Raw genomic sequence first — 140,241 nt, 5'->3', positions numbered from 1 at the left:
TGTTTGATTCCTGTAAATAAGGAACACACACACACACACACAAACACACAAACATATACACACACACACAGACAAGGCGAGGCCATTTCACACAAGACTGGACTTCTTTTACCCTAAAACAATGAGGTTTTTGCCAAGCTGTGATTACACACATTACTATGCACAGTATTACAAAAATACATGACAGAATAATTCCTGCAGATACACGCTGCTTTCATCTAATTAACCTTTCTTGTTCTCTTACTTTTTTTTATATTCCTCTCCCTCATCCCTCTTATTTCTTCAAACGAGTGTAAATACTGCCATCTCCTCTCATTAAATCAAGTGCAGATGGTTTGCTGGGTCAGCATGCCAGCTCAGAATGCTACACACACCTTTGGCAGTGAGTGTGTGTATCTCACTGAGCCTATTTGTTGTTTAACTGCTATAATGGAACACAAACTCTTAAATCAAATGTCCTCTTGCAAAACTTTCTCTCACAGAATTTCTGTCTGTGAGCCTTGAGTGAGTTTTGCAGGTCAGACTTTAATTCCTCAGCATGAGCGGCTGGAGGAGAAATGTCAGGTCATAAGGAAAGAGCTTCACAGAAAACAACACTGCTTTTTATCACACAACTGTTTTTTCTTTTGCCTTCCCTCAACCCGTCACATCAGTTTATGACCTCTGGGGAGGTGCTGACTACCACTCTGACACTGAAGTTAATCATAAGAGAAATATACTGTAATCTGTGCCACTTCTCCTTTTCCTCTGGTTTCCTCTGAGGTTAAAGGCCAATGATAATGACTTCCAGGAGTTGGTGGTGGGGAAGTCCTGGGTCAAGTTCACATCTGGGAATACCGGGGTTACTGGGGTGAGCGGATTTTACTGGAGGTCATCTGGATGATAAAGTGGAGAATGTCACTGAGGTGTGATTTTACAATGGGCACACACACATGCACAAAGTCCCACTTGTGCAGACAAGCAGCTCCACATCAAAAATTCTCATTGCAACATGAATTAGACAAGGGTTTCAAATGTAATAGAACAACACTTTGCAAAACACACAGCAAAAGTTAGAGAAAGTGTAAAAATGGTGCATGTTGGTTCCCGTCCCACACCCTGATAAAGTCCCTTTGAGACAAAGCTTAGTCCATACACAGCCTGGATGTTCCAGAGATATGGTTTAAATCCATGTCTTTTGAATGAAGGGAGGAAATAGGAAACAATAAGCAGTGCAAGAGGAAGTGAGTAAGTAGAGATTGTACAGTTCACCCCTACAAGTGTTGACACATGACTCAGCTTCACTTGAAAGAGAAATGGGGTCAAAAATTCCAAAGGGTGAAAGAAATATATTGAATTATTTCTCCTCGGTGGTGACAAAACTGTGACATAATTTCAGATGTCAATATTTTTTAAACACATGCTTAGAGAATTGTGACAAAAATATAAATATCCAAAATGAAGTATGAGAGCATGAAAACTAATCTGAACTTGATGTGCCCATTATGTTAATTGGTGATACATTAATTGATGTTTTTTGCTTATTGAATCATTTACTTCCACTGATTTTATCCCAGGCTGATAAAAGTCCGACATCACAAGTCATACAACCCTCATTTTGTTTTCACATGAAACTCTGTGTGAACAGATTCTGATACACAGTGTTCCTTGTATGAGAAAGAAAACAGCACAGAACAAAACAAGTAAATATTTGTGTGGAAAAAGTTGTAAGGGAAGATAAAGAAATGAGGATGATTGAAATAAAGTTGACTCAGGGGAGCAAACTAGTATTTCTTACTCCTCCAAAGACAGAGGAGTCTGTCTTTACATTTCTGTCCACTTCATTCTTTTGCTGTTTCCCAACCTCTCCATCTCTGTCAGGATCTGTTTGCCTTTGATCTCCCAGCTCTCTTTGCTGACTCACTTTGCCTATCCCTCTCACCGCAACAATGAGATAAAAAATGACCTGCACTCTTGTCTCTAACGTTCTCACTGACGTTCCCCTCTTTCTTTCTTCTCTTTTCCATCCTTTCCCCTTCTCCCTCTCTTCAACGTGCTTGAAGAATGTGTCAGAGCAGCACAAAAGAACAAAAGCCTGACAGGAGGAGGAGGAGGTGGAGGAGGAGGAGAAGGAGGAGGAGAAAGAAAAGGAAAAGGGGCAGAAACATGCGTGAGGTAAAGTGAAAAGAGGGGATGGAGGGAAGGAATGAGTGGAAAGTGAAAAGCTGAGTAGCAGAGCACGGTTGAGTGGATGTGAATGTTGAACGGCGCTTTGTCATGACGTGCTGACATTCAGCATCACACACATTTCAGAGCTCTTTATCGAGCCTCCTCTGAACAGCGTGCGGCACAAGACCGGCGAGGCTGTCGCTGCGCTGAGCTGCACGGCTGCCTGTTTGGTTCAATGCCCTTTGATGCATTTCGCGTTGTTTCATGGTTTACATGCAAATGACCTGCGGCGAAGCTAAAGATGAATTTTCCCAGCATTGGACAGCTCCCTATTGTAACCTTTGTGTGCGCACTGGTCACTTTCGAACCGAGGACATGATCGATTCCTCTTTCGGAACAGAACGTGTTTGAGGGACCACCGGCAGACTGATGCTGTTGAATAATCCTGATTCAGACTCGTCTTAAATTTAAATAACTTGATTGTTGGGGGTTGTTTTATTTCCATATAATTACTCCGACCCAATAAAGGTGGATGAAAGTGAATGAAAATGGAAAATGGTGGGAAATTAATTGCCCAGGAGTAACGTGTGAGGACATGCTGTGATTGGTGCGTGGTGTGTGGTCAATGAAGTGGTTGTGCGTGAAAGTGCGTCAACTTTGTTTATATCAAACACATCCAAACGCTCCTATGCAAGGCGTTACTTTCGGTCCCTAGTCTGTGCGTAAAAGCGCACGCTACTAAATATCAGCAACAGGCTGTTATACATCTTTGTGGCTCAATGCGTCTTTGTTAGAGCTCTGACAGTAAGCATCTATATATTTACATGTAGCCTTGGGGGACCTTCTTCTGATGTCCCCGCCCCACGTCACCCGGTTTACCTCGCGTTAATTCACCATGCAGTGCAGCGGATGGGATCATCCATCAAGAGTCAATAGTTAATGTCGGCTTTGTACCGTTGCCATCCATCATGGGTGCGTGCGTGCGTGCGTGCGTGCGTGCGTGCGTGCGTGTGTGTGTGTGTGTGTGTGTGTGTGTGTGTGTGTGTGTGTCTGTGTGTGTGTGTGCGTGTGAGGGGGGGGGGCGTGTTCTGCACAGGACTACCTCCGACCCCGCGGGCCCCTGACCCTGCCCGACTAGGCCGTCTGATTCCAAATTCCCCCGCGTCTCCACCTCCTTCCTCCTCTTTCTTCCGCCTGAGCAGCAGGAGGTAAAGTTCTGAGGACCTACACCAACCCTACTTCTTATTTTAATCTCTGCCACTCTCTCTCTTTTCCCCCTCTTATTGGTTCAGAGTGTTTTTTCCTCTGACACAGATCCCGTTAAATGGATAGCCCACCGGTGGAGGCCAGAAGCTGTATCTCATTACCACCGCTTTTATTTTTATGACTCAGAGCGCAGTGGAGCAAGTGAGGTTGAGGGTGAACTTGGCTTCCTACCTCTCTCTCTCTCTCTCTCTCTCTCTCTCTCTCTCTCTCTCTCTCTCTCTCTCTCTCTCTCTCTCTCTCTCTCTCTCTCTCTCTCTCTCTCTCTCTCTCTCTCTCTCTCTCTCTCCCTCCCTCTCTCTCTCTCTCTCTCTGGGTGCGCATGAGATAGATACAGTAGAGATAGATAGATAGATAGATAGATAGATAGATAGATAGATAGATAGATAGATAGATAGATAGATAGATAGATAGATAGATAGATAGATAGATAGATAGATAGATAGATAGATAGATAGATAGATAGATAGATAGAGATAAAAATCTGCTATCCGGTCCTTTGCCCTGCTTCTTCCTTCGCACCGTGCTGCCAGTCAACAGACCCTATTGGCTGACATCCTCTCTGTTTTGCTCTATAAAGTTTCAGTTTTACAATCATTCATTCAATGGTGCCAAGTCTGAGTGCGTCAGAAGCAGCAAAGCACATTTCACACCTCAGCATTTTTCAGGACGCGGTCATGTTGAGCTGATTCAAAATACGCGCGTTGGTAAATGGGTGTCCAGACGCTGGCAGGGTGCGCACCATGAAAGCGCACAAGTTGCCTTAAGGGGCGTGGTCAGGTCGAGGCACCGTGGCCCTGCGGGGCGTGTCCGTATACAGAGGGGCGTGTGTATTCCGACGCAAGTGTCTTTGCTCTCTGTGCCATTCATTTTTAACGCACCCGCTCCCAACACTTACTGGCACACACCAACGTTTAGGGCCCTGTCAGTCCGGGGAACGGGCAGAAGTACCAGGACAGCCAAACATCAGGTGCGCTCCACTTCCAGGCCAGGCAGAGAAGCGACAGTTTGAGCATTTTGCCAACAATACGCGCAGGGACTGCGGCGCAATTACCAATTTTGGACCTGACTGATCACTGTCATTAATCGGAAAGAATATTTGCAACTAAATATGGAGCGCAAAATACCCAATTTCGCCGGCGTCTGGGAGATGAAAAGTTCACAAAACTTTGATGACCTCTTGAAAAAGTTGGGTAAGTGATTAACGTGATGATTAGGGGGGGGGGGGACGCATCCTGGCATCGCAGCTTGAGACATTGTTTTGCGCCAGAGTGGGTTTGTACAAAGCTTTTATATCCATGCGTAATGACACGGATCAGATGTGTCAGCCCAAACTGGAGCTTTCTCAGCACATTGTAGGTCAAATCTTCCATGGAGCAGCCACCTAGGAGGATCACCCTCTGTACCACATGGGTGGGGGGTCTTTGTCATTTTCCAAAAACCAAAATTCAGTGCTTGGCTCCCAGCCAGATTCACCCCTTTTCCTGTCGTCTCCCCCTTTAGTCTCCCCTGCTAACACAATAGAGACAAACGGTGGCACATCTGCCTGTCACAGCCTCCATGTGTGTGTGTGTGTGTGTGTGTGTGTGTGTGTGTGTGTGTGTGTGTGTGTGTGTGTGTGTGTGTGTGTGTGAAAGAGGACCATTATGGTATCATGCATTGCAGGACTGTTCCATCATTTGAAGTGACAATCTGGGAAATGACAAACACCTGCTGCTGAGATTCACACAGTTTTCACATATGCATTCGGGTTCTGGACGTCGATCACAGCCGTCTGTCGTTTGCAGTCATTCTTATTTGATGAGTTACCAGAGTCCACCTGGAATTCATATTATCAAGTAAGAATGGAGAGAGAAAAGAGGGCATAAAAATAAAGCCGCCTTTTATTTAAAAATCTCCCTCTCAGTTTAGTTCTACATCTTTCTCTTTGGTTTCAATTTGTGTCAGACGTGTGGATCTAAAGGGAAAGATGGCAGGATGATGATTTAACCTCTCAAATCATTTGTGTTTTTTCTTGTTTACATGTACATACAGTACGTACATTTTTTAAAAAAATTGTCGCAGAGTATCAAGCAGATGGGAGATGTAACATGAACATTTTATGGTTCACAATCTGGAAATGGAATGCAAGAGCACATATGATTTCTATCTGTTTCATTAGGGGGCCAACGTGCAGCTGTATGCAGCCTGTCAGCACCCAGCACCCTCCTTCCCTCCATCCTTCTTTTCCTCTCGCCTGTTCTTCCTCCCTCATCTCCCTCTGTCCCAAATGCTTCCTCTGCCTTCTGCTCTTTAACCTTTGATCCTATCTATCTATCTATCTATCTATCTATCTATCTATCTATCTATCTATCTATCTATCTATCTATCTATCTATCTATCTATCTATCTATCTATCTATCTATCTATCTATCATTAAAATAAAACCTAAAGTAAAAGTTAAACTGCAAAATTTATCAGAACTGGTCTTCAAATTTAGTAGAATTTGCCTAAAAATGAAGAATCTCAGTCATACAATGTTTGAGTGCATTAACCTATTTTAAACCCTGTGGATGTCTGTGAAAATGTACTCTGTCTGATACAAGTGGATCATTTGTGTTTTTTAATTTTTATTAAATTGGTAAAGAAAAGCTGCCGTTGCAAACGGGTGAGTCCTTATAAATCCTTGCAATGAGTCTGACACGACACAATTCCTGCACACGCTGAAGCAAAGGCAACACACTTTGATACCGTGGGTACAGCGAATACAGCACACCTCCTGATGCATGCTGAATGACTGTGCATTTCGGAGTGTGTATATATTTACCCATGGTGACAGGTGGGAATGTGTGAGAGGTGAGAAGTGCGAAACCCAAACTCGACAGCAGATACACAGCGAACGACGTAGACGCACTTCCTTTCACACTTGAACAGAGATCTTCACACACCACAGACAGACCACTGGCCCCTCATCTGTCTGCCCCCCCCCCCCACACACACACACAGACACACTCTTTAACACCGCCCTGCATCTATTTTCCCATGCTTTATCATTAATTTCACTACAACACAAACGGGAATATTAGTTTGCCATCTGAGAATAATATTGGTTGCAGTGCAGATGGTACTACTTATCACATCATTCCATGTGTTTGAGCCAGTGTGTGCACTTGTGATGATGAGGATGAAATGTGAGGGGAATGCTATTGTTGTGAGCATACTTTGTTATATGGTTTCGTTGTTGCCTCTGTCATCATTATATTACCAAGCTTTGCATCCTCTTAAACAACGCTGTTTTGTCCTCATGCCCTGAGCTTACCCCTTCAAAGTATTCATTTAAGTTTTGTGTGTGGACCTTCAAAAGAACCTCAAATCTCATCTTACACATCTTTTTTTTTTTTTTTAACCCTGCCACCCTTGTCCTGTGTGAACGTCTGTGGTCCAGACGTGAATGTGATGCTGCGTATGATTGCGGTGAAGGCAGCTTCCAAGCCTCTGGTGGAGATCACGCAGGATGGAGAGATGCTGTCCATTAAAACCTCGACCACAATCCGTACGACCCACATCACCTTTACTGTGGGGCAGGAGTTTACCGAGGCCACAGTGGACGGACGTCCCTGCACGGTACCCAACGCACGGACACAAATGATCAATAAATGCTGTGTCGCTCCAATTTCTCTCACACAAACATGCAGCATAACTTACGCACACACTTCAGTAAACACAAAGAGGTATATTTGGACTGATTGCATATCTTCCCGCTCCTTTGGGCTCTAAAGGCCTATCACATTACAGTATGCCACGTCACAATATTTACAGCCCCTTTTAACTTCCCCTCTCGCCTCTGATCCCCGCTCTTGCCCTTTCCTTGCCTCCATCCCTCCCTAACTCTCCCCCATCCTTTGATAATTCTCCTCGTTGCCTCCCCCAGTTTTGGTTCTCTTAGTCGGTCTCTGTTTGGCCGTCTCCAAAACAAACACACACAACCATCCAGTGCTCGGCTCTCAGTAACAGTTCTCTATCACCTCACAGTGATTAGCCTGCTCCACCTTTTTTCTTCTTTCTTCATTAGTTGCTCACTCATTATCTCCCCTTCCCTCTCAATCATACTGCACATGCCTGTGATTCCAGATAACCAAATATTCAATAATCAACATGATGTTAAATGGATTTCTTCCTCTTCAGAGCTTGCCACTCTGGGAAACAGAAAATAAGATCAGCTGTGAACAGACTCTGCTGAAAGGAGAAGGACCCAAGACATCCTGGACCCGAGAGATCACCAATGACGGCCAGCTGATCCTGGTAAAGCACAGCAACTAGGCACCTAATCAGATGTAAAGTGTAGAACTGAAAAGGGTAACGCTTTAGTTGAAAAGTTGAAAATAAATGCAAAAGACAAAAATAGTATAATTAGCAATGAAATGTTTTATACCACATAAAATCTGAGGGCTTTAGCAGCAATTCAGAAAAGTGAGGTGGTCAGGAATAACAGGTTGACAGTAAAATAACACGTATGAGTACCAGTGTGAATACTCAAAGTATGTACTGCACCAGATTACTTCAGTTACATGGTCATTTTTCCTACATATGGAAATAAATATCTTAATATCTACCTGGAGTATGACAAATTAGATCTACTTGAATTGGACTTTGGTTGCACTTGGCATGAATTGGAAAATTACTTTGGCTTGACGTGACTCAATTCCTAAGAGAGTAAAAGTTTGACTTCAAATCAAAGAACAATCTTAACTCTGTGGCTGATTTTGTGTTTTTATTAGCTTTTAAAACTCATCTCATCATTGCTGAATGAAGTCATCATAAAAACGGCTAGCAAGACCTTAAATTATGATTTACAGCCTTTACGCAATTAAAAAAGTATGAAAAGTAGCAACAGATTTTGATTCGCAGGGCTATAGTACTTAACCACATTTTACGATTTATTTATGATTCATTTTGTTTCATGGTGACTAAACACTGGTTTCTAGCTAAGTTTGGTGTATATGAGAAGCTACTCATAGCTTCTTACATAGAAGTTTAAACTACTACACTTAAATTGACTATCGATACAAACCACAATGCTTAAGTATTTTTATCAAGTGGCAATATTAGAAACTTAAAAACAGTAATAAGATTTAAGCACGTTAAGCTAGGTAGAAGTCTGTTCAGCAGGTTTAAGATGTTTTACGTGTGATGTACAGTACTGTGTATTTAAAAAAAAAAAAAAAAAAAGATAAACATACATGATAATGAATTCTACCATTATAATCATCACTATACCGTAAATATCAACATTGCTGGAGTTACTCTTTATGTAATTTTTTCCAATATCCAAATGTGTGTTTTTCTTTGCAATTATTTAAAGCATGCCTTTAGACAATAACTGATGTAATAATTGATCGTAATGCTAATCTAACAATTCTTCTGTCAGAATATAAAATAGATTCTCGCCAAGATTACAAATCCAGTACAGGCCAGTCCATCCAGACATGATCCTGTGCATCCGCTGCAGCCGTGTGTGGAGTAAACACTTCTTTTAAGCGAACAAACTGTAAAGCATGTGTGGGAAAGCGATCACATGAGGGATGGCTTTAGATTCAAATCCAAGACTGAACACTCAAGCACTAAACCCACAGCTCCTTCTGAGGGGCCAGCAGAACATGTTTGCTTAAACAACCTTAGATGTTTGTTCAAAACATCACTGGGATTACATTGTTATTAAATTCAGAGAATATTAAAAGTTAGTAGGAATTTTTGCTGAAGTGTAAACTTCCGGACCGGTCCATTTTGAACATCCTCCTCCTCTCTTTTCAGACCATGAGAGCGGATGACGTGGTTTGCACCAGAGTCTACGAACGACAAGATCAATGACAATGAACGAGAGCACTACTCACTTTTCATCCTTCCATCCCCACTCGCACCTCCCCACATTCTCACTTGCATCACGAATCCCCTTTGTGAGGGCAGCACTAGGAAGATGGTGTCTATAGTGTAATTCAAGTTGATTTACTCCTGTCACAATGTAAAAGGTGTGCTAGTCTAGAATCACACAACCACCCATCACCAGCTCCATGACAACACGATCAGCTAGAGTCATTTTAAATATGTATGTTAGATTAGCTGAGCTACATTTTACTTGCCATTGTGAGTGCGCGCCTGTATGTGTGTATAAGTGCCAGCAGAGGAGGTGTGAGACTATATTTGTAGATGTGTAAACCAATCTATGAGCTCTAGCAGTTCCGGGTCAGTTTTGAAGTGCCCCCCCCCCCCCCCCCCGGTTGTGTCTGTCCTGCCCCACAAACTTTTTTTAAATCTCACAATGACATTTTATATTTATTATTACATTAGGAGTCTGACTCACTTCTGCTCAAGTTTTTACTTTGTGTCACTTTTATATAAAATCCGATCATGGGGAAAACAATAAAGCATGATATTAACCCGGCTTGACTCTCGCCCCTCTTGTTCCGAAAACCATTAGACACATCAAAGCGTTTAATAGTGTGATGTTTTACGGTTTGTGAGTGTAGCTGCAGAATTAGATGGCATTAGATGGCTCCATCTTATTTTAGGATTTCTGTCAGCTGTCTCCAACTAGAATAACTCGTCTGCCCCCTCCCATCCAGAACACACTCTCTACCTCTTAGCTTTTTGTCTTCCCATCATGCACGCCCCTCTTTCTGTCAATCATCTCAATGCCGCACATCCTCGTTATTCCTTCCTGACAATGTGTCAAGCCCTTAAAAATTTCCATTTGATTCGCGCCGCCCTCTTTCTGGTCAGTTTTACCACACAACTGCTGCTGCTGCCACTTTTTCTGCCAGATGACTCAACATTTAGCCACATGCAGAACTGTCTATGAGACTATTTTGTGTCCATTTCATTTGTTGGTGGTTTAAAGCTGCTTCATGCTTTTCTAACAAGTCTTTTAAAAGTTGCTGGACTTAAGAAAAAAGTTTTTGGTAGTTGTCCTGATTAAACAAGATTCAAGCAGAACTCCAGAGGTGCTGGTACATATTTTTTGCTATGTAGAGGTTTGGACCAACAGTTTCCTCTGGTTCTGGTCTGCTGATATAAGATAACTGTCCTGTCAAAAGCCTCATATCCATAGTGACCATACAGACATGATCACTGTGGATGGTCACTTCCTGAAAAGGAGGCGGCGAAGCTAGCATCACATGTGGAGCATTTCTCGCAAGGGACCACAGTGGGTTGGACAGTAAACTACCTGACCAATCACCAAATGGTCTGAGGGTGGGCGTGTCTCTAATGGCAGGAAATTCCAATTGGATTACAAGGTACAGCTGATTGACAGCAGATGTGCTTAACATGGAGTGGGCTGTTCAGGTACCTGGAAATGAATCAGAGGTTGGGGAGAAAGATGTGTGACCCTGGGTTCAGGCAAAACCAGTGAAAACTGGATGGTGAGTCTTTCCAAAGGGGGGAAATCAGTGATGTTCAAACTCTTTTACTTATTGTTTTTCTCCAACTGTCTTTTTTTTTTAATCTCTCTTCTTGCCCTGCAGCTGTGGCGTTACAGTGTGACCTCAATAAAGTCCCCTCCTCTGCCCCCTTCCCTAATAAAAGGGGTAAATAACTACCTCTCCTTCACTGTTTATTACCCCCTGGGGCAGTAAAAGGCAGCTGTCTGGCCCCCTTGAAAATGGCCTGCACCGGACCCCGTAAAACACACACACACACACACACACACACACACACACACATTCACATACCAAGCTAAAGGCGCACATTCTGGGAACCCTTCACACACACCATCAAACAATCACACTGTACGCACAGCTCATAAAAGTCTAGCGGCTCACTCAAAAGGTCGACGGCCAAACTGCACGTTGCACAAAAAAAAAAAAAAAAACCTGTGAAAAGACAACAAGACCACAAAAAGTCTGAGAAACAACAATAAACTGACCACACCGTCTCGGCTGCAGACGTCCTGATTGCATTGTTTGTTTTTTTTCCCTGCAGGTTGCTGACTCGGCACACAATATAACCAAGAACAGAAGTTTTGGCCGCATCATAGTATCATTATGAAGAAAAATGAAAACAAAACGGAGACATGCATTACACAGAGTAGAAATACACACATGCATGTCCACAAAATAAAAAACATCTGGATGATGAATGAGAGCACCTACATATTACAAATGCACCTCATCCATCAGAATTAAATGGATATTGGATACCGCTGTAACATGTCTAACAAGGCACCCCTAGCGATGTGAATAGAAACCAAACATCGGTGTTATGTACATATATGAGAGCAGGTTAGCTTAGGTGCCCAGAGGCCAAAGCTGAGTCAAATCAAAGTTTGACAGATGACTTATGTACCAGTAGGAGTGGAGTGTGTGTACTTGTCTGCATACTTCAGAGTATGTTACAAAAGTCAAGAGGAGTGATTTATCTGGTTGAAGCAATTATTTCCCCACAGGTCAAGTGAATTCTGGGTTAGATTGTTTAAAAAAAAGGAGGCCTTGTGAAAACGTGCCCCGCAGGTTGCTGAATGGCAGAACTGTGACTGGATGAAGGAGGCACAAGCCCCATATTTTCAGGATGTACACACCAAAAATTCATAGAAAGAGCAGCAATATATCAGTGTGATGTCAGGTTGTCATTAAGCATGCTGACATGTACTCCCGTCTCTGTCCAGAATATTGATTTACACACACATTCACCTGCAAGCCTGTGAACACTGACACACACCAGGGTGAAGTGCACTCATCTCCTGTGGCAAACACAGTCAGACCACCCAGAAACCAGAGGTCCTGTAAAACGTTGGTCAAGAATGGTAGACATCAGGGCATGCCACACACACACACACACACACACACACACACACACACACACACACACACACACACACACACACACATGCACATTGCTCACTTGGCAGGCTTGTCAAAACAGAATTTTTATACAATATAAAAATTGAACATGATCTTGAATTATCTTAAAACCATCTGTCAGACCGAGTGTTAATGCACCAGAGGAAAGACATGAGAGAGTGAAGAAGGTATTCAGCAGAAGTCATGGGAAGAAGTCTGGAAATCAAGAATATATCTTTGGCATCTTTGCCCCACATTACACTAAAACCAACATCCTCAGAAGCCCTCAAATGTCTGGGCAGAGAATCCCTCCATTAGGGATAATAAAATCTGAGAGGAGTGGAAAAGAAGGTCGTGGAGAGATTGAGTCAGAGACTAAAGGAGGGGTAGAACAAGGAAGAAAAGTTTCCTTTGATCTTCCTCGACTGCTTTTAAAAGAGGATTCATCCACTTCAGCAGTTTTATTTATGCTCATTTATACACTACAATCGTCTGCAGTCCCTGAGTTCATCATCTCTGGTCTCTCATCAGCATCTGTAACAATGGCCTTACAGTTTACTGAAGGTGGGATGAATGAAGTCTTTGTGCAAATGAAGAATGTCATGATAAATCTAATGACTGACCCTGACAGCGAACCCTGGATAGATGGAGGGGTGTGATGGGACGATGGAAGATATTACTTGGGGATGAAGTTTGTGTTGATGCTATCTTCAGACTCTAATTGGCTCAAAGCAAAAAAAAAAAAGTCAGGGATGAGTCTGAGTTTTTACAGCTGCAGGAAAAAAGCATCATACAAGAAAAGGATACCACAATCCAAAACAACTGCTCTGCAATGCATCCCATTTCTACAAATTTTACAAAGTGCAGATTGGTTGAATGCGGTCTGAAATGTGTCAGTTATAGTATGAATTTATTGCTGCTTTTTCTTACGTCAGTTCTATTTATTTATAGATGTGATGGGGCAGAATACCAGAAACGTCTTAAAATATAATGAAGTCTACCACTACCACTAATTATGACACTGATGCTATAATATCAATATTTTTATGACTTTATCAACAAAACATTGACATTTATGGCTTCCTTAATCTATATTGGATATTATACTCTGCAAAAACATGTTTTAGATTGTAATTAAACTACAGTATATGCATCTAAGGAGATGGATTTAAACATGTGCGTTATTGACCTCCATCAAAAGTCGAACATAATGTCATACTGATATTTGTTTGTTTGTTTGTTTGTTTTCCACAAGACACTTCCAAATAGTAACAATGTATTTGCAGAAACTTTGTGTTGTGATGGATTTGGACTTAATGAAGAGTAGAGCAGATCTTGAGATGGCTCTAAACACAGAAGAGCTGGTTTTTGATCAGACTTTTTTCAAAATTTTTGTATCATATTCTCAATCTCAAGAACAAGAATGAAAAACGAATCATTGTTAAAATGCCAAGGCAAGAATAACTCCACTGTTATTCCACCACTGTGCACAGCTGAAACTGAATCTGGGAGATTAAATTACAGTACTGTATATGTTTGGGCAAAAATATGTATTTGGATCTACTGATGATAATAAACACATGGAACCTGATGCTATGAGTAGGTTCCCAGATCAACGGCATTAGGTGACATTTGCATGATGCATGTCAGAGTACATAGATGTTTTTATTGACAGTTTACACATCACATCGAATAATTTTGTTCAGCATGTAATTACCTCTCATGGAACACCACAACAATACACACATACTGTATGTGACTGTTGAACATTTATTCTAAAACCATTTGGAATTAATATGCTGCGGTCTGTGTTTCTAGTTTCTCTGTGTTGGACAGTGACTTCTAGATGAAAAGCTAGGTTGAATGGATTGTGTACAAATGTCTGTGCAAGGCTGGTCATGCCATGTCAGAAAACTCTCTGTGTTGACCTGGATTTGAGCATACAGACATATTATGGACAAAGAGTAAATCAGAATGGGGAGGAAGGAGAGATTATCAAGCATTTTTCAGAGCAATCAACTGTCATTCCATCTTTTTAATATGATCAGATCACAAAGGAACACATGAGTAAGTTTTAATGCTCATTTCATCAGTAATGGCTTTTTTAAAAGCCTGAATTTCATTACTGTGGGCATGAGGTTTAACTTATCGTTGTTTCTTTATTTTCTTTCACTTCCTCGATCTTTTCGTCTATTTCCCTCCTTGATTAGCTACAATTAGCATCTAGGCTGAAGGATACCAGAAAACTGAATGTCATCGCTGGACACAGAGTCACCCTGGCCTGTGGTGGTGTTTTGTGATTGGTTGCAGAAGACTGCAATTTGGGAAACAGGGGTGGAGGAAACACACCTCGTTAAAAAAAAAAACCTATAATGACTGCTGCATGAGCAAGCAAATTCTCACAAACACATGCACTGGAACATGTGCATGTATGCTGGAAAAGAAACCAATAGTGTCACCCAAGGTTTGCTTTTGTGTGTGAGAGAGAAGTGTTTTCTGGAACAGCAGAATGATTCACTCTTCATAAGAATAAAGGTAATCATCATGGTGACCATCGATGATAAATCCATGGTTGATACAGTTCCTGCTAAACCACTGCTGCTCTAAAATAAACACTGACACTGCAGAAGTTTCTGATGACAGACAGAAAACAGGCTCATCCATCAACACTAAACTGTAACTACCCTCTAACTTATCCACAAGTCACAGCCACTGTACTGCACTATGTAACACACTAGTGCTACGGTCTCCTGCTGCTCTCTACATACAGTCAAGCTCTGTGTCTGATTCTGATGTACTGATAAGCCAATGACATTTCCCATTGAGACGGGATATTTCATGATTAAAGTAGCATGATGTGCAGAGGAAATTCCTTTTTATCCTCATCCTAAAATGTGCACATGCTTGAAAATTCCTCAGCCATCAGCTCATCCTTCTATTTTTGATTGTTTCCATACAGTACAGAATATTTCCTGGTGCTGTATTTCTGAATGGCAGGGCAAAAAGAAAATGATTGCACATCTTTATAATGTACACACAAATGTGATAAAGAAATATGGAAATATGCCTCTTATTGATCTTTATTTTCAAAGTCTGTAAATTCTTACACACTAAATTCTTAAATGGCTGAAAAATGCCAAATTTGTGGTGTTTGTCATCATATTCCACGTGGTTACAATGAATAAATATGAAAGAGGAAGAAAGAGGGAAAAGATGTGAAAAAGAGGGAAAGCAATTATATCAAGGACAACGATAAGACCAATGTCAATCAGGCAGTAAATGTAAGAGTAATGACTGGGAGACAGAGGTCAATTATGTAAAAGTCGTCATCCTTCCCGCTGGTATTTTCATAAATCGAAGCAGATTAACTTCCTCTCATTTCCAAACGCACTTGGCCACACGCACGTTTATTCTTTAAAGCCTTTGCACATTTCCGCTTCGGTCCTGGCAAGAGTCCATCACCTCATGAGGATTCAGCCACAATCAGCAACATTCCTACAAATGTGAAAGAAGCATTACTTGCATCCATCTTCAGGTGATCAATACGGTAGTAGCACCGAAAAAAGAAGAAGAAGAAGAAAAAAAAGAAAGAGCTGGGATGGTAAATGCAACTTGCTATGAAAGAACTCCCATCTGTTTTGTTGTTGCGCTGTTCCAGAAAACCATTTGTTGAAACACAGCGACACCAAGTGGTAACAATTGTTATAGCAGCCAATGTCATGTTCCGTTTACAGTGTTACAGCTCATGTGATGAAAAACATCACTTTTCACATTTATAAACATCACAAAAAAACATGTGGCTGAACATGAATTTTTAAAAAGGAAACAACATTGATGCAAACAATGATAAAAGGTGTAAAAAAAAACCAACATGATTTTTTTCTTACATCAACTTTAAATGGTATATTTCTGGTGCTTGCATCCCAAACACCTTTTCTGATGTAGTGGAGCAGGAGTTTTGGATTCATTCTGTTAAATTGTGAAGCAACTAGTGAACCCAGATGCAGCACACAGATGCAACAATACGTTTTATTGAAGAAGCTGGGCAGACTGAAGCAGTAGAGTGAGGAAGGTCCGAATGGCTGGAAACCTGGAGGGAAGCTGGTGATGCTGCTGGTGTCTGGTGATGTAAGCATCTGGCAGTGACACGGGAATTACTGATGCACAAGGTAAAATAATCAGTGACAGGATCATAAAGACATACATCAAAAAATCTCACAGAGAAAAAGGGGGAAGTCAATACCACTATGTTTGACTGAATCATCTGGTAAATGGAGACAGGGCCTGATCAACAGAAGAGGTGATGTGATGATGGGCAGCAGCTGTGTAGCAGAGGAGGATGTGCAGATAGAGCAGGAGGAGGCGGAGGAGGGGGTAGAAAGAAGAGGAGGAAGAGGAGGAGGAAGAGGAGGAGGAAGAGGTGAGGGAGCCACACACACACACAGAGGACAGAGACGGAACAAAACCAAACACAGGTAACAGAACCTGATCCTGACACCATCATTCACCAGCAGCAGAACTATCTTCTCACTACAGATGATAACCAACCACAACTTGTCTGGCTGTGAAACCAAAGTGCATCTGTGACAGTGCTTTGTGAAATATATACTTTCATTAAAAAACAAATTCTCTGTGTTTCTAACTTTGCATCCTTTATTGAGACATAAATTAGATGAATTATGATAGGAATTCTATCCTATTTAATATATCCAATCCAAACATATCCTATCCTATCCTATCCTATCCTATCCTATCCTATCCTATCCTATCCTATCCTATCCTATCCCATCCCATCCCATCCCATCCCATCCCATCTCATCCCATCCCATCCCATCCCACCCCACCCCACCCCACCCTATCCTATCCCATGCTATCCTATCCTATCCTATCCTATCCTATCCTATCCTATCCTATCCTATCCTATCCTATCCTATCCTACCCTTACATTCTTATATCCTATCTTATCTCATCCTATTCCATCCATTTTTTAATGATCTGCTTGATTTCAGTCCCAGAATGTCCGCTTGACTTCAGTTTCGCTTATATAAATATACAGATTTGTCAGCCTTCCTGGATTTGTGTCTTTTAAGTTATAAAAGAGATAAAGATTCACTGGCCCTGACCTCCATCCTAAACCGCAACCCAACTCCTTAACCCCTATTTCTTCTCCCTGTATCCCTCTTCTGTTTCCCAACCCCTACTACAACTACCATCACCCTCTGCTTCCTACCCGAAAAACTAAAAAATATCTTAATAATGTAAATAATGAACAGACAAACTAATTTTCTCTTTGTGGGAAAATACAAAGTGAAAAGTGAAAGGGAAGTGAAAACACAGCAGATTCTGAAACACCAGTTGGCTCACTAGTTTAACACGATGGACCTCAGGTCCTTGAGTAATTTCTAAAATAAATCTAAAGATAGAGATTCCTGGATTTATGATAATTTGATAATGGAGTTAGGTTGAAGAATTTCAATGACTTCACTCAAAAAGAGTGTTGATGTTGTCAAGGCAGATTTTGAGTGTCTGTGGAGAGTCATAGTTATCCAGGTTATGTTAGATGTCTGTGTTGAATTAAGCCAACTTTGTAGGATTTGTAGGAAAAGTTGAAAGATGATTTGCTTTTCACCCAAGACGTTCCTTCAGTGCTGAACAGCTGGTGGGGAGTTCTAGATATCTATGTATTCAACGCAAAAAAACATTTTGAATATCCTTTGTTTCAGATCAGTTAGACAAAGCCAATTAAATACAACCACAGGAATTATTTGCACACCTTTTTTTTATTTTTTTTTTATTTCCAGCACTGCACGGCACTTGACTTTCCTTGCATTCAGTAAGCGCCTATAACCTGTAGATGGAGGTATTGTCAAACTGAAAGAGTCACCGTGTCAGGATAGAAATGTTTCACCATCCGATTATACTGGTCATTACAAATAACTATAAAAATCAATACAAAAAAAGGAACATTGAATTCACATTTCTTATAATTAGTGTAAATACTGCATTTTTGTTCTGCATTAAAAAAACGCATGTCTAAATTAGTTCCATGAGTTTTTACATACATATAAACTTAATATTATACTACTAAGGACATGTATATGGTTTATTTTTGATCACAGGGAGTCCTATTGGGAGGTGAAGCCAAATGTCATTACCGTTTACCTGCAAGTGGGATACCTGTGAAAAACATTTCAAAGAAATACTCGAGAGTGAGCCACTGAAAGATTCTATGAGAGAGGAAAAAAAACTTCAAAAAATGTCTGAGAAAGACCCAGGAGGAGAGAGAGAGGTTTGAGGAGGTCTGATGAATGGAGGAGGTCGGATGACGGGGGGGGGGGGGCAGCAGCGAGGATAAATGCGCTCTTTCATTTCCAAGTGAGAGCATGCCGTTAGTAGAGGCGCGTATTTAACAGGAGAAGAAACCTGCGGAAAAACACCAGGTTTGTTGTTCATGCGAGGATAATCCGCGCGGGTGATAATGGATTACAGATTATCAGATGAATCACTTCCAACTGGAGCTTCTGTCAGCAGGAGATCTTGACCGTCAGAACTTCAAATACGCGCTCCGGAGACACGACGCGTAAAGAGCGCAGCGGCGCTGAAGGAGAAGGTGTTCCGCGTTAGTAACGCTCTGATGACACTGAACCGCGGCTTCTTGTTGGAAGGGGCAGGTGCAGGAATTTCACGCCCAAAACACTGGTCACCGGGGGGGGGGGTCAGTCATTTATTTTTATTTTTCCAAATAGATCTTGCACTGTGACTTCATCCCGTGGCATCACTCAGATATCCTCCAGCGACTCACAGAGGTCCAAATCAGGGATTTAAAAAAAAAAAAAAATCAGTTTATTTTAATACAGCCCATCTTTTGTTAAGCCTATAATTCATCGCGCAGTAGACATGCGACTGCAATACTCTTCGACCGGATTTTACGAATCCCTGGGGGAAACAGAGAGCTGAGGATCACCCGTGTGTGGTGGATGCCGATACTCCACATTTCCAGCATCTCTGGGGAGACATCTTTGTAAAGACACACACACACATACAAAAAAAAAAAGACTTCAGAGTTCAATTGGTTTCATAAATGGAGCTGCGTAAATACCTGTTGTGCTTGGAATTCATCCTCGTCTTTAAAGGTAAGAATTACTTTGTAGTCCGTCTTAATTATAAGATTTTCCAAGTTTGCTTGTTTGGTATCTCTGAAAGGATTTTAAAGCATGAGTTGGCCAGATTTGGAGCTGGATCCAGGTAAGTAGAACTCTTAACGTTCCACCGTCATAAAATTGGATCCAGATTTTTGACCAACTAAGGAATGAATTAAACTATTCAAGGATGAACATGACTACATTTTTCTGTTATTGTTGTTGATGATGATTATAATCTCTGGAGGTGTTAAAGTCAAACTCCTGTCAGTGACTGCTGCCTCTTCTTCACCTCTTCTTGTTCCATCCACCAGCACTCTCTCCATACTTACTGACCTCCTCAACTTTTGCACTTTACAGGGCGACATGTGTTAATAATAGTGTGACGCATGACCCTCAGAGTGTCCAAGAACTTTATTCAGTGTGACAGTAAACGACCGACCACGAAGACATTCCTATCATGACTGTGTGCAGGGGAAACGAGGAGGCAGGCGTATAAAAACACATGGTCGCTGTCCATGTGCCAAACCGATTAGACTTATAGGAAATTGCTCATGTGTCTATCAAATGAATGCTTCCTGGTTAAAGTCTGATCCTTCAGAAAATCTGTTTTAGTACTATAGTAGTAGCTGGGAAATATTTCACTCTTGTTTGGGGCCTCCTGCTACCAGAAGGTATTCAGAGCAATTAGATATTTGTATGTATCTGCTGGAAGGAGGTTACTTGTTCATCTCCTCTTACAGCTGACACCATCAGACGCTACAGCAGCTGTGTAACTCAAACTCACCGGTCATATCTGCCATCCCCATCGCTTAGACTTAATGTCTCAAGTTCCCCCTAATAAGGTGCCTTTGCCATGTGTGTTTCCTCCATGGTGCATGACTATCAGCTCCCCTCGTGTAGTCGTGTTCGCTGTGGCAGAGGAGCCTCACACACCTCATTGAGCCGGTCCTGCTTTCTAGCAAGAAACCAAAGAAAACGGTCATTGTTTGAAACCAAAGCTGAATGTTTATGTAGCTGATAAGCAGCCGTTTAAGTGCTGCGTTATGGCAAGCAGTTGTGAAGCATGAAGAGATCTATAGACTGAGATATTGTGTTGTGGTAGACATGGTACCTGCATTGAATCACACACACAAACACACAAACACAACTGTGGAAGTTAAAGAGCGTTTTAAATTCAACGTTGGCACAAAAGAAGGTTTATCCATGCAAACATCTTTTCATGCTATGTAAAACACGTCTAACCCAGAAGCAAAGGAATGAATGAGGACTGAATCAAGCTGTGAGGTTATTCCCAAACCACATACCCATACAGGACACACACGCACACACATCTATTTACACGCACCAGCAGCAACACGCTGCCTACAGTTACGTTTTACACATAATCTTTTTGAATCTTTCATTCATAGATAAAAATATTTAACACTTTCCCTGTATAAACTTTAATTTGTACAGTAGTTTCTAAGGCTTCTTGCATAAGCACTTGAACATGCTCGCTCCTGTATGTCATACACTAGTGTGTAGGTAAGTAAGCATGTGTGAAACGCTAATGGTTTCAGCAGAACTCCCATAATGCCTGTGGCAGGCATCCTATATCTGTTATGTTTTCACTGAGATGTCAAACACAGGTGTGTGTGTGTGTGTGTGTGTGTGTGTGTGTGTGTGTGTGTGTGTGTGTGTGTGTGTGTGTGTGTGTGTGTGTGTGTGTGTGTGTGTGTGTGTGTGTGTGTGTGTGTGTTCACTCAGTTCCTCCGGTCATTCATAAATATTCGACATCACTTTCCCAGCTCCTGTTCTTTAACATCCAACTCCTTTCATTCCTACTCCCCCTCTTCTTCCACCCCCATTCCCCACGAGAGGGTGACAGAGATGAGAACAAAACACGATGGAGATAATGGAGGGAAAATCTGTGAATGAGTGTGAGGTGAAACAGGAATTGCTTAAATAAGGATGATAGGAACTAATGAACACTTCTAATTTAAACATACCTTCACATCCTGTGTAAGGAACGACACGTCACTGTAGCATCCAAAGCAGTGTAGTGTTGAGTTCTGTTCCTGAACAACACACACACACACGCACGCACGCACGCACGCACGCACGCACGCACACACACACACACACACACACACACACACACACACACTTATACAACACATTCATCAGGCAAAGTGGTTGGGAGAATCTGGAGAGGGGACTTTGTGGTGGAGCTACATGTGTGCTTGTGTGTGTGTGTGTGTGTGTGCGTGTGTGTGTAAGAGACGGGTAAAAGAAAAGAAGCAATCTTTGGTTTTAGAACGAACGAGTGAAATAGGAAGATGATGGAGTAAATCAGAGCCAGAGGTTGTTATGAGAGGCCTGGTTTGCTGCAGGAAGAAACTTGGAACCAAAGAGCGTCGGTGATGTTGCCACAAAGAAAAAAGGGAAAGATTTTACTGCTTTGTGTAAAAGAAGGTCACTGGGAGAGAATAACTTGTTGAAGAAAGGACTTTTTTTTTCTCCTACACATAAAAAACAGTGTTGAAGATTTTCTCTAGGGTACCTTTGCTTGGTTCCTATACCCCAGTATATCAGCTGCTTTGTCTTGATATCTGTTCTCTCATCTTACTTCTCACAGTCTTTATTCAAATAGTCCTCCAAAGACATTTAACCATGCAGGCAATAACTTCAACAGAAACTTTCAGGGGCTGTCCACCACTCCACTGTCACAAAAAAGCCCCAGAATTTCTCCTCATCTTTTCACACATGTTTTGAATTTATTCAGAACCACCCCCATTCAAAATCACAGGCTTTCTGATGAGATAAACCCACTCCTGTAGACTGACATCAAAGATCAGCCAAAACTCATCCTGGGATGTAAAACTGATTCTACGGTCATCCGGTAGTTGTTGAGATATTCTGCATTAAAAATAAATACAAACCTCATGTTGGCACCACGTAAAAATGCGAAGAAGTCCTCATCTTCTGAGATCAGAAGTTTTGTGTCTATTTCACGTTATAACTATGAACTTTGACCTGCTTGTGACACCAGAGGATTCTCAAAGATGACATTTGGGGTCTGTGCAAGATAACATCAAAGTCTTTCAAATTATTTAGGTACAGTATTTTTAGTTGGATTAACTTGTTGGCCCAGTGATTAAATCAAGGTGGAAGAAGCAGATTTACAGAAACTGAAGACAACTGTTTGTGGCACAGACAGCACCAGAAATGGAATCAAAACATGAACATCAAGTATCAAGTATCCCTCTCAAAACTAAGTTCAATCTTCCTCTGATTGGCCTGACCAGTCTGTAACTGTCTGAGTGTGTCAGTGTGTATGCAGACATATCTACACGTGTGTTAGCAGCTGCTGTATAATCAACAGTAGTCAGGTCTCCCCTCCTGGACTTCTTTCTTCTGGTGCAGAATGACGTACAGTCACTTTGGCAAATTATACGTCAAGTCCATTTATATTTTTACATAAAATACATTGCACTCTTTTTTCAGTGATACACAAACAACATACACAAACAACAAATAATGCAGTTGCTGTTGAGTTTATTAATGTTCCCCCAGTGCAGAATTACTAAACTACCTCTTTTTCTGTGGTGACAGATTACATCACAAACCACTGCTTGGGATCCAGTTCAGTCTTGTCATGGAATCATTAAAAAATGATGCAGCTTGAAAGCAGAACTATTTTGGGGGGAAAAAACTGGTTTTCTCATTTTTCATCAGAAACAGGGAAACGGCGTCTAAGACAGAGAGTAGTGACTTCCCCTTTGGCTTGTCTTGTTAGGGGTCGCCACGCCGTGTCATCATTTTTCGATTTTAGATGAATGCTCATATTTGTGTGGCAATGTTTTTTATGCTGGATGCCCTTCATGCTGCAAACCTCTGCATTTATCCGGGCTTGGGACCGGCCTACAGTTGACACTGGCTTGTGCCCCTGTAGGGCTTCAGATGTCAGGGATTGAACCCCGGGGCAGCACACATGCAAACCACGCACTGAGATACATCCCCAGCAAAGTGCTGACAATAAATGTGATTTTCAATACAGTGTAATGACAGATTAAGTTAAACAGATCACACAACTCTTGTTCAATCCCAGATACTCAGATGTAGAAGTTGATCACCCGCAAATCAAGTCTGAACATTCCTTCCAAAGGCTTCTTGGATAAATCCAAAACTTTTCTTGAAAGGGAAAATAACTTTTCCAGAAGTGTGTGCATTTCCTGTTCCAGTGGGCGGATTCTTTCCAGAATGTTATCACCTGTTCCCATCTTCGATTGAAGTGCAAAGCTGTCAAAACTTTTAGTGTTAAATTGATGCTCTGGTCAAAGATAGAGAAAAATAAAATCATGGATCCATCCATTTATCTGGTTCTACTACTGACGCTGTGGTTCTATCTTTGGATAGCGCCTTATGCCCTTCTCACTGTAATCCATCAGGCAGGTGATAAAAATCCCTACATGTTAAAACATTGAACAGTGTTCCTGTATCTTCCACCAGTACCGTTCCACTCTAACACTTTATGTGATGTCTTATGACCATTCTTACCATCAGAATCCACCACACAGTTTTTGTGTAACTCTGCTAAGAGACAGAAAAATAAGCATCTGATCTGAAAACTTTGCCTCGTTGGTGGTGGTAAAAAATATGTTTCAGTTTTCCAGTCATAGCTTGTTTTCATACTTCATAAATGTTCACAAGTCAATAAACTGTCTGGCATCTATCTTGTTGCTCCCTGTCCTCTCTGCATCACCTCTTTTCGTTGTATGAAGGGCAGCTTGTGTGTCATAACAGGGGGCTTACTATGCTCCATAGTTTTTCTAACCCACACCCTTCCCTGCCGTGCCTCTTCTCTCCCACCAGCTGCTCCCTCCTCTCCCCTTAGACTGAACTCCCTTCTTCCTGAGAAGTTTCTTTGCTCAATCTGTTTATCCCTCTTTTCCAATACTTGTCCTCTCCCCGAACCTCTTCACAAGACCATGAGGGAAAATTATAATCTGACAATAAACTTAAGATGTACAGCTTTGAACACGCAGCATCCTATTGACAAGAATCCCAGCCATAACCTATTAATCTACATTAAATGCACAGCTTCATATTCAGAGATGTACATGGGACGTCAATTCTTTCATCCAACTCAAAAAAGGAAAAGAATTATATATATCTAACCTTAGAAATTAGACGTTTCCTTTTCATTTCCGTTTACTAACCCTAACACAAAAAACATTGAGCTAAAAATGTATGTAAAGCTTTGACAGGACAAAGTTTACTGGAGTTTGAGAAGATTATGAATAATTAAGAGGTTATGGAAAAAACAGATGAATATATAAATAAAACTGAATCTCTTTTGTTATGTTTTTCAGAGTTTTGTCAATGCTTCAACATAGATGTGACGCATCCGAGGATCTTCAACGGCCCAGCAGACACGTTGTTCGGCTTCTCTGTGTTACAGCATGAAGCAGACGGGCAAAAATTGTAACTGTTGTGTTATAATTCAAACTCTTAATTCCGACACAATGGGGATTTATGATGATGACATGATGATAAATAACTGTGCCATTCTGTTGAAGGATGCTGGTTGGCGCTCCATGGGATGGGCCACCCAACAACAGGAAAGGAGATGTGTACAAATGCATTGTGGGAGAGGAGAAGTATTCAAACTGCAGTAAAGTGTATCTAGGTAACGGAAGCAGACATCTTTAATAAATCCCTCTCCCTGAAAAAACAACAACATCAGCTTTAGATTTATTACCCAGTCTGTTCTGTTCCGTTAACTCAGGTGAGACCGCGCTCCAGAACATCTCTAAAAACCTGAAAAACTCCCATCTGGGAATGACGCTCACTCCAGATTCACCTGATGGCTTCCTGGTATGTGAAAAAGAAGACTTAAATCTTTACTCTTTGTAACATGCTGACAAATAACTTAACCGTTTTCATTGAGTCGTTTGTTGAGCTGTATGCTGCTCACTCTCCTGCTGTCTCTCTGGGAGCTGTGCTTCTATTACTGCCGATACTCCTGTTGAAGCTACATCATACAAGAAATGTTTGAATTGAACCAGTAGATCTAATTAAAAGTCTGAAAAATAGTGAAAATTGGCCACCAATCCCTTCCCAGTTTCCAACTTGTAAACATGCCTCTTTAAAAACATCACAAAGTACTAAAGGTTTTTTATTGCTCTTTTAGAGCTTGTTTATTGTTCTTACTTTTATACATTTGAAGAATTTTATTTTATTAGTTATTACATTATCAGGTTGATAAAAAAACATGCAGTAATGACCTTCACCACTGCGATATCTGTGCCCCAACCTGTCTTTTTTAACCCTCTGACATGTTCAGGGTTTATACACCAAACATTAAGGCTGTACAATGTCTGTATCCATTTAAAAATTCATTCCATGTGAGCTGGCTGGCTGAACCGATACCACGCTTTCAAGGCAGAGACACATTACAGCAATTTCTGCAATTTTCCAAAGTCATGCTCTATTTTTTGGGGACTGTACAAGCTTCAAAATTATCACCAATCATATTTGTTCTCATATATAATCAGATCTGTAGAGAGTTAAGTCTCTGGGCAGTCAAGTGCAAGTCCTTGTTTTGTGACTTCAGTAACTCGAGTTTCATATTTCAACTCCATAACTCTGACACAAACAACTTGCGGTTGCTTGCTTATCCTGGTTTCTCCACTTTTGAGGTTTCTGGCTTGCAGAGGAACACACTCCAGCCGGGGCCGGTGTGTGTGTGTGTGTGTGTGTGTGTATGTGTGTGTGTTAGTTGTTGTGTCAGTGTTCCTGTGTCTGTTTGTGTGAGTCTTGTGTGTTTTGGTGCCTGCCAAATTTTTTTACTGTTACTTTGGGTGTGGAGTCGGGTACAGTTCACAAATGCCATCTATCTTAGGCCGTTTTAGTTAGAGTGTGTGTGTGTGTGTGTGTGTGTGTGTGTGTGTGTGTGTGTGTGTGTGTATGTTTGTGTGTGTGTGTGTGTGTGTGTGTGTGTGTGCGTGTGTGTGTGTGTGTGTGTGTGTGTGTGTGTGTGTGTGTGTGTGTGTGTGTGTGTGTGTGTGTGTGTGTGTGTGTGTGTGTGTGTGTGTGTGTGTGTGTGTGTGTGCTTATTTTAACCCCAGCGGTCAGGTCTATAACAGGATCGGAATGCATCTCCGGCCCTTTGTTAATGACAGACCTACTAAAAGCCATTGCACCTCACTTGCTTTTCAGTCTCCTCCCTCTCTCCTTCCTTTCTCTCATCCCTCTCTCCATCCTATATCCTCTGACTTTCTGTGCGCCTGTGGAGAAATCCATCCATAATGACAGGGCGAGCAAAACCAGGATGTTTCTCTTACACTCATTCTACCACCGTTTCACCCGTCTGTCTGTGTTTCTTTTGTCTCTCTGGAGTACGCATGAATTTCTTTTATCTCCCCCCTTTACTCCTCTCCCTCGGTTCCTCCCTTCTTATGAAAACCAAACAAATAGCATGCTTTGAAGACAGGAATATTTTTTATGATGCCCCCACCCCAACTCCACACTCACTCCTCAACATTGAGCACCATACGATTTAAACTGCGTTACTGGTCTAGTGTTCCAGCTCTGTGAAACCACTCCTGACAGCAGGGACTGCCAACATGTCAACAATAGTCTCTCTCTGTGTGCCTGTCCATTTTTTATCCCTCAAACCGCACCATTGTAGTTTTTCCATGACTTCTTCCCTCTCATGGCTTTTCTTTTTGTTCGCCGTTTGCCCTTATTTAGTCTTTCTCTGTGTTTATTTGTTGGTTACCAACCACGTTTTGCTATGTGTTTCAACCCCAAACCCATAACCACAGAACATCTTGTGAGTGAAACATATATTCTGCTAAAATTGACTCTAGATGGTCCTGTAATTCCTACACCTGTAAAATGAATGCTCATTGTGTGTGTTTGTGTGCGTTTGGCAGGCATGTGCCCCTCTGTGGTCCCAGGAATGTGGTACATCCATGTTCAGCACCGGCATCTGCACCTCTGTCAGCGATAACCTCGAACCTAGAGACACCATCGCTCCAACAGCCCAAAGTAACAACACATTTTCAGGAAGTAGATAAAATTTGAAGCTCAGACCTGCTTCTGCTAACCAGATACTCTTAACGTTCTACGTTCCATGTATGTGTGGCAGGATGCACCACATACATGGACATTGTGATCGTGCTGGACGGTTCCAATAGTATCTACCCTTGGTATGAGGTCCAGAACTTCCTCAGCAACATCCTCAGCAAGTTCCACATCAGCTCAGATCAAATGCAGGTAAAAGTTGGGGTCATTATGTATCTGTGCTGCCTATAAATATAATTATTATCATTGGTAATGGAAATTTGTAGGTTTTAATTTCAGTGCCCCATCCAGTTAAACCACATGAAGAGTGAAAACATACGTGGAGTGGCAGTTCAACAAAATATGGACAGAATGAATTGCTGTATTAATCTGTAAGGACATGAGCCAAGTTAGCTGGAGGTTTGGGAGAAAATGGAAGCTGAAGGGTGGGGGTGGGGGGGTCGAATTTTCAGAAGGCAGGGTAGAGGGGTAAAAACTAACCAGAGATGAGAGGTGAAGAGGAAATAACTCTGGTTTTTGACCGAATTCAAAAATTCCCTCAATGCAATGTTTGCTTTAAGAACAGGATCGGGCCTTAAAGGAATAGCTCACCCCAGAAACAACAGTCTTAGATGTTGCCTTCCACAACTATTTTCCAGCACAACCATGAACTTGTGGAGCTGCAGTAATAGGATTGTGTGTCTTTTGTGTGTCTGCGTCTATATTCAGGTTGGTATACTGCAGTATGGCGAGGTTGCAGTCCATGAGTGGTCTCTGAAGGACTACCAGACCACACAGGAGGTGGTGGAGGCTGCCCAGAACATCAGCAGACAGGAGGGACGGGAGACACGCACTGCATATGCCATCCACATGGCCTGGTATGCCTATCAATCACTCCGGCTTCACTACAATAGGCTGATTTCACAAGAAAATATTGCCTCTTTGGCATCCTGGGTTTCCTTCTGGCTTTGTTATGTGTCCCAAAAAATATGTATTCTAATGTTTGAACTCTATATCATGTATGTCATATGAATACGGAGCCACACATACAAAACTGGACCAAATAAATGGGGAACTAATATGACTTAATATACAGTAATGTTCATTTACAATCACTGTATTACCAGTGTTGTGATGCACACAGACTAAGATGCAGTTATTTTAGAACAGAAAGGACAAAGCTGTGAATAACACTCCGTACCTATTTGGATACTGGTTTCAAATGGATTCCCACTATAATTTTATCTACTTCGAATGGGTGACAGGAAAAAGAAACTGCTGGTTTTGATTATCATCAAGACATTTTCCTTTAGCCTGCCCTTAACTGGCCAGTCATTGGTCCATCTAGTAAGTAGAGGGAGAGGGGCTAAATGCAAACCCTCAAGTTTTCAATATCTTTTTCTTTTCAAAATAAAATTCCTGCTTTATTGAAATCATTCCTACTTAAACCCATTAACACCCAGACCTGATGTGTGGCCATGAATTACATTTTGGCATGTGTATCTTGGAAAGGTATTCTACGTCTACCGTCAGACATTGGCACACGCACACACGCACACACACATACACACACACACACACACACACACACACACACACATACACACATACACACACACGCACACACGCCTTGCAAGCATTTACACATCAACTAAATAAATGGATCTCATCCTTGAATAAATATGATGAAATAAGGTCTTGATAAAAGATTTTGTAGCTTTATATTTCAAATTGCAAAAGTGAGTAATTTATTTCTGTGTTAAAAAATCTTCAAACTTAGGGTACAGATTTTGAAATAAGCTGGAGACTTTGAACTTAAAGTTAGATAAAAATAGAGATCATACTCCTGCTGAGATGGACAGATAGCAGAGGTGCTATAAGGCAGGGAAGTGACAGGGTAGAAAAACACAGATTAGCTGAGTTGGAGAACTTGAATGCTGGCTCAGCAGGGTTTCAGGTGTGGCACACACCAACCTGACCCAGCATGGCCGGCCAAGTAGTACTGCTGCAGCTGTAAAAACACACATGTAGTTACAGTACAGTACACACATGCGTGTATGAACACCAAAATTGTATTAAGGCTCACATCATACAGCTGTGGCCAAAAGTTTTGAGAATGACAAAAGTATTGGTTTTCACAAAATTTGGTGCTTCGTTGTTTTTATATTTTTTTGTGAGATGTTACTATTACATACTGACGTATAATTACAAGCATTTCATAGGGTCAAAGACTTTTATTGATAATTATTTAAGTTTATGCAAAGAAAACATTTGCTGTGTTGATCCTTCTTTTTCAAAACCTTGGCAATTCACTCCAGCATGCTGGCAATTAACTTCTGGACCACATCCTGACTGATGGCAGTTCATTCTTGGATAATCAATGCAAGAATGTCAGAATTTGTGGGTCCGAAATTGTTCATCACCAAACTGTTCTTGGAAGGTTGGTAGAAGTTGCTTTTGGAGGATGTTTTGGTACCATTCATGGCAAAATTGTGAGTGAGTCCGGTCTCAAATTGAGATTCACAAATGGTGACATTGATTTACAAGGTTTAAAATTAACTATATTCATTCTGGGTTCTCTCAGCTCCACCAACCAACCTCAACTTTGCCCTCTTCCCTGCATGGTTGACCTTTAGCCTTCACCCTGACCTTGTCCTAATTATAAACTTAACACCAAATCGGCTAACATTACTCCTAAATGTGTCTCCCTACAGGATTTTAATGATTTTGTGAAAAAAACAAACACAAAAAACCCCCAAAAAAACGATGAAGGCATAGGTTCCCTGCAATTTTGAGCCCGTATTTGACAGAGCCAAGAGCTGTTTCCAATTTTCAGCTGTTACATAAGTTAATGAGCCAGATTGTAGCTTCATATTACCAACCCAGGTTTGTGAGCGGTATTGATCCTCTGAATCTCAGTGAAAATGTGAAAAACTGAATACTGAGACTGTTATTTTTAATTAAAACCCAGGACCAATGCATTAACCCCTACACACATGCTTGACCTCCTCACAGTGCAGCGGTGACATGTCAGCATTAGTAATGGAATGTACAGAGGACAGTTTGAATGTAAATGACAACCTGATGCTTGAACTTCTAACAGTCCTGTACAATTGGATTAGCCACTAATTTTTATATTGCTCCACCCGTCTGAGATGCTCTCACTCACACACATATAAACCCACACACATGCACACACAGGCACTCACAGACCACTGTGTTGTGTCATTACCACACTGCTTTGACTCCATAAAATGGGTTGTAACTACAACCAGGCCTCCCAATTAGCTCCACTTACTTTCCCTCCTCTTTCATCTCCCCTTTTATTTTTCTCTGCCCTTTTAGTCTTTCATCCAAATTTTTGTGCTTTCCTCGTTTTCTTTTTTAAACGTCCTTCTTCTCACCCGTTTGTCTTTCTTGTATCATTTTTTTCTCTTAACTACTGTAACACATTCTTCTGCCTTTTACATCTTTTTGTTTTGCTTTTGCTCCCACTTTTATTTGAGTTTATAAATCACACAGTCTCCTCACCACATCAGAGCAGAGTGCACTTCTCAGTTTTATTGTTCCACTTCATTTTACTGTCTTTTTTATTCCTTAAATTACATTTCCAAACCCTTTTCTCGTCCCTCAGTTCCACACTTTCCCATAATACCTTTTTTTTTAATATCGTACAAAGTGATAATTCATCTGTTTTCTTTCTTTCCTTTGTCACCCCCTCTTCTCATGAATTCATCTTACTTGTTCCTCTCATTGTTATTGCAGTCCTGTATTCGGTTCTTCTGTTTTCTCTACTTCTCTGTTCCCTATATAATTTGCAGACTGCATAGGGGAAATGGTTGTTTTTAACTCGGAGTTTCTTGCGGCTGACCACTATGTTATATTTAGGCAAGTGCTGGAGCTGGGCCTGAAAATGACTGTGTTCACTATGTAGGTGCATGTGTGTGTGTGTGTGTGTGTGTGTGTGTGTGTGTGTGTGTGTGTGTGTGTGTGTGTGTGTGTGTGTGTGTGTGTGTGTGTGTGTGTGTCCGTGCACGTTGTTCTGAACCTCATCAAACTAACTCAGTGCTTGAAGCCGGTCAGTGAGAAGAGGTTTCCTGCAGACGAGCAGGGTGTGTCCTGTTTCTGTTTGTATGAGTGTGGGTGTGTGTGTGCGTGTGTGTGTGTGTGTGTGTGTGTGTGTGTGTCACTGAGGTTCCTTCTCTCTGCATCACTGCTCAGCCGGATGGGAATCAACAGATGTGGTCACTGACACATACACGCTACATGTAATGACCAATTACAGTTGACTGGCAGCTAATGTGTACGTAAATAGTTGAGACACGGGTGTCACCTTTATCTGACTTGATGGGAAGCTGCTCAAGTCCTGTGTCTCAGTGTTTTACTGGCTATTCATTTTCTCAGTAAAGCACTTGAAATTGTATATTATCTCAGAAGGGATATTTATTTGACATTTTAGGAAACCAGCACTGTAACTGATACTCCCTTCTATCCTCCCTCTCCTTCAGGCTTTTTCACTTTGCTTCTATTTTCATTCATTCTTTCTTACACGCTGGCTTGATTGAAGATCATTCAGCAGATGTTTTAGCATGCTATCGCGCCATATTTGATCTCAGTTTCCCTCTTTTTTGACATTGCAGCTCGGAGGCGTTCAGCGCCGAGCGTGGGGCCAGAGATGGCGCCACCAAGGTGATGATTGTGGTGACAGATGGTGAGTCACACGATGGAGAGGAGCTACCAGACGCTCTGAAGGAGTGCGAGGACAGAAACATTACGAGATACGCCATCGCTGTGAGTAGATCTCAAGTCCATGTGGATTATACTGAAAATATTAATTCTTTCTTTATCAATATAAGATTGAAGTTACTGTTAGAAACAGACAAATAAATACCACATGTTATCAGTAGGGTGTGCATCCCAAGCATTCCTTAGTGGTATGGTGACAACCTGCACCCTAATGCAACTACACAATACCAGAACCATGGCCCAAAAATAATTACCAAATAGATCCCTTGGGGCTCCTAAAATAGACCAGTAGGAACAAAAAGTGTTCCTTTCAAGCCCCACCCGACCCCTCAATACGCAGACACACACTGAGCAGTGGTGTTGTGTCGGCAGGCAGTCAAATTCTGGTGGCAGGATTGGCTGCACACCCCTCCCTTACCCACAAGAGACCCTGGGGAACCTCCAGAACCACAGAAAAGGATAAAATGAAGCATACCACTGCCAGCACTACTATAGAAATATGAGATTAAATAAACCTCACAATCTATGGATGGATTGGCTCTGATTAATGTGAATGGATAGTGCCAAAAGCTTCAATCATTATAATTTATTTAGTCTTTGCTGTGCTAAAAATACTTTCTGAATACTTGCTGTGAACGTGATGAGTTGCAATCCATTTGGCCAATTTGTTTTAAACCATCTTCCTTTGATTTTGCTCAATTCCACATATCAGAGCACAACTATCAAGGATTTTGCTTGTCCTGACTCATGCAGGAACAAAAGGCTCCGCTGTTTGATTAGACAAGAATATCATTAAAAATACTCCTGTGAACTTCCTGAATCCGTCTCTCATGCTCTCTCACTGTATCACTAATCCTCTCTATCCTTAAAGCTTCGGTTCAAAGAGCTGACAAGTTATAGACCTGATGAAGGCCACATGTAAACAATGTCTCTCAATAAAGTTGGCCTCTATGCTATGGGTCTTTCAGGAGGTTTGACCTCTCGGATCTTCTTTTAGAGCTACACTAAAGACGGTTTTGGATTTGTTTTGGGATGTTTTCCTCAGATGCACTGTCCATTAAAACAATATGAGCTTGTTTTAATATGTATTATTTTTTTCATTACCTTTGGCACCACATTGCAATTGTGAGATCTTGCTATCTTGACTAAAAACCTCTAGAGAGGTGGGACATTTTTTTGTTAGTGTGGGTGAACTTACAGTTTTTATATCAATTAAACTGTGTTATTATAGTCATTTTATTGTGTTCTACTTAAACCACTCAGATTGAGTGCATATCCACAACAAGACGGCAGCAAAACAAAAGGGTAAACTTGAACGAATGGGACCAGATGTAGACAAGCTTTGGGTCAAATAAAATACTACAAAACAAAGCAACCACGAAACTGTATGAACACAACAAGAGAGAGAAGGAGGTGGTTTTATTGTTGAATACGATGACAAGAAGTAAGTAGTACATTATAGCTTTAACAGCAGCCATGTTTTGATGTTGCTGTTTGTGCTACTGCTTGTGTGTGTGTGCGTGTGTGTGTGTAGTAGAAATGGTCCCAAGGGAACAGTAATGCTGTCAGAACGGTAATAGTGTTTTATACATCAGAGGCTGGAAGTGTTTGTGTGTCAGTGCACACAAATTTTGGTAATGTGCTTTTTTTGTTTTAACAAGTCATCGTTCTTTGTTCATGACCAAAAGCTGGCAGCCTTAGTGGAAAGTTTCAGCCTCTATAAGATGTTAATGTACATATTTATCTGCAGGCTGTCTTCAGTTTGCACACTTCAGCCTCTCCATCCCCTACCCTTTGAAAACAGAGGATTTCCTTAGTTTGCTTGGCAGCTGGAGGTCACAGGGGGAGATTCTTGGGTTTGGTTTCTTTCTCTAAAATGCATCTTCCTCATCAGTCATCTCCTAACCTCGCAGGTAGAGCTGTGCATCTCATTTACAAATCTCTGGTGGCTACAATTTTACACGGTTTCTTTAGCTTTCCAGTCATTTAGCATCATTTAGGCGTTACTTAATTGCAAGGAAATGACTCAGGCTGTGAACAGTGTTTATTTTAATTGTATTCATAGTTCAATCCCATGTTTCGGGCAATAGAGGAAGACGTATTCAGTTACTTACTTCCTTCACTACTACAATGTGGAAATACTCCCATGCAAGTGAAGGTCCTTAACTCAGAATCATGCAAAAATGTGTAGAAATTGTTGAAATTAAAATTTCAAAAGGAATCTTTCTTCACTAATCCTTATGTATAATTATTCAAATACTTGATGTTTTTGGATGAATAACATTAATGTCTGTGTTACATTTTACAACTGTATAAGTTTATCGTTGAACCCATATGAAAGTGTTTTATTTCATACCAAATATCTATGACAACGAATCATGATCTCCAAATACCATCATTACTCTATGAAAATAAAATCCATCAGGGTTTAAAGTATTTATTTAGTTTTTGACCAATGAAAATGGTCAAAAATTTTAACTTTAATCTAAGGACTTTTCCAATGAAAGAGGTCATCATTTAATTCATCAGAAAAAATCTGATTCAAAATCAACAAATTTAGCGAAACAGTGTACGTAGTTTACATGAATGGGATGAATTTTTATGCTGTTTTCATTGCTTTCATGGCCATTCTCAGCTGCCTGCTTCAGGTTTGTGTTATCTGTTTATTCATTCCTTATCCTTTCCTTGTTTTTTGCCCTGCGTCTTTCTCCCACACTGGGCTCCAGGTTCTTGGCCATTACATCCGCCGGCAGCAGGATCCTGAAACGTTTATTTCTGAAATCAAATATATTGCCAGCGACCCTGATGACAAATATTTTTTTAATGTGACGGATGAAGCCGCTCTCAATGACATTGTGGATGCCCTAGGAGATCGCATCTTTTCTCTGGAAGGTTTGTATTAATGTTTTAATTAAAATAAATTTGTTAGTCTTGAAACAATTCATTATCACAACCAGGAATCTTAAGACAGATGAATTGGATGATACATAAAAATATAGTAAATGAAAGCAACAAAATTCTCTGTGTATGTATAGTTTTGACGGAAACTGTTAGATTAAGCTATGTTTTTTGAATTACTAGAATGATAATTCATCAGCCAACAAAAACAAAAACAGAAAAAAGAGTGTGGGAAAGAAGGAAAGTGATATCCCAGAATGTGGAACAGAAGTGGAAATGAAATATTTAAGAAAGTAGAATACTGTATGTCCTGCAGAGACAGGAAGAAAAATAATTTTTAAATATAAAGATAGAGCATACACAGCTATCACGATAGTTGTGGGAACATAAGAAAAGCTGATGAAAAGCAAAGCCATCCTTTAAATGTGGAAGGAAATCACTGAGGAAGGGACAGGAGGGACGGGATGGGTGTTCGCGTCTGCCACCTGTGGTGTTCATGCTGAGTGTGCTAATCATGCTATTCTTGATTGGATCCTGAGAACAACAGGAGGAAATGTATGAAGGAACACGATGACAGAGAAGATTGACTTGTCTCTGTTGGCCTTTAGGCACGCTGGGCTACAACGAGAGCTCTTTCCACATGGAGATGTCTCAGATCGGCTTTTCAACTCACACACTGGATGTAAGCTCACAGATGTTCTTCCTTCTAGTGCACAGGTTTTACCTTTGCATCTCATGTTTGGCCATCTCCATTCTTCAGGATGGCATTCTGTTTGGGATGGTGGGTGCCTATGACTGGGATGGTGGAGTGCTGAAAGAAGGCACCAACGGACGAATCATGCCGAGCAGAGAGGCTTTCGAAAGCGAGTTTCCACTGGAGCTCAAAAATCATGCTGCTTATTTGGGTACCTACAAATAACATCACTACATGTGTTTGTTGTATGTTATTATGTTAGTCTTCTAATGTGTGCATATTACGATAAGATGACCAGACATGCGGTGCCCAAGTAAACTGCAAGTGTGTTGACTGCAGCGACTCAGGATCACACAGTTTAATCATAAATTATTTCATTCTGCTCTTACTTTACATTTTTAAAAGCAGTAGACAATATTTTCGCATTTCGTCAATTATCATTTTGTATGAAAAATGCAATAATATCAATCCCATAGTCATATTTTCAATTTCAAAAGTCCACAAACTTATAGAATCTACAAGTTTTTGGACTGTTGAAATTGAAAATATGACTACGGGATTGATATTATTGCAATTTTCATACAAAATTATATTTTGTATATCTATAATATAGATATTCAATTTAATAAGACCAGTTTGTGAAACTCTTTTTATGACCAAAATGTCTTTGGGGCAACTTCCTGCTTTGCCAAAATCACAGCAAAACATTTATGTAATGAACTCTCTGTCACATCACATATATCACAAGTTTCTACCTTAAAAGCACACCTTAGACAAGGTTTGAAGACTCACAATCAATCATTCTTAATTTGTAGATCTGTAAATTACAACAGACGACATGTACTGTATTCATATGTTCACAGGTTACACAGTGTCTTCTGTGGTAGTCGGTGACTGGAGGAGGCTGTATGTTTCTGGGGCTCCTCGATTCAAACACAAAGGCAAAGTTATCCTGTTTGAACTCACTGATGAAGGCGATGTCAACATTGTCCAGGCCTTGAATGGAGAACAGGTAAAGCTCCCCTCATGAGTCTCTCCTCCTGTTTCAGTCCGTTATACTTGTACAGTATTTGCAGCTGATCAATGTGACTCTTCCAGCGACTAAAGCGCTCCACCTAGTGGCAGTATAGTGAAACAGCATATTTGCGTCTATAGATCGGATCTTACTACGGCAGTGAGGTGTGTGGGCTTGACATCGATCAGGATGGCATCACTGATGTCCTCCTGGTTGCAGCTCCAATGTACCTCGGCTCAGGAAACAAGGAGGCTGGCAGAGTCTACATCTACACCCTCAGTGGGGTAAGACAGCAGTAATCCCTGACCACCCTCAGGCATTATTGTGCAATCTTGAGTAAAAACAGAGATCAACTTCTTGTTTGATGTACATTACAATTTAAAAGAGAAAATGTTTGATTGATTTAATCCTCTCTGATGTAACCGGTTCCCTCTGACTCCCAGGAGGAGGCGTTTGTTTCCAATGGAACTCTGAAGCCTGACGAGAAGTCCCAGGATGCCAGATTTGGTTACGCACTGGCAGCGGCCCCTGACCTCAATCACGATGGCTTCACCGACCTGCTGGTGGGAGCCCCACTCGAGGACGATCACAGGGGGGCCATCTATGTCTACCATGGTGACAATATTTACATCATCCACAACTATAAACAGGTACATGGCATTTAAAGTTTCACTGTGTGTATTTGAGGATTCAGTCAAACTGAGTTCTGCCTCCATTTCCTTTCAGCGCATTTCTGGGTCATCGATTTCCCCCTCCCTGCAGTACTTTGGCCGTAGCGTCAGCGCTCGACTCGACCTGGATGGAGATGGATTAATAGACTTGGCAGTGGGAGCACAGGGCAACGCTGTAATGCTCAGGTGGGTTGAGTCAGAGTTGTGAAGTGAGGGTAAAGAAATGCCAGAACTATTTTTATTTCATACCCACAACCAATGGGTAATGACTTAGTATGCAGCTCACCAAAACAATCATCTAAATCTAGATTGCTCCTATTATAAATAAATCAAACCAAAAAGAATTACATCAGGTTTCCAATGTAGATTTAACTTATCTGAGGTCACATGGCCACAAACTAAATCCTGTGAATGTTGTCCATTTTGTCTGTCCTGCCTCCAGCTCTCGCAGCATCGTGCAGATCAATGTGAGTTTGTCCTTCCAGCCTCACTCCATTAATGTCATCCAGAAGACCTGCCAGAGGGGGGGCAGAGACTCCGCCTGTCTCAATGCCACCGCCTGCTTCTCAACCGTCTCCCGCTCCCCTAGACCACACAGCAGCAGCTTTGGTATCACGCTTACTTTTGCGTTAAAATCTCACAAATGATCAGAAATGGAATTCACTGTCGACTTCAACCATCTATCCTGACTCCCGTTTCCCTCCCCAGACCTGTGGGTGTCAGCGATGTTGGATGACAGGAAGCTATCTGCACGGGCTCTGTTTGATGACAGCTCCCACCGCCAGACCCACCTGACACTCCAAGTTCACACGGGACAAACCGTTTGCTACAAACTGCCTTTCCACGTCTATGTGAGTGGTGGCAAATACACAAATCACAAGTTTGAGATTTTGATGTAATTCATTAACACGCCCAACAGAAGAAACTGCGTGCCTTCATTTCAACATGGAGATGTCTGTTTTCTTTATAGGACACAGCAGACTACATCCGTCCAATAAGCTTCTCACTACGATTTAAGATCAACAACACAGAGAGTGGCCCAGTGTTGGATGAAGGCTGGCCAACATCCATCAAGAAATCTGTGAGTGGTACAAAATAGGCTATTACTATCAGTAGCTTTCTTTTTGCGTCATGTCTTCCCACTTTTCTCCATCACACGTATTTTCCTTCGTGCTCCTTCAGATCCAGTTCTTCAAAGACTGCGGTGAGGATGATGTGTGCACAACGGACCTGGTGCTGCAGGCCTACATGGACATTTCTGGGACAAGGTACCAATTTGAGATGTTCTCTTCTCTTTTCTCAACACATGAGATTATCTACTCAGTTGTTTAGGCATTGAGTTCTTGTGTATTCTCCGCAGACAGAAGCCGTATGTGATTGGCAGCCCTCGGAGACGTCTGGCGGTGGAAGTGCAGCTTGAGAACAGACTGGAAAATGCCTACAACACCAGTCTGACGCTGCACTATTCACGCAACCTGCACTTCTCCAGCCTCAGCATCAGGGTAAAGCCCACAAACAACGTATACAACTAACAAATCACGTTAAAGTCATCTTACATATTTAGACAGATGAGCTAATGCACCAATTGTTTTACACTTAGGAGGATGTCCACTTTAAGATTGAGTGTACAGCAGTTGGTGCCAACAGCCACTCTTGTAATGTCAGCTACCCAGTTTTTCGCTCCCAGTCAAAGGTATGTCCAAGCAGAGAACAGATCTAGCAGCATCTCGAGCCCACTTCTGCAAGTAAAGAGCCTGTTTCTTTGCTTTTATTGATTTTTGTAGGTTAACTTCATGTTGGAATTTGAGTTCAGCTGCACATCTCTGCACAGTCGTGTTCAGATGAAGCTAAACGCTGCCAGGTAGGTCACCGGAATGACACGTTCAAAATGTGATGAGCAGCAGAGTTCACAAATACCGGAGAAATCTGTAATAACAGGTAGGGGAATTCAGTCCCAAATGATGAAGGGCATACTACTACTTCTATGGAACTGGTTATTTTACAGTGAGAGTGTGGAAAGAGAAGAAACTTTGGGTGATAACAGTGTTCAGCTGCAGACTTTTGTCCAGTATCAACCAGACTTGTTCGTTAGCAGGTACATGTATAATTGTGCAGAAATGTGTAATATCAAATAATCCAATACATTAAGAACTTTACATGGTTTTTACTGGTGTGTTTTTCCTTCTTTTTCCAAACAGTGACTCAAATTTGAACCGATATGAGGTACACCCCACTCGGACAGCATCAGAGGCAATTGGACCAGAGTTCAACACACAGCTCAGGGTAAATCTGTGGTTAATACAGTCACTTTATAAACCCAATGTTAGGAGTATTAAAATAAGTCATCACTGCTCTGAAAAACAAGATGAGGCAAAATCAGAGATTCTTCTCTTGGTGTTTGTAGCTCCAGAACCTCGGCTGTTACTCTGTGAGTAATCTGGAGCTCAGGCTGAATCTTCCTTCTGTAGCTGCAGGAGACCGAGTCTTCATGACTGTCACTGATGTCTCTTCACACAACGTGAGTCGTCTGCATTTTGAGTGTTTGTGCGAGTTAGATCATGTTTTGACATTTTAATCACCTCACAGGCCACAGGGGTGAACTGCAGCGTGCTGAGTGACCTGGCCCAGCTTAAAGCCAAACAGAGAGACGTACGCTTGCTTCATCCTGAAGACATGATGCAGAATGACATACTGGTAAGACCCCTGATGGCTCAGGATTGCCGGAACACCGTGCGGCATCAATATACCTGATTGCATACCTCGCCTTTGTGTGTTTTAGAACTGTAGCAGTTCCTGGTGCACGGAGGTCTTCTGCGAAGTCAAGCAGCTTCTACGAGGGCAGGCAGCCGTCATTCGAATCAGCCGCAGAGTTCATGATGACTTTTTCAGAAAAGTGAGTCACCTGACAAAGCAGATGCTCATCGCCACATATTTTCTTTTTCCTGTGACTCAAACACTGATAATCACCTGTTTCTCTTTTCGTAGGCCAAATATAAGTCAGTGAGAGTCATAGGTGCCTATCGCCTTGCAGCCCAGGAGACTAACCTCATCACTCTTGGCACAGAAACAGTCTGGAGGGAGGTAAGATGGCGAACACGTTTCTGAGTAGCGGAAAGAGAATGTCATTTATCTTCCTTTTTTCCCATCATGTCTTATTCCAGACTGTACTGGAAGTGTTAAAGGGCCGAACTATTCCCATCTCACTGTGGATTCTGATTGGTAGCATAATCGGAGGTTTGCTGCTACTGGCCCTCATCATTTTCATACTATGGAAGGTACATCCATGTTATGGATACCCTCAAATTTTTTTAAAAAAATGAAGGATTTTCAGGCAGAATGGTAATCTTTATCTTACTTCTTCTTAGCTTGGATTCTTCTCACGCAAACAGAGAGGTGGTGAGGACAATCACGAGAACTGAGCCCAACTTTTTGAGCTGCCATCACAGCGTTTGTTGTCACAACGATCAGACGAGTGCACCTCATACCAGGCAGACAGAGTTCTGGGCCTAGACTTGACAAACGGATGCATCAGGGACGTCCAGGACCAAGTACAGCATTTGAGGGTCCAAAAGAAATGCACTATCCACTATTTCCAGAGTTGGGAACACTGTAAATAATCTTTGTTCAATTTTAAGGGTAACCAAAGTGTATTAAACCACAATTCTTCTATTTAATATACAGACTTTTCCATAGGTTTACATTTCAAATGATCACTTTGTCCAGTCTTTGTTTTACGGTTGGTTCTATAATGAAAATAAAACCGATAAAAAGAAGTACTCTTGTGTGCCATTAATTCAATTTCTATGTGCTGATACAAGCATGATTGTATTTAGATTTTATATCACTCAAAAGTAAAATTATCTGTTCATATAAACTATAAAATAACCACATCTAACAGCATTCACACAAGTTCCATGCGTGTGTTTTGATGCTCATGCACCCAACTCAGCTTGTGACAGTGTAACCAATGTAGGACTCTAGTAGAAAGATGGTTTCATCTGTCTGGTTCTCTGCTGAATCTAACCTGGTGGGCAAAAGAATGATAGGGGAATGTTAGCACCACCAGACCAAAGAGCAGAGAAGAGAATTGTGTCTCTGTTTTTAGTGCCCCTACTTGTTGACATGAAGCCGCAAGGCCTCCAGTTGTTGCCTTTCAGGAACAGTTATCATCTCCTCAACCTCCGTGAGCTGCTCCGGCTCAGCCCCACTGGCCTGCAGAGAAGCTAGAATAGCCTCGATTCGCTGGGATTTCTCCAGCAGACGCCTGCCAATTAACCAGAAAATATCAAACTGCAATCCATGATGTTGTGGGAACTTTTGAAATTGTGTGAAATTATTTTACTTTCCAGGACAGCGAGCTTCAAAATACATGAGCATATAAAGCTACGATCCACTCACTTGCTCTCTTTGGTTTCAAACATGCGTCGCTCCATGAGATTGGCAACTGTCTGCATTGAGGACACAATGTTAGGAGATGAGATAACACTGATGGTAAAACCAGAACGAAAGAAAACAAGAGCATGCCATGAGGTCTCTTCTTCTATTCAGGTCACAGCACGACCGCTGCTTTACCTTGTAGCAATTGTGAAGCAGCAATCTGGCAGTCTGGAGTTGGTTAACAGTATAAAGGTAGAAGGTGCGAGATGGAGCATAATCTGGAGTCTTTGGGATTTCCTGAAGAATAAAAAAAATTGCAGCTGTGTTACAGACAGGAAATGACTAACAAAGCTATTGTCTCACTGTAGTGGACAGTTAGACAGAAAGAAAACAGAAGCAACTCATGTAGATGAGGAAATTACTGGGAGGACATGGTCAACTAGGGCCTCCTATCCTTCAGTTTTGTATTGGGTATACGATTCAGTGTCTATCAACTGTTGTATGCTAACATTAGCCTAAAAGACTTCAGAGTTCACTGTTTCTTTGCAGCAGCAGCATCCCTTTGACTGCACTTCTAAAAATTAACCCTGTTTGACTATTACTGTGGTTGTCCAAGAGCAGACTGGGAAGTGTAAAACTGGATGTGCAAACACGTCACCCTTCATAATCTTGGCTGAATATAGGGACTGATCAAAGATCCACACCAGTTTTCTACACCAGTTTGTTCAGGTTGGCTTCTCCTTGAAATTTGATGACACGTAATCTATGTTTGCTGATTTAAATTGACAAAATATAAGTGAAAAAGCAAAATTTTATGTAAAAATTTCTATTAGGCTACATTGCTGTGTGAGTTAAATTTTGAAAATATCTAAGTTGTGACAATAATAGGTTTTGAAGTTCAGAGTTTCATAACAGCTCAGTAAAAATCAGTCTAAAGTGAGGATTCATGAGAAAATTGAATGTGTCAATCCCGTACCTGAAGCTGGACCAGATTATGTGAAAGCAACGTATAGAGCATGTCTTTAGCCTCCTTGGCTGGAATCATAGCAAAATCCTCCACCTGTTTCTGCTCCAAGTGACGTTTTCTTAGTAGCAGACGGAAGATGCGTGCTGACCTGGATCCAAATCTGATAATATATTGAAAGTTTATAAATCACTGAGGTCATTCAGTTTCATGTATAAACACTTTAAAAAGTCACGCTCACTCACCGCTCCTGTACAACAGACTCAAGAGTAGCACGAGCCAGATTGGCCAGTGCTCTGTGCAGATCTGGGAGGTGAGTTGAGGAAATCATCCATGCATGATACCCATCACAAAAAATTCTCAACAAGGATCTTCTAAATGAAAAAGGATACTGACAACATACATGCCTCCTCCACTTTCACCTGCCCTCCCAACAAATTCCATCTAAGAAAAATAAAGGATGAGTGGATCACAATAAACTGTATATGAGAAATACTGAAAACTGTGACATGTGTTTTGTGGTTGTTGTACCGGGTCATCGACCAGTAGAGTGAGGTACTGGTCTAAGATGGGTCGTGCGATGTTATAGCTGCTTGGGAGAGACCTGAAGATCTCATTGGCTGAGAGGGGTTTAGTGCAGGTGGCAGTGGGTGAGGTTGTCACCTCACTCATCCTCAGCATTGTCCTCACTATCTCACTGCTTGTCTGAGTATAAACAGAAAGATATGGAGATTCAATTATCAAAATCATAAACACACAAATGAAATAAGTTGAGCAAAGAAGCAAGATCAGAACATCAACACCATGCTCATCAGGAGCAGCAGTAGCTCAGCCCATTAGGTCTATGGCTGGGAACCGGAAGGTGGCTGCTTCAAGGCCCATGTGGACCAAAAAGTTCAGAGTTTGAACTGGCAGTGGGAGGTACCAGTTCATCGGCGTATTGCCGAGATGCCCTTGAGCAAGGCTCAAACACACATTTGCATATGTGTTCATATGGGCCTGTATAATATATATAGGTGTGTGGTTAGACTGGAAAAAAGTAATGCCCCTCAGGGATTTTTAAAGGATTAAATATTATTACTATTATTATTATTATTAGCCCGCTAAAAAATTCCTTTAATACTCACTAATTAAGGTGGCATATCTCATCTGTTTATCCTGTAAAAAGTGACATTTATTTGTGAGCACTTTGTGATTATTTTTGGCTGGAGACTGGACACTCATTTGTAAACTTCCAAACACCTGGCAGTTTCACATCACTCCTATTCCGTCCATTAAGCTAGATTCATCAGTGGCATCAACAATCTTTTACTTACATTTTTCACTATTTATGTGCAAAACTGACCTGGTCCAATTTGTTGGCTACAGCACTGATGATGGCCTGGTCTCTGAAGTGGAGATGGAACCTCTCAAAATTAACCTGCCAGTAAATTCCTTCGTCACCATGTGTCTAAGAATTTAAGACATGGTTGGAGAAAGTGGGGGTTACCACACAACACCTTGTGAACAAAGGTAAGGTAATTAAAATGCAAATTTAGTTCTCAAATTACAACAAATATGCAAAAACTGTAAGCATTGCAAAAGCACAACTCACCTCTGGTTCCATTTTAGCCTTTTTTGTATTCCTTTGGTCCTCTCCGTCTTCACTAGAGAGTCTGCGTTTGCCTTTTCCTATGAGTGTCACATGAGGCACTCTGTAACAATCAGGGAAGCTCTCAGGCTGGGAGGTGGCAGTAGGAGTAGCTGGTGGAGTGGAGGTCTGAGGGGCACCCGGAGTTGGACTGATTGTTGTTCCTGATCTCACCACTGGAAGGCGACGCTGAAGAAAGTGGGTCTCCACTAGTTTGGAAAAGGCAGAAGTCACTTCACTGTAATCCATGCTTCGGCCCTCTAGAACAAAAGGGAAAGACAAAGACAAAAATAGCAATGCAGTTATTGTAATTGGGAGTATTTTAACATCCTTTAAACGCCATCACCAAACTGTTTGGTAGACAGAAACATTGGTACAGTCTTTGATCAATACGCTGAGATACTGACCCTCCATATTCTGTGTGAGACGGTCTGCAACTGTCTTGACCGTGCTACTCATGGTCATTTCACCTCTCTGCAATAGCTCCTCAATGATTAACTCTCCGGTGTCACCATACAGGGTTTTGGCAGTGTAGATGTAGCGTGGGTATCGCAAAATCCTAAGAATCCTATCACAGCTGGCCCGATACTCTGTGGGACTCCCAGGTCCTCTCCGGCCAGAACTGAATGTACAGAACCCATGCTGCATGAGAACACATAGGGTCTTTTTAACCTACGTTCAAATACAGAAAAGGAGGGCACGTTACTATCACAATGCCAATACAAAACCACACGTAAACCAGATTAATAGTCACAGGTTGGAATGTTTAGGCTGGAAATGTATATTTTACAAAACACATTGTCATATATTATGTTATTTAGAAAATAAAAAACATTTAAACTCTGATTCAGCATTATTTCATTTATTTCTTAAACTGTAACATGTTAGCTAGGCTAATACGTTCATTTAACATTTTTTCTGAAGCAGTAACTTAACCAAAAAGCAAGGTGTAAATGACTACTGCTGTACTTCTGTTGCAAATATCAATGAATGCATGTAAATGCACAATACGTTACATCTACAACAACTTTACAGTCAATATAATAAACCGTACAACAATATTTTGACATGAATTAAAGACAATAAGTATATAGTTGATACCAAATCCAGTGAGATGCCAGTCTCATGAAAGATGGCTCTTAAATTCTGTGTCCCACTTCTGAGCAGGTGTACTCCCACTTTCTCCACCACTTCTCCAAAGTGCTCCCGCAGGAGGAGACCACACAAGCGCACCTCCTGAGCAGTCATCTGCACACACACAAACACACACATGAAGAAAGGCTTTGTATGTATGCAATCCAAGTTTCCCACTGACTTTTGTAGAATATATGTAACAACACAATATACAGAATAATGTAGATCAACCTTGATTAACATAGCTTACTGCCACTGCATCTCAGATTTCACAGAACATGGTGAATTTATAACTTCTTTATCGTCCCACTAAACACTAAAATGCACAGGTATTCAATTTGCATTAATATAAAAATTCCAAGCAATCAATCTTATTTGAGAAAGGTGACTTGGGAAAAATCCCAATGAAACAAACGTCAAGATCGGATTTACTTACGATCAATCAGCAATTTGAATATTAGTTTTGTGTGCTTGATCCAAATGAAGTGATTATACATCCACTTCTATAATAGTTTCATAATGTACATACAGATATGAAAAGCACTATTTGACATTTGAAAATATCAAGAGAAACAAAGTCAACACAAGCTCTCCGGCGTGCGTTAATTAGAATAAAAGTACAGTGCGATTACTGTATCTGTTTTTTGGCTTTATTAAAGATCAAAATAAACGTTGTACTTTCGCGATGCGTCAGTCTTTTAGTAAAAACGTATACATTTACATTAGGGCGTCACTCGAAATATCTGCTGCGTCACTGGTCAATACAAACCTTTCTGAAAGTTTGGCTCTGGTGGAGATTCCTTGTTTTCAAGCATTCCACAGATGAACGACTGAACACATGTGAAAGACTTCCGCTTTTGGGGTCTGCTGTCTCTGATTGGTCCTGATTGGTCCTGATTGTCTCTGATTGGTCCAGCCACACCGCGGTGCATGACGGGATGGGGGCGGACAGCTGTCTTCAGTTTGTGGAGGACCGACGTCAGTGTTTGAGCTACTCTAGGGGAAGATGGCGGAGGCTGCGGCTGTTCCACCGCATAGGTTTTTCTGCCACTGTTGTAAAGGAGAAGTGAACCCCAAACTACCGGTAATGCAGATCTTTTTCTTTTTCGAACTAGCAGAATATCTCATATGAAATATGAGATTGACAAGTCATCCTGTCTACAAAATACCATTTGTTTGTTGCTTGCTACTGAACAACACTAGCTAGCCTGCTAGCACTTCGCGGCGTTTCTTGTTCTTAACTCTCTAAATAAACTCGTGACACGCTCAGATATCTTCATCCAAAAGTAGATATTAAAAGAAAATGTCGTCAGGAGATGTTTCATTAGATTTGCTGAGTTATTAAGATTTTCCAAAGCACTGCGCGACGACTTGCTTTGACAGCTTTGGGATACTGTGGTCTGCACAAAATAACACAAACAGCAGACAGGTCAGTGTGAGTATATGTCCAATCTATTATTTAGATAGTTAACATTAATGTTTGACATTTTCGATTTCGTATTCTGCGTTTTATAAAAAGAATTTACCTGGCAGGACAAGTTGGGGGAATTTCCAGGATCATAAGTATCTACTTTTAGTTTCAGTTTTTAAGTCAAATGTAAGGGTAATGTAGTTATATTTAAACGTTGACATTGCCAAAATCTTGATAGATTTCTATTATTAGTCTCTGAGAACATTAAATATATACTCTGCATTGTTGAGAACTTTTTCTTATTGCTCAGTTGTCATACTACTGGGCACTCGAGCTAAAATCATGCAGGTCTACTATTAAAATCCTTGGAGTAAATTCTAGGCTTATGAAGGTTATAATGGTGATGTAAAAAGTGTTTTTGAGAGCAAGAAATTCAACTAATTCATCATTTACTTCTTGTTTGGATTTAAACCAGATAGATTTGAAATGATTAGTGAAATAATCATTTTTCAAAATAATCAAATATTTGTTATTACAGACCATTTAGCTGAGTTATAAATAAGGAAATATATCCTTTTAATGTGTTATAATATCTCAAATGAGATGAGTTCAGGGTCTTTAAATTATTGGTTCACAGCAAATATAATTAAAATACTAATTATTTTAATTTCAAACTTTTATTTTTTAAATGAGTCAAAATAATCTAACTTGTAATTTTATGTCTGAGTGTATGTTGTATTATTTCAGTCTACCAGATTTACTTGTCTGTTTAATTTTTATGGTGTCGTTGAGGGAATTTCCAGCCTGCTCTGTCACTGACTCTAGATTGGAATATTTGTCTCATGCACACTCAATCCTAGGATGTCTCCACAGAATGATCTTACTGCAACACCCATAACTATTATATGACCACATTACTACAGTATATCCTGATGTTCATCTCATGGTCATGTCTATATTTATTTACAGATATGAAAAGCTTTCAGTGAGAGAATGAAACCCAGTTGTTTTTGATTATTATGGAATTTCCTAATATATCATGACAAAGCGTTATTTTCTTGTTCAATTCATCTAATAGATAATATAGTACAACTAATAATTAAGTTGTGAGTTTTTTAATGGTGTTAACTTGTATACTCTTTTGAAAATTATATTACTCCCCAATACATATGTGTTATGTGTTATCAGTCCAATAATCCATAGCCCAGTGTGTGTGTTAAAGAACCGTCTTCAGTCTTGTTGCATTAAATGACAAACGCTGTGCTGTGCTATGATCCAGTTTTTCAAACCGGTTGTAGCGCCTTCCTCATTCTGTTTATTTTCTAAAACCCTGCACACGTCAGGTGTGGTTGGTAAACTAGCTCCACCTCCTGGGCTGCATTCATTGGAAAAAACTTGCCATTATGAAAATCTGACATTATCCTTCAAGCAAACCAGGAAAAGTGCTGTATGTTACCCATATTGCTTCACATTCTATTATGATAGAATGTGAAACTTTTTTTTTTTCTAGACATAAATATTCTAAAGACCCTGTCAACCTACACAGGCAAAGTGATTACAGAACATGTAATAACAAATTATTTCAAATTATTGAAAATAGTCTGTGAATATGCTTTTAAAAGATGAATGTGCTATACTTTTATATGTACATTTCGACAAAAACTTGAAGTCTTTTTTTAAAGTTGCTGTTGTAAATATTCCCTGAGATATAATCATTTCAATACAGTTAAATAAGCTCACACAAATGCAGCAGGAAAAAATCAATCCATGTTATCTATATTCAGTTCAGTGATTCCCGGGTGGTTCTTTTCTATGGAAAAAAGAATTTCCCTGAGGAAATGATCCACGATCTATTTATCTGTCTTCAATTATTTGTTGACCGTTTTTGAAAAAGTAATGCATTGTTTGTTCAATCTTGTACAGTGTGATACTTTGATGTGGTTAACATCATGTGTTGGGTTGTTCAATTCTTAGTAGTTTAAAAGAAAAAAGATATTTGAATACCTAAACTACTTTTATGTAATTATGAGAATTTTTCCAAACATATTTGAACTTTGTGTGACTTAGTCTTTGTGGGAACTCTTTGCAGGAGTACATCTGTCCAAGATGTGATTCAGGCTTCATTGAGGAAGTAACAGAAGACTCAAGGTAAGAGATGCACTGTATTACTTATGTAATATGTTCCTCATCTGTCCAAACATTAGTTGTGAAGGTGTTTTTGTAGTAGTCTGGAACATTATCAGGCACATGCACTGTCAGACATATTCTAATGCTTGTTTACGAGAACCCATTTTTTCCCCGTGTGGTTTTGGTCAGGCTAACACTGAAATTGCAAATATGTATAGGGTTCAATGGATCCTGTTAATGTGTTTTCATTTTGTTCATCTGTATGGGGTTCAGTGGATCCTGTGAACTCAGTGGCATCCAATGATGTCCATAAACTTTTATTACGTTTTTCAACAGGGAGGACTGCGGTATAATGTGGTGGAGGGTGTCATAATTAACAAAGACCTTATAATCATGGAATTTAGCATAACGACAGCTTATCGAAACAGAGGATGGTGAATGAGAGGAAGACGGAGAAGTTGCGGCAGCTTACGATACAATAAAGTTTGCGAATGTCTGTGTGCACCTGCAAGCGAACATGATTTTGCTCTGAGCGATGCATCTTGCGATTGATCAGGAACCAAAAGAAAGCAGATAAATATCCAGAGCATCAGAGAAAGTCCCTCGACGGAGATGAATTACTACAGAGCTCTGGCAGTGAATTAGTTAATAATGTGCTTTTATGTTCAGTGGATCCTGTTAATGTTTCTTGTCCTACATTTTTCTTTAGTCTCCTAGAAGGTGGTGCTAATGGGATTGATGACACAGCCACACACTTTGCAGAGGTAAAAATGCTCTGTGGGATTTTAGGGAATGTGATGCAAAAATTTTCACTGCAAATATTTCAGAGGTCTTTTAAAATGATATTTCTCTTTTATTTTTGCTTATGCCATTTTCTCCACTCCCTTTCTGTTGTCTGCTCTCTTTCATTCATGGCTTCCTTCTCATTTCCCATTTTATGGCCCCAATTCTTTTCATTAATCTCATTGTCTGTCTGAAAACCTTACTTTCTCCTATCCATCTCCTCCCTGCTCTAATCCCTAAACCCTCGTAGCTTTGGCACCTTTTATTACTGGAGAGGCCGTTCACAGATGGTGAAACACCTGACTCAGAACCTCGGCTCTCCAGAGGGCGCCTGGGTGGGCTCTCTGACCTCGGAGGATTGGGTGGGGGACCAATTGGAGGTTCGGTCCCAGCAGGCCTAGGAGGACACATGGGGGGTTTACTTGGAGCTGGGGAACACTGGGGACCAGGACGTCCCCCTCGCCTGCACAGCCAGAGGCGATACCGATCTAGAGGTAGTAGTCGGCCAGACCGCTCACCTGCTGTGGAAGGGTGAGGAACTAACCAGTTTGTCTTCCTTATCCTCTTAGCTCTGCCCGATTTTGCATACTCAAACTTAAAATGAACACATTCAATTGATGATCTTGCTGTCCTGTAAAGTTCTCTTCCTGTTTTGTCATCTGCTGATGACATTAACGTATTTTCCATCTTTGTCTCAGGATAGTACAACAGTTTCTTACTGGGCTCTTTGCTAATTCTGGAGTTCCTGGCTCACCCCCTCTCTCATGGTAAGATGATTCTATTGTTACATTACCGTATCTGTGAATTTTCATACTAACTGTGTCTGTATCTCTGTCAGGACGGGGATGCTCCACTCTAACCCAGGAGATTATGCTTGGGGACAGGGAGGGTTAGACGCTGTGGTAACACAGGTGAACCTACCTTGAAGAAACTTTTTTCCTTCTCTGTAACCTTTCAATGTCTCTAAAGTTTACAGGCGTGTTTGTGTAGTTACTAGGTCAGTTGGAGAACACAGGACCACCTCCTGCAGAGAAAGAGAAGATCTCCTCCCTACCAACTGTTAATATCTCTCAGGAACAAGCAGGTCAGAAATTATGTGTGTTCATTTTGCTTGCTTGATCCTTTCCTTTTGTGTCCCTGAAGTGCCAATTGAATTTAGGCAATTAGTGAAACACAAATCTCAAGGTGGACCATTATTGTTTGAATCTATTGCAAATGATTTTTGACTTGGTATAAAGTAAACCTTTAAACCTGTTTCCACCTTATTTACTAAGGTATGAATTTGTGATTGGCACTACATCTTTATTAAAAATATAGGATTGTTTGTTTAGATGTCTGTGCAGCCCACAGACACAGGCTGAAATGGGTCTTGAATTTGTTTTGTGCATGCCAAGAGAAACTTATGCAACTGTTGGGATGAAAAACCTTGAGTATAAATTAGCTCTGTAAATAGCATAAAGGTATTTTTGTTTTTTCCAGTAGATTTCTCTCGAGGATCTTTTAGACCTCTCCTTCTCTGTGTGTTGTTCCGTATACAACTAAGCTCTAAATATGTGGGTAAACATCCACTTTTTCCATTTTTGATGCCTCAAAGTGCTCATGTATTTGTATTTGCCCATGTTCTTGTCTTTTCCAAGATCTTTTTATTGCACTGGGTTTTTTGTTTTTTTGTAATCTGTACATATTTGGCACTGTACCAGAACAGTTGTGGTTCTGATGCATACCATCTCAAAAATGTAGCAAGTCAAAACCAAGTAACTGTTAAAACACATTAGACCAGCTTAAATGTGAGTGAATGAGTTTTTAATCTTCCCTCTTGTAGACTGCTGTATGGAATGTCCTGTGTGCAAAGAGGACTTTGCAGTGGGAGAGCCAGTTAGACAGCTACCCTGTAACCACTTCTTTCATTCAGACTGTATAGTACCATGGCTGGAAATGGTAAGTCACTACACAAGAGGTGGAAATTCAATCCAAGTACAGGCATACTGAAAATGGGACATTCAACGAATTCAATGTGAAAAAATGGCAAATGAGGGAGATTTTTTGTGTGTGTGTGTGTGTGTGTGTCAGCAAATCTGATGAAAAAACTTAAAAAGAACAACTAATTAGCCCAAAATCTCCTGTCGGTGACACTGACTGCTCTCATAGGTGTAATTGAGTTAATCGTGCATTTGTTGACTACAATTTTCTTTTGTGAATTCATTTTGAGAGGTGTATGGGCGCTGAGAAGGCATAATCATCCAGTAATTGACCCCTTGTCCTCCTGTTCAAACATTCATGACCTTATTCCCCAATATGCTTCTGAGTGTCCAGTTTTTAACGCCTTTTTCTGTGAAGGCAGAAATGTGTGATATAAGTCCATTTATTTACCACATAGCATTAGCAACAGGATCATGTATGTATTGTTGCCTCAAACATTTTCCTTCAGTGGTTCATTTGTATTCGGAATATTTTTCAAAAACGTTTGAGGCAATTTACAGATGATTAATCTGTTATACGGAAGACAGCTGTTTGTTAGGGTTCAAGTAAATGAAGAATTAATGTTAAATGGAGGATGTGTTTACCAGTGCCCTCTTCTATGTAACATTTGCCATTGAGATTTTGTCTTGATTTATTTTTGACTGACATGTAAACAAAAATGAACTAATGCAAACAAATGTTAGAAATGTCCCAACATAAGACTGTCTATATTCTGTTCTGCACAGCATGACACTTGTCCAGTGTGTAGGAAGAGTTTGAATGGACAAGACAGCAGCAGTCAGTCCCTGTCAGAGTCCCCCTCCCTCTCCATGGACCCCCGCACACAGGAAAGATGGTCCTTTTGAGACATCCACCTGTCTCATCCCTGTTCTCCTCACCGGCATCCAGCAACACAGAGAAGACAGAACACTTCTCACTCTCCCTTTTTTCATCTCTGTTGCAGTCATAATCATCCCGGTATGTTGTTTTTCTTTTTGTATTTTATTTTCTTTTTTAATGCCTTTCTCTTCAAACATTTTAGCAGTCGAGGTTAAAGTCTGCTGTATCACCTTATTTTGTGCAAATAACAAATCAGTCTAGGAATATGATCAAACCCATGTCTTCTCTACTCGCAATCAAACTCTACTGTTCAATATTTCTTGAAAATCACTGCTGCGATTGACTTTTGCGGAGGAATGACAGACTTCAAATCTTTCACCATGCTGTCTTTAATCATTGAAAAATTTGTTAACGCCTGCAACTGAGCCCTGTACAGGCTATGGGAGTAGTAAAGTGGTTACTTTCACATTTGGCATTTACAAGGACTGGATCTCACAACATGAACATCTATACCTCTTCAATAAATAATGTTTATGAATGGTATAATGTTTATTTATTGCTGAGATTGAGTCAGGATTGAGCTTTTCAAAGCAACAACTTCTGCCTCTAAAAGAAATTATAGTTAAACCATTAAGGGAATAAATTACAAATTATGAAGCTGGACCATTTATCTAATGCTTAACATTAAAAAATAGTTTACCTGGTGTATATATTATTAACAGATCCTTCTGTCATTTTATTCCTCTGTTCATTGTTTCACATTTTTATCACTTTTTTTATGTAAATAATTTAACCCAGTGTATGGTTTGCAAATGGAAAAAAACCCATTGAGAATAGAAACACGTATGTGAAATACCTGGTTATCAAACTGTAAATAATATATATGAGAAATGTGTCTGATGTATTAATAAATTGAAAAAATAAGTCACTTTGTTATTGTTAAGAACCCAATCAACAGAAAGCTGTCATTTTACATCCTCTACCCAAAGAAAGAGTTACATTTGACATGTTTTAGAACCATGTGTTTTACAGAACAGTAAAATATTAAATGGCTGCCATAGACTTTTACAAGTTTTGTATAAATATATATTATTCAGTGCTGTGAACAAAAAACAAGGTACAGGTCATTCTGGTTTAATGATTCATTGAGGTCCAATTACTGACGTTAAATACATTCTGGATGCAAATCAGATCTGTTGAGGTTCATTTAAATATACAGTACAGAACCACTGCAACTAGAGGTTCTAACAATATGCATAGCAAATTACAAATGAAAGTCATCTGTGACCATTGAAATGATGAAAATCATTAGTGTGTATTCCAAACCAGTGTGAGCACTGAACGAGCAGGAGAAGTGGAGGGGATGTAGCCCACTGTGGGATCCCACACTTCAAACCGGATCCCTGACGACGTCCTATAGAAAAGGAGCACACAGCTCGGTACTGTATACATTTTTTGTCATTGCACACAAAGGATTTAAATACCTGTTGAGTATGATGAGCACCACCGAGCCATCTGGTCTGATGAAGGCTGAATATTCCAGCTGTGTTTCTTCACTAGATGACACGCCCGCTCTCTGAGAGCCTTCCCACAGGAACTTACTGTGTGGGGGGAAAAAGCAAATTTGTGTAGATCTCTTTAGACTGCCTCTTTGTTATAACAGAACATGTGGAATTAGACATTTAAAAAAGTGAATTTGCTACCTGAAGTGGGCCATAGCATAGAATGTCGGCTGTTTATAGAATATATTGTGCTGGGCGTCCACTATTATAGTGCTGTCTACAAAGTTTTTAACCCAGTTTGGTCCACCAGTCAGGTCCACTGCCAAGTTCCAATCAGTCCAACCCACCACATAATGGTTTAAGTCCTGCCACAGACAAAAAAGTTAATTTCTGGTATGTTGGTGGTAATATTAAGGGAGACATGTTAAAGGGAACCCACTGGACTGGTGTACAATGTTCATTTTAAAAGCAACCCATAAAGCTCATTTTAAGATGTCTGGAGTCTGAATTCACCCCTGCAAAGTACAAAGAATGGAGGGAGTCATTTCGTTCAAGAGCAAGTGAAGGGGGAAGACACCACCAGTTCCAGCTTGCTTCAACGGCCTGCAGGCAGGTTCCAATGAGGGTGTGCAACAGACTGCAACTTGTTACCTGCGCCGCATCACCGGCAGAGGTGAATCACTTGTCAGAAACGGCTCATGTCTTGTCAAGTCTCATCTGTTACAGTGGGTCTGACTGAACAAGCATGACGCTCATGCATAAGTCAGGATGATCTTACCTCTAAAATATCGTGTGCATACTGTTCAGCCCTGCGCCAGCTACCCAGTTTCACCCCTCTGTCCAGTCCGCTCCAGCCAGCGCAGGCCTCTGTGCCAAACAGGTAATACTCCGGGTAGAGATGATGAGTCAATCCCAGACTTATCTCAGCTGGGACAAGGCTATCGAAGTACCAGTGAACTGCGACACCATTAATGTACCTTCCTGCTTGAATGTCACTTAGGACCTGGGGAGGGGACAAAGAGTTTGCAGATGTAATGCAAATACTGTTATTGCTCCTGTTTTAAGGGAATCTGCAGGTCACACGATTCAAGTACTGAATGTAGTTTCTTCACATATCGGTTTATAATAGAAGGTAGAATAAAATGTATTTTATTGTTTTAATTGTTTTCCTCTTTGCTCCCAGGGTCATTGTCAGCCCCATCATACCTGCAGCAATAGACACTAACAGTCACTACATTACCTGACAAACTCAAATTCGCAAACTGAGAAGGGGTGGACTGAAGAAAAACATTCCTACAATCTATCCACACAATGTATTTCATGATATAAAGAATTATATGCAGGTAACGTTACAGGTGACAGCTAGTGTCCCTGAGTTCTGTGGCAGGGTTGATGTGATGCTGTTCCAAGAAACCATTTAATAATGATATGAAAAACAGAAAATGTAAGAAATTCATTACTGCTGCAGAACAGTGGCTAGCTATTCCTGAGTCCTGTCTGCAGCCCCGGTTCCAGTTCAGTTGCAGGTACAGTGCCACTTTTCCTCTAAACTTGTACTTACCACCTTAGCCCAGTAAGGCAGCAGCAGGCGGTTGTCATCTAGTATGAGAATATGTGTTTGTGGGTGTGACGAGTGCAGAGCAGGGCCCAGATCCAGAGCCACCCAATCCCTCTGCTCTTCAGGAGTGAAGCCCAGAGCCTGGAAACTTCAGTGAGACAAACAGTTTTCTCTGACTGTTGTAAAACGTTCATGCTCTGACTGAAGTGAATTCTATTTAACGTAATGAGATGAGACCTGTAGTTCGTCATCTGTCCTGCAGAGGGCTCATTCCCTGTGGTCACTGCCCAGAAGGTCAAGTTATACTTAGCATACTCCTCAAGGAACCTGAGACGAAGAAAAAAAATTGTTCACCAGCGTGAGTTTGCTCCGTGTCAGTCTTTACTGACATTTGACAACACATTCAGGAACAACCCCACATGACACCTGATATAATACTGAGCCCAGGTTTTATGCTCCTTGCCACCTGGCTTGCCATTCAAGGAGCCTTTCCCTACGAGTGCACCGTTAGTTTTCATCCAGGCAGGGGCAGTCCAAGCACTGGCCAGGAGATACAGGGGTTGAGGAGACAAGACCTGAGCTCGCTGCAGGAGAGGGATCTGAGAAGAAGAGAGGAGGTGAAGATGGGAAGGGATGTCATAGAGGTGTGAGATGACAAGCGCACAGACAGACCTTCATGTTGATGTCCTCTGGAGCTAGAGTGAAACTGTCCAGGTTGTAGTCTCCAGCCGTGTCAGCGTATGTGTAGAGACGGGTGGAGAAGTCACAGCTGCCCATGGGCACACGCACCACCCTGTAGCCAATCCCTGTCAGAGACGCCACATCTAGAACTAAAGCTGGCTCAAGACTATCGCTATCACGTTATGTTTGTACAAAATTCTGTTGTTACTTTGCATATGTGTAAGAAATGTGCATTATCATGACATTTTCCATAATCTGTTCACTTTGTTATTCCCAACATCTGTGAAACAGTTGAATTCTTCAGTTCACATCCCGTATTTTGACTTCATATTTCCAACAGTATTTCTCCACAGAGATGCAAACTCGTTTAAATCAATCCTAGAGGCTTGAGTAGGACAACCATTTTTCCATGAATAACAATAATATGTGTTTTCCAACTAAAAAGTGGTATTCCTAAAATAAATGGCTTTTTGATATATTACTGTTCTACATTTTTCATTCACTTTGCCGTTTACCTTCAGGGGAAAAGTACTGACGTAGCAGCTGGTCCTGTGCTCCAGCAGAAAGAGACTGGATGTTAATGGCTGCTGCGTCCGTCATAGCGCCACCAAATCCCCTGATCCTCTGGTACTTCTGGTTGGGATTGACAGTCAGCCTGAGGCCTGAGAGGGACACGTTAACAGGCGAGGTGGTCTTTACCTGCTCCAACGCCACAGAGATCCCAAGAGAAGCCAACAGCACTCACCTGTCCCGCTGCTGTTCACCTGGACCTGACCCTGTCCCGGCTCTAATCTGCTGCCAGCCATACTGGTCAGATAGGTGGAGTACTGGCCCACAGCAGGCAAGACGAGTGAGCCGACACTATCGCAGTAGGTTGAATTACACTCACACACCACGGACTCATGGCCAAAGTCTCTGGCTATACAATCAGTCAATCCTGGAAGGAGGAGAACTCCTGTAGAAATCAACCTTCAACAAGTCTAGTCGACTTTTTTTTGCTCTTCTTGATTCATCAGGTCATGTGAATAAAGCATCATTATCAAGTTATCTGTTGTGGTTTGATGTTTCCGCTTTCAAATGGGAGTTTCACATCTTAGCAATATAGCCTTGTTTATTACATAACATGGAATATTTCACAATAAACCTGATCAGATTTTAATTTAAAGTTTTTAAGCAAACAAGACTATCACATTTATTGATTTTGAAAAGTATTATGCTATATTGCATCTTGTCTTAATGTATTTGTAAGTTAACAAAACAGAAATATCATCGTAATGGTAATTACTTTAATTAATTCCAGAAAACTTTGCACATATGGTAACCATGGTAAGTAGTTGTGGTCTTAGAATTCTTTAATTTTCAACAAATTTATATTTTGTTGTTTCCAATATGATTTTAAGTTACACCTAAGGGTTGTAAATTTTTTCAAAGCATATCTGGCAAACCACACATTCTAGCTTTACCAGTCTTATATAAATCAACCCTGACAAAAAATTAATTTTTCTATTTTTTGCACTGAAAGAAGATAGATATTTGATTATTTTGTCCGTAGCGTATTTCCAAATAATATCCAGGATTCAAGGGAATGCAACATATGTCATAAAGTGATGCATCAGAAATACAGAGTACTATAGGAATCTGGGGGACACTGTAATCTAAAAATCAATTTTCACATGAATTGTGTTACCTGCAGAGACGGTCACTTCTGCTGTGAGGAAAAGGGCCAGTAGTATCGATGATGGCAAGAACAACGCCATTTTATCTGGACACAATCAATAATCGAAATTGGTCAACAGAGTTTAACTTCAATCAAACAACATTTCTATCAATGCCACTGATAAATGCTAAAATTCAGACCACACTCATATTAAGTTATTTCATTTAGGACATTTAAAAAAAGATCACCTTTCAGGCACAGATGCAAAGAATTCTGACATGACTTGCAAGTTTGTGGTCAAACTTCGTTTCAGGCCGGTGCTTTGGCGAACAAACATGACGTCTGGCCTGTCAGGTGACTTTGATAACTATCACGTGACCAGATGTACAGTATTCTGGCCTGACGCCAGATGGTGCTGTTACGCAGATTGGAAGGACCCTTCTAAATCTGACGTCATTCCATGTGTTTCTATTTGTTTTTACCTTTTGAAAAGACAACACAACTGAACAAACAGAATAACTTAGTTGAGATATACAACTAAGTTGTATATTTCAGTAGTATTGTTTGATCAACAATATTTGAAAGTTTTTCACACAGTAAATCATGGCACATTTTAAATATTGGATTTAAAAAAGATTGTTGCATTTTTGCCAATTTTCCAGCACCGATGCCAATTTCCCCTGCAGAAATACATGAGTGTTGTTTAATTCTACTTTATTCATAAAGGTTATCTGATCACTCAACTTCATATGTAAACAAATCACTTTCAAAAAGGATTTGGATGTTTTGAGTGTACAAATTGATATTCTGGAACACCATTTAATTCCCGTAAACATTCTGAAGTAAAGCTTTTTCGTGTTATTTTGCAAGCAAACAATTATGGTAGCATCCTTCTAGTGTGTGTTTGATTTGTGATATAAAACATATCAGTAAGTTACTGGATTTTGTTTTGACTTAACTTAGGACTGTTTTCTGATTTAGTTCTTACAAGTATCGAAGGTAGCTGGTTTATGTCTAATTACTTAAAAGAACAATGTACAGTCTTGTTTTTTGATAATTCAACATTTTATTATCAAAGAATACACATGCATCATAATTTACAATGGAACCACATTTCAGACAGGCATATGTATATATTTATGTATTTACAGGACAGTGACATTTGATATTTATGTATGTGATTTAAATCTTAAACAGCGTCAAAGGAACGCACAAAGTCTGTCAAAGGCTGACGCATTTCTGCTGCTCAAAAAGACGAGTTCTTTCTTTCCTTCTTCTGTTCGACCTGATGAAAAAGGAAAGATCCCAAGTCACTAAAAGAGCATCATTTAAATATTTTTTTTTAATAAAACAAAGAATCTGCAGTATCATCACTTACTCTGTGGATGCTGCAGCCACTTGCGGTCCATGTAGTAGAGGTGACAACTCTCAAACTCTTTCTGACTATAGTTGGGCACCAACACTGGGATGAATGGGTCCATGTTGTCAAAGCCCGTCTGATGACAGAAATAATGACAGAGGCATACTTAAGACAGAAATAACCCATTGATGTGGCATGTTCAGATCAAAAACTAAATGCAATAAATTAATCTGATGCACTGGTGTAACAAAGATAAATGTAATATTATAATTTTTTTAAAGGTGTGTAAACTTAAAAAATGACTAAATGAGGTCTGTATGGAAAACGGTTTGAAATCAACTTTGAAATCAACTTTAATTAAATGCCCCACTGTTGGGCTTTAAGGTTCATATGCTGTAGGGCACATATGGAGGAGGTGAGAGACAATAACAATAAATTGGCTCCTTACGACTTTTATCACATGACATCAGGTGAACAGGAGAACTAACTCTCAATGCTACATCTTACTGCAATAACACAATGATGAATGAACCAAGAAGACAGGACAGTGACATATTCAGGGATGGGAGTCCTTTGAAATGTTGTTATTTGTACACTGGCTACTGGGTGTGGTGGGTACCTGGTGACTCAGTGGGAACAAAAACTGTTCCCCATCACAAAGTAGAAACGAAGAATCAACGTTCTACATTGTCACTTGATTTAATTCTAAGTAGTTTAATCCGATTAGAGTTTTTTTTACACATATTTTCGGTATAATAAAGAATACTACATGCGTACAGCCTCTGGCCACAAGTCCTCAGAATCAGAAATCTGCAGTCTCAAAGCCAGGTTCACAACTTTAGTCTGCAGTCAGAGCAGGATAGGCAAGTGCTACAGATTAAAAAGTACAACAAAAAGACCTCTGACCTCTCCCAGCAGCTCTTGAGGCAAGTAGTCAAATTTTGAAGTGTAGACAGACCCTGTCTGAGACAGAGTAGTGATGATGGCGCCTCCGGTCTGATTGAAAGTGGGTAACGTTAATGGAAGAATCTGACATTTTCTCATGATGATGTCATTCTAATTTTTAGTCTGTTCTGATTACCCAGGTGTCTGTTATCAGCTTCCTCAGATTATGAACCAAAGAGAGCTCCTCTGGATCCATCTGGTGGGCAGTGAGAAATAGAAAAGCGTAAGACCTCCTTTCTGTACCAAAGGTATGATGACAAATTAGAGATGTGACGGCATTGTGAACATGTCTCCTCACAGGGCTCTTGTCCAGTTTCTGGATGGTGGATCTTCCCCACAGTGCATTGACACCATCCACAGCCAAAGCAAGACGGAACTCGGAACCTGGTTGCCCACTTTGCAACCTCAGCTCCTTCATCACCGCCCCGACCACATCGGTGCTGCTCTTAAAACGAGTGATTCCCTATGGAAAAGGAAAAACCATTGGAATACTGATGACAGTAGAAGAAGAATCGAACTTTATTGATCCCTCGTAGCAGAAATTATTTTTCCACTCTTATTATGTTGTCATTTGTCACACGTGTGTGTGTGTGTGTGTGTGTGTGTGTGTGTGTGTGTGTGTGTGTGTGTGTGTGTGTGTGTGTCGGTCGCAGTACACCCAATGGGCAACTTGAAGGTGTGCTGCTCAAGGACACCTCAGCAGTGCTCAGGAGGTGAATTCAAGAAGATGTGTAAAGCCTTTAGTCAATCGACAGGAAGTACATATTATTGAATGTTTATTAGATTTAATCACGTAAGTGTCCAAAGGTTCAACACAGACATTTCAGCCGGACTGAAGCAGAGTTACTTAATGATGCGTCGTCAGCCTATTTACAGATTGCCATAAATATACAATTACACCAGAAAGAATATTTTGAGACCCATTCTCTCTCCTTCGTACAGATGTCTCCTATGTACAGAAACCTCCATCGGTCTGTGTTCAGTAGATAAATGCGTCTTAAATGTCAAAATTTACCTTATTTCAGATCAAATGTTTAGTAAAATACTAAATTATAATACTTTGGATATTAATAGAAGACAAAGATAAGTCATTCAAACAAGGTGACAAATTCACAGACTGAACAAGAATCTGCTGCTTTTTAATGTCTCTGAGACTTTGTGTGGTGCAAACACAATGACCTAAGACATCAGCACGATCAGTTTATTGGCTATTGATCACCACTAAGCACAGCTGAAAAGAAAAATGAAATTTTACTGACCTCTGTGGGAATTTAGTCAGTGTAAAAACAGAATGGGTAACAGGAAATATAATAAAAAGAAAACGTCTAGGGGGACAAGATAAACAACATCTCCAGTAAACACCAGAAAACACTCCGAGCAAGGAAACCTCCAGCACCATATTATGTGAGAGGACTCACCTGATCCACAAGTTCTCTGAGAGAACTTCCCTCCTCAGTGAACTCTCTCTTCGTCCACACATACCGATGTTTTGTCTTGATCTAGGAGAGACACAGGACATCTTTATTGACATTTGTAGATCCTCATAATATCAAGTCGTGAATCAGCTTTTAAATTATCTTTGAAATTTATTAGCATTACATTTGCTAAATTTTTTATATTTTTAAGATGCACAATATTGGCTTTAAATTTTATGTATAACTTAAGACTGAGCTGCTTTCTGACAATTATTGCAAAAAAACGGGAGCTATTACTTGCAAAGGACAATTTATTTGCTTCATGGAAAACATATTGAGTCCTAGAGTAACCTGGATGGTTTATAAAGGGAACAACATCATTTGCATTCCATTAGACTTCTCCATTCATTCTTTTAAATGCTAAATTGCACTACTGAAAATGTTTAAAGAATGCTACAGTAATTCCTCGTTACTCGCGGTTAATTCTTTCCAGGAACCACCTGCAAAAACCAAATTCCGCAATATAGCGATAAACTATTTCTCATTTACGGTCATGTAAACATTTATGAACCCTCTCCATACTGATATTAAACCATATTTTATCTGTATTACCTGTTACGACACTCTTATAGACCGTTTAAAGTAATTTTGTGTCTCACGGAAGTGAGTCTCGGAACGCAGCGCACTTCCGGATGCCATCAGCCAACGGAATGTGCGTACCGTATTGCATGACTACCTACTAAAAATCAGCGATGTAGTTAAGCCGTGTGTGTTGATGAGCGAGGGATTATTGTATTTGTATAGGCATAGTGCAATAAAATTACCTTAGAAAGGAAGGGCTCACTGGTAATTTTGAAGCTGCGTAACCATTCAGTGGCTTGTATTGGCTGATCAAAGCGAGACATATTATAGGATGAGGGCAGTAATTCCTTACAGTTCTTTATCCAGAGGTGAGCTGTTTGACAAAAACATGATGATGTCAGAGGGTAGGCTTTGATCATTTTTAGTACTTCTGGCTAGTTGCACGCCACTTTGATCTAATGATTATGTTAGTCTCACCATCAGGAACATTCAGCAGCAACCATCCCTGCCTCATGCAGTAGTGGATCGTGTGGCACAAAGACATTGTCTTCCCACTGCCCTTCGGCCCATCTGAACAATTTGATAAGGTTAACATCAAACTAATTCATAAGTAGTGAGAGAAGTGTGTGTGTGTGTGTGTGTGTGTGTGTGTGACAGAGAAGAGAGAGAGCAGAAGTATGCGTAATGAAGGATACAGAATAAAAATCGTGATGCAGGCTTGCTATAGTCTGTGTTCTTCAAGTAAGAGATGACCTCTAGAGCCGGCGACCTCACCATGATACTGGCTTCATTAAACGTCTTGATCTAAAAACAGTAACATTCGAGAGTTTGAGTAAATAATTTACCATTAACAAATTACAAAAATAAAGTCACAATACAAAAAATAGGAGCCAGTAAGTTTGAAATGATGCAAATATTGCCATAGACAGGAACCACATACCCGTTGCTGGTAGGGCCGAGCGAGGCCTCGGATAAACAGACAGCGAGTCTCTGCAGAGGGCAGGGTATAATACTGCCCAATATGATTCTCTGTGTGACATGCCTACAAAGAAACAAATAGTCAGCTCACCAGTTAAGTCATGAGCACACACTCACCCAATGCTTCAAATACATATCTGTTGCAAAAAGGCAGCTATTTGATCTATTTCCATTTGAAGTCTGATTACCGGATCCATTTCTTCAGTTCTGTATATTGCCAAAGGTTCAACTTCTGACTGTACTGCTACACTGTATTGCCGGGCGTGTATAACCTGTAAAAAATTCACATAACAAGTGTTTGTATTTATTTGGAATTTGTATCAAAACACAACATTGGTAAAAGTTATTTATACAAAATTTCAATACAAAGATAGAGAACAAACTGACCGAATGATGAGCATATAAACATACAGTATACTGTGATGTAAATCCATCTGTCACGTTTCTGGGCATAGATATGCCATTTTCAAGATATAATTTAGTCAATATTTATGATTAAAAACAATTGAATATTGAATGCATTTCTTCTAATCACTTGTGAATCTTCTATATGACTAAATGGAAGTGCATCTAAATAGAAGTATACTATCCTGACAACGAATCAGACCAATTTAACTAAATTAATTTTAGGATCATATGACACACATGACAGGTATGCGTGTTTAGCATCAGTCTAGCGACACATAATTAAATGACAGACTGTGATCTTACCGTTTGCCGAATTCGAAAGGACAGCCTGTGGAGCGCCATGATCTGAAACAACGGAATGAAATAAACATATATTTAAAGAGCGAAGGATCGAACAGTATCGATGTACAATTGTGTCCTTTAACCTTGCGTTAACACTTGGCTATCAGTTAGCGGTAGCACCCAGAAATATGATTACTGTATAGTTAGCATTAGCAATGTGGATCAAAAAAGTGACTATTAGTGTTTAAACTCCATAAATATCGTGTGGTAATGATTTCGGATTATGTCAGGTTTGCACAAATATTCCCTGGGAGAAGTTTAATAACACGGTCAGCTACAAACCTTCAGTTGAAGTCAGCGTGCTAGCGCTATCCTGTACGGAGTTAGCCGGTCGTGCAGCACGGAGACGGAAGTGACGTCATAATATGCCAGTTCTGCTTAGCCAATGGGGTTAGTAGCCTATGACACTAAAAAAGGGAAATGGAGTTCATCAGAGATTACCCCTGTACATTTCACCAACAATAACAAATGATTGTAATTAGACTATTAGAAGATGCAAAGTAAAACGCAGGACATGAATAACTCTTTGATAACTCTTCTGATGATGTTGTTTATTCAATATAAACATTCTTACACATTTTTTTGCCTTTTAAAAAATATCATCCTAATTTAATCAACTTTTTCATCCTCAGCAATTCTTGGAAGGACTCACATTGTGGAAGTCACCTTTTAAAATTATCATGCAAGCCCAAGAAGAAATCTTCTCCTTGACACCCTTGTCTGACAGGAGGCAGCATGTAATGGTGTGGAGATGCCGTATGCCTCGGAACGAGATCCCTTCAAGGTTGTGTCCTTTCCTGTCTGATTTTCTCCTTGCAAACAAACAGCTGCACTTCCAGTCTGTTAAGCACCTGAAGTTTGCAAACTGCACCACCTGCATTAGGTTCACCTCCAGAGAGGAGTCCGCCTACAGGTGGGAGAGCATCCATCTGGTGACACTGGGCTGTCAGAGCAACTTGGACATTAATACACAAAGGACAGCAGAGGTTGTTACAAGCTGTAAGTAGGAGTCAGCCCACTTGACCCCATCATTCTGAGCCATTTTCTATCTGACACTCTTGAGCTTCTCTTCCTCCTCCTGGACACCATTATCACCCAGAACCTCATGTGGGAGTTTGATCACAAAAGAATCCCATCAAAGGATGCACTTGCTGTGTCAACTGAAGAGGGTCCCATTCCACAAGACACACAGCAATTTTAACAGAGACTGTGTCCAAACCTTCAAGCCACAGACACACATACACACACACACACACACACACACACACACACACACACACACACACACACACACACACACATTCTAAAAAAATTGTTGACTTTGTCTTCCGTTTTGTCTTTTGTTTTACACGATATAAACCCAATATCGACTTCTATATTTTTAATCTTGTACAGTCAAATTTTAGTTGACACCTTGAATTGCAGTACAAGGGTCTGCAGATGAACAGCTGTAGATGAGACGATTGCAATCCTCTCATCTACAAGAACATGAATGAATGAATGGATGGATGGATGGATGGATGGATGGATGGATGGATGGATGGATTACAGAACTGCCTTTCATCTTTTCCTTAGTTTTTTGTGTACTGTGTTTATTGTCATGTGTAAATATCCCTAAGTAAACTGCTTGAATATGAAATCTTGGCAGTAAACCTCATTCTGATAAAGTACGAAAACACTGAAAACTTACTGATTGTGCAGAGGTGATAAAGAACACAATACTGTACACAGAAGGCAAGGAGAAAAATGTGTTATAATAATAATAATAATAATAATAATAATAATAAATACTGATTTTTGTTTTACTAAAGGATCTATTTTTAAATATGTCCGCATATCACAAGCACATTTCCGTGTCTTTCACAGAGATGTTATGTAATTACTACTGCATGAGTGGGTTAAAATATTTTTTGTTAAAAAAAATGTTCTTTTCACGTAATACAGCCTTCACATATGAACTTTTTATGTGCTTATTACATCAACCTGCACATCTATAATTCCTCCACTGGTGGCCAACAAGCTGAATCCCGTAGTTGAACGCACGATGCAACTTTTTAGCTGTTCATAAATCCTGCCAACAGTCTACTTTCACCAAGTCGTCGCCATTTTATTAAGCGTCTAAATAACCCTCCCCGGTCGCTTGTTATGAACCGCAATGAGTTCCTGTGCTGCGTTCACCGTTTTATCTCCTCCTCTGGCCGCATGAAAATGGCCACGCAATTGCATTCCCGCACACTGACAAACCCCTCCGCGTTTAGAGCCCGTGGCCCCCGCTCACACTGCAGCCCTTGGCGCGGACACGTTCACGGCTTGTATGCAAACTAGGGCACTATCTCAGCCATTATTACTGGCAGGAGAGATGTAACTTTCCCAGAGAGAAGTGTGCAAAATAGGATCCAGTGTAACCAGTCCGCCACCTAGCTGCGGAGACGCGCTGACGGACATCAGTCGACTCTATGATTATGAAAACACCGCGCCAATGTTGTTGTAGGCTCTGCGCTCAAAGAGACTGAAACTCGGTTTTAGGAGGTGTTTTAACCTCCGTTCTCTTTAGTTATGTAATCAAAGCAACAGCTAATGCACCAAAGACTCCGGATTGCTGCTGCTGCAAAGGAGAGAGCAGGACAGCAACACCTTAACCTCCTGCCTGAACGCAGTTGGCTCCGGGACGCGCTCTCGGGTAAGTAGCCTACGTAGCCTTATTACAGATTTTCATGGCAGTCTGTATTAATGTGTAGGCCTATCATCATCATCATCATCATCATCAGCAAGCTCACAGCACAGTGAGAATTGTGTGCTTCCGCTTTGCGCTAATTTTATCTCTTGTTGCTGAGTATTTCTCTGCGTGCATGGTGGTATCTCTTATTTCAATGTTGCTGACACAAGACGAGGGCTGGCAAAGGACGGGGAGAAGAAGGTGGCTCCGGACTCATCACAAGCACATTTTGGATGCTACGTAGTGCCCCAATTTCACGTTGACTTCCACCCCCCCCCCCCCCGTTGTTTTAGTGCGCCTTTATCTGGGTTTTTATTATAATATGGAAATAGACGTGACGACAACATCAACACGTGCATGTGTGTGTCATTTGTGAGCGCGACAGCATCTGGCGGATTTTCAGAGGTGCGCAAAGTCATTATGGAGAAGGAAGCCCCAGTTGACGTCGTCAGTAAAACAGTGATAGGTCGCTCCAGTGCGGTTACACCCCCCCCATACACACACACACACACACACACACACATACTGGCCATACTGTATCTACAGTAGCAACATCAGTCAGCCTACGCAGCTTAGGGACACAATGTACAACAAACACTCTTTCCGTACAGGTATTCGCCCACCGGGGGGGAAAGAACGCGTACCCGTGCGTGAGGAGGACGCGCATGAGAAACTTACCACCGTTTGAGGAGTTGAGGCTTCACGGTTGAATAATTTGAGATGACACCACACGCAACCCCACTTTTCACTTTGGACTGCCATGCTCCTGCTGTTGTCAGGCAGATGATAATGGTGTAGTAGTTATTGGTGCTAACATGGGATGGTGATGGAAAAACAATGGACCATTATCATGATTTAATCGTAGCCTCATCGCTTCTGCCGAGGAACTACCCTACAGTCTTCAGTCCACTTATCATCCTGTCAATGGAAATAGCTTCTGGGGTGCTGTTGGAAAAAAATTTGAATTATGTGCAAGAACTATGCACTGTAAAACCTTTTAATTTATTTTAAATAAGTGGGAGCAGCCACACATGCAAAGTACTCTATTTTTTAGTTGGTACAGGTTATATTTTGATAGATAGATATACAATGCATTACTAGTAATTAATTTACATTTCATAAATTTATTCTCTAGAATTTTCAACACAGAGCTGATGTCAGTCAGTAAATTAGTACATATTGTGAGCACATAACTCTGTATTTTAGTGTACAGTATATCCATCCATCCCTGCAGGAAATCGCCGCTAACAAAAAGCGAGAGGCTAAACCCTGAAACAGTCAGTTTATCATGTATCCTGTATTCAATGACATTTCAATAGTGTTACTAAAATTATATATGCATAAAGGACCTTTTATTGTGACTGACCATTCAAAGCTCTTCAAAACAAGCAAACATTTACATTTAAACATCTAGACACAGTGGCCACAAGGTTACAAGGTGCCACCTGCTCTACAGAAGTGATTGCCACTCACACAATCAATCACTGTAATTGAACAAGCAGAATCTAGGAGACTGAGATCGACCCACTGATCTTCCAATAAGTGGGTATCTCCTCCACCCACTGAGCCACAGCTTTGATGGTTCCGAATTTTGTTTCTACATTTTTCTTCCACCTTACGATGATGGTTTTTTTCTTTTCATGTGTGAGGGTATAGTACATCCATGCCAGTCATAGCATTATTTCACAATGCTGTCGTTTATTTCAACCAGATTGCATTGCAGATTTTACAGTAATTTACAACACGTTGTATGACATGTGGTTAATGACTCCACTCTAAATATACATCAAATATTAAGCTCCAGGGAATATTAAAAAATCTATAAAAAGCTATTAAAAGCTCTTAGTATTTCTTTGACTGATGATGAATGGGTTTGCACTTTTAAGTTTGAAAATCTGCCATACTTTTGCTCTTCTTATTGTCACATTTCACAAAAAGATTGTAATTGACCCATGCCTATGTCCTCTTCCTGTCCAGTTACCTGTTGTTATATGAGTCAGGCCTCTGAAACAGAGGTCACAATAATAGGTCTGCCTATTCTTTACTCAATCTAGTTTATTGTGAGCAGGTTTGGGCTGCGAAATACTTTCCAAAACGTGTTACATAATAGCAGTTACTGGAACAGATGTTGATTTGAGCTCAGTATGATTCAAGGAAAGGGTCTGGGTGTGGAGGGACCATGAGGCAAGAGAGATATCTCACTGGGCTTTTAAACATTATCAAAGATATTTAAGGGGACAGTTTGATGTATTTAGAGACCCAAGTGCTATTTCATAAGAGGTTCTCAGGAGAAACCTGTGACAGTGTTTGGTGGGGCGTGTTTTATTAGAAAATGGATGTCTGTCTCCCCTAATGAGAGAGAGTAATGAAGCAAGCATAACAGAAGATGCTGCTTCCCTTCAGTATATTAAAAACTGGACTGAACAGTCTGAGCGAGAGTGAAAGTTTTCTTTCTGACGAGGAGAATGTTATTTTAGGGTGGGTTCCTTGCTGTAATGTCACATTAAAAGTCCATTTACAATGGGGTCAATGAAAAGCTTACTTGACTGAAAGGAAGCAATGGGAGGAGGAGGAATTTGTGCTCTTTTCCAAAAATAAGTTTTACCCTTTCCTACGGATTTGTGTTACCACTATTCAAAAGGGAGGAGGGGAATGGACGGACTGTGAATGGAGAGATTTAGGTTTGAGGGGAGGAAAAGAATGAAGCGGTAGAGGAAATATGGTTCTGATTAACATGGATACTGTGTATGAGTTGACCGTTTTACTGTGTGGTCTACAGAGAAAGAGGGAGGGATAGAGAGTGGATAGGACTAATAGAGAATGCATGCAAACGCTCTCTGCCAAACATGAAAAGGGGAGTTTTCAAGAGAAAAGAAAGTACAGCAGAGCGAAGGGTGGGAGGGAGAAGTGCTTGCGAGAGTAGCTGAGAACAGAAGGTTGTGGGGAGAAGAGGGGAGGAGACTGAATCAAGGGTTTGAATTAGTCAAGAGCTAATTGATTGATATATCAATCTGGACAGAGGAGGCAGAGCAATGATTTTAACATAAGTTTAAGCATGGAGTTGAAGGGAGGGTTTGCTTCCTTGGTTAATTGCTCTTATGTACAGAATGTTGTAAAAAACTAGCCGAAGCTGTTTTGGAAGAATCTGAATCTGTCTTTCAGTTATTGTCAACATTCTGAGAATCTGTAGAGCTGATTGGCCCCTTGAGTTTTCAGTATGGTGAGATCATCTTTAAGCTCATAGACTTCAGCACCTCTACAGCTGATTGCAGGAATGGGACTTTCCCCTTCAATTCCTGTACTGCTGCTACTCTAACTCTGAGATTACCAAATGACTAATCACTGGCTTCTATCTTTTTGACTGTATCTTGTTTCCCTCTCTCACTGCCTCAGACTTATTCCATCTCATTTTGAGCAAAAAGCGCAAGAAAGAGACCTTCCTTTTGTGGATGAAGCACACTGTCCTGGGATACTGTTAAAGGATACTGTTTTCAAATCTCTTGACCTACACCTGCTTTCTACTCCACTTGTCGTTGACCCCTAACCCTTCCGGGGTCATATAATATTGTTAGACTGGAAACCCCACCCTCCCCTATTTCTCTCCCCTGACTTCTCTGATGGACCAGAGAGTAAAGGGGGGAACCCCTCAAAACACAAACTCCACTCTGGACACTGCCTCTGTGCCCGAAGACTCTGAACTGGACCAAGTGGCAGAGAAGTGGAGAGAGGAGGGGGAAAATGGAGATGCAAGGGGAAAAGAGGAGGAGAAAAGGGGTACAGGGAGAAAGAGAGATGGAGACAAGGGGGCAGTGCTGGAGTTGCTGATCGAGGGGCGGTGTGGAAACACAGGACAGCAACAGCTTCAGATCTCTGGCAGAGAGACGAGCTGCCCTGAGGGGAATGTACGACTCCGGATTGGACTACAGGCCAAACGCACCAAGAAACCACCTAAGATCTTGGAGAGCTATGTTTGCAAGCCCACAATCAGGACATATCAGAGGCAAGGCAGGGGGGTGCTTCTGAGGGGCGATGGAGAAGCAGGAGTTGGCAAAATCGCATCCTCTCCAAACCACTTGGCTCCTGTCCAGACCACTTCCAAACAAACTGCATCTGCTGCTCCACCACCACCAATTGCATCATTGAAATCATCGCCAACATCGTCTTTGTCATCACAGCCGGTGTCGTTAACGTCAGCATTTACAATAGAATCGACCCAAGTCTCAGTCTCTGCCATAACCTGCCAAGGGATCAAGTCTGCAAAACAGGTAAGTTAAGGAAAGGGGAATCATACCTCACACACATAAAGACTCAAATGACATGCTAATGATAAACCTGCCATTGGTCTCAGTTAGCCTAAAGTGGTAAAGCAGCCCCAAGGTTACAGTGGCTAAAGGTATTCATGAATGGTATGCACTGGATGTGCTGTGGCTCAGCTTTGGTTCTTGCACTAAATGTCCAGAGAGACAAAATGAGAGCAAAAATGCTTTGCTCTGTGCTCAGTTGTAATAAGGTCAAATGAGCTATTGTCTCAATAATGAAACCTTAGAAGCCCATTTCAATAAACAGGCCTATTAATAGGACAACAGCACAGCAACCACTTGGAGGTATTACAGACATTGGTCAATCAGTCCCTATGACAATTGCCCAAGGGGAAGCTTATTGCTTTTGCTGTGCACACGCCACTTAATCTGCAGCATACCAAAATTACAGGACAAGTACAAAATGTCAAGCCTTCTCATCTGTATTTGTGGCAATTAATAGCTACCAATAGCACAGCTTTCTCTCTCTCTTCTGTCTCTGCCTAGATCTCTATATCTGCCCCTCTCTTCTATTTTTACATCCCCTCTTTTCTACCTGCTCTCATTTATCTTTCACTCCCCCACCATCCCTCTTCCACTCCCTTCCTCCATGTTTCTGTGCCTTTGTATTTCTCCTTGCTCTGTCTTTTTCCATCACCTTGTTCTCCCCTTTCTCCTCCGTATGCCCTCCTTTCTCTGCCTGATTGAGTAATTTTGTTCTCACTCCCTCTTTACATGTGTGGACAAAAACAAAAGTATTTCAGTTATTGTCTCTTTCCTATTGTCCTCTCCTGTTGTTGACAGAAAACAAATGGATGTCACAGCCAATGTTATCTAAGACAGAGATCCTATGTTTGCCTCCTCTAGGTCCCTACTAAAGTGATTGATAAAACAAATGTGAATTCCAATGGCTCATCCGAGAGAGTGAAGAAAGACACGCTCCCCAGTGTCAATGGCCAGTCTGTCTCTATAGGACACAAACCCAGTTCTCCCACAGCAAATCATAAAGCTACAACTACTCCTTCCACCTTAACTATCCAAGCCTCGGAAACAAGGAATGAGGAAAAGATCTGCAAGAAACAGAATGACGCGTTACAGACAAAAAAACAAAAGGGCAAATTGAATGGGAAAGGCTCTGTGGTCATCCTTGGCACTTCCACTTCATCGAAAATCAGAATTGGAAAGCACAGCAGTTCCTCCTCTGTTTCTTCAGTTGAGAGCTTAACAAAACCTCTAGTCTCCAGCAGCTCCCATAAAGAACTTGGCCAGTCCAGTAAGACAAGACCAGACTCTCCTTCCGCTTCCCCAGTCACCTCTAAACCACAGTCCTCCCCCACTGTGCATCTGTCCTCTACCCAATCCCAAGATCAGATTCCTTCTCCACAGCCCTCACCAGAGATAAAGAGAGAGAAAGAGAGGAAAATAAAGAAAGACAAACTGAAAAACAGAAAACTGAAGAGAGAGAGATTCGAGTCTGAAGGAGCAAACAACGACAGCAGAAACAAGGAGGGCAAGAAGAAGAAAAGGGATAAAGGGAAGGAAGGAAAATCAAGACACAGTAAAGAAAAGGATGAAAGACATTTGACTGATGATGCATGGAGGGATGATCTAAAGACAGGAAGAGGAAAGAGTGAAAAAAGAAGGGATAAATTTAGCCCAGACAGACCAAGAACTGAGAATAATAATGGAAAATGCGATGAAACCATTGAAATTGGTAAAATAGATACGTCCTCTAAAATAGTAACTCTAAACAGATCAGAGGAAACAAACAAGGTAGATGACAGTTGCAAGCCAGTTAACCAAGCTGATTCAGCAACAGGTGAAAATAATAAGTCAAAAGATCAAGACGTCACCAAACATTCAGCTGTGCCTCAAAGCCACACCTCTTCCTCTACACCTCCCTCTGTGCCCAGTCCTTCTGCTCGTGCATCAGTTTCCCCCCCTTGTTCCCCCCAGGAGCAGGATAGTCGACCACTCAAGAAACGTAAAGCCAGGCGGCCCAGCTGGACCAAGCTAGTGCACCGGGCTCAGAGGGCAGAAAGTCAGGAAGTGTCTTCAGATTCCCATCATAATACCAGTTTTCCCCTGAACCCCAAGACTCCCTTTCCTGCCAAAGCCACTTTTCAGCATGCTGATGAGTCACATCATGCTCCCTCTAGCTCCTTAACTGGCAGCTTTTCTGCTATCTCCCCTGCAACCAAACCTCCATCCCCACAGCAGAGTCATTCTTCATTAAATGCTAGCCCCCCTGCATCCACATATGCCATAACCCCTGCTCGAAAACGCGGCCGTCCTAAGTCCCAAAGCTCTCTCTTAAACGAACCTCCCCCTAGACTTTCACCAAATTGTATTCAAACTGAGGTGCCTCTTTTGGGGTGTGACAGAATTCAGAAAGCCCCTGTGCTTGAGCCAAGTCCAATATTCCAGTGTGCTGCTCAATCTAAATCCAGTCCCAAGAAGCGAGGTCGTCCTCCCAAACGACCTCATTCCCAAAACCAGAGTGGAGATGCACTGAATCATGCAGATGATAGAGGCAGGAATAAAGATTGTCAGGGTGACAGACAGATAAAGATCAAAAAAGTGATTAATGAGATTCACAAAAGGAAGAAGAGAAAACTTCATAAAGTAATGTTTTCTGGGTATATAGGAATGCAGAGACGCGGAGGCAAGGCAGAAGATGGTGAAACCTCTCTAAATATGTGTAAATCAATAGGGGCGACAACAGTACACACGCTCTCAGCCCTGTCTTCCTCCTTTGGGAGTAAACTGGGACCTCAGATTAATGTGAGCAAGAGAGGAACCATCTACATGGGCAAGAGGCGAGGACGCAAGCCTAAAATCCAAACAACTTCTAAGATCCAAACTAACTCCCAGAACTCAACTCAGTCGTCTCTGTTTACCAGTCTCTCTGAGACGTCTCTGTTCTCTAACCAACTCCAGCCTCCCCCCTCTCACCCATTTCCCTCCCCATCTCTCACCCACTCAAGTGGGGCTCAGAGCCCTTATAGTGAAGGTAGCCTCACAGAACCAACATCCTCCTTACTTTTTCCTCACCCCTTTTCCCTCCCCTCACCGTCATCCTCCTGTACCTCTCCCCGTCCTTCTTCCTCTTCATCCCTCTCTCCATTTGTGAAAAAGAGTTGTCCATGTCAAGGAAGGCATCACTTTCCCTTTCACCAGTCTTCATGTAAGCTGTCCTGTCCGACCCCTCCTCTTCACCACACACCTGGCTCCCCTAGCCACTTAAAGGAGGCCACCCCCTCCCCTAGGAGTGAATCACACAGTGAAGAGACTTTGCCTAGTGATAGCGGAATAGGAACAGATAACAACAGTGTTTGTGAGCGAGGGGAGGTCCGGGGAGCCCGAGGTGTACTCAGGTTGGTTCAGGGATCAGGAGTGATTTTGAAGGGTCAAAGGATCCCCTCCTGTGCTGTCGACCGTTCCTCCTCTGTCTCTTCACCCCTCTCTCATATGCCCAGACACACAAACCCCATCATCAACCCCCCAGGTGTGGACCGTCACAGAGACCGACACAGACACAAACGGAGGGATTATGACTGTTCCTCCTCCTGCACTTGCTTGTGCCCATGCCCATGCCCAGGACACAAGTGCACCCATTCAGATTTTTACCCTTGCCTTGGGCACAATGCACTTAAAAGACAGAAAAATAAACACAAGAAGAAGCACCAGCAGTTGCATATGCAGGATCCAGAGTTTCTGGCTGAAATAGAAGATCTGATTGGTCAGTTCAGTGAGGTCCATATTGGACGGCGAGCTTGGACAAGGACAGGAGTGGGACAAGGCTTTGACGGGAGTATAAATGCTGGTGGAGGAAAACGTTTTCACTCGTCCTCCCATTCTCCCCGCTCCAACATCTTCAGAATAAATCTGAATGGATTCTACTCACCTCACCCTTCATCCTACTCCACTAATACCTCCTTCAACACTCAGCCGTTCTTCCCCTGCCAGCCGGTGCAGTGTAATAGGAAGCTGGACCGCAGGCAGTGTGGTTGTTCATCAAAGTTTCAGGAGACCATTGAAAATATAGGTTTTTACAACAGCTATCCCCCAGCTACAACCCTTTACCATCACCTCCCCAGCACTTACACACTTCCCTCTTCACACCAGTATTCCCACCATCAGCCCCATCATGCCCATTTCCTCCTCAACCCCGCCAGATTCCATAGGCGGAGGAGCAGGCTGTTAAGGGAAGGAAGTTTAGGAGGAGAGGTTGATGGTAATCTAGGAGGTGGAGTAGGTGTTAGTGGAGGAGGCCCACACCTCAGCTCAGGGTACACATCCAACCTGTCCTGCAGCTGTGGGAGGAGTGACCACAAACACAAGCATAAACATCGTCACAGGCACTGCGAGCAAGATGTGGACGATGAAGAAGAGTTACACGAGGATGGGGAGGAAGATGGTATGGAGAGAGAGGGGTTAACCAGTTCAAAGACGAGGTCTGGGTTCCTTATGGCCCAAGGAGAAGGAGGAAGGAAAGGGGCAAGAGAAATAGGGACTGTGTTGTCGAAAGAATCTCCTTGGTTACGTGAGAAAGGGAACGATTCCTTCTTGTCTTCTGCCACATCCGCCTCACCATTGTCATCTCCAGCAGAAAGGTACAAATGCACATCTCTCACTTCAGTGGGGCTTGGGTCCTCTCACCTGTCTTCATTTGGAGGAGGATGGGGAGGATTGGGTCAGGGATGGACAAAGTTTGGGGGCCTGGGAGGGACAGGATTTGGAAAGTCGAACCCCAGCTGGAGAGGCTTCACTGAGGAGCAACAAACTGATAGACTTGCTGCATCAGATGTAGAAGATGAAGATGATGAAGGTGTTCAAGAGCCACAACAATATAGGACGTCAACGTCCCCGACACACACCAACCTGTTCACATCCGCTGCCCTCACAGCAGGGGGGCGGGGTCTGAGAAGCAGATTGGTTGGTAGGAATCCAGCAAGTGGAGACAGGTCATGGAGGAGAGACGAGCCGGCGTGGACAGAAAGGAGAGAATCAGGTAAGGATGTCTTATTGCACCCTTAAATATATGAATTAGTAGAGCACTGATATGCATGTGATTCTGTTTGAAGCCTCTGCATAAGGTTCTTTTAGAATTACCACTTAATACAAACATTGCAATGTAATGGGAGAATTTCTCTGTCTGTAAACTGCTTGTGCTGCTAAAAGCTACAAAAAACTCAATTTTGTACTTTGTTTCTATTTTAATGGCAGAAAATATGAATATGAAGAATATGGTAACAATATAGGTCTAACTTACAGGATAGATTGTTGAATGATTTTGCTGAGAGATTCTAATCATTTGCACAGTGACAGACTTTTGTATTTGCACAATGTTGACATGAGACTGTGGCTCCAGCGGTTTCTTCAATCTAGTCTGAGCATTGCTTCCTTAGTGTTGAGCAACTCATTAAAGCCTAGAGGCTATTTTAGAGGAAATCAGAGTCGGTTCTTTTTATAGTCAATTTCCGACTCCCTCTGCTTGGTTCCCCAACACACACACACACACACACACACACACACACATGCACTATCGCATGCGCACACAACAACATAGTCGGAATTTTGTTTAAAAAAAAAGAAAAGAAAGTGTCACAGCATGACGGCACCTTCTTGATGGGAATCTTGCAGAAAATCTTTGAATCTTCCCGTCACTGACGAACCACACGCTGTTGCAGGCTGGGGCTACTCATTGAACACAGTCATTAGTTAACCACCAGATTGTCTATTTAAAGCTTGGCCTATTCCTCACTGCTGGCCAACAGGGCCTATTTGACTTGGAAAAATCCAGACTGGAAATAGTGGCCAGTCTTGTCGGAGACTGTGGAAAATTAGCAAAAAGATAGATGACCTCAGTAGTGATTGATGAAGGACTACCACAGAGGTCAGGCTTTGGGCAAGTGTGAAGAGAAATTTTGTTTTAGAAAGAGGTGGAATACTTTTGACATCAGGTCATCATCTAATTTAAAACACACGTGTTGTGAAGTACAGCATGCCATGCTCACACAGAGACATTTTTTCCTTTCTCTCTTCATCTGGTCAGCCTTTTGAGATTGCACTCATATTAAAAAGTATGCATTCTGCACTTTGTTTTGACCGACCTTGTGGTTTAAAGCCGTCTGAGTGTTTGTACATAAATCATTTCCTAATGCATTTCCCAGAAGTGATCTGGTCAGAGAAAACGTTGTGACTCACCTAATCTGTGGTCCTGTATGAGTCAGCATAGACTGCCCTCACCTCACACCTCCTCCCAGCACAATCGCTGATGCACATCTGTCTCATTTCCTCTACCATACTTACACCCCCACCCTCTTTCTATTTCAACGACTGCAGGTTTACAAGGTGACTCGAGAAGCCGGGGTATACAGAAAAGTGTACTAATACCAGACATTGGGGCAGGGCACAAAAAAAGAGGGCCGGGGCGGCCCAGAAAGCACCCACTGCCCTCCGATATATTGTCCACCCTGCACTCATCAGCAGCTCCCTCCTTGTCATCACTTGAGCTCTTGCCAGGCCACAACAGAGATGGGAGAGACGTTGAGGGTAGAAAAGATGTAAGAGGGTCAGAGAGAGATCGAGGAGGCAGCGCAGCGGGCCAGGTGACAGAGTTGAAGCTGCAAGCCAGGAGAAAGAGAGGGCGGAAAAGAAAACATGGTGACTCTCCTTGTCATCAGAGGTAAGCAATCAGATAGTATTGTAAAGCACCTGAGCTGGTTGAGTGGAAAATTCAATACAACCACTCACTCACTGCTATATTAACACATCGTTTTCAGCACTGTGTGCTAAACCAGTGCCCTTTCCCTCTTCCTATTTTTCCTCTCTATCGTTCTGTCTCTCTGTTGATGTTTTCCTTTTAGTGTTACTGAGGATAAACACGAGTATGACGACCCCCCTGAACGTTTCAGCCAATCCGACGTAGATGAGGCTCCATCCCAACCAGTAACTATCCAATCAGAGGAGAGGGCGTACGGTCCTCCCAGGAAGAATTTTCTGAGGGCAGGTCTTTACTCCGATGATTACAAAACTACAGAGTGAGTTGCATACTTAAAAAGCTCTTATGAAGTATTTTTGTCATCAGTTTTTTTTTCTCTAAATTAATTCACGTGTTTATTTCTCAGTCCCCCCTCACAAGCTCAGCAGCTGTATCGAGACAGTATGGAATACATACCAGAGGAGCATCAGTATGGCATTCTACCTGCTCCCATACATGTTGGTCAGTATATCAAATAAAAAACTAGAACCAAGGGAGCCACAGACTGCAACATCCCACGACAACCCTAAATTCAAAATTTTACCCTGACCTACTTGCATAGGACAAAGATCAAAGCTAGTGCTCTGACCTACTGTCATTTATCAAAGCACTAGCTTTGATCTATGGTCTTACTCACACTGGCCTCCCTTGTCTTTCTATCTTATCCGGTTCCTGAGTGTACAAAAGTTGAAATCTGACTGTGACCTAGTTTTCTGAAGGTTAAGGTCATCATCTCATTTTCATCCCCTTTGCCGCCTGAGGAATGTGCTTTATGTTTCATCTTTCTATCTGCAATGGTTGCGAAGATATTTGGTGGACCAACGGACGAACGACCACACGAACACTGACAATTACAATACATAACCGCTTTGAAGCGGAATGTAATAAACAGTGTACATGTAGTTTATCATGGTGTTTCATCCAGAATCATTTGTGTTCTCTAGGGAAGTACCTTAGGCTGAAACGGATTCATTTCCAATTACCCTATGATGTGATGTGGCTGTGGCAGAACAATCAGGTACAGTAGGAGCCCCCAACACAGAATCAGGAATTTAGAAGGTCAAGCAAAAGCATTCTTGGAGGTAAAAATGGTATACAACTGTCATATTATGTTGCTACAGCTTCAAAGACAGCCTTCCGTCCCTTTGAAGAGGAAGCGGCACTACTGTGAGTCGTCAGGATTGGGTATATTATCTTCAGGTTCAGTTGATGGATCAAATCAATGTTTTTATACTCTTTTTCTCTTTTTCTTTTTTTGCTCTCTTTGCACTCAGGCCGACTGAAGGAGAGGACTTTATCTTCTCACCAGAGAGTGGTGAGTCTTTGCGGCTTCAGGTTAATTCAGAGCAGTGAAGAATGCAACATTTATAACCGCTGAAATGTGTATTTCACTCCTTTGTATGTCTTTTCCACAGGAGGAGAGCTCAAGTGACATTACCAGTCTGTTCCCTCACCTCGACATGGAGCCTCTGACCAGCTGTGAGAGGTATGGAAAGAACTATTTGAAGATCAGCTGCTCTGTGCATTGTCACTGAACTGAAGTATTGTTGATGGCTTCCGTTTCTCCCTCCTGTGCCTGGACCAGGAACTTTGTGGTGAAACACCATGTGTTCCTTGTGAGAAACTGGGAGCTTGTGAGAGACAGACAGATACGACTGAGGGTAGAGAGAGAGAGAGACGCAGAGGGAGAGGAGAGGGACTTACAACATCTTCCCTTTGATGGAGGCAATGGGGACGACAGCCACATCAAGTCAGGTCCATGAAGCAAGTGTGTGTGTTTGTTTTTGTTTCTGTAGGTGTTTGTGTGTATGTGGTTGAACTCATATCCACATTGTCTTCTTTTTTTTTTACTCTACACCTGTATGAATTCACGTTGGTGTTCTGTGTCTTTTTTACTTTATGTGAGCATGTATATGTGCTAGTGTGTGCTCAGCTTACAGCCTGCTGCCCTCATATTTGGCTTGTCTGTCCATATCATACTCAGCACAAACTAAGTGGTTTTCCAACCACAGAATTTCAGTCTGCAGAAATGTTTCCCCATGTCTGTCATCCACTTTTGGCATCAACTCTCCCCATTAGTAGTGAAACCACAGTTTCCATCAGACTCCCTGACTGATGGCAGATAGGAATCGGGGCAAATAAAAACTAGCATAAAGCCTGATAAACTTTATCTGTACAATAAATGAAGTACTGTTTGCCTTATCTCCTGTAATGTCTCCATTAACATACAGAATACAGAAAACGGTTTATTCTCTCTGACCCTCAGATCAGCAAGTGGGGGTGGAGGTGACGGTTATCAGCAGTGACCCTCAGCATCAGAATCAGGACACCTCCAGTTCGCTCACTGCTAGTGTGAGTGTGAATGAACAAATGCAGCCACATTAAAAACACAACAAGATCTCTAAAATCGTAAGAAGAAAAGTTTGCCTTTGCAAATAATTCTGCGTGCTTGTTCACCACAGCACACCAAAACCCGAAACAGACAGGAGGAGGACAGAGAGGAAGAAAAACGAGGGGAAGACGAGGTCTGCAGCCGAGAACAGAGGAGGAAACGGCTGAATGATTTACTTTTGACCCTGCAGCATTTATAAGCTAACAGAAAGAGGTGAGTTGTGTATAAGCTAGAAAAACAAGGGAACTCAGAAAGGTCTATTGACATTTTTCTTGATAGTATCTTGCCTTTATGTAGGTGGGACCACTCTGAGAAAGGGACCAGGCCCACCACTGGACAGATGAATGGAAAAAGATGTCATAACACTGCTATTTACAGTAGTAACACCACAGAGAACAAGCAAAAGCAGAAGAAGAGATGCGAAGATTCATAGCTGATGAAAATTCACGAAGGATATCTCACTCACTGACATTTGAGTTTGTTGAACTAAGCATTCTGAAGGCCGTAACACCAAGGATGAAACCATGGCAACACATCTTTTGTCCAAGCGGCAACGGATAATAGAAATGGAGAGACACTGTCCCAGATGAAAGAAACAGACCAGCTGAATTGAATTTGCACTAGTGCTGAATGAACAAGCACACTAAAGACTGTATGTATGCTCAGTGGACACAGTACATCATACTTGGCACCTTAAGCAACTGAGAAAGACAGACGCTGTTCATGGCCTGAAAGTGGACAGATATGGTACTTAGCATTTTGACTCTGAAGTTTCCGAGAGACAAGGAATTAAAAACTGCCCACAGGAACAAAAAAATTTTTAAGCCTGGGCCTAACTAGGTCAAAATTTAACCTTCGTTTAATTGTTAAGCTTTCAAAGTCACGTTGCACCTTTGGGAAATGATACAAGGAGAAGTGAACCAGTTAAAAGCTGTTGAGACAGTGTAAGGTTTTTTCTTCTCTTTACCAAGACAGTGTCTGCCATGCAGGAGTGAATAGGCATGGGAGGGTGGGCTTCATGATGGGAATTTTGGCATTGCTGCTAGAGAATTTCTAATGAGGATTTAAGAAAGAAGTTATTTTTGAATAAAATGGATGACGTCACCGTCTGATAAAGAAAATGGCAAAATATATTAATGATAGGAATGCCTATTGTTGAGGGTTTTCAGTATTGCTTCCTGGGGAAGAGAGAGAGAGAGGTTAAAAAGTGTTTTGTTTACTTCAGGCTGCCTTTGAGAATGTTTCACTTTTTGCTTCAGAACATTGACAATCAGAATGTCCTCGAGGGTAGAGAAGAGAGAGGAAAGGGAATAAATTGATTTGCCCCAAATGCTCTGCAGAAGTGCCATGTTGTCTTGTGTATGTACCTAAGCAAACTAATGCAGTCTTTATAAAGCAATATCTCTTCTGATAAGGACTATATTACAACTTCCTTTATCATGTTTTTTTAAATTGTGAATACCTAGGATTGGAGCTTGTTTTTCTGTACAGTTGCATAGTGGATTGCTATTATCTTAGGAGCATTGGGCTAATCCACTTAGTGGAGCTTACTATGAGACTACAGTTTCATGTGAATGTATATAGAGAGAAAGATCTGTTTTCCTTCTGTCAACAGTAGCGTGCAGAATTACCATTACACATGATAATACTATTTAGATTATACATCAAAGTCAAATCTGTCATTTTACTAACGTATTTTTAACAGACTATACAGCTGACCAATATATCAGTTATTGTCCTTAAAACTGACTATGATTGTGTATGTTTTTGTAGAATTACATAATTTGTCTCTTTTTAGCAGAGTGTATGTTTTTTTATTGGTCAGACAATCAGTGGCAGTGAAACTTTTTTTTCAGTGTTAAATTTCTGCTCTCTTTCAGTAGTGTGGCTTCTAATAACAAGCCAAGAAAGTGCAATTTCTTTGACTGTTTACATAATGTATGTATATTTTCTTTTTCTTTTTTTAACTGGGAGCACTACATTATTGCCAGTGGATGATTAACTTTATAGTAAAGGTACACATAAAGATTTATTTATCTAGTTTGCATGACATGTAACCTTCGCCTGTCACCTCTGATAATGTGCATCTGAAAAACATCAGAAACAGTTATAGCTTAATGCCATAGAATGTCACCTCAGTCTTTTTGCCATTATAACCATCATAACAAAAGCATTTTATGTCTAATATCATTAAACCCACCAAACTCTAGGTGTATCAGTTATAACGCCCTCCTGGTGGTGTGTGCATGTATATTTTGGGAGGTTACTGCAGTGATTTTGATCAGCTTGAGCTAACAGTGCTATCTAGTGGTGTTAGATTGTATATCATGCACTGTTTTGTCCTCCAGAATGACCCACAATGGTGGACATGATGGGGGAGGGCCACAACTCACACCAGAGATCCTCCTCTCTCTGTCCTTCACAACATCCGAGGGCATCCGGGGCTTTTTGATCTAAGCAAAGATGTATTAAAAATGTTTCATAAAAGCCTCGATTGTGAGTCTTTGTTTCCTTTGCAATCTGACGTGTCCTGTCACATCTCCGAGAGCAACAATTCCAAGACATGTAATTCATATTTGGAGAATGAGGTAATGTCTACATTTTTCTATGATGGCTAAATATATAAACTGATTGATGAGGATTTTTGTATGCACTTGTAAAAAGAAATAGAAGCGACAAGCAGCACAGGGTTGGTTTATACTGATCATTTTATTAAGTGTATTTACAAACAGGCACATGCAGGAGGTGGACAATGACTGACACTACAGGGGCACTGAACTATATGCAACTGGACACAGGGGATGTCTACAGGCTACATGACACCAGAGAGAGAGGAAGAGGAGGAGAAACACAACTCATTACACTAACACAAATGAAAGTGCAGGTTGTGCGGGTACACAGATGTGCTCACACTGCCTTCACTCCCACACATGCTGCCATGTGCGCTCACATGTATTCACAACATACGCTCAAATACATAAAGAACCCAGATAGAGGCTTTAAATGAGTCAGATAGAGCTATTCCTGTCAGTCCACTGAAATTTACATCCAATAAATAAACAGCTTTCACACAAATGCATTTAGACCATCACCTTACAGTTGAATAAAAATACAAAGACAAAAAATTGACACTTTTTTATGTGTCAACTGGTATTTTATCTTTCTCTAGACACTATTTCTTGTAAACATATATGTATTACTCATTTGATGGCATTTAATTGTGATAATAACTTACAAGTTATTCGTATTGGTTTAACTTTATGTTATCACACAGTTGACACAGTGCGAGTAACGTCATGCTACATGGCATTGACATAATAACATGAGAAAAGTTGAACTCTGCTTTTCCCTGAATGGGTTACAGTGGAACTCTCCTGTGAAACGGGTGTCCTACATTGCCTTCCCTGACCGGTTAAAGAAAACACTGTTAACTATTTTCTATTGTTTTAGGCTTCAGGTGCCAGCTTGCAAAATTAAGTTACAATGACTTCAAAACAGATGCATAGTCATCGGTACAAAATGCAGAGATTAATGATAAATGTATGACACAAAGCAAATTGTTTCTCACTTGCAACAATATTCAACATCACTATCAATCACTATCATTAAGGTTAATGAAGGGAGAAAAATAAAGATGCTGAGGTACAAGGTGAAGACCAGCCACCAAACCTACAGACTTTACAGAAGTATTTATGGGTTTCATCTGTGATTCTCTTAATGCATTAAATGTCAAGTCAAATAATCTTTCTTTAATTCCCACACATGTTGGGTTTTGGACGAACAGAATAGAGAAGCTACAGATCGCTGCTGTTTGTGTTTTATTTTCTGATGCTTGTTTCAAATATTTTTTGGAGTTCATCATTGCACTTGCATACAGTGTTTAAGGTATCAGGTTAAAATGAATGATTCTATGATATGACAGCAATAGATAAAGCACAAAGGAGGGAAGATGCTGGATTTCACACTGAAAACAGAGTGCTACTTACTTACTACATCATTTTTTTCCCCACATGTATGAAAACCACTTAGTAAAGTTGCAGATGTGTGGATAAAGAATGACTATCTGAAATCATTGTGACCACAGTATGTGGCTTGTGTTTTAGCAATTGCTTTGTCTTATTCTTTTATATTTCTGTCCATCTTGGTAATATCTCAATTTATATACCTATACATATATATATTTATATATATATAATTTTTATGTATATTTATACAGTCAAATATAGAAGCAGAAACATGTCAAACACACATGAACCACGCGATAAAGGTGAGAGGTCAAGAGGGGTAAAAGGTCATTAGAACACAGATCTACACAGCTACAATTCACTACATTACTACGCAGTATGCAACAGGAGCTACAGCCAAGTACTCTAACATGTTTTCTCCACTTGACAACCTACAAGCTCGACTCTCTACAGCTGACAACTCCAGATGATAATGTGGCTTCTACCAGGCTGTCGCATCCTCGCCACCGGCAGCCACTGATCTGAAAGCGCTAGTGGTTGATTGCACAGGATATCCACTGTGATTATTTTTCATATCAGTAGCTAACATGTTAGGCAAAAAATGAGAAAAGGACATTTAAAGGGATACTTCACTCTGGGAGAAAAGGTTTTTCCAGTTCACAATTACACTTGAGTCATTATCATTTTACACCATCTGCTGCATCCCTGCTGCTGAATGGGAATGTAATGGGAAAAAGCTCCCATGCACTCTTAATATAAGAGGGCTGCAGACTGCTTCTGATGCACAAAAAGCAGAAAAGATGGTGTTCTGCGCTCAACTCAAACTCAAACCAGGCACACGTGAAATATCCCTTTCAGAGTCTCACCATAACTTCTAAGTTGTATGTCCAAACTATATATCGTTTTCAATTACTGATTGAATGCAACAGTTACAGAGCTGAAGTCACATGATTAAGGAGGTGTAGCCAATTGGTACCAGACCCTCTTTTTCACCCTGACGACAGCGAATCCAGTCTTGATCGACTCCACCTAGAACCACAAGTTCCTCCCCTTTGCAGAAGCTGAGCTCTGAACCTGCTCCAGTGTGGTCACACAGTGTTCGCACTGACCTGAGGACAGACGGAAAATAAACGTCAAACACAGTTCCTAAATGTGACATTACCAAATCTTGGATGACTCATAACGAAGGGTTCAGCACGATCTGACTGTCAAATTATAGAAAGAATTTTATTTTTAATCTTTGATCTTCCAATTAGGGTGATCAATATTTTATAAATTCAGAAAGGCCCAAAGTGTTATACCTAAACTAACCTGAATCAATAATTCATTCCATTTACAGTGAACCTTAAATTTGATCTTAGAATACTTATTTGCTTACATTATGTCTATCTTTTTTCATTTCAATTATTTATTAACAGTCCTTATTACTATTCTGCATTTTATGATTGCCAAAGCCTGATGGCTGTGGAATGGAATACAGTGTGTGTAATTTTTTCAAACTTTATTTGAGGAACTAGAAAAAATATCTAATTAATGAATTTGATGTTGCTCCAATACATTATGATCTTAGATCATCATGACACCACATCAAAACAGGACTATTATTGCACGACATATCAGGAATCAATTATTTAAAATCTTTAAAAAAAACATTTAAAACTGCATTTTTAAGAAGTTTTTGAGTTGTCTGAAACTTGTAAAAAAATGCCAACTTGTCAAAAGTTGAAATTTCAGTTAGTGCTCTGTGGTACCAAAGGCCCGCAACAATGCACATATAACCTACAGTATATCACATTAGGTCTATGTACCTGAGTGGCATGGGTTTGACCTTCATCTCCATTACATTGATCTCTTTCTTTGGATCTGGCTCAGAGTCTCCTTGGGGCTCTGCTGCCCTCCTTATTGGGGTGGAGTTGCTGCTCACCATTCGGGTCAATGCTGTGACACCAGGAGTCAGCCACTGAGAGGGACGCCTGTGAATAAACAGGGGAGAGAGAGCATTGTATAATTGGGCTGGGAACTATCACAGGCAGACACTGTTCATGCAAATGATTCCTCAAAAAAACAATCGAGTACATCAAAATCTTTAGGTTGTCTTATACTAGCAGCAGGCAGGACAAGTGGGTTGAAATCCACTGTTGTTGAAATGTGCAAAATTCATCGGCTAACCTTGTTGGAGGTGTGTGACCTGGTGGGCTGTTGGGGCTTTTAGAAGCTCCAAAGAGCCGCCCCAGGCCCCAGGGCACCTGAGCAGCATTGCTGACAGGTGCAAAGTCACTCCCTGCTTGGTCCTGCAGATCAGTCTTCATCCCCTCTTTTAGGTCAACCAGGTTCTGACCCAGTCTGCCTCCCCAGCGGATGACAGCCCCCCATCCCTGCTGGATCACCTGTGAATAAAAATATTCAGTCCTGCAGGAACACACAAATTTAACACAAAACTTTACAGACACACAAAAAGATGAGCAGCCCACCTGTCCTGCTTGCTGGGCATAGCTGTCATCAATATTAGGAGGAGGCAAATCTCCAATTTCCTTTTCTTGAACCCATAGCAGCTGAGGACTCGTCTGCTCGAGAGCAACTGAACCCTTTAAGGGCGCAGCACAGCGATGTGTTGACTCTACTGCTGCTCCATTCTTTGGATTTGCAATTGGTGACAATTTCTCTTTGGCAACCTGATGTTCTGGGCTTATGAACTCTACTCCCGATAGGCTTTCAATATGCCTACAATCAGTGATTTTGGATTGGGGCCTCTCTGTTGAGACCTGAAGCCCAGGATTTTGAGAAAGTGGACTGGGAATCTCTGGACTGTGATTATGTGGCTCTAAATGGTGGTGCTGGAAGAGCAGGTCGAGGTTAAATGTGAGCAGGCTGAGAGGCTGCAACATGAGTAGCAGCTCCTCAAACAGAGGCTGGCAGGTGGTCAGTGATAAACGCATGAAGGAGTTGGGATGGTAATATGTTTCCAGCACATCTGAGGAGAAGAGAGATCACAGTTACATACGTTTTCATCACTGAAAGTGAGGTGAGCTACTGATGATACATACCGCTGCAAGACTGTAGGTGAGACAGCCAGACATCAAGGAATTTGATACTAGAAGAAAAAAACAGAGAAGAGCATTTTTTTGTTATGATTTGGTGGCATACGAATAAAATTTGATTTGAATAACAACTATTTTTAAACTACTATACTTTAAGAAGGGAGCCAGTGCTTACTTCAGTAGGCCAAGCAGGAATGCATTGAACCTGTGTTTGCTCTGTCTGAGCTGGGGCAGCTCTCCAACTCGAACTTGAAGATTGAACAAGGCCTGTGTTTTTAGACCTTGAAAAATACCACCGGAAGAAGAGAATGACATCAACAGAGGAATTTACAGAAGTGAGCAAAAAAATTGCAATGAAACTTGGCACTCAGACACTAATCAATATCTGCATGCTGCTGTAGTTTAATATTCAGCATTTTAGACACTAAGATCAGCAAATATTGACTGAAATGTAAGGAAACGGAAAATAGATTAGGTCTGGGGTTTATCATTATCATCAATGGTAAAATACAAATGGAATTAATGGCGCAGAAATGCAACTTTCCCAACAATCCTTTGCGTATTACCTGGTTTGGTGGAGGCCTGGACTAAGCCCCAGGCAGAGTTTGGCCTCCTGCCTGCAATCAAGTCACTCTGGTGAGGTTTTAAACCATCAGTCAGCAAACTATGCAGGGCAGGGCAGAAACACTGCAGCACCAGACGACCCAGAGATGGATTTATAGTGCTGTCTCCTGATAAAGCCTGGGAGGACAGGAAAAGAAATGAGAGGAAAATGGGATAGAGAGAGGAAGCAGATATGTGGTGATAAGGAGAGACAGGGGAATAGACAAATAAGGATGACTCAAGAAAAAGATATGATACACATAAATGGGAATTTGAAAAAATGGGATGATGGGAGTTGATAGGAATGTCATGGGGGAAGCAAGAAGTTTGGACATTCTTAATAAGACAAGATTGGGTTATCTAAAGATACTATAGTACCTTGTTAACTGAGAAAGACTGAGGAGAGATATAAGAAGACACAAAAAGTCAGAACAAGAAGGAAGGGAGGGAAAGCATTTCCATAGTTCAGCAATGAAATCAGTAAAATTCAGTTTTCCAATACAAAGAGCCAAGAGCTAGAGTGATATGACAGAAAACATTCCTCAACAGAAAATCAAACAACATAATGCCAATGTCAAAATCCCAACTGTACTGTAAATCCATCAATGACTGACCTTCTGAACCACTGTTCGAGAAGAACTGAACTGGGCCACAATGGCTTCTACTGCCACACTGACTGCACCGACCAGAGCTGCAGAGAGGAACAATGGTCTACGGTAAAGCTGGAATAGGCTTAGACAATAGGGGCAAATATACCCAGAAAGGCAAGTGCACAAACAGATCAGTAAGAAGCACACCTTTCTTTTCCTGCAGGCACTGAGTAGACAAGACCAGACCTCTCATTGGATGCTTCACATCTTCGCCCATCCAGGATGTTGTCGTCTTCGGTACAGAGCCAGCAAATGACACACTCCGAACAGCTAACAGTCACAGTAAAGAGTGATTATTTATTGAAAATGTAAAAATATATTCAGGTTCAGCAGAAAATAAAAAAATCATCACATAGAGTAATGTTGTTACTAAAATATCAAGATCCATAGCAGAAGCAGTGAAGCAATGAAAAGCATTGAAGTAGGCAGATAAAAGCCGATGGTGTTCTTGACAATAAACAGGGTGTGAGAACAACCTGGAAAATTTAGTTTACTCTGGTGAATTTGTAACATCTGTACTTGTGAAGACAACTTTCTACGTGCATCAGAGATGAATGAGATCTCATTCATTATCTTTATTCACTGTCAAACACACAAACACATTCACACATATTTTTAACACACATCCACGGGGTTGATCTATGGGGGGAACTGCTGTGTGCGTTACTACATCAGACAGGTCGGATACAAGTTTAAATAGATATATGTATAAAGGGCAGGTGTTGGGTGAAACACACATAGATAAAAAGACAATACTGAAGATTACAACATCACACTATTTGGGATGTGCTTGGCATGAAATGCATGAGTCCATTTCAACACATCGTGCAAAAACAGAAATCCACAGGTCGACAAAACAGACGAGACTAACAGATAAAAGAAAAGAGACAGAGAGATAAAGTAACACCCTCTGACAGGAACAGCTGGTAACTTTGTGAAGGCTCATTGCAGATTTGAAAGGACACTGTTGATAAGTCATATCAGATGACCTGCAGGAAGCTGCCTTCTGATAGATAGAACAGGTAGTTGCCCAGTTCTTTCACATCTGCAATTCGCCCAGGTTGAAAATGTAGCAGAACTGTGAGGGCCAGAACTTTGAGGGCACATAGGCAGAGAACAAATACTGAAAGAGAACAGTGAGACACACATAGAAAAACAGACAGACAGACCAACAGACAACAGACAGACAGACTGACAGACAGACATGCATGCAAGCAAGCAAAATGTCGAGTAAAAGAAAGTGTACGATGCAAGGAGAGAGAAGAGAGAGAGAGCTCTTACTCGTAACACGTGACTGCGGAGGAGCCTGGTAGAGTTTTGGGGGTAGGGGGGGAACCCTGGGGGGTATAGGCGGGTAGAGGTTTGGGTAGTAAAGGGGAGCAGCTAGGGCAGGCAATGTGTGAGAGCGGGGGAAAAGCGGGGAGCTGAGACCGGAGCGTGCTACACCTGGAGGGAGCTCTCCAGAACGCTGGGGAGGGGAGAGGGCTCCGATTGGGGAGAGGCGAGGAGGGGTACCCCGGTGTATGGGGCAGTTTTTAGGGTGGTGCAAGTAATATGTGGGAAGAGGAGGAAGCTCTTTGTACATCCTAGCCTTATTGCTGTTGAGGTCTGTGTGTGAATTCTTGCATTTTTCTGAATACAAAGAATCCATAGTGTTGGAATATGTCAACATGACATCAATGTTTTTGTATGGGGTGGTGCAACCTGGAATGTCTGTAGTGTAACTAACAGACTTGTCTGCCTCAGCCTGTGCGCCATTCTGTTTCTCTGAGCCACTGCAGTAGAGTGAATCAAAATTGCTGACAGATTCAGATGTTGTATCCCTGTGTGTGTTTAAGCCATTTCCATTATCGCAAGGAGAGTCACCAACAAAATCAGCCGGAGATTCATAGTTAAACCCGGCATTTAAATCAATGCTGGAATTATCTCTGTGGATAAAACCTGAGCTGGTAGAGGGAGCCCGCTGTGTGTTGCAGTTTTTATCTGTGGTTTCCCTTCCTACATGGGTGTGAGGTCTGACATCTGCAGAGAGCTGGGGGTTACAGCAGCCTGTAGCTTGGGAAGGGAGGGCACTGTGCAGGAAGTAGGGTTGGGAAAGTCGAGCAAGGGAAAGTGGGGGAGAGGAAACTGCTTATTGGAAAAGGAAAACAGGCCAAAATGTGTGAGGTGCAGGTGTTGGGACAGTAAGGCAAGCGCACAAGTAAATTCAAAGGAGCAAAGTAGAGAAATGTACAAACAATGGAAACAACCAAATGGGATGGATAGATGAGGAAAAAAAACCCCAAGGTGGATTTAAAAAATGTGGCAAAAGATGGGAAGGAGAGAAAGATGCAGAAAATGTTAGTGTCTGTTGAGAGAAAAATGCACATTCATGAGTGTATTCTGGTAGAAATCCTCATCAAGTATCATGAAATAAATCACTTGAACAAGTCAGACAGTTGATTGACGATTATATATTGGCAGTGCGTGACCGTTAACGGAGTAGATTCATGAAGAGCAACAACCACAGCCTTTTATTTAAAATGGTGTACGGACAGAGTGGCCAGTAAGAATTCTGTCAATCAGCCACAAATTCACCAATGACAGCATGAGGAAAAAAAGTCATCATCAATTGCAGACATTAATCATGTTGGGATCCTCACTGAAATGTATTATAGCACTTCCATTTGCACTTGCACTGACAGCTATGAACATGTCAGCACGGTGAGTGTCTGTCTTTATTCTATATGTTACTGCAGTGCTTTCCTGCCATTGTCTCTAATGGATCACCTTCTCTCTTTGCCTTATGTTCTGCCTCTGCTCCCACAACCCCATCCTCCCCTATCCTGTAGTACAGCATACTGCTGAGTCAGCCGGCTAATAGCTGACTTAATGCTTAATCATGTCTGTCTCTGTGAACATTCATAGACTGTGGTGACACAATTCTCACTACACTATGACAGACTGTAAGGCTATGTTTCCAAAACTAGCCGGAATGAAACATTACCTTGGTAAGACTTGAGCTGACTTCCAACACAACAAACCCACGGCACTTCCTGTTTTTTACGCTGCTTCTCAGCTATTGGCTCACGTACGAAGATCCACCCTTTGAAGTCTTAAAGGCATACACACCACTCCTGGTGTGTCCCTGTCAGCTATAGCTGCAGCATGCAACTCATTTTTAATTCATGTGACTTAACAAATCCATGGTAAAGTCTAAAAATAGAAATAGACAAGATCGTTCAATTACAGAAGTTCAAATCCTTGTAAAATTATCAGCTAGTGAGCATTGGTGGAGAATATTGGAGTTGAACTTCCACACTAGAAATTGACAGCAGTAATGTCTGTGTTGCTGGATGCAAGCGCAGTATGAGATAAGTAACTTGATCTGGGCTATCTGTGCAGCTCTAGGGAGCATGGGTGTGGGGTGAGCAGAGAGGCAGCAAGAGAAAACCCAAGGTTGATGGGATTTAGGACCAGTAATAAGGCAGGGAAAGAAGGACAGGAGTAACTTTTTTTAAATACTGTAATGAAGGGTAGTCACACACAAGCAGTGCTCAGGGTGTGAACTGGCACCTCTCCAGCTACCAGTTCACACTCCATACTTTTAGTCTACTCTGGTCTTGAACCGGCTATCCTCCAGTCCCCAAACCAAAACCTAGTGGACTGAGCTATTGCCACACCACTAGTACACACAAATAGAAAAAATGAAGACAGTCCAGCTGAGAGTTCGCAACGCAAAAGCCGGAAGAGAACATAGTGAGCTCTGTGGGCAGTCCATTCCCCCCCTCCGTTTGGACTGAAGGGTGGATGAATAATTAAATAAGCCAATGATGATATCACAATCTGGAAAGCATTGCAAGAAATACTGTCTGGAAACTTTCCAATGTCTTCACTCTCCTCAGATTACCTTCTTCCTCTACACTGTCTGCATTCTTCCTCTCTAACTGTTGCCTGTGTTGTGTTACCAGCTTCCACTGTCTTTTTGCTTTTTCTGTCAGTGAACTCACCCTCTGCTAACCACCTACCGTTATTTATCCATCATATCATGTATCATCCTTTTCAGTGACTCATGCCTATCCTCCATCTTTCTACTGTCTTTCCATACATCAGTGTAAAAATATGAGTCAATATTTTCCCCTCCCTTGGATTTGTCTCTCTTTATTGTACTGTTCAAGGATAGATACTGCGTGTGCATCACTGACCAGGTAAAAGCTGTTCCCCATCTGTTTTTGTCCAATATCTGTCTATTCCAGATTAGTAGTGTAAATTATAGTGTTTCGATGTGTTTCCAAATGTCATACAAAACACCTTTCCAGATCCCTTCCACTTACAATTTACTATAACCCAATTTCTGCTTTGTCTATCTTTACAACTATCATCAAAATGAAAATTGAAACTCACCAGAAGTTCTTGATTCAAGCGTCCTTCCTCCGTCAGCTCTTCCTCTCACCTCCACCTCATCTACCTCTTTCACTTCTTTTCCTTCATTTTCTTCCCTTTTAATGTCTTCACGCTCCCACTCCCTGCCCATGGTCCACAGGCTGCTGTCACTGACTGAACAGCCAATCTTCTGTGACGGGCAAAGCTCCAGTTGCCCACCCTCCATGTCAGCCCTCTGGAGCATTTCCTTCAGAGCAGCCATTGAGGTGAGGGCTGGTGGTGGTTGCATGAATAAGGCCTGAGCCTGTGAGGTGTATTCCCATTGGTTTCCATCATCACCTGCCTTCTGTCTTCTCCACCTCAGGTTGTACAATATATCTGGATCTGGAGTAATAACTGTTGGATCTGGTTCCGGGTCTGTGATTACTTTTGTTGGGGGTGACGTGCTCTTGTTGCGAAATCGAAGCTCTTTAAAAGTTGTCACCCTTGGGGCTAACCCTGGAGGTGATGCTGATGAACTTATCTTCTTTTGTGTATCCATATGGCATTTTCTCACATCCAAGGGTGGAGGCTGTGGTGGACCGTCACAATCTGGTGTAAAAGCTATGAGCCAATCAAATCGCTCAGGCTGTGCAGAGTTGGCAGGGAGAGTGCTGCTTTTGGTGTGTTGCAAAGATGGAGGGATTGGAGGTAATGGCCGGGGTGGAGGAGGAGGCGGAGGCGACTCAGGTAACTGAACAGGATATGGGAAAGACTCATAATTTGTGTTCTTTGTTTTGGTTTCATCTATATAGGTAGAACCAGTGCTGTAATAAGACTCAGGTTTCAGACCACTGTTCCTCTTTCTTCTCTTTGCCATTTCAGTGAATGATGTGGTTCTTTGTGTGTCTTTGCTCTCCTCTCTCTTTTTGCCGTCTTCAGCTATATCTAATTCTCGATCACCATCCAATTTCTCTTTTCTGCACCATCTATCTCTAGGAATCAGTGCAGTGTCACATTCCGTCTCCTCTTCCCTTGCTTTAAAACTGAACTCAAGTGGCTCCACAGATCTAGACAATGTAACATTATCTACTGCTCCCTCATCCTCAATAGCTCCAACACAAACACCAAGTTCTGGGCTGAGTTTAAGAAGTTCAGCTTGAGTCAGTCCAGCAAGCATCAGTAGCTTCCGGATCTCTACATCCAGGGCATGGAAGGAGGGGGGAGGTGGTAGGGCAGGTGGTACAGCAGGAGGAGATGAGGAAGAGACTGAGATAACTGGGGGAGGAGGTAAAGGTGGGGGACGCATAGTAGGAGGAGGAAGGGAAAGGGGAGTCTTTTCCTGTTCAGCTTGAAGAGCAGCAAGTCGCTGTGCCTCTTTCTTGGCAAGGTGACGCCTCCGAGGTGGAGGAATTGGAGGAGTTGGGGTAGGGATTGAAGGAGGAGGAGAAGAAGTGGTATACAGAGAGAGGTAAGGGACTGGTTTAGAGGTGGGGAGAGGAGGAATTGATGGTGGAGTTGGGGGCAAGGCTTTCTCACACCTGAAGGTGGTGAATGTGGGGGATGAGGAGTTAGGGGAAAAAGTAGATAATGTGGGAGAGGTAGAGACTGCCATTGAGGTCGTCTCCCTGCTGATATTGATGTAGGTGTGAAGGTCGGAGCTCACACTGGCATGACGTGCTGGAGGTTTAGGGGGTCTAGGTGGTGGCTCAACAGGGGAGGGAGTTAGGGAATCGGGAACAAGAGATTCATCACAGTCTGATGGAGCTGTGAGGTCAACGCCTGCATCTGAAAACTCCTGAGAGACTCCCATTACTGTTTCATGATTTTTATATAACTTCCAGGGAATTTCAATGTTGCCCATTTCATCCATGACGTCCGAGAGATCCTGCTCTTCCAGATCTCCCAGATCAAATCCCTTCTCGTGGAGTCTGGCAACGTAAGCCAGCTTTATTTCCCTGTTCACCTTCTCCAAGCGATCAAGATGATCCAACCGATCTCTCAGGACATCCCAGTGTTGTTCCCCCTCCAAATCCCAACGAGCCACTTGGATCACTTGGCTGAAGCGCTCCATTTTTCCAAACTCCCCTACAGATTCCAGAAAGTCAAGTAAACCTAGTTTACTAATCTCTGAATCACCTTTGATGCCTAAGTAGTCAGGGGAAGGAGAGTCCAAGGCAGGGGGATAGCCCTCATCTGGGGAGCAAGGCAGAATTGGGGAATGTGATATTAAGGAGAAGGGGTTGCGGCTAAGATTAAGGGGTGGAGGAGAAGGCTGGCACTCAGGGACTTGTGGAGCAGAGTCTTTTTGGGGGGATGGAGTGATGGCTAGATCATCTTGGTCATTGGACGAGCAGAAGGAAGTGGATTGATCCGCACAGTCCGATTCCAGATCAGAGCAGGAGCTAATGGATGTGGAGGAAGATGAGGTTGAAGACGACAACCAGAACTCCAGAAGGGAGGGGGGACAGTCACAACAGGAGGGAACCAGGGTGTCATCATCTTCATCATCATCATCAGTCTCTTCATTGTCATCAATGTCTCCACCACTTTCTACTTCTTCTCCTTTTATATCTTCCTTGTTGTCCAGATCGGTGCTTCCATCTGCATTCTTGCTTTCATTTTCTGCACGAGCAGCAGGGCAGGCAGAATGCTCCAGTTGGGCCTGCGCTTGGAAAGGAGGCTTAGACTCCACCTCTTTCTTCTCCTGCCTCAGGGGCAACTGTGGTGGAGGTGGAGGTATAAGCAGTTGTTGTTTGAGGGAGATAGTGTTGTTGTTGTTGTGGTTGTGGTTAAACATACTATTGTTGTCTTGTGGGGAGCGGCCATCACAGCACAGACATGGGAGGCTTGGCTCGTTGCAGTTAGGGTCAAGTGGGAGGACTGAGGGTAGAGGAGGAGGAGACGCTGCACGAGCAATTTTGGTCGCCACAGATGCACGAGTACTCCTTGGTTTGGGCTTGGTTGATTTGGAAAGGGTCGAAACTTGTTTTTGGGAGCTGAACCTGGACTGGTTCACTGGTGCCCGAGGCTGAGTCCCTGTTCTGCTCCTGGCGGGTGCAGTGGAGCCTTTAGTAGCCTGGCGAGGAGATGATGGGGCAATCATGTTGTTGTTTTTTTCCTCCCTGTGAAAGCCAGGGCCATTGGACTTTGGTGCTGCTAAGGTATTGCCTCGTCTGCTGGCATCAAGGTGGCGAGACTTCGAAGCCCGAGTGGAGCAGCTTGAGGACTGCATCATGGAAATGGGACTTTTTCGGATATGGTGATATTTCTGTTGCTATGGAAACAAGTGTTGTAAAGGCTGGACAGATCCAAACTATGATGCGCCATGACTGTCACATTCTGGCTTGACTCCCAAGATCCTGGAACATCAAAGAAGATGTAGAATGAGTAACAGTCACAAGCAAATACAGCTGCCTTACATTTTTTCTTTTTCCCATAGGTTTTCATTGGTCTTTGAATTTAAATCCATAATCTGGACTGCTGATTTAAACCGGATTGCTTTTAGACACAGGACACACACACACACACACACACACACACACACACACACACACACACGCACACACACACACACACACACACACACACACACACACACACACACACACACACACACACACACACAGACTTTCACACACTCCCATCAAATAGCACATTATTGGGTAATTGTGAGTAATTGTGAGTAAGTCTTCCAAACGGTTGAACTTGCTGAAACTATGTCTTTTAATAATTGCCATACTCATTTCTTCTGAAATTTATTTTGAACTTTACATAATGTACTTGTAGAACCAGCTAGAATTTTTTTTACTTCTGAAAAAGGTCTGTATAGTGATAATTCAATTGGAAAAGCCTGGCAGGAATCAGGCCTGGGTGTGTCGAGTTTAGCTGTAACCAGTTTTATTGCTGTTTGGTGGGGGGGGTTAATTTAGTTTTTAAGCAAATATATTATCAAGGTTTGGATTTAAGATTTAGATTCTTAAAAATTTCTTATGAAATGAAATGCATGTATAAAATTATTTATACTAAAGAAATTAAACTAGCATTTTATTTTTAGACAGACAGCCTTTGTTTAATATTGAACAAAAGAGGGTTACAATATTTTTCCACAGTAATGTGTATAGCAGACAAATTTTACAATGTCATTTCTTCCAACATTGTGCAGCCATATTTCTGAGAGACATCACCTCAGAAACCTAAACTCGGTAATCCTGAAAATAATTAAATTGTTTTGTGATTTCCAACAAAAGTGCAATACTGTATATAATGCTTTAATGTTAAACAATTTGGCATCCTAAAATATACATAATGCATATATACAAATATACAGAACAACCCAATCATATGCATTCATCCACTGTAGGTTTTCAGATGTTCATTCACATTCAAACAGTCACCCACATAATTATCATGTACAACGATCCCGTGAAAATAATTGTCTGATAAAGGACAAGGAAAACAATCATAGCTTGAGAGCTGTCACTGATCATCTCCAACATTCATGTTCAGTGTCCCTGAGTACTGATACTGATGAATTTTCAGTAGCCAAGCTGTCTCCATCTTGGCCAGTCTGTTCTTACAATCTGATAAGGGGAAATAAGATTTGGATCAAAAGTAGCAAGGCTCAAAAAAGCCACCATAACTAAAGCCACATAAAAGCTTATTTAACTGGAGCATGAAATGGACTAATTAAGTAGTGCTGAACAACAAGGAGCCTGCCTTTTAGATGCCCATTTACTGTGGGCTATTGCTCATATTCCTCCACAGTGCCCTTCATATCATTAAGGTACATAGGTCTTGCTTGCTCCGGACCACTTCAGCAAATAACAAAGACTTGATGTGAAACAAACAAATAAGCAATAAACAAAAAAAAAAGATCTTCATGCCATTATATGTAATTCGACCCGTCCGGTGTATAGTGTTACCCCTGCATGTTTTGATGCTACACCGCTGATGGAGACAGGGAGGATGAGAGGAGGAGAGAGAGGGAGGGGGGAGGGGAGATGGTGATGAGGAGGTGGAGGGGAGGGGGGGGTACCTCCATCCCCCGACTGCATCGCCCGAAGATACAGCACCATCTACCACTATTTCAACTCAAATATTACACATACAATTTAGATTACAAATAAAACAAGATGACAACGCCGAATGCATAAATACATAGGAGAAAAAAAAGATTATGATGTTATCGTATAATTGTATTTGTCTTTATCTACGCAGACTCCGGGTGGGAATAGGACGGTTTCTTACCGGACTAGGGTATGCACCATGATTTGAAAAGACATTAAATATAGAAATTCTTTGCAAAAATAAATAACGAGTCGACTCACGATCAAATTCGGGAAAAGATGGATGATGGTCTCCATCGCATCGGGCTCTTTCACATCCTGCTCCGTATGGACGCGAATCCTTCTCCAGCCTCAGCATTTGTCTTCTCGCGAGAATTCAAACCCCCCCCACCCCCCATCCTCCCCCAAACTATCACCATCTCCGATCCTAACCAAACCACACCCATAGCTTGCTTTACCACTACGTGCAACATATACTGATTTTATTGTAAACTTTATCTCCAACAAAGTTTTGATCAAGTGTTCCTTTTTTAAATTCGTCTTTCACTTTATTTCTTCTGATTCATCCTGTTGAAAGAAAGAAGTTTACTTTATTAATCCCTCAGGGGGAAATTACAAAGTCACTTGGTTAGTTTGACAAGTATACAGGGCCCCTGAACACACGAGCACACCAGGGGGCCTGTAAGCATGCAGTTAGTACAATCACATCACTACACACATCAGGGAGGCAGAGTGACGGGCAGCGGCTTCGAAACGGCTTGTAGGGGGGACGGTGCCTTGCTCAAGGGCGCCTCTGCAGTGGCTAGGAGGTGAGCTGACACCTCCCATTGTCAGCTCACACTCCTGGTGGCATCATGGCTGGGGTGATCCGTCTATGAGGCATCTGCTGCCCCATGTTGTCCCTCATTTAACTGAAGACATTGGACATGCAGCAAACTGTGTCTTCAACAATTCTACAAATATATCAGGAATATTTTTGAAATATCAACCTATACATTTCCAAGAAATAGTGAATACTTTGAATATGACATTTTCATTTTTTTGTGATTGAGATTCTAAACTTCACATTCAATTTACTAGAACAACTTCAAATCCTCCCATTGTAAAGGCTGGAATTTAGTTGTTTTTGGATGTGAAATGGCTGAAACGGTAAAAAATAGTCTTGTTCATGTTCTGTTTTGTATATATGCTAAAATAACACACAAAAACACAAAAGCAATGAAATTAAAGAATATTAGTGTCCATAAATTATTTATTAAAATTCATATCCAGTTCAGAACATGACAGATGCCTTGCAGCAATGTAAAAAATACAGAATAATTAAGATGATCAGGTTTGACATCTGTCGAGTTGTGTTATCCAGTTATATTTATACTTTCTCTTTAGGTGTGTAATCAAAGCTATTCCTACAACACCAAAATATATTTCAGCTGTTTGATATGGATCTACAACCTGCCTTCCATGTTTTAGGGCAGAATGGGTAAAACAATACATAAATGGCCTGGGTTCAATAAATAGATGACATGGGACAACTGTGACAAGTTCTTGTTGCAGTATCTACAAAGCTTTCAAAAGATTAAAAAACCTGCTTGTATGAGTTCTAAATGTCTTAGCCCAGGCAAACCTACAAAACCTTCTACAAAAAGGAAGGCAAGTTCATTTGTGCATCGTGATAAAAGTCTAAAGAAAGTCAGGTATTTGCACTAGACACTAGACCTGTGACCATCATTCCCTCTTTTCTTCCTCTCTCACTTGTTCCTCTTGTAGATTTTCTTGGCAAAGATGAGGAAGACTGAATGAGGAAGGTTTTGAGCATGACTAGCGATGAGTTTCTGCAGCCTCTGATAGCTCTCATCTTCATATCTCTGATACAGTGTTGGAATTTGTAAGTTGTTGTACAGTGCCTTGACCTTTTCCACACTGGTGTCATCATGGCGCCCGTAACATGCCTGAGGAGAAGATGAACATGAAATCCAGTTAATTTGTAAGTATCACAAGTAATGGGCATGGAGGGTTTTAACTTAGTTCAAAAACTTGGCTTAAAGGACAAAAACAAGACTGACCTATCAACAAAAGGTGAAAACTGAAATCCATTACAGTATTTATTTCTGATAAAGATGAAACCTTTGATATACAACCTTAAACAAACAATTGACAAAAAGAACCACGACAGTGACAGACTGCAATATCATGGCAGACACAATCCTAGTCGGTTTTCCCCTAAATTCAAAAGTTTACCCTGACCTACTTGCATAGGTCAAACATCAAAGCTAGTACTACTCTGATCTACTGTCATTGATCAAAGCACTATCTGCAACGGTTGCAAAGTAGTTTGGTAGACTAACTTACGGACGAACACACAAACGCTGACAATTACATCACCACTTTGAAGTGGGATGTAAAAATGCTTGAAGTGGTTTAAAAAAAACGGTCTTTCTTTTTTAAACCACTGTTACAGAAAACTGTTAAAAAAAAGGTGCTCCAATAGAAAGGGTATCTGTGGTCCCACCTCCAGCTCTGCTCTTTGTTCAGGAGTCATGATTTCCAGAGCCGTCACGACTAGCCAGCTGCATTTATTATCCTGAATGTCCGTTCCAATTTTTCCTGTCACAGCAGGGTCTCCGTAACAGTCCAAGTAGTCATCCTGCAAATGAACCATATCAGGTGGTTATTTGCAGGACAGCATCATATTATTATTCAATGCAAGGCATGTAAAAGAAATTACCTGAATTTGAAAGAACTCTCCCATTTCAAGCAAAATGTGTCTGGCATTATTGTGCTCCTCCTCACTCACAATTCCTGCCTGCAAAAGAAAAATCCTTTAGCTGGTCAGTGTTCAGATTATGTCAGCTTCTTTTTATCCAACCATTGCACACATCACATTCTGTGAACATTTATTTGATGGCATTCTTTAAAGTCATCCCCACTGCACCCGTGGTTTCCGTCATACGCATACAAGGCAATCAGAGACTGCAACATCCCGCGACATCATCACGTTTTTTTGTGCCTCTGGCTTCCTGAAAATGTTGCTTTTTGTTTTGTGATTACAGTATATCTCATTAGGTTTCTGAGATGTGTACCTAAAAAATATAAAAGTGAAAATTTGACTAACTAGTTTTTCAAGGTTAAGGTTGTGATCTAATTTCATCCTCTTGCCTCCCTGAATATAACGCCTTTTGTTTCATCTTTCTATCTTATCCGGTTCCTCAGATATGTACAAAGAAATGTACAAAAGTTGAAATTTGACCTTGACTCAGTTTTCTCAAGATTAAGGTCATAATCTAATCCCCCCCCCCCCAGTAATGTGTTTTTCTTTCATCTTTCTATCTGCAACGGTTGTTAAGATATTTGGTGGACAGACGGATGGACGAACACACAAACACTGACAAATACATCACCTCTTCGCAGAATGTAATTTTAATTTTAATTTTTTTTTTTTTTTTTTTTTAATTTTATATACTGGTTTGATCCCCGAAGGGAAATTAAGACAGCACACTCTAGCTACTGATTACAAACGCATGCATACATATTTGTGAGTACAGGCCCCTGTATCACACACACACACACAAAGGGGCCTAATACACTCACCATGTACATTGCAGCTGCAACTGGGAGGTAAAATGAGTAGAACGCAGTCTTATATTTCACGATAGCTTTATACCTAAAAGATAAGAAGAAATAATTACACGTTTGCTTGGCTAAACAACACTTTTCTCTGAAAATGTTTTCAAGAGCCAAACCTTAATTACCTCTCCATGGAGAATCTGTTGAGGTCAATCTGACCATGGGGTGATGTCATGAGGTCCAGAGTCTGGCCGAGCTCTGTCTGGAAAGAAGTCTGGAACAAATAGAGATGCTTTAAGACCTTTGAGTTGGCGCTTCTGTGTGGACATTTTTATCGCACCAGTTCCTACATACCTCAGTAAATAGCTCCAGTAGGTGAACATAGTAGGGCTGCTCTCTGCAATGTCTTCGAAGTAATCTGTAGATTGACCCTTCTAAAAGAAATGAATCATTGATGGCATCCAGACCGATTCCGTCCTTAAAAACAAACAATTATGATTCACTTTAGAAACTTCAGTCACCTGTAATAGTGAAAATATAATGATCATAACCGCTACACCGCAAATCTCTTTTCCGGACTGTGTTAAGCCTCACCTTCTTGTACCAGCAGGGCTGTCCTCTCCGAGTCACAGAACCATCCATGATGTCATCAGCCACAAGGAAAAATGCCTGAAGCTGCAAGCAGCAGATACACAGTTGTAACGATTGACTCAAGGAACGTAGCCCCTTTGCAGTTTGTCATTACAACAAGACTGTGTGACTATGTGTGTGCACAAGAAATTATGTTAGATCAACACATCTGATGTGGGGTTTACAACACAATTATCAAAATCAAAATAATTCTAAACAGCAATTTTATTGCAATAAAAAATAATTTTTTTGACAAATAAATGCAGCAAGGAGGGGAGGCAATAACTAAATTATATGTATAATACACCACTGTGTCTCTGCTCTGTTAATATCAACTTTTGCACCTGAAATCCTATACTTACGCAAGCAATATGGAGATGAGCACAAGCTAAGCTGTAGAAGCATAAACTTTTTTTTAAATCTCAATTTCTATTCTTCTTGTACAAAAAAATACACATTGAAAATTCAACACATTCCCAAACTTCTATTTAAACAAACCAGGCATGTCATTACCAATTCAATGCACCAGCCAACTAAAAGAGCCCGCTGCACTACGTCCTGTGTGAGCTGCTTGGGTGGAAGAAATTCCCTGAGAGAGCCAATCACAGACAGGCCCCGGTTCCTCTTTCCTCCAGGGGAATTATAAACCAACACCTAGAAGAAAAACATGAATTGTAAATACATCATGCAGATGCTCAGCAGTTTACAGAAGTAATTTTGCAAATGATGGAACAGTATACATCACCTGTCTCAACCTGGTCAGAGCATCAGCAAGTGCAGGGTCAGTGAAATCCCTCTCCGTGAGCTCTGTCACCAGGTCCTCGAACTGGTCTTCGAACAGCTGAGGATCTGACAGCAGTGCTCTCTTGTTTTGCGTCCCATTGCAAATTCTATCTCCCTGGAAAAATGAGGATGTACATAATCTAAGTGCGTTTTGTGGCTTTAGAGGGTAGACAGTCAGGAGCACCGTCCAGATAGCTTTAGGGGCAATAGTGACCCAGCTTAGCAGAGCTCTCATCCCCAGCTGTGCTAACAATTGTACTGTAAATAAACTTCCGTCAAACCGACTGCGACAGAAACATGTACATGAAGAACTGCTCATTAAACACACAATGATCGTAACCGGTAAAGAGAAACAGCTAAGTTAGCTACATGAGCAAGAACAAGCTAAAAGGCATCGCTGTAATTGGCTAGCAAGTTCCGCTGTCATGAAAAAGGTGACGTTAGCTGACGTGAGTTCATATCGTTTCCCAGCATCCAGTCTGGTGTCACGGCTAGCTACTGTATGTCAAAACAAAATGATTTTTGCTTAGGCATAAAACTTTACATACCATAATGATACTATCTTCTTATTTCGGGCTGTCCAGTGCAATGCAACCAAATCGTTTCTCTTTTGTTTCTTCGTCGTGCAGTAAAACCGAAGTCTGTGAACGTCTCTTACCACCAGGATGTGTATGTTGTAGTTCCCGGGCACACCAGTTCGTTTTATTGTGAAGAAGCTGGACTAAATTTCCCACAATCCATTGAGGGTGGCGCGTACAAGCGTGACGTTCGAAGGCTCCATTTGACATAGAACGCTTTGATTGGACGGAAATATCGAACCAGGATGGGCTTTCAGATGAATTGACTAATAGGATTTGTCAAGAGGTGGAGTTTAAGTGGAGCGGAGATTAGAGAAGACAGGTTGGTTCTTCACCTCAGTCTAATTATACGCCTCAGAAATCTGAAAAAGGACCAATATATTTACGCACTATTACAACATGTATGAATATAATTTTCAACTTGTTAATAGGGGGTTATATGAAACTAGTTGGATTAAGACATTATGACAATTTCTCTGATCATGTACAAAACAAAAAACAAATAAAATAAAATTGGTGATCAAATAAAATGTTATTACATAGTGTGAGAATTTGCTCTTCATATGTATAAAACATAAACATAGATATTTTATTTCATATCTCTTATTTATTTCATACTTTCAAATACACAACTTGCATTGAGGGTTTTGCCACTGCATTAAAATCTGGAATAGGTCATGATTAGTTACATTTATTATTTGTTTTCAAGAATGTGTCCTGTTAAGCCTGCCATACAGGTTTATATATTTCCTTAAATAAATATTGTGTTATGCAAGACAGGAGGTAGAAATACAGCTCAGTGCCTAAATGAGGGAGTGTGTATGGGTGCACATTTTTAAAATCAATTACATACATGTGAGTATCCAAATGTGCCTTTCCACTAAGCAGACCATATCATGACTGCCCCCCCCCCCCCCATGATATTAATACACCTCAAAATCCATTATCCAGAGCTGCCAGAGCCATCACATGTTCACTATCACTGGACTGTTAACAGACTTATTTATTAATCAACTACTCTTCTGTGACAGTGCCTGTGCAAACACAGAGTGAATCACAATCTCATAATAAATTTTTCTGTACATTTATTGCAAGAGACTCACATGATCAGAGTCACAGTGCAATTTATATTTCTTAATCTTACAGGGTAAAGCTAGTTTTTGCCAGTCACAGTTATTTTCAATCATAAAATCAAACTCGAATGCAGAGGCTTGATTAGTGGCACCTGGATGAAGCAATTGCTGGAGCTACTAATATTTGGTCTGATTTTCACTTTCAGCTTCTGCTATCTGTTGAAACAAACACATTACAAATAGCTAGTGTATTAAATCTTGGATGCAAAAGCAAAATAGAACAAGCATTATCAAAACATGCAGATAAAGCCATTCTGGGAACATGTTACTTGTTACACAGATAACCAGGATTGAATGCACAAGGTTCCTGATGTATCTGGGAGGATTTATCAAAATATGCACATTAGCAAAGAAATCATCATTATATCAAGGGGGCCATCCCCTGATAATACATTTCCAAGGCTGAGCATTTCTATGGTGTCTAGTACTGTCAGTGTTCAAAAGGCTGTCTCCCTTTTCTTGTGGCAAACATGGAGGTGTAAAAGTGTGGAGATAGTGGGGATTAGAAAAACAAAAACAAAGAAAAAAAAGCATATCAGTAAAGGGATTAAAATGTGAGAGACTTTGTCCACAACTGCAATGCCATCTGTTATTATTACATTATACTCGGCTAACTATATGTTTGAGATGCATTGGGGGTTTTTTATCAGTGGAAGACGAATAAGGATAATTCCGATCACTTCACCTGAGCGACCCAGTGGGATGAACAGCTATGTAAAAAAGGACCAGAAGCATATTTCAACCCACACTAATGTAAATGACTCAATGTACATATGAGTAAGAGTTTCTTGTAGTATGGATGTTGATTGAGTTCCATTTTCAGTCTTGAGGAACAGATGATTTCAGTTGAGTATTAAGGGAGTGAGAGGAGAATACTGCAGAGAAGATGCTTCTGGTTGGTCCTCTCAGCCGGTCGAGGAATCATTTTATGATTTTATTACAACATGCTGCCCAAAATTAAGCATCTAGTCGCTGTTTAACTGATGCCGAGCAGTGCAATAGTGCAAGCTTGAGGCTGATGTTCAGAGTGATAAAGAGCACCACTGAATAAGGCTGTTTGCACAGTTGGAAACGGAGTTGAAAGGAGGCATAGGAAGGAAAAGTTTCAAAAGTTTAGTACTAGATACATCCATTAACCAGCCTTAATTGATCCAACCCTAGTCGTCCTCACAACCCTGTCAACTCATGTGCCTCCCATTTTCCTCGTCTGTACCTCCCTCCGATTCTCCTCACAGTGCAGACTCAGAGTAGAGAGCTCCTGATGATCCGTGTGGTGGATGGGGTGTCACAAGTCGACGCAGCGAGGCTGAGGATGAGGAGCTCAAATCCCCACAGCTGCGCAGGTGGATTCCCTCCGGCACCTGAGTGTCGTGATGCCTGTTGTGTCGACTGTCACTATGGGAGTGGTGGTGACCACGGCGATGAGTGTGATGGGGGTGATGGTTGGGGTGTCCTCGGCTTGCGCTCCAAGGAGTCAGCAACACCTGAAGATGGTGTTAATGAGCAGAAGTTTAGACAAACAGCAGACTGAATTACTTGCAAAAGAACTATGTTGATGGTGTGAACTGGTGAACAGAGTTGATTAGAATTCACTATCATACTTGCTCCATGGGCAAGTGGCTCATGGCAGTTGCCTCACTTCCACCCCTTTTCTTAGGCCCTGGCCCAATGCTACCAGCATGCTCATAGGGCGATAAATTGCGTTTGGAGCGCTGCAAAAAGCGAGCAACCAGACCTCGCGTCACCTGAAAAAAAGGGGGGGGGGATTATGACAAAGAAACACCAAGTTTTTACTCTGAATTATTTTAGCTCGTATATCTTTTAGCAACATGTCTCATCCATACCTTAAGGTCTCCCAGAGACCGGTGGCAGTCTTTCGGTAAACGTAATGGTGAGGTAGGGGGAGGTTTGGAGGGCACCTGCACCCCAGTGGCTGCTGATTTCATGGTGCTTTTCCTTGGCAGAGCTGTTGCAGGAGGCAAAGCTGTACGCGGCAGAAGACAAGCCTCAGAGGATGGACCTTTGAGAGGAGTCAGAAGAAGAAGAGAGAAGTAACATGAAGCTCAATGAAGAAAATCAGGAGTCCATTTGCACATTTTCTAATTATTTTATTGCCAGATAGAGGCTAAAAGTGATTTCAGGAAAAGCCAAAGCCAACATAACAAAGCAGTCCTCGCTAGAGAACTAGAGATAAAAACACCATGAAAACCCAGAAAAAGAAGTGACTATAATCTGAATCTTTATTTAGAAAAAAAGGAGCCAACACAAGATGGCATGGCATGGTTGTACAAGGAGCAGTTATAGTAACTAACTGCAAACTTTGACTTATGATCCAAAAAACTGATGAACATGCTGACCACTACATCATTTCATTGTTTCATATAAATACACTGTGTGTCCACATAGAGTATGGAACACTATTGAAATTGCATAATATAGTAAACAGTCACTAGGTTCTCCGAAAACAGAATCTGGTTGTGTGTTCAAATGTAATAGGTGATACAATAAATATGTGACAAAAGGTAAGATATCTAATATTTCAAACCTGGTGGTTTATTCTGAGCAGTTAAAGTCTGGTGACCCTTCAGATTTTATGATATGGCCATTAATACCAACCAAGATGTATCACTGAAATCAAAACGTAGAGAGAGGCTGTGGTAGTCTTACCTGTGTCTGTAGATACTTTACTGCCTCCAGAGCCGACTACAGTAGAGGAGATACAGGGACAGTTTGTGAACATACTAGAAATAGCAAAGTAAAATATGCTCTCATTTCCTTGTCAGACTTACCGGTATCAGTTGAAGAGCCGAGGCCTGGCTCACTGTGGGACCTTACTAGAGGTAAAAGCCCTTCGCTGTCCCTCCTTACACCTTCTCCATCCTTCTCACACTTCCCAGGTCTTTGTTGAAGGTACGACGGTTGGCTCGGGAGGGGTGGTCCGCTTCCTGCTCTGCTGCTGTGCTCACTGGTAGCTATTGAGGATGAAGCGGGAGGAGTGGATGAGGCTGGGGCAGTTCCTTGGCGTGAGCAAGTGGAGGCATGAACTCGGAGCTCTGGGATGGAACATTGGTGTTGATGACTGATTATTGCTTCCAGCTGAGAACAGCTATTAGCTAACATGGCCTGGCGACCCAACACTGGAGACCTGCAGGAAGAGAGAGGACAGCACTAAGTGTTAGATTGTGTTAATGGTTCAATTCTGGATTTAAAGCTGTGCATTTAATTAGACTGTATCTCAATAATTCTGCAGTGAGCTGAGGAATAACATTCATTCCTTACTGTATTCACTTCACTGCAGGACACCACAAACTGTAGAGTTAAACTGTCCACTATTAATCGTGTGTGAGTGTGTTTGTCCTCACCTGTATGTGGAGGTCGCTGTGCTGGGTGAAGAGCAAGAATTAGATCGCTCTCCTCTGAGGAAACGCCTGGCTCGAGGTCCTCCTGCTAGAGGACTTTCTGGAGTCTGAGATGGAGGACCACGAAAGCTTATCTGCTCCCCAGGTTCTCCCCCCTCACTTATGGTCCTGTTGCGCCTGCCCCTGTGGTTCCTCAGGCCAACCTCCATCAGACAGGAGTCCTCAGAAGGAGAGGAATCATCAGGGATGTCCACAATGTCCGACATCAACAGAGAACCACTGTCCATGGAGACTATTTTTTTAAAAAGAGCAGGGAGGAGTTTATCTTTTATTTGAATGCATTTTACTGATTTAAGTTGAACTTAATCTTAATATAACTTGTTCATTCTATTTTCATAAAAAATGAATATTTGCTATCATTTCCTGATTTCTGACACTGCACACAAACAAATCTCCACAATTACTGTCAGCAAAATGTTGACATTTTAAAACTTGTAGCTGACGTTAATTTGACGGTACAATTTATTTCACGTTCAAGTCTGTTAAGAGTTTGGTCAGAGACAAAAAACTGCTTGTGATATTCTATTCTATTCTGTTCTTTATCTATCTATTTATTTATTAATTATTGATTTTTATTTTGTACTCAGTCATTTGGTACAAATGAACAGAACAGATGGCAATCTTTATTTTCAATCATTGACCTGTATAAGCTGATAGACTGTAGATAACCACCAGCTATACATATGTTTCTGCAGATTCCTCATTTAATACAGTATGTATTCCTTTTAACTATGAGTACTCTTCATAACACTATTTTTTGATTATATAGAGATTTTGTGTTGTTATAGTTATAAACTGTATATGCACACATACCTTTCCCCCTTTCTTTTTATGCACATAATAGTTCTATTTTTATCTATTTTTTGACTTTGTGCATGTTCTTCGCTGCTTGTTGTGTTTCTAAAATCTGTTAAAGTGTGACACGTGTGACATTGACATCACCTTCACACATTCCCATTCCATGTAAGAGTTCAGTTATTTGACCAGTAAACCTGATTTTGATTCTGTAGAGGACCTGTGACAATGGGTAATGGTTTCTCACCCTCCCCACTGAAGGCCGTAGAAGTTCCCCTCTCTGCAGACAGCTCAGTGGCATGGGGGTCATACACTGTCGCCTTGACCATCAAAATTGACAAATTTAGCATAGACAGTGGGGAAAACACACAAAGTCTTCAATCATAAACACACGCTCACCTGGCTTGCAGCTCTCTGTCCAATCACAGCTTCATAAGGTGGGGGGCAGTCAGTGGGGTAGAGAGGAACAGGGCTCTCCATTGAGCCATTGTAAGTGATGCTGTGTGTTAATTAAAAAAAGCACATGATATATACGAGAATAACAGAATAACCAGTTTATAAAATGCTCATATAAGCTTGTGTGGTACCTTTGAGCATCTGTTTCGGAGCTACACGTGTATTCAGGAGGATAGTAGGGGGGCGGAGGGATGGGTGGGACAAACTCTTCAAAGTCCATAATGTTGGTGAGGAAAGCATCCTGAGGAGTAGTGCATTCTGGGTTGACTGAGCGAGAGCGATGTGGAGCCAGCTGGGCGGGTACAACATATAAACATCATAAGTGGAAGTTTTGGTTCAAGTCTGTTTTTCAAATGTAAATTCAAACCCGAATTTACTGATTTTGTATGTGTGCTGTGTCGTCTCTTACCAGGTGTACAAGGTCCAGAGAGAATATGTGGATGCTGCAGGTCACAGTGGACAGAGTGCAGATGATGGTGGACAGAATGCTGAGACCACATGCACTGAATAAAAGGTCCTGCAGAGAAAAACATTCAGAAAAGCTGACATCAACATTTTAGCCTGAGGAATGATTTACATCTGAAGAATAACTTCATAATTTTTTGACTGTTTAAAAATAGTCGATTTGTCTAACTTAGACTGCTGTAGTCCCACACATGCATTTGATAAATACCTGTCCCCATCACTTAGATTGAAGGCTGTTCAAGGATATGTTAATGATCAATATAGGAAAAATAAATGCAAGCAAAAAAGATCACATTTTCATGAGATGTAAATTTTCATCAAAAATGTAAATTTGACCTATTAGATAATAAAATGACTCCAGTAGAAAGACATCCCCACCCACCTTCAGCTGATGTCTGACTGAGTGGCAGTCAGCATTCAGGTGGAGGACCAGGGTCTCCTCCTCTCTGATGGAGCAGGATTGAGTAGGTGCACAACACACACAGAGACCGTTCTCCACCTACATACATTCCAAAACACGGTGGATTGGCACGAACATTGAGACATACACAAACAGATTCACAGTTATTCCTGGCTCATAACCACACATCTGGTTACAAGGGCATTTAAACATGAGGCAAAAGATAACAACTTGCAGAATGCTGTGTACCTGGCAGGTGAGCATAGACTTGACCATCTGTGCTTTCTGACACGACAGCATGGAGCCGGCCAGACTGAGGATCACACACACTGCAGAAAGCAGCATGAACAGCGATACCTGTGGAGGGGCACAGAGTCAGATTTGATTCAGAGCAGGATGTGAAAACTGCCGAAAATCCATGACAGATAATGTCACCGATAATCACAATTATGTAAATATGCTGCACCCACATTACAACTCTGACACTGTTATTTCCAAATTAAAGAAACAACAATGGTTCTATCCAACATGGTTGACTCCTGAGCAAACTTCTCCTTGTGATGAAGATCATGTGATATAATCAAAAGTTCCAGTGCAGCTACTAGAGGAACTTAACAGTTTCTACTTTGTTTTCCCATTGGTTTATATGAGATTTAGATGTGCCTTTACCTGGACTGACTAAGCAGTGCCTCTGAGGTTTTTGGGGCACCTACTGTATGTGTTTGATAGACAGACGTCAGGCCTGCTGTGATACAACCTCCTTGGCATACAACAAATCTGAGTATGTCTTTCATTAAATGGAAATATACATACCACTAGAGTCAGAGGTCTCCTCCATGAGATTATTCCAACTATTCCTGATGCCACCACCTACAAACCGACACCACATGCAGCATTAGAAAAAACACCTTTAGGGATGTCTGTTGTTAAATACAATATGCTTTCAGTCATATTTACACTTACAAAGAAGCCAGCCCATAATGGACAGGACTGCCTGACACGAGCTGAAGAGGTGAAGGCCATGCTGGTGAAAGAGAAAGCCAGGACCATGGCCCCTAGACCCAGGTGGCACAGCCCCAGGTAGAGGAGAAGCCGTGCCCCACCGGGCCCCCGGCCGGACATGCCCCTGTGGCTGTCTGACCAGCCTCGAGATCCCAAGGCCGAAGCCACGCTGCTGGAATCTGACGGTGAAGGCATGTTGTAATGGTGGAAGAGATCTCACACTTACTCTGGGTTCATAAAGCACAGCTCAATCGTGCGAGGGCAGAAGATGGAGAGACATATATGCTGGCTTTGGAGCTCAGTGCTGTCACAGTTATGCAAGCTCTCCATTGGCTGATGCCCCAGGTCTCACGCAATGCCCCATAATATGAACAATAGTCCTGGTAGTCCAAGAACTTTGTCAGCAGAAATCTGAGTATTGGGCAGCTTCTACACGCTTGCAGCAGCCATACTCACCTTATTTGACATTTCAGCCAAGAAACTGAGATCGCTTCAGTTTAGAAAGTGTCTGGTCCACACCAAGCAGCACAGGCCAGCCTATGGAATACAGGTTATATTTCCCTGCTCAATCCGTATGTCATTAAATCCTAATCACAATTTGGGCTAGTCTTGAGCAATCTGCACATCGTTGCACTTTATGCTGTTTCCTCCGCTCCATCTTCAGCCTTTCATTCTCCCTCCTCTCCCCAGTGGCATTGCGGTAACTGGAGACCCGAGCAGGCCGCAAATATTAAAGCATCCCAAAGAGAGCGGCTGATCGTTGTTCCCCAAAAAAGACGGCATGAGCTGGGCAGTCCGCGCGTCCCGTCAGGGCGATCCACATCTGAAGCGTGCGCGCCGCGCTCCCCACGACCTTAAATCCTCATCACGGGTTTGTGATGAAAAACCATCTGTCCACACGGGAAGTGGGATTTTAATTGTCTCGATATGAACAGGATATAAATGTCGCCCGTCGATATATATTTACATGAATTTTTTTTTTTTAATTTTATGAATAATGTCGCAGGCTGGAATAAAATCTTCCTACTGGTTTCGGTATTTCTGATATGTCCACATTGGTCCACCCCCAGCACCTTCAGCCCCCTCCTGTTCCACTTCCACCACCTCTTTCCTCCCTGCAGTCACGCGGGTATCCCGAACAGCCCGTGTGTGTGTGTGTGTGTGTGTGTGTGTGTGTGTGTGTGTGTGTGTGTGTGTGTGTGTGTGTGTGTGTGTGTGTGTGTGTGTGTGTGTGTGTGTGTGTGTGTGTGTGTGTGTGTGTGTGTGTGTGTGTGTGTGTGTCCGGGACAGTTACCTCACTGCCTCCCACCAAGCATCACATGACCGTCAGACTACAGATGATATTTTACCTACATCCCGGATAATATTTTAAAATCCATCCATCCGAGCGGATCTTCCTCTGACTCGCCCCTCCCTCTGCTGCTCTCGACCTCTTCCCTCTCTTCTTCGGTTCAGCTCCTGCGCTAACAGAAGAGTGTTTGCAAATCCAAACCCTCCTGCGTGATGACAAGGCACGTAGCGAAACGTGCAGTCGACCCAAAGATGCGGCAGAGCGCACGCAAACTATCATGGTGCTGATGCTGGGAAAGAGGGGCGGTTGCCTAGCGACAGGTTTCAGCTCCTGCTGTAGTGCAAAGAGGGAAAACAACTTATTCCTTTATGTACTGGCTGCTGAAATGGATGGGCAGGAGATAAAAAGAGGAAGAAGGGGGCCTGAGTAGTGAGAGTGCCCCATCCGTGCCTGGTCTAATTTGAGTCGATGTATAAACCAGCACAGCCTGTCAATAAACACATTTCCTGTCAGCACAGCCTGGCAGTGCAAGTCTTCAGCTCTGCATTTGTAAGATCTTCTTGTTCACGATGCCCCACCACTGCATAGAGTCTCCAAAATGTCCCAAAACTGTTCTCAGGCAGCTGAGGGTTGTCCACTGCTTCCCGCATAGGTGTACTTGCAAGACGTTCTATCAATCAATCAATCAATCAATCAATCAATCAGTCAGTCAGTCAGTCAGTCAGTCAGTCCGCCGTTCTTCCATCCATCCAGGTGTGGAGTTTTACATGATGTCTCTGTGTACTGTATACTGTAACGTTGAATATGAGTTACGTGAAATCCAACAGAATATTAATGAAGTTGTTTTCTAGCTATCCATCTGTCTGTCTGTCTGTCTGTCTGTCTGTCTGTCTGTCTGTCTGTCTGTCTGTCTGTCTGTCGACCGACCGACCGACCTACCTACCTACCTACCTACCTACCTACCTATCTATCTATTATCTATCTATCTATCTATCTATCTATCTATCTATCTATCTATCTATCTATCTATCTATCTATCTATCTATCTATCTATCTATCTATCTATCTATCTATCTATCTATCTATCTATCTATCTATCTAGCAATCTTTCCATCTACTAGATTTTAATTTTTTTATGGTTCGTGGGACAATTCATTAGATTTTGGTGGTGATTTTTCGGTTGTGAATCATCATTTAGATCCAGATTTTTTTCATTAAGGAAACATTATTTTTTGATTTCTTACAGGACAGATGCTTGTAAGCTTTAATAAAAAACCTTACAAAAAATGATATCACCACAAGATCACGTATGCATCAAAATATGATCTTGATCCGAATCCAGTGATGTTTCAGATGTGACGATCTTCAAATTTAGAAGGTTTATAAAAAAGTTGTTGCTATATATCCATGTAATATCAAATTGCACGTGAAACTGCATTGATTTACTAAAATTTAAGGCTCATTGAGTCACTGAGCCAGATCCTGAAGAAAATGGCAGTTAGAAAAACGTTGTTTTTTTTAGTAAATACCAAACTAATAATAAAATAGCATGATTAAAAATTCTATTGTTAGCTTTTCATGGTAGTGATATTATGAGGGCCCAGTTTTCATTGTTCTCTGTCTCTTCTTATACATGCACTATGAGGAAACAGAACTGCCTCAGTGACAATTGCACTCTGAATTCTGTCTAGTTGTCCAGTGCCAACACACTGATTAAAACTATGACACACTCAGACTCACACATTTATTCAGCAAGCAGCTGTTGTGTAAACTACATACAACTTCTTGTGGTGGGTCTGAAAAGACAAAGAATGTAGATAAAGAGCAGATACAGGAAACAGTTTCATGTTTGATGATCTAAAATTGGATGGACAAGGAGACATTCATATCAGATGTAGCTAATGTATGATAGTGTTCAGTAAGACATTTATCAGGCACTTCAGATAAAAGCCAAGACCCACTTAATCAATTCAAAGAGAACGGCATGTGGGTGCTCCTGCTTCCCTCACATCCTGTCCACTCTCTTGCATTATCCATTTTTCTTTATTGTCTTTCCTCATATTTTTTTATTGCACTTGTCTCTGTTCTTATTCTCATGAACAAAGAGTGTTCATCCCCAGTGTGTGTTTCATATTTAAGTACATACCACCAACAACCACAATTTATTAAAACCATTATTGTGAAGATCATGATTCAAACTTCTCATTGGATGTAACAAGATGTCCTGGCTTGTAATGGCAGCTGCTACTTTAGACTCAGTTGAATGCATTGAAATACTGAACATCATTTGTGCATTTTACTCGTTTTCTTAGGATAAGTGTAACATAAACACAGCTATAAATTCAGCCAAAGTTTAAAGCTTAATAGTCAGTCTATGACATCTCTGCAATATATTTTATTTGCCTCTACAATACGGGGAAACAAAAGGTGTTTTTGTGCATTACTTTAAGCAAGGGATGCCAAATTGTTAAACTGTGAGCTCACAGAGGTAAATCTTAACCCTAATGTTTGTCAAGCTCGGAGCTCCTTGAACTCAGGAGTAAAAAAGCCAAACGTGAGTGAAAAACTAGGACCAGAAGCCTACTAGGGCTTATAAAGTGTACACACAAGGCATGATTCTATTAAGCTAAGATGTTTTTACAGCTTACTTGTTCAAGTAAAAACAACCAAAAAAAAAGAAAAAGGGAAATCCACCAACAAAAATAAGACTTTTAAAGGTCCAGTGTGTAGGATTTAGTGGCCTCTAGCGGTGTTACAGTCAGACACAAGTCTGAAACCAGAGAAGAAGACAAACACACACACACACACACACACACACACACACACACACACACACACACACACACACACACACACACACACACACACACACACACACACACACACACACACACACACATGCGTGCAACTAAATGCCCATAAAGCCACTGTCTGGTTTGTCCTGTCTGAGCTACAGTACTGATACAAGGTGTTGCCATTATAGATTTTAGAAAATCCTCATTCTGGATGAGTCACAACAGTTCTTCAGATTATACACTCATGAAAACACAATTGGAAAGATCACATTAAATTTTTGTTCTCACACTCCCTTAAATTCTAAACTCTGGACCTTTAAGACATCAATCAGTGACTGTTTGTGGGGATGATAATGGGGTGATCAGCAAAAGAAATGAAGAGAAGTATTTCCTACCATATGAGCTGCTTGATAAAATACTCTGTAATGTAATCAGTTACATTGTGGTCACTACGACATTTTTCATGACCATCATCACAGAAGATGCAGTAGAAGGTGTGTTCCAGGCACGTACAAGTACGGAATGGTACCAAAGATACAAACACTTAGAAAAGGAATGCCAGTAGTTTAGGTATAAAAACATACTTTTAGCACCTCTATGTGATTGACAATTGAGCCCATCAGATAGAGGTAGAGAACCAGTCGTACTGAATTTCCAAGTTCATATCTAAAGAAGAGCGCATTTGGATGATTTCTTCTCTGCACTGCTGGTGATTTTCACCTCTCGACCTGCGGGACCCTGTTGACCGAGGTTAAAAAAAAAAGGAAAAGGAAATATCAGACAAAACTTAGTCTTTTATTTGGAATATGTTCTTCAGTTTGTTATTATTTGGTATGAAAATCTTTTCTGACTTACTGATTTCTTGCCCGATTTGTGTAATATGTCAAGTGCCAAAGACAGAAATGACTAGGAGGTAAAAAGGAATGACAAAGAAACGACACACACAAAAGTCAGGACATTCACAGCACCTAAGCCAACTAAAAGTTAATGAGGCATTTAGATGATTTTGTGTAAATCAGAGTTCAGCTCACCTCTTCCACATTGATGCTGGACTTTGCACTGGTCTCAAAGAACCTGATGCCATGATCTTTAGCCAGCTGTCAACAACAGATAGGTCTGATTACAGCAGGTCAGGATATGGGTAATAATTACTTCCTGCTTCTTATCTTAGGTAAATGCAAAGCACATAATCAAAGATGTGAAAGACACGCTTAATCCTTCATCAAACAACCACGCCCTCTAATGTTTAAGAATCCCTTTCCATTGTGTTTGACTGTGACAGCATGATCTAAAGTGTGTTTAATATTTTTGTCAATGTAGTACGAAAATTTTGCTCACCTTTTCCCCTGTCTCCTTGGAAACTTTGCGCTTTGCTTCAATGTCACACTTATTACCTAGTAACAGTCGACTGACCCCAGCTGATGCATTCTGGGGAAGAGGGAATGCAGTTGATTAATTGATTAAGGACAATCAGTTCTTGTTGAGAATATTTGCTTTTGCAGTCCCAAAAAGTAAAATAGAGGTTTGATCTAAATCCACTTAGTTAGAATTAATCTCATTGTATCAGAGATTAAAAAAAATATTAATAATAAATAAGTAATGATGAATAATAATGAATGAATACATTCAAAAATTGTTGAAAGAGAGAAAACTGAAGAATTAATTATGTAATTCTGGGGAATTCACATATTTTTATGACAACTTAAAAACTATTGTAGTCATTGAAAAATTGATTTTTGTGTGATTTTGCTGAGCTGACCCTTTAAAAATAACTTGTGCTATTATTTTATTTTAGTCAATAAAGACTCTGTATTATTCTTTCTACCACGTATTCAGATTACTAAATGCTATATCCGAATCTTTTATGCTTATCTGAGTGAAGACAATCTCACTTCTTTGATGCTCTTCATCCAGTTCTGAATATTTTCGAAGGACTTCTCGTCTGTGATGTCGTACACCAGGATGATGCCCTGGCACAGAGAGGAGAGACCGAATAAAAGGGAAGACATGAGAATTAATTGAAAGGTACGGAGTGAGCACAAGCGTGCAATGATGTCAGCCTGATTATCCAGTCTGCTTGTCCTCACCATGGCTCCTCGGTAGTAGGCTGTCGTAATGGTCTTGAACCTTTCCTGTCCTGCTGTGTCCCTGCATAAAACACACACATAGCGATGCATGCATATCAGGCAAGAACATAAAGACACAACTGCCGTCAAAAGAAATAACGCTTTAAATAACACGTTTATGCAGTTAAAACAAACTGGATTTAAGTTGTTACAACATTCTTACTCATAAAACGAGTCTCTGACAGCACACTGTCATCAAACATGAGGAATTTTTATCTATGTTTCAGGAAAAAAATTTGCCAGAATAGCAAAACACATAGCATAGATCAGCATTATCTGCTTCTATGAAACCGTTAAGAGTGGAATTTCCCACATAAATCAGCAACTGTCTACTCTTACCAGACTTGTAGTTTCACTTTCTTTCCATCCACATCAATTGTTTTCACTTTAAAGTCGATGCCTGAGAGTTCACAAGGGGACAAGAACAAGCAGAGAGGAGACACAAAGGCTGACAATGAGTTAACCACATAAAGATGTGAACTAAATTCACATCCACCCACATTGCAGTCTATAAAGGTCAGTCTCATTAGGGTGTGGACGGATTCAAAGTTATTCCCAATGAAGTTTTGACCCCTCAGTGTGAATCCAGACACAAATAAAGGAAAGATTCAAAGCCCTGCAGACAAGACACACTTTGTCAGGTTTTTTTTTCTCCCCCTGCTGGATGGACTGACAGACAACAACCAGGCAGAGGCAGAGGAGAGGGGGTGGGTGGGGTGTCCTGCTGGCAAAAAACTGTGCCTGCTGCAAAGCCAACCATTCTGCTGAGAATGTAGAGATGGTGAAAAGATAGGAATTAGAGTGGGTGGACCTTCTGAGGGAAGTATGAGATTTTACAGAGAGATGGGGTAGAAGGCAGGAAGAGAAAAAAGATTAGAGTCAGAATGAGAAACATAAATGTGCCCACATTGACTAGTTCGGGCATGAAGAGGAACCAGTTTGTAGACAACTGAATGCCAGCATTTAACAAGTATTGATCTTCCTCGTCCGTTTCACACAAGTGCAGACGTAGGTTAGACGGAAATAACGTACCGATGGTAGAAATGTATGTGGAGTTGAAATTGTCCTCAGCAAAACGTATGATCAGACACGTTTTGCCAACTCCGCTGTCCCCAATGAGTAACAATTTGAAAAGGAAATCATACTTTTTCGCCATCGCTGTAGCTGTTCTTCAAAAATAAAGTGGAACTTAAAGGGGTTAGAGATGGGTCGTCCCTTATCCAGAATAAGTTTTGTTATTGGATTCACTCTAAAAATATTGTGTCCTCTTTTCTTTTTTCTTTTGCCTTGTCACCGGTAAATTCCGATCCCCTCAGCGCCTCTATGCTCCCGTTGGACTGAGTTGAATAAAGAAATCCTCTCCATCCAAAGTCCGCTAAACTATTTCCTGTGGATCAGTCTTCATCGCCCAATCCAGAATATATTAATTTAGCATTTCTTCGAAAGTTTAAATATCTCCGTTTACGAATGTACCGGGTGACTACGTGTTTTTCTGCTTCCTAAAAAAAACTTCAGCCACTGGCCTCGATCCCAGAACCGCTGAAAAGCGTAGCTACGTATGAGGGGGTGTTTCGTGGGAGGCCCAGAGGAGCAGGCAGCCTCCACGGACACTAGATGGCGCTGTTACCCCATGTTTGTAGATTGGCGGCGTTCTTTCAGGCAAAATTGATTAATGTACATTCCGCTTCAGAGCGGTGATGTATTGCGATTGTCAGTGTGCGTGTGTTCGTCCATTCGTTCGTTTGTTAGTTCACCAAATATATTCGCAACCATTGCAGATAGAAAGATGAAACGACAAACACATTACTCGGGCGGCAAAGAGGATGAAAATGAGATGATGACCTTGACCTTGAGAAAAGTAGGTCACAGTCAAATTTAAACTTTCGTACACTCAGGAACCGGATAGGATAGAAAGTCGAGGGAGAAGGCCAGTGTAAGACCATAAATCAAAGCCACTGCTTTGATCTACCTATGCACTAGACTTGATCTATGGTCTTACTTACTCCATATGCGCTAGTCCATGCACTGGTCAGATACTACTTTCTGGGTACCCTGACCTGCCCTGAAAGTAGATCAGGGTAAGGTAAGTCGCAAGATGTTGCAGTCTCTGACTGCCTTGTTCAGTATTCAGTTTAACTGTATTTAAATTTATATCGTTGTTATTATTTATCTGTGGCCAATTATCTGTGGCCTAAGACTGTTTCCTACCTCAAATATCATTGATATCTTTACTGACAAACACAGTGTCAGTGTCAAACAAGAAAATGGGTGACTACAGCTGCAACAACCTTTGTTTATTGGAGGTTATAAAATAAACAGGAACATTCAAAGGTCACTGTCTGGAAATTTATAACCAAGATTATAAATCACGTATAACCACAATTACTTATTATATCTCTTGTCCTTTCCGGGTCTTGACACGTGGGCGGTTGACTTCCGCTACGTCATCGGGTACTGGACGTGTATTTCCGGTGAGCGTGCAGACGAGCAGACATGCCTGTAAGTGACGCTACGTTTATTATTTTTCCCCTAACAGTCGTTTAAAGTGTTTTGGTCGTGGTGTGTACGACTACTTAAAGTTGTCTTTTAGATTTAACAGAAGTTTTGCGGGTTTTATTTTGTGCCGTAGGTTTTATTTAAGATACGAAATGAAATACAGTATGGCGAAACACGTGCGCTTCAAAGCAGTACACGCTGGTCTTTTGTAACCGACAGTCACATGTTGATGTTTGTTGAGGGTATAAACTAGTTATATTAGAAATACTCGATTAAGATTTCTCTAAACAATAATTCGTGTGTTTCTTCTAAGCTATTTTATTTTCGCATCTGCATGCATATGTCGAACTTTGTTTATTTTTATCACTGTACAAACCGGATACTCGTAACGTGGTTTTACAGGCTGCAAGATAAATAATATCAAGGCCGTCTTTACAATTTCGAATGAATGCGGGTGTGATTGGGAATAATTCGATTGACTTGTCATTTCAGCTCGCAAGGGATTTGTTACACCCAAGCCCAGAGGAGGAAAGGAAGAGACACAAGAAAAAAAGACTTGTTCAGTGTCCTAATTCATATTTTATGGATGTCAAATGTCCAGGTACATTCATTTACACAGCATTTTGATCAAATTACTATTTCAGGATACTTGACAAAACAAAATAAGTACATGTAAGCCGTGCAGGAATAGATTTTATAAGATTACCCCCCTGCTGTGTATAATATGTACTGCACTGAAGTACAGTAACTGCATTTTTTTCAGGATTTTATGATTCTGACAACTTATGTAACATTTACATGATACTTGAATTTCAATGTTTGCCTTTATGTGTTGCCCTTTCATAATGTCCTTTGTGATCAGGGTGTCAAATAAGGCATACAGTGACACTTGTGACTGTCTGTTCAGTGAGTTTCAAGTGACTCATTAATACAAACAGCCACACGGACACACCGGTATCAAAGATTACATGAGAATATTCAGTTATCATGCAGCCCTCAGTAAACTTTATATGGTTGAATGATATGTGTGTGTTTGGTTTGCAGGTTGCTATAAAATCACCACAGTATTCAGTCACGCCCAGACTGTAGTGCTGTGTGTTGGCTGTTCGACTGTCCTCTGTCAGCCTACTGGAGGGAAAGCTCGTCTTACAGAAGGTACAAGAACACACTTGAAATGTGCACACTAAGTGTCACCTATCAATGTAAAATCCTTTGAAATAAAAATAGATTCATAGTGTGTGTTTTTAACATTTGCGTTTCTGTCATCTCTTACAGTGTAATTACCACATGCACCTTAATTCTAATTTTTCAGCCATTCCTTGTAGAGTGGTGTTCCAACGCTTTTGTTCATGTACATTACAGGTCAAACTGGCCGTGACAATCAGCTACAGCGTGAAATAATTAAAACCTTGATTCCATATTCGATCCAGTCGATGGTCATCAGATTGTCCACTACTGCTGAGAAACCTGTTCCCTGCTGCATATTTTTTTGTTGGTCATGTTAGTAGGCGTTGCTGTAGTAGCTGCCTCTGACTGCTTGATGTCTGCCTTTGTGTTGCCCTTTCATTGTGTTCTTCATGAACGGGGTGTCATCCAAGGCGTACAGTGACTCCTGTAGCTGTGACCGAAATTCATCATCTTTGATCGATTTCTTCACTGTCAGCTGCATGCACAATTTTTTTTTTTTTTCATTTAGACGTGTTTGTGTTAATCTCATACTTAAGGTTTTATCATTATAATAAATGTTGAATCAGAACAATTTGATCAACAATCAAGAACACATAGAAGCACAGATAATATAGTGTATGCAGGATTTTAGTGAATTGGCAGAGTGTAACATTTTCACTGACATCCACTTTGTCCTGGGCTCAGCTGCTGTGGTAACCATGGGATCATCAAGAGGTTAGATAAGGCCACAGTAAAAACAATGATTCAGAGGTGGAAAAAACTGATAGCTGATTGGTTTGCTGATATCACCCAACCCACCACTGCATTTTAAAAAAACTGAAAGGTGCAATTAGATTTTTAATTTAATTACAAACTTGGTCACTGACTAAATTAAAAATGAAAAAAAAACAAACATGTTCTATAATAGTTCATGTTGCCCACCTGTATTTCAAGTTACATACCTATAACACACTAATCACCTTTTCACCTGTTTTTTGTAGGATGCTCATTCAGGAGGAAACAGCACTAGTTTGACCAGACTTGGAAAGAGTTGCGAGTGAAAAGAGTTTTATGGATATCAAGTGACACTGCTGTGGAGTTGATGCAGCAGTGGGATGGAGAGACACTACAGATCGTGTGATTTAAGAAGTCTGTCTACAGAACAACAGCAGAGAACTGCTGTTCCTGGGGCCCCCAAATGCCACGTAATATTCTTAATTCCTTCTTAATAAAATGAGGCTACTTCTCATCCAGTCATTCTTATTATCTTTCACAGGGTCTTAAATTAATTTGTGTGGTAAAAGGCACACATCTATTCAGGACCTGTGACAATTTGCTGATAAAGATCTGAGCATCTGATGACTTAATGTGTAGATATGTGGCCTCAGCAGGTTTAGCTGTGAGTTGCATTTGTTTGCATTACGCCCTCAATGATTAAGAACAGATTTCTACAAAAAACCTTGTAGATATTCCAGCAACTGGTAAACACTAAAGATGTACAAAAATGACTTGAAAGACCTTGACCAGTTGTACTAATGAAAAAACTGTCTTGACGTTACAAATTTACTTAATGTAAAAGCTTTGTGCATAATTAATGTTGAGGGAAATCAGGATATTGAACATGTTGTATAAGCTAAATACATATTGATCTCCCAGTGATTCCCATGATGTGGGGGTGGAGTTGTATCTCAGTCTGAAGGAGGGTTGATTTGGGAAACGTGATCATTCATCCTGCTTCTGTTTCATGTTTGGAAAAACACATTGTGACAGAAAACGACCGTGAACTCTTACATGATTGTGCATGTATCTTCCTCTGGACATGAATGTGGGATGAATTGTGATGCTGGATAAATATCACAGTGGAGGAAAGGTTTAAGGCAGATGATTTAATCAGAGACAATCATTTGTTTAGCTTATCACAGCTTATATTAAGGCCAGAGGGCACTCAGGCCATTTAAACAACCTATATGTGAATGCATTGAATTGTGCACTGATGAAAGAAAGGAGTTCATGATTATTTGTGCTATGCGTGTGTGTTGGATACAAATAAAATTTATGGTAAATGGGGAGATGTGCGTGTGTTGTGGTTATTAAATCATGAAAACTGGTAGAATTTTTCATATTTGTTATATTTTTCAGTATATTCTCAGTAGTACTTAATTTTCTTAATAGTTCCTAATTTTCAGCACTTCAAGTGCTTGTAAGTGCTAATTTAATAATATGGCTGAAATATGCTGATTGTTTTAAACTATTAAAAATCCCCAAAAGACTTGTTCATTGCTGATGAAGTTGGATACTAACAGTAAAAACTTCAAATTTAGTTGCATCTGGGCTCACTGCAATTAGCTTTCTCTCTAAAGACTAAAATATTCTTGTACTGCACCAGAGGATTTTACGATGTTCCTCTCTTAAAAATAGCCGATTATATCTCAATGTCATACCATTAGAGATTCAACTGTTTCCTACAGCACAACTTTTCTTAAATTCCCAGTCGTCCCAATGTATATTAGAATTGTTTGATTCTTTTTTTTGCTTCTTTTTTTTTTTAGTGGTTACTTCACCATTTTACACGGCAGGGGGGGCGGCAGTGGCTCAGTGGTAAAGCGGGCGGTAGAGTGGGTCGTCCTATGATTTAAGATCGGCGGTTCAATTCCCGCTCCCGCCCCCCCAAAAATACCCGGAGGTGAGCTGACAGTGGGAGGTGTCAGCTCATCTCCGGAGCACTGCCGAGGCACCCTTGAGCAAGGTGCCGTCCCCTTTACAAATTGCTCATTTGAGGCGCACCAAGAAGGAGCTGCCTGCCACTCTACCTCCCCTGCATGCCTACAGGCCCCTTTGTATGTGTGTGATACAGGGGCCTGTACTCACAAATATATATGTATGCATGCGTTTGTAATCAGTAGCTAGAGTGTGCGTTCTTAATTTCCCTTCGGGGATCAAACCAGTATATAAAATTAAAAATTAAAAAATTAAAATTACACAGTTTTGACTGGATGATGCAAATTCTGGCTGATCAATCTTTAGCAGCTTTCTCAATGACTATACACATAGATTAATCTTTCAGTGTAAACCAGTAATTTAAGATCGATCTGAAAGGAACTTGTCTGTATAGTGAATACTTGACATTTGGTGCTATAAAAAAATTTTGATGCAATTATTCTTGAGTCCAATGAAAAGTTTCAGTGCATGACCTACCCAGGGATGTGATTTCATCCTGCTGAGATGGTTATGATTAGTGCTAGTTGTAATGATCAGCAATAATGAAAGTCTTCATATTTTCTAAATGAATTCCGTTTTTGAGAAATGCACCAGGCCTAATTGGTTTGCTGATGTGCTTGGCCTTTTTTCTTTTGAATTTCATTTCTAAAGCACACTTAACCAATAAACATGTGGATTTCAAATCGTCTCTTCTCGGTCTATTCTATTGATTAGTCATGCACTGCAATTTTGGAATATCCTAGAATTCAAATTCTTTATTTGGGGGCCTTTAGCAGGTATGAGATTAAAATGCCATTAATTATAAATCCTGTAATTAATTAATTTTCTTAATCGCCTGCCATTTCCATCCTTTTTGCAAAATCAACTACCATCTGTCCTTCTCCATTCCTCTCCTGGATAGCAAACCTGCCCACCACCTCGTCATCACCTCTGCAACCTGCACCAACATGTCAATCAATCAATCAATCAAGTTTTATTTATATAGCGCTTAATCACGGCAACAGACATTTCAAAGCGCTTTAACAGACAGAGAAGCCCAACCGAACCCTCCAGAGCAAGCATAAGCGACAGTGGCGGGGAAAAACTGCCTCAATGAGGAAGAAACTCCAGGCAGGACCCAGACTCTTTTGGGTGGCCATCCGCCTTGACCGGTTGGTGGAAAAGAAACCAAAGGAAGACAAGAACAGTGTCAGAGAGAGAGACAGAGAGAGAGTGGCAGATAGGCCAGATAGAGACAGTGTCAATGTGGTTAAGGTTATGTTTCCCACTGCGAAAGTCAAGGCACAATTACAGCTGCGTGGATGACTGTATGGCGGCACAGAGGAAGAAAGGAAGCAGGACCCCAGCCGATGGATAAATGAGGGGTGGTACTGGTTGGCTTGGAGGAGAAGGTCCACAGCACATGGAGAGATGGGGGTGATACTGGTGGGCTTGGAGGTGCAGGTCCACAGAGGAAGGTCCACAGCGGATGGGCGGGTAAAGGGTGGAACAGTAAGATGACACGAAGGAAGAGAGGCAGCAGTTCCCCAGCCGACGGTTAGGTGAGGGGTGATACTGGTGGATGAGAGGTGCAGGTCCACAGCAGATGATCCACAGCGGCTGGGTGGATGAGGGGTAGAACAGTATGGTGGCGCGGAGGAAAAAGGAAGCCGGACCCCAGCCGATGATTAGGTTAGGGATGGTACTGGTGGGTGGATGAGAGGTGAACCTGAGAAAAACCTGTGAGGACATAGAGCACAGAAACTCCAGGGAAGAAATTGAGTTAGTAGGGTATGATTGGAGACTTGGAGAGTGAGATCAGAGAGGAGGAGGAGTAACAGAGATGGTTGGAGAGAAGGTGGAGGAGAGAGGAACTCAGTGAGTCTGGATGTTGAGTCTCCAACAGTGTAGGTCTATAAGACAAGAAAAACACAAAAACAAAACAAAAACGTAGTAACCTAAGTTGCCTTAATTGTAAAATTTATGAAAAAGAGAAGTTTTAGTCTATTCTTAAATAGTGGGAGGGTGTCTGCCCCCCGAACTGAGGTAGGGAGGTGGTTCCACAATAGAGGGGCTTGATAGCAAAAGGCTCTAGCCCCCGTCCTACTTTTGTAAATTCTAGGAACCACCAGTAGGCCAGTGTGTTCAGAGCGTAATGCTCTAGATGGATTATATGGAACTAAAAGTTCCTTCAGATAGGACGGTGCCTGGCCACGAAGGGCTTTGTAAGTGAGGAGGAGTATTTTAAAATCTATCCTAGCTTTCACAGGAAGCCAGTGCAGAGAAGCCAGCACAGGAGAAATATGGTCTCTGGCACTGGTCCTGGTCAGAACACGGGCGGAAGCATTCTGAATGAGCTGAAGAGTCTTCAGCAACTTTTTGGGGCAGCCTGAAAAAAGTGTGTTACACTAATCTAGTCAGGAAGTGATGAAAGCATGGATTAATTTCTCTACATCATTCCGTTTTAAAATATGCCTGATTTTAGCAATGTTTCGGAGATGGAAAAAGGCTGTTCTAGAAACCTGCTTAATGTGTGTTTTAAACGAGAGATCCTGATCAAAGATGACACCAAGGTTCCTAGCAGTGGTTTTGGCCTCAAACGTGATGCCATCCAACGCTATCACATCACTTGGCACTAAATCCCTAACAGTTTTTGGGCCGAGTCGTTGTGAACGTGAACAAACTGGGAACGGTCAGTTAAATAGGACTGAAACCACATCAGTGCTGATCCCTTAATACCAATTGTTTGGTCCAGTCGTGACAGAAGAATATTGTGGTCAATTGTGTCAAACGCCACACTAAGGTCCAAGAGAACCAGTATAGAAACAAGTCCTCTGTCTGAAGCGGTTAGAAGGTCATTGCTAACCTTGACAAGTGCTGTTTCCGTACTATGATGTTCACTGAAACCTGACTGGAAATTCTCGAATAAACTGTTGGATTTAAGGAAATCACATAACTGATTAGCGACTATTTTCTCCAAGATCTTAGATAAAAACGGGAGATTTGAGATGGGTCGATAATTATTTAGAACAGTAGGGTCCAGGTTAGGTTTTTTGAGAAGTGGCTTGATTACAGCTACTTTAAAGGACCGTGGTACATATCCAGTAGATAATGACATGTTAATTATATTAAGGAAGTGGTTGCTAAGTAAAGGTAGGGCTTCTTTGACGAGTTTAGTTGGAATTGGATCTAACAGACAGGAGGATGGTTTAGCTTAGGAGATTATTTTAATCAGCTGACTGATCTGTATTGGAGAAAAGACATCCATAGAACCAAAGGGTTCAGGAGTCAGCTGTGTGTTTTCCGGATCGAAGGGACCTAAACAAGGACCAGAGTTTGAGGACAGGACACCATTAATTTTGTCTCTGATGAGCAGGATCTTATTATTATCATTATTATTATTATTATTATTATTATTATTATTATTATTATTATTATTATTATTATTATTATTATAAGAAATTCATAAAATCATTACTGTGGAGACTTGATGGAATACTAGGCTCAAATGAACTGTGGTTCTTTGTCAGTCTGGATACAGTACTGAACAAGACTCTGTGATTTTTTTCTTTTGTCCTCGATTAATGATGAAAAATAGGCTGCTCTAGTGGCACGAAGTGCCTTCCTGTATTTATGTGAACCATCTTGCCACGCAGTGAGGTGTTCTCCTACTTTAGTAGAACGCCATTTCCTCTCAAGTTGTCGAGATTCTTGCTTTAATTGGTGGGTGTGAGAATTAAACCAGGGAGCTCGCATCCCCTGTTTTATAGTCTTATTTATTAGTGGAGCAATTAAATCTAAGGTTTTTCGCAGAGAGTCTGAAGTAACGTCAACAAACTCATCAATTTGAGATGGACAAACATTAGCTGAGTTCGGAAAATGACCTGCTGTGTAGTTCAGTAGTGGGATTAGATTAAGCATACCTGGGATTTCTTCCCTGAATTTAGAAATAGTATGATCTGATAAATTTCGAGTACAAACATTTTTTGCAGGAAGAGAATTACACAATAGCCGAATGTCAAAAGTTATCAGGTATAGCACAGCTGCCATGACAGGAAATGCAGCAGCGCAAGAGCACGCACAGTGTGATCGTATATATATATATATATATATATATATATATATATATATATATATTTTTTTTTTTTTTTTTTTCATTATTATTACAGGAATTATGCCAAATATAAATATCAACCTTTTTTTTTGGTATGTTTACGATGAATTAATATAATAATAACTTCTCAGCTTAATGCAAAGGCTCTTAGATATTTTTATCATGAAAGAAAAAAAACCATATTTCCCTTTACAACATATCTGTTGATCAACAACAACAACACAGGTGATTGGTGGTGACTGTATATGGCTCAAATAGCACAGCTCCTTAAACATCAGAACAGAAGAAAAAGAGTACATTTCAATGGGCTGCGCCATTACTATAGTACAACTCCAGGCTAATTCCTGCAACTTGTCACGCTAGGGCAGAAGAGAAAACTGCACACACTTCGAACCAATGACAGTTGCAAAACATGCCCACAAAATTCATATAGCTCAACATATACTTTGATTTGAGTGAAATTAGCATTTTTTAGCTTAACATGAGAAAAATCGCGGAGCTGTTTGTAGCCTAACATAACAGGAAATGCTGCAGCGCAAGAGGACGAGCTGTTAACGCAGCAATTCTGTGTTTGTAGGTTTTGGGTAAACTAAATCTGCACATTTGTGAAATAGCCTACGGGATAATTGGAGTTGGTAGGAGGGAGAAGCCGTTTTCTTTCAACCCTTTTCTCCTGTTTTGAGTTAATATAGTTAGGGTAGTACCTTGTTATATATTTCCTTTTCTTTTGTTAGGAAGGAAGGGTTGGTTTAGGATATTTTATGTTTGTTATGTTGGCACCTGTTCTCCCTCTGAGGAAAATAAAACTGCTCTCTTTTTGTTTGAATTTGGTTTACTGTTGTCGCTGGCCTTTTCTTGTGGTGAGAAGACGGGGGAGCGCACAAGCGTGTTGTGTCCAAGGTTCCCTAGACCAGGGGCATAACACTTAAACAAATTGCAAATCTCATTTCACGGAAACTGCGTAACTTATGCAAGTTGCGTAACTCATTTTACAGAAATTGTGTAATTTATGCAAATTGCGTAAAATAATTTACGCAATGAGCTAAGTTGTTTATATTGGCTATGTTATTTACGTTAGTTACGTTATTTACGTTAGCTACGTTATTTATTATATATAGTTATAGTTAAGTAAGATACGTTGTTTACGTTATTGCATAAATTTACGTAAATGATTTACGCAAATTTCGTAAATTATTTACGTAAATTGCGTAACTTATTTACGTTAGTTACGTAAAGCTGTGTTGTTTACTTTATTGCATAAATTTACACAAATTGCGTAACTTATTAATGTAGCTTAAGTAAATAACGTAACTAACGTAAATAACTAACGCAAATAACGTAACTAACGTAAATAACGTAACTAACGTAAATAACGTAGCTAACAAACAACTTAGCTTTACGTAACTAATGTAAATAATGTAGCTTACGTAAATAACTAAGTTTACGTAAATAACGTAGCTGATGTAAATTATGTAGCTTCCGTAAATTGCGTAAGGGATGTACGTAAATTGTGTAACTTTCGCAAATTGCGTAAATTTACATAAATTTCCTAGCTTATTTCACGTAAATTACGTATCTTACATAAATTGCGTAAGCGCCGCAAGTTGCGTATCTCATGTTTACGTTATTGCGTAAATGTACGCAAATTAAGTAGGTTACGCAAATTGTGTGAATTTTTTACGTAAATTGCGTAGCTTAGGCAAATTGCGTAACTTACGCAAATTGCGTAAAATAATTTATGCAAAAAGCTAAGTTGTTTATGTTAGCTACGTTATTTAGATTAGTTATGTTATTTACGTTAGTTACGTAAAGCTGCGTTGTTTACTTTATTGCATAAATTTACGCAAATTGCGTAACTTAGTAACGTAGCTTAAGTAAATAACGTAACTAACGTAAATAACGTAACTAACGTAAATAACGTAGCAAACAAACAACTTAGCTTTACGTAACTAATGTAAATAATGTAGCTTACGTAAATAACTAAGTTTACGTAAATAACGTAGCTAATGTAAATTATGTACCTTCCGTAAATTGCGTAAGGAATGTACGTAAATTGCGTAACTTTCGCAAATTGCGTAAATTTACATAAATTTCCTAGCTAATTTCACGTAAATTACGTATCTTACATAAATTGCGTAAGCGCCGCAAGTTGTGTATCTCATGTTTACGTTATTGCGTAAATGTACGCAAATTAAGTAGGTTACGCAAATTGTGTGAATTTTTTACGTAAATTGCGTAGCTTAGGCAAATTGCGTAACTTAGTAACTTAGCTTAAGTAAATAACGTAACTAACGTAAATAACGTAACTAACGTAAATAACGTAGCTAACAAACAACTTAGCTTTACGTAACTAATGTAAATAATGTAGCTTACGTAAATAACTAAGTTTACGTAAATAACGTAGCTAATGTAAATTATGTAGCTTCCGTAAATTGCGTAAGGGATTTACGTAAATTGCGTGAGGGATTTATGTAAATTGCGTAACTTTCGCAAATTGCGTAAGTTTACATAAATTGCCTAGCTTATTTCACGTAAATTACGTATCTTACATAAATTGCGTAAACTACGCAAATTGTGGAACTTGTTTTACCTAAATTGCATAACTTACGTAAATTGCGTAAAGTATTTACGTAAATTGCGTAAAGTATTCACGAAAATTGCGTAACTTACGTAAATTGCGTATCTAATTTTACGTAAATCGCTTAAGTTACACAAATTTCGTAAATTATTTACGTAAATTGCGTAACTTACGTAAATTATTTACGTAAATTGCGTAACTTAGCGCAAATCGCATAAAATAATTTACGCAATAAGCTAAGTTGTTTATGTTGGCAAGGTTATTTACGTTACTTACGTAAGCTACTCATTTTACGTAAATCGCGTAAGTTACGCAAATTTCGTAAATTGTTTACGTAAATTGCGTATCTTACATAAATTGCGTAAGCGCCGCAAGTTGCTTATGTCATTTTACGTAAATCGCGTAAGTTACGCAAATTTCGTAAATCATTTACGTAAATTGCGTAACTTACGTAAATTTGTTACGTAAGTTCCGTATTTTACGTAATTTATTTACGAAAATTGCGTAACTTAAGCAAATTGCGTAAATTATTTAGGTAAATTGCGTAACTTACGCAAATCGCATAAAATAATTTACGCAATAAGCTAAGTTGTTTATGTTAGCAAGGTTATTTACGTTACTTATGTAAGCTACATTGTTTACGTTATTGCGTAAATGTACGTAAATTAAGTAGGTTACGCAAATTGTGTGAATTTTTTACTTAATTGCGTAGCTTACGCAAATTGCGTAACTTACGCAATTTACGTAAAATGAGTTACGCAAAAAGCTAAGTTGTTTATGTTAGCTACGTTATTTAGATTAGTTATGTAATTTACGTTAGTTACGTAAAGCTACGTTGTTTACTTTATTGCATAAATTTACGCAAATTGCGTAACTTATTAATGTAGCTTAAGTAAATAACGTAAATAACGTAAATAACGTAACTAACGTAACTAACGTAAATAACGTAAATAACGTAAATAACGTAGCTAACAAACAACTTAGCTTTACGTAACTAATGTAAATAATGTAGCTTACGTAAATAACTAAGTTTACGTAAATAACGTAGCTAATGTAAATTATGTAGCTTCCGTAAATTGCGTAAGGGATGTACGTGAATTGTGTAACTTTCGCAAATTGCGTAAATTTACATAAATAACCTAGCTTATTTCACGTAAATTACGTATCTTACATAAATTGCGTAAGCTCCGCAAGTTGCGTATCTCATTTTACGTAAATCACGTAAGTTACGCAAATTTCGTACCTTACGTAAATTATTTACGTCAATTGCGTATTTTACGTAAATTATATATGAAAATTGCGTAACTTACACAAATTGCGTAAATTATTTACGTACATTGCGTAACTTACGCAAATCGCATAAAATAATTTACGCAATAGGCTGAGTTGTTTATGTTAGCAAGGTCATTTACGTTACTTACGTAAGCTACATTGTTCACGTTATTGCGTAAATGTACGTAAATTAAGTAGGTTACGCAAATTGTGCGAATTTTTTACGTAAATTGCGTAGCTTACGCAAATTGCGTAACTCACGCAAATTGCGTAACTTACGCAATTTACGTAAAATGAGTTACGCAAAAAGCTAAGTTGTTTATGTTAGCTACGTCATTTAGATTAGTTATGTAATTTATGTTAGTTACGTAAAGCTACGTTGTTTACTTTATTGCATAAATTTACGCAAATTGCGTAACTTATTAATGTAGCTTAAGTAAATAAAGTAACTAACGCAAATAACGTAACTAACGTAAATGACGTAACTAACGTAAATAATGTAGCTAACAAACAACTTAGCTTTACGTAACTAATGTAAATAATGTATCTTACGTAAATAACTAAATTTACGTAAATAACGTAGCTAATGTAAATTATGTAGCTTCCGTAAATTGCGTAAGGGATTTACGTAAATTGCGTATCTTACATAAATTGCGTAAGCTACGCAAATTGTGGAACTTGTTTTAGCTAAATTGCGTAACTTACGTAAATTGCTCAAAGTATTTACGAAAATTGCGTAATTTACGTTAGTTACGTAAAGCTACGTTGTTTACTTTATTGCATAAATTTACACAAATTGCGTATCTTAGTAACGTAGCTTAAATAAATAACGTAACTAACGTAAATAACGTAACTAACGTAAATAACGTAAATAACGTAAATAACGTAGCTAACAAACAACTTAGCTTTACGTAACTAATGTAAATAATGTAGCTTACGTAAATAACTAAGTTTACGTAAATAATGTAGCTAATGTAAATTATGTAGCTTCCGTAAATTGCGTAAGGGATGTACGTGAATTGCGTAACTTTCGCAAATTGCGTAAATTTACATAATTTTAGTAGCTTATTTCACGCAAATTACGTATCTTACATAAATTGCGTAAGCGCCGCAAGTTGCTTATGTCATTTTACGTAAATTGCGTAACTTACGTAAACTTGTTACGTAAGTTCCGTATTTTACGTAATTTATTTACAAAAATTGCGTAACTTAAGCAAATTGCGTAAATTATTTAGGTAAATTGCGTAACTTACGCAAATCGCATAAAATAATTTACGCAATAAGCTAAGTTGTTTATGTTAGCAAGGTTATTTACGTTACTTACGTAAGCTACATTGTTTACGTTATTGCGTAAATGTACGTAAATTAAGTAGGTTACGCAAATTGTGTGAATTTTTTACGTAAATTGCGTAGCTTAGGCAAATTGCGTAACTTATGCAATTTACGTAAAATGGGTTACGCAAAAAGCTAAGTTGTTTATGTTAGCTACGTCATTTAGATTAGTTATGTAATTTACGTTAGTTACGTAAAGCTACGTTGTTTACTTTATTGCATAAATTTACGCAAATTGCGTAACTTAGTAACGTAGCTTGAGTAAATAACGTAACTAACGTAAATAACGTAACTAACATAAATATTTTACGTAAATTACGTATCTTACATAACTTGCAAATCCCATTTTACAGAAACGGCGTAACTTATGCAAGTTGCGTAACTCATTTTACGGAAATAGGCGTAATTTATGCAAATTGCGTAAAATAAATTACGCAATAAGCCAAGTTGTTCATATTAGTAATTGCGTAAATTTACATAAATTTCCTAGCTTATTTCACGTAAATTATGTATCTTACATAAATTGCGTAAGCGCCGCAAGTTGCGTATCTCATGTTTACGTTATTGCGTAAATGTACGCAAATTAAGTAGGTCACGCAAATTGTGTGAATTTCTTACGTAAATTGCGTAGCTTAGGCAAATTGCGTAACTTACGCAAATTGCGTAAGGGATGTACGTGAATTGCGTAACTTTCGCAAATTGCGTAAATTTACATAAATTTCCTAGCTTATTTCACGCAAATTACGTATCTTACATAAATTGCGTAAGCGCCGCAAGTTGCTTATGTCATTTTACGTAAATAGCGTAAGTTACGCAAATTTTGTAAATCATTTACGTAAATTGCGTAACTTACGTAAACTTGTTACGTAAGTTCCGTATTTTACGTAATTTATATACGAAAATTGCGTAACTTAAGCAAATTGCGTAAATTATTTAGGTAAATTGCGTAACTTAGTAACGTAGCTTGAGTAAATAACGTAACTGACGTAAATAACGTAACTAACATAAATATTTTACGTAAATTACGTATCTTACATAACTTGCAAATCCCATTTTACAGAAACGGCGTAACTTATGCAAGTTGCGTAACTCATTTTACGGAAATAGGCGTAATTTATGCAAATTGCGTAAAATAAATTACGCAATAAGCCAAGTTGTTCATATTAGTAATTGCGTAAATTTACATAAATTTCCTAGCTTATTTCACGTAAATTATATATCTACATAAATTGCGTAAGCGCCGCAAGTTAAGTATCTCATGTTTACGTTATTGCGTAAATGTACGCAAATTAAGTAGGTCACGCAAATTGTGTGAATTTTTTACTTAAATTGCGTAGCTTAGGCAAATTGCGTAACTTACGCAAATTGCGTAAAATAATTTATGCAAAGAGCTAAGTTGTTCATGTTAGCTACATTATTTAGATTAGTTATGTAATTTACGTTAGTTACGTAAAGCTACGTTGTTTACTTTATTGCATAAATTTACACAAATTGCGTATCTTAGTAACGTAGCTTAAATAAATAACGTAACTAACGTAAATAACGTAACTAACGTAAATAACGTAACTAACGTAAATAACGTAGCTAACAAACAACTTAGCTTTACCTAACTAATGTAAATAATGTATCTTACGTAAATAACGTAGCTAATGTAAATTATGTAGCTTCCGTAAATTGCCCTAAGGGATGTACGTGAATTGCGTAACTTTCGCAAATTGCGTAAATTTACATAAATTGCCTAGCTTATTTCACGCAAATTACGTATCTTACATAAATTGCGTAAGCGCCGCAAGTTGCTTATGTCATTTTACATAAATTGCGTAAGTTACGCAAATTTCGTAAATCATTTACGTAAATTGCGTAATTTACGTAAACTTGTTACGTAAGTTCCGTATTTTACGTAATTTATTTACGAAAATTGCGTAACTTAAGCAAATTGCGTAAATTATTTAGGTAAATTGCGTAACTTACGCAAATCGCATAAAATAATTTACGCAATAAGCTAAGTTGTTTATGTTAGCAAGGTTATTTACGTTACTTACGTAAGCTACATTATTTACGTTATTGCGTAAATGTACGTAAATGAAGTAGGTTACGCAAATTGTGTGAATTTTTTACGTAAATTACGTAACTTACAACTTAGCTTTTTGCATAAATTACGCAAGTCACGCAAACTACGTAAATAATTTACGTAAATTGCGTAACTTACGCAAATTGCGTAAACGATTTACGAAAATTGCGTAACTTACGAAAATTGCGTACGTCTTTTTACGTAAATTACGTAACTTACGCAAATTGCGTAACTGACTTACGTAAATTGCGCAACTTACGCAAATTACGTAAATTATTTACGCAATTTGCGTAAGTTACGCAATTTACGTAAGTCAGTTACGCAAATGGCGTAACTTACGCAAAATGCGTAAGTCTTTTTACGTAAATTGCGTGACTTACGCAAATTGCGTAACTTACTTACGTAAATTGCGTAACTTACGCAAACTGCGTAAGTTATTTACGTAAATTGCGTAACTCACGCAAATTGTGTAAAATAATTCATGCAAAAAGCTAAATTGTTTATGTTAGCTACGTTATTTACGTTAGCTACGTTATTTTGGTTTGCTATGTTATTTACGTTAGTTACGTAAGCTACGTTGTTTACGTTATTGCATAAATTTACGCAAATTGCGTAACTTACGCAAATTGAGTAACTTATTTTCAGGGCTTTGAACCGGTGGAACGAAAACAAAAACCGGAAACTTTTGGTATTTTGGCAGGAACGAAAACAAAACCGAAAACTTATATATTTTAATGTTCAGAAACAGAATCGGAACAGTAAATAGTTGTAAACCGGTTAATACCAGTTGTTTTTTTGGTTCTTGAAAAGAGTATTTGACCTCATGTTTCACTTCCTGTCATTCACTGGATGAGATTTTTTTGATTTTTGCAAAAACACTTTAATCACATTCAAACATTTTACAATTTTACATTTGCTGAAAGCACGAAAGTGCTTCAGAAGATTTTTTGCAAAAAAAAACTTCATTCACATTGAGAACATTTAGAATATTTTACAATTTTTCATTAGATGAAACTTCAAAAACACTAAACACTCAAAAATACTAAACACCAATAAACAAAAGGAAATACTGTACAATAGGGAGGTCTCCCAGTCACCATTTATTCATAACAGGTAAACACTGCAGTGTGTCAATCTTAAAAATGTATGATTTAGACATTAACTCATTGGCAGCAGTCATTTTCAGTGCAGTTCAGTCCTACTGGCAGCGCTTTGTAGCAATATTGAGCTATGGGAGAAGCACAATGAAGATCTGTTCAGCAATAAATGACATGGTAGAAGTTATTCTTGTCTTATTTCATGTAGTGTCTAAGTAGGAGGCATAAGCCTTAACTACAGTGATATAACTATCATAAAGCAGAGGTGTAGTGCTGTGGTACTGTTTACTGTAGGGTAGGGGCATATCTATAATTGTAGTCTCTAGTATATAAACTAATTGCTTTAGTTGCCAATTTAAAAGTCCTTAAGTTACCGTATTTTGCGCACCATTCGGTTCATTGTATAAAGAGGTTTACTTCTGTACTTTTACACACGGCGTACCTTATTGTTTGGTACATGCTTACTAACAAAAGCAAAAAGCTGACTTTGGTTGGACTTTGTTGTACTACGTATTTTTTTAAAAATTGACCGACATTATATTTTAACATGTTTTTATTTCTTTATTTTTTGATGAATCTGGATAAATCCTTCGAAGTCCTCATTTTTGGTCTGCATTGAATACTGTATCTCGGTAGTTTCTCCATCGCTGACCGTCTGGTTTCCGGGTGTCTGTCCGGTCATGATGCCGGCTGCAGCGAAACATCGGACAAAAGTCGAAGCAGACACGTTAGTCCAGGATCCACAACCCACCACATATTGTGGGGGTGTAACTCCTCGGCACTGCCCCCCAGTCCTGGTGAACGTGTGTTCACGTCTCTCATCCATCACTCCACGACGCACTCAGTTTAACTTTAAAGGCTCTGTTCACACCGATGTCCAGCGGGTGGAGTTCTTTCGTTAATCCTCCAGGATGAAGACAAGCTCCGAATTCAGCCTCTTGACGTGGTTTCTGACAGAAGCGGTGGTGTGGGGGGGCATGGAGTCACAGAACAAGAGAGATGGCGAAGCGCCACCCGGTCTCTTTACGCGAACCGGAACAACCGGAACTGATAGCCTGGAGTTTACATGTTGCGTCGTAGGCGTGTCTCTTCGCTGACGTCATTGTCGGGGGTCTTCAGCCAATCAAATGTGGTTAACAGCATACCTGCGGTACAGTACCGGCATACCCCCTATACCGGTACCTACCGGAGGTGTGCCGGACGGAGCCTCGCGTCATGTTCTCTAATTGGTCCATCGCTGCCGGCGTACGTAGTGACGTAATACGTCCTATGTCCGTGGACAATGGCCGATAATGTTAAAAGGCGCAGTGTTGATTTTTGAGAAATTTTAAGGCTTTTAAGCGCGTCTTATGGTGCGCAAAAAACGGCACGTACATATTTATATTTACAAGGAACGTTATTAACCGGTTCATGAACTATTTTTTTAATGCTCTAACCGGTTCAGGAACGTCAGTTTATGGGTGGAACGCAAAACCGGAAACGTTATAACTCCGTTTCTGTTCGGAATGAACCGATTGGCAAAAAATTCTGGTTCAACTTTACGTAAATTGCGTGATTTACGTAAATTGCGTAGCTTACGTAAACTGCATAACTTACGTATTGCGCAGTTTATGTAAATTACGTAGCTACGTAAATAACGTCAATAAAGTAATGTTATACTATTCATTTTGAATTGCTGTGTTGGGTCAGCTTTAGTATTCATTTTGATTGAGAGTCTGCTTATGTGCCTATTTGAGACTCAGCCTTATTTTATTTCTGAATTTTATTAATTGTATTTAACTGTATTTGTATTGCATTTTTGAGAAATGCTCCTGGTCTAATTGGTTTGCTGATGTGCTTGGCCTTTTTCTTTTGAATTTCATTGATAAAGCACACTTAACCAATAAAAATGTAGATTTCAAATCTTCTCTTCTTGGTGTTTTCTATTGAATAGTCATGCACTGCAATTTTGTAAAGTCCTAGAATTCAAATTCTTTATGTGGGGCCTTTAGCAGGTATGAGAGTAAAACTTGATTTGTAATTAATTACAAATCCTGTAATTAATTAGATTAATTTTTTTAATCGCCTGACAGCACGAGTAGTCTCCTGTTTCTTTCTTTGCTCTTTGGAGATGTCAATCTAGGATAGACGACCCCTTATTATAGACTGAGCACCAGGGCTCTGTTCCAACTGTCCTTTATCACAACATGATCATAGAACAGGCGTAATCAAGCCGATTTCTCATCAACTTGAAAAGTGACGAGAAAACTGCTTATGCCTCTACTGTATTCACAGACCAGTGACCCATTTTCCATCTTTCAGATGAGCTGTGGTGCAGAATATGTGTAACTTCGAGGCAAATTGTCCAGGGTCAATGTATGATTGGTTCTCTGACCCAACAACTGTAATAAGGTAAGTTATTCACATATGAGATAATTCCGAGCTCTACAAATTTTAATTGTATCTTGGATATTTGTATTGTGTAAATATCAGTCTTGCGTTCACATTAACACAACAACTACACCATCCGTTATTCAGGTCCAGCTGAGATCTTTGTATTGTTGCTCATATCCGTCTCTCAACCTTTTTCTCCATACGATCACCTATATCATAATCAAATAAAGACCAAAGAATTCAGTAATTATTCATATCAAGGCTTCAGATGCAAAAGTGTCATCTTGAGTGAATGAATAATGGCTCCAATGTAAAGCGTCTTTGAGTGTCCAGAAAAACGCTATATAAATCCATTATTATTATTATTATTATTATTATTATTATTATTATTATTATTATTATTATTATTATTATTATTATTATTATTATTATTATAAGAAATTCATAAAATCATTACTGTGGAGACTTGATGGAATACTAGGCTCAAATGAACTGTGGTTCTTTGTCAGTCTGGATACAGTACTGAACAAGACTCTGTGATTTTTTTCTTTTGTCCTCGATTAATGATGAATAATAGGCTGCTCTAGTGGCACGAAGTGCCTTCCTGTATTTATGTGAACCATCTTGCCACGCAGTGAGGTGTTCTCCTACTTTAGTAGAACGCCATTTCCTCTCAAGTTGTCGAGATTCTTGCTTTAATTGGTGGGTGTGAGAATTAAACCAGGGAGCTCGCATCCCCTGTTTTATAGTCTTATTTTTTAGTGGAGCAATTAAATCTAAGGTTTTTCGCAGAGAGTCTGAAGTAACGTCAACAAACTCATCAATTTGAGATGGACAAACATTAGCTGAGTTCGGAAAATGACCTGCTGTGTAGTTCAGTAGTGGGATTAGATTAAGCATACCTGGGATTTCTTCCCTGAATTTAGAAATAGTATGATCTGATAAATTTCGAGTACAAACATTTTTTGCAGGAAGAGAATTACACAATAGCCGAATGTCAAAAGTTATCAGGTATAGCACAGCTGCCATGACAGGAAATGCAGCAGCGCAAGAGCACGCACAGTGTGATCGTATATATATATATATATATATATATATATTATTATTATATATATATATATATATATTATTATTATTAATGCTTTATTAAATAATTTCCTCTCTACTTTAAGGCTAATTTAAGAATCACAAGAGCCTGATGTAATAAAACTGTCAACCTTTCTGTGAAAGCCTGTGTATTATACTGTATTGAGGGTTAAGACAAAACTTTGGGCACCCTGAAACCTCAAACCTCTTGCAATTAAGGTCAGTTAGGACTGAAGTGAAGCAGAGCAGCACTTGAAGGTGTCTGTGGAAGACCTGACAGCAGCTGTGACAGAGAGACGAAATGATGAAGGGGAGCAGCTGGGAAACCCTTCTGGAGAGAACAGACAGAATCAGCATCTGCACTCGCCCTCAGGGAATGAAGGATTGACTAGTTGTTAGTAAAGTAAAGCCCTGCAGAGTGGAGGATTGTAAAGGGCTCTGGAAACTGTTTGTTACAAGTGTTTGGATTACAGTGAAGGAAGTCGAACGCGCTGGCTGTAATATGTCAAATTGTCGACAGGGGGCGCAGGAGTACAACGTTTGATGGTGTGTTTTTTTTTTCTTTTTTCCTGTAGCTCACTTCTCCGA

General features: G+C 40.6%; 11 protein-coding genes and 1 non-coding gene across 21 annotated transcripts; 6 read left to right on the top strand and 6 right to left on the bottom strand.

Annotated features, from left to right (window-relative positions):
* Nucleotides 1–4,276: 4,276 nt before the first annotated feature.
* crabp2a (cellular retinoic acid binding protein 2, a) lies at nucleotides 4,277–10,984 on the top strand. Its single transcript, XM_068324719.1, has 4 exons — nucleotides 4,277–4,604; nucleotides 6,836–7,014; nucleotides 7,576–7,692; nucleotides 9,202–10,984. The coding sequence occupies exons 1-4, from the start codon at nucleotides 4,523–4,525 to the stop codon at nucleotides 9,256–9,258; spliced, it is 435 nt and encodes a 144-aa protein (XP_068180820.1). The 5' UTR covers nucleotides 4,277–4,522; the 3' UTR covers nucleotides 9,259–10,984.
* A 7,627-nt stretch (nucleotides 10,985–18,611) lies between these two features.
* On the top strand, nucleotides 18,612–40,941 carry itga10 (integrin, alpha 10). Its single transcript, XM_068324322.1, has 30 exons — nucleotides 18,612–19,357; nucleotides 24,721–24,832; nucleotides 24,928–25,037; nucleotides 25,137–25,225; nucleotides 27,289–27,403; nucleotides 27,504–27,631; nucleotides 28,148–28,296; nucleotides 32,059–32,209; nucleotides 34,891–35,056; nucleotides 35,671–35,744; nucleotides 35,823–35,967; nucleotides 36,620–36,768; nucleotides 36,912–37,055; nucleotides 37,215–37,421; nucleotides 37,498–37,628; nucleotides 37,885–38,051; nucleotides 38,151–38,293; nucleotides 38,413–38,523; nucleotides 38,625–38,710; nucleotides 38,803–38,944; nucleotides 39,043–39,135; nucleotides 39,227–39,303; nucleotides 39,448–39,537; nucleotides 39,641–39,725; nucleotides 39,847–39,960; nucleotides 40,029–40,136; nucleotides 40,222–40,335; nucleotides 40,428–40,523; nucleotides 40,604–40,717; nucleotides 40,808–40,941. Exons 1-30 carry the CDS (start codon nucleotides 19,306–19,308, stop codon nucleotides 40,859–40,861), a joined length of 3,516 nt encoding a protein of 1,171 aa, XP_068180423.1. The 5' UTR covers nucleotides 18,612–19,305; the 3' UTR covers nucleotides 40,862–40,941.
* Nucleotides 40,942–41,088: 147 nt separating this feature from the next.
* Nucleotides 41,089–46,389, bottom strand: polr3c (polymerase (RNA) III (DNA directed) polypeptide C). The gene is made up of 13 exons (XM_068324323.1): nucleotides 46,317–46,389; nucleotides 45,515–45,661; nucleotides 44,821–45,085; nucleotides 44,378–44,673; nucleotides 44,129–44,233; nucleotides 43,315–43,488; nucleotides 43,176–43,227; nucleotides 43,029–43,089; nucleotides 42,796–42,946; nucleotides 42,015–42,116; nucleotides 41,841–41,890; nucleotides 41,557–41,706; nucleotides 41,089–41,466 (listed from the first exon to the last, which is right to left on the bottom strand). The coding sequence occupies exons 2-13, from the start codon at nucleotides 45,659–45,661 to the stop codon at nucleotides 41,388–41,390; spliced, it is 1,632 nt and encodes a 543-aa protein (XP_068180424.1). The 5' UTR covers nucleotides 46,317–46,389; the 3' UTR covers nucleotides 41,089–41,387.
* Nucleotides 46,390–46,518: 129 nt separating this feature from the next.
* Nucleotides 46,519–52,713, top strand: rnf115a (ring finger protein 115a). The gene is made up of 9 exons (XM_068323832.1): nucleotides 46,519–46,631; nucleotides 49,048–49,106; nucleotides 49,795–49,849; nucleotides 50,119–50,399; nucleotides 50,567–50,635; nucleotides 50,707–50,779; nucleotides 50,859–50,952; nucleotides 51,691–51,806; nucleotides 52,574–52,713. Exons 1-9 carry the CDS (start codon nucleotides 46,554–46,556, stop codon nucleotides 52,691–52,693), a joined length of 945 nt encoding a protein of 314 aa, XP_068179933.1. The 5' UTR covers nucleotides 46,519–46,553; the 3' UTR covers nucleotides 52,694–52,713.
* A 1,231-nt stretch (nucleotides 52,714–53,944) lies between these two features.
* gba1 (glucosylceramidase beta 1) lies at nucleotides 53,945–65,194 on the bottom strand. Of its 3 annotated transcripts, none has more exons than XM_068323830.1 (25): nucleotides 64,762–64,987; nucleotides 64,378–64,502; nucleotides 64,057–64,098; nucleotides 63,534–63,617; nucleotides 63,308–63,409; nucleotides 63,063–63,171; nucleotides 62,845–62,937; nucleotides 62,610–62,740; nucleotides 61,789–61,869; nucleotides 60,669–60,833; nucleotides 60,507–60,566; nucleotides 60,332–60,421; nucleotides 59,444–59,561; nucleotides 59,279–59,350; nucleotides 58,096–58,170; nucleotides 57,154–57,363; nucleotides 56,924–57,070; nucleotides 56,400–56,533; nucleotides 56,154–56,326; nucleotides 55,965–56,054; nucleotides 55,731–55,875; nucleotides 54,948–55,172; nucleotides 54,371–54,534; nucleotides 54,152–54,268; nucleotides 53,945–54,081 (listed from the first exon to the last, which is right to left on the bottom strand). In XM_068323830.1, the coding sequence occupies exons 3-25, from the start codon at nucleotides 64,093–64,095 to the stop codon at nucleotides 53,976–53,978; spliced, it is 2,730 nt and encodes a 909-aa protein (XP_068179931.1). In that variant the 5' UTR covers nucleotides 64,096–64,098; nucleotides 64,378–64,502; nucleotides 64,762–64,987; the 3' UTR covers nucleotides 53,945–53,975. The 3 variants fall into 3 exon arrangements, 2 of the variants coding, with proteins under 2 accessions (XP_068179931.1, XP_068179932.1); XM_068323831.1 differs by having other exon boundaries at nucleotides 57,154–57,345; nucleotides 64,762–64,975; XR_011037072.1 differs by lacking the exon at nucleotides 54,371–54,534 and having other exon boundaries at nucleotides 54,062–54,081; nucleotides 64,762–65,194.
* A 1,020-nt stretch (nucleotides 65,195–66,214) lies between these two features.
* LOC137601577 (histone-lysine N-methyltransferase ASH1L-like) lies at nucleotides 66,215–82,756 on the top strand. 5 transcript variants are annotated; one of them, XM_068323827.1, is made up of 14 exons: nucleotides 66,226–66,775; nucleotides 70,205–71,076; nucleotides 71,977–76,123; nucleotides 77,458–77,800; nucleotides 77,982–78,155; nucleotides 78,243–78,337; nucleotides 78,820–78,893; nucleotides 78,997–79,042; nucleotides 79,150–79,190; nucleotides 79,291–79,361; nucleotides 79,461–79,630; nucleotides 80,142–80,227; nucleotides 80,338–80,480; nucleotides 80,565–82,756. In XM_068323827.1, the coding sequence occupies exons 2-13, from the start codon at nucleotides 70,429–70,431 to the stop codon at nucleotides 80,464–80,466; spliced, it is 6,024 nt and encodes a 2,007-aa protein (XP_068179928.1). In that variant the 5' UTR covers nucleotides 66,226–66,775; nucleotides 70,205–70,428; the 3' UTR covers nucleotides 80,467–80,480; nucleotides 80,565–82,756. The 5 variants fall into 5 exon arrangements, 3 of the variants coding, with proteins under 3 accessions (XP_068179930.1, XP_068179929.1, XP_068179928.1); XR_011037071.1 differs by lacking the exon at nucleotides 80,565–82,756 and having other exon boundaries at nucleotides 66,219–66,775; nucleotides 79,461–79,645; nucleotides 80,338–80,378; XR_011037070.1 differs by lacking the exon at nucleotides 80,565–82,756 and having other exon boundaries at nucleotides 66,220–66,775; nucleotides 79,461–79,639; nucleotides 80,338–80,389.
* A 201-nt stretch (nucleotides 82,757–82,957) lies between these two features.
* On the bottom strand, nucleotides 82,958–98,276 carry rusc1 (RUN and SH3 domain containing 1). 3 transcript variants are annotated; one of them, XM_068324590.1, is made up of 13 exons: nucleotides 98,195–98,276; nucleotides 92,907–96,226; nucleotides 89,805–90,650; nucleotides 88,671–88,793; nucleotides 88,488–88,564; nucleotides 88,252–88,269; nucleotides 87,837–88,011; nucleotides 87,446–87,551; nucleotides 87,277–87,323; nucleotides 86,704–87,203; nucleotides 86,402–86,619; nucleotides 86,041–86,205; nucleotides 82,958–85,341 (listed from the first exon to the last, which is right to left on the bottom strand). In XM_068324590.1, exons 2-13 carry the CDS (start codon nucleotides 96,100–96,102, stop codon nucleotides 85,176–85,178), a joined length of 5,637 nt encoding a protein of 1,878 aa, XP_068180691.1. In that variant the 5' UTR covers nucleotides 96,103–96,226; nucleotides 98,195–98,276; the 3' UTR covers nucleotides 82,958–85,175. The 3 variants fall into 3 exon arrangements, with proteins under 3 accessions (XP_068180691.1, XP_068180692.1, XP_068180693.1); XM_068324591.1 differs by lacking the exon at nucleotides 88,252–88,269; XM_068324592.1 differs by lacking the exon at nucleotides 89,805–90,650.
* An 876-nt stretch (nucleotides 98,277–99,152) lies between these two features.
* fdps (farnesyl diphosphate synthase (farnesyl pyrophosphate synthetase, dimethylallyltranstransferase, geranyltranstransferase)) lies at nucleotides 99,153–103,598 on the bottom strand. 2 transcript variants are annotated; one of them, XM_068323826.1, is made up of 10 exons: nucleotides 103,459–103,598; nucleotides 102,873–103,025; nucleotides 102,641–102,781; nucleotides 102,092–102,172; nucleotides 101,852–101,974; nucleotides 101,683–101,771; nucleotides 101,522–101,594; nucleotides 100,659–100,736; nucleotides 100,443–100,577; nucleotides 99,153–99,882 (listed from the first exon to the last, which is right to left on the bottom strand). In XM_068323826.1, the coding sequence occupies exons 1-10, from the start codon at nucleotides 103,459–103,461 to the stop codon at nucleotides 99,682–99,684; spliced, it is 1,077 nt and encodes a 358-aa protein (XP_068179927.1). In that variant the 5' UTR covers nucleotides 103,462–103,598; the 3' UTR covers nucleotides 99,153–99,681. The 2 variants fall into 2 exon arrangements, with proteins under 2 accessions (XP_068179927.1, XP_068179926.1); XM_068323825.1 differs by lacking the exon at nucleotides 103,459–103,598 and having other exon boundaries at nucleotides 102,873–103,428.
* Nucleotides 103,599–104,138: 540 nt separating this feature from the next.
* Nucleotides 104,139–112,000, bottom strand: fam189b (family with sequence similarity 189 member B). Its single transcript, XM_068324217.1, has 14 exons — nucleotides 111,120–112,000; nucleotides 110,970–111,026; nucleotides 110,406–110,513; nucleotides 110,139–110,255; nucleotides 109,701–109,808; nucleotides 109,423–109,583; nucleotides 109,235–109,334; nucleotides 109,083–109,155; nucleotides 107,984–108,272; nucleotides 107,411–107,766; nucleotides 107,289–107,324; nucleotides 106,466–106,641; nucleotides 106,223–106,366; nucleotides 104,139–106,105 (listed from the first exon to the last, which is right to left on the bottom strand). The coding sequence occupies exons 1-14, from the start codon at nucleotides 111,351–111,353 to the stop codon at nucleotides 105,851–105,853; spliced, it is 2,214 nt and encodes a 737-aa protein (XP_068180318.1). The 5' UTR covers nucleotides 111,354–112,000; the 3' UTR covers nucleotides 104,139–105,850.
* A 2,179-nt stretch (nucleotides 112,001–114,179) lies between these two features.
* Nucleotides 114,180–118,911, bottom strand: rab13 (RAB13, member RAS oncogene family). Its single transcript, XM_068323346.1, has 8 exons — nucleotides 118,403–118,911; nucleotides 117,710–117,770; nucleotides 117,332–117,392; nucleotides 117,137–117,214; nucleotides 116,583–116,672; nucleotides 116,276–116,341; nucleotides 116,100–116,150; nucleotides 114,180–115,982 (listed from the first exon to the last, which is right to left on the bottom strand). The coding sequence occupies exons 1-8, from the start codon at nucleotides 118,524–118,526 to the stop codon at nucleotides 115,911–115,913; spliced, it is 603 nt and encodes a 200-aa protein (XP_068179447.1). The 5' UTR covers nucleotides 118,527–118,911; the 3' UTR covers nucleotides 114,180–115,910.
* Nucleotides 118,912–119,825: 914 nt separating this feature from the next.
* Nucleotides 119,826–123,102, top strand: rps27.2 (ribosomal protein S27, isoform 2). Its single transcript, XM_068323460.1, has 4 exons — nucleotides 119,826–119,869; nucleotides 120,359–120,467; nucleotides 120,911–121,021; nucleotides 122,035–123,102. Exons 1-4 carry the CDS (start codon nucleotides 119,864–119,866, stop codon nucleotides 122,061–122,063), a joined length of 255 nt encoding a protein of 84 aa, XP_068179561.1. The 5' UTR covers nucleotides 119,826–119,863; the 3' UTR covers nucleotides 122,064–123,102.
* LOC137602186 (small nucleolar RNA SNORA13) lies at nucleotides 121,412–121,543 on the top strand. Its single transcript, XR_011037137.1, has one exon. It is a non-coding gene; the product is annotated as a small nucleolar RNA SNORA13 (small nucleolar RNA).
* Nucleotides 123,103–140,241: the final 17,139 nt, after the last annotated feature.

This window comes from Antennarius striatus, chromosome 9 (assembly GCF_040054535.1).
Source record: "Antennarius striatus isolate MH-2024 chromosome 9, ASM4005453v1, whole genome shotgun sequence".
In the NCBI taxonomy this organism is placed as follows: Eukaryota; Metazoa; Chordata; class Actinopteri; order Lophiiformes; family Antennariidae; genus Antennarius; species Antennarius striatus.
Note: the sequence above shows the minus strand (reverse complement) of the source record. Positions and strands in the feature narration are given on the sequence as shown.

Coding starts and splice junctions, on each gene's coding strand:
- fam189b (XM_068324217.1), bottom strand. CDS start 111,353: ATGCCTTCACCGTCAGATTCCAGCAGCGTGGCTTCGGCCTTGGGATCT. Junction 109,584..109,700: donor CTCTGGACCTTGTACACCTG/GTAAGAGACGAC, acceptor GTACCCGCCCAG/CTGGCTCCACATCGCTCTCG. Junction 109,156..109,234: donor GACAGAGAGCTGCAAGCCAG/GTGAGCGTGTGT, acceptor TTGATGGTCAAG/GCGACAGTGTATGACCCCCA.
- polr3c (XM_068324323.1), bottom strand. CDS start 45,661: ATGACTGCTCAGGAGGTGCGCTTGTGTGGTCTCCTCCTGCGGGAGCAC. Junction 41,891..42,014: donor TGCTTCACAATTGCTACAAG/GTAAAGCAGCGG, acceptor TCCTCAATGCAG/ACAGTTGCCAATCTCATGGA. Junction 41,467..41,556: donor TTGCGGCTTCATGTCAACAA/GTAGGGGCACTA, acceptor TTTGCCCACCAG/GTTAGATTCAGCAGAGAACC.
- rusc1 (XM_068324590.1), bottom strand. CDS start 96,102: ATGATGCAGTCCTCAAGCTGCTCCACTCGGGCTTCGAAGTCTCGCCAC. Junction 90,651..92,906: donor GCTTGAATCAAGAACTTCTG/GTGAGTTTCAAT, acceptor TCCAATAAGCAG/TTTCCTCTCCCCCACTTTCC. Junction 85,342..86,040: donor GTCAAACCCATGCCACTCAG/GTACATAGACCT, acceptor GTCTGTCCTCAG/GTCAGTGCGAACACTGTGTG.
- fdps (XM_068323825.1), bottom strand. CDS start 103,229: ATGAGCAGTTCTTCATGTACATGTTTCTGTCGCAGTCGGTTTGACGGA. Junction 101,772..101,851: donor TACTGGAGCTATTTACTGAG/GTATGTAGGAAC, acceptor TATTTGTTCCAG/ACTTCTTTCCAGACAGAGCT. Junction 101,595..101,682: donor AACAGATTCTCCATGGAGAG/GTAATTAAGGTT, acceptor CTTATCTTTTAG/GTATAAAGCTATCGTGAAAT.
- LOC137601577 (XM_068323827.1), top strand. CDS start 70,429: ATGGACCAGAGAGTAAAGGGGGGAACCCCTCAAAACACAAACTCCACT. Junction 77,801..77,981: donor GACTCTCCTTGTCATCAGAG/GTAAGCAATCAG, acceptor TTTTCCTTTTAG/TGTTACTGAGGATAAACACG. Junction 78,156..78,242: donor GATGATTACAAAACTACAGA/GTGAGTTGCATA, acceptor TTTATTTCTCAG/TCCCCCCTCACAAGCTCAGC.
- gba1 (XM_068323830.1), bottom strand. CDS start 64,095: ATGGCGCTCCACAGGCTGTCCTTTCGAATTCGGCAAACG. Junction 63,410..63,533: donor GAACTGAAGAAATGGATCCG/GTAATCAGACTT, acceptor GTTTCTTTGTAG/GCATGTCACACAGAGAATCA. Junction 59,351..59,443: donor GTGGCTGCAGCATCCACAGA/GTAAGTGATGAT, acceptor CTTTTTCATCAG/GTCGAACAGAAGAAGGAAAG.
- rnf115a (XM_068323832.1), top strand. CDS start 46,554: ATGGCGGAGGCTGCGGCTGTTCCACCGCATAGGTTTTTCTGCCACTGT. Junction 46,632..49,047: donor AAGTGAACCCCAAACTACCG/GTAATGCAGATC, acceptor AACTCTTTGCAG/GAGTACATCTGTCCAAGATG. Junction 49,107..49,794: donor GAAGTAACAGAAGACTCAAG/GTAAGAGATGCA, acceptor ATTTTTCTTTAG/TCTCCTAGAAGGTGGTGCTA.
- crabp2a (XM_068324719.1), top strand. CDS start 4,523: ATGGAGCGCAAAATACCCAATTTCGCCGGCGTCTGGGAGATGAAAAGT. Junction 4,605..6,835: donor TGACCTCTTGAAAAAGTTGG/GTAAGTGATTAA, acceptor TCTGTGGTCCAG/ACGTGAATGTGATGCTGCGT. Junction 7,015..7,575: donor TGGACGGACGTCCCTGCACG/GTACCCAACGCA, acceptor CTTCCTCTTCAG/AGCTTGCCACTCTGGGAAAC.
- rps27.2 (XM_068323460.1), top strand. Junction 120,468..120,910: donor TATGGATGTCAAATGTCCAG/GTACATTCATTT, acceptor TTTGGTTTGCAG/GTTGCTATAAAATCACCACA. Junction 121,022..122,034: donor GAAAGCTCGTCTTACAGAAG/GTACAAGAACAC, acceptor TGTTTTTTGTAG/GATGCTCATTCAGGAGGAAA.
- rab13 (XM_068323346.1), bottom strand. CDS start 118,526: ATGGCGAAAAAGTATGATTTCCTTTTCAAATTGTTACTCATTGGGGAC. Junction 116,342..116,582: donor CCAAGGAGACAGGGGAAAAG/GTGAGCAAAATT, acceptor TGTTGTTGACAG/CTGGCTAAAGATCATGGCAT. Junction 115,983..116,099: donor ACAAATCGGGCAAGAAATCA/GTAAGTCAGAAA, acceptor CTCGGTCAACAG/GGTCCCGCAGGTCGAGAGGT.
- itga10 (XM_068324322.1), top strand. CDS start 19,306: ATGGAGCTGCGTAAATACCTGTTGTGCTTGGAATTCATCCTCGTCTTT. Junction 27,632..28,147: donor TCAGCTCAGATCAAATGCAG/GTAAAAGTTGGG, acceptor GTCTATATTCAG/GTTGGTATACTGCAGTATGG. Junction 40,137..40,221: donor TGATGCAGAATGACATACTG/GTAAGACCCCTG, acceptor TGTGTGTTTTAG/AACTGTAGCAGTTCCTGGTG.